The sequence below is a fragment of the Mya arenaria genome, chromosome 10, assembly GCF_026914265.1.
Source record: "Mya arenaria isolate MELC-2E11 chromosome 10, ASM2691426v1".
Classification (NCBI taxonomy): Eukaryota; Metazoa; Mollusca; class Bivalvia; order Myida; family Myidae; genus Mya; species Mya arenaria.
The window spans coordinates 69888945-70011355 of NC_069131.1; the positions used below are offsets into that span (position 1 = coordinate 69888945).

Here is a 122411-nt window from a genome sequence, read left to right on the forward strand (position 1 = left end):
CGGTGTTTGGAGTCCAAAACGCTTGATCTGGCTTCCAGGTATTTTGTGACCCAATATCTGTACAATTTAAAACTTATTGCAGTATGTACATCTTTTTTTTCTTAAGACAGCAAGCCAAAATATTTCTTATAATGACGTTTCTGTAAGTCAAGAAACTTAAATTGTCTATTGTAAATGATTCAACAAATTATTGATGTGAGGGGAATGCCATGAGGTTTAGCACATACTTCTGTCATCGGTCCTGTGCCATTTGAGATAGTTCTGCAGAGGTATTTTGTTATTGTTCGCTTAGTAGTACCCGGTACAGCTTTGTTTATTTAGGAACTAGGTAGTACTGTTAGAACCCTGTTTCATTGTAAGTCATTGTCATCATCATTGCAGAACTCTTGGTCCGGGGTTTTGTTTTCTGTTTGGTGTTGAGGTCATATAGTCATCTTTCTCTTTCTCTTCTCAAAATGTTTAAACAAGTATTAGTAGCTATGGAATGGAAAAAGCTATTCATTTAGATTTGTTTCTGTGTAAAACAAATCAAATGTATTAATACATTCGCATCGGTTTGCAGTGTTTCTGGAAGTAGAAAAATTTAAGCTGACCCCATCAGCCATCTAATTTTTATATAATGTGTAATCATAATATGATAAAATCGAAATCAGAGGAGTTGGGTACTCCCATTTGAAAATGTTAACAATTTCTAGTCCAAAAAGGTGCATTTAGAAGCAGAAGAACTTGATTACGTATATTTGATTGCCTTCTGGAATGTAATAACAAAGTATGCACACAAATGATTGTTTATTCAATAGATTGTACTCAAGAAGATTGGCATAATTTTAATATATTCAAAAGCAGTGTAATATAAAAGCATATATAAATACACATAATTAAGCAGGGGCCTAGGAATTGACTTTAGATGGGGTAGAGGGGGCTTTACATAGGGTTAAACCTATTGACATTCGCATTCTCTAACAACCGAAACTAAAATGGTTTACAAAATTTGCGGGGGGGGGGCGGCTGGTTAACACTCTTTAAAATTATAACAATTTCAAGTCTTAAATGGTGCATTTGTGCCTATTTGTTCATTTTTTCTCTGAAATGAACACACTAAGTAAACTTTTACGATTAATAGTGGGGTCGGGGGATCGCCTGTTGCCCCCCCCCCCCACAGCTTAAATTTGATATATACGTTAAATGATTTGAATGAGATCAAAAGGAGAAGTAAGCTGAAGGTTTTTGCAGTGATTCTTTTTTGTCACCTCCAGGGCTTGTGAGTTCTTACTATTCTGTGTAATTCTATATTTGCCAATTATAATATTCATCATGGACTGATTACGAAATCGACGTCAAGACTTTTTACAAAAGGCATACTGTTTTCGCGAAGTCAGTATTTTTTTTCACAGCCATCTTTCTAAACATTTTGCTTTTATTCTATATTCGATTATTGTCGAAATCATGACTGGACTTTAACGATGAGAACAACTATCTTTTTTGCAACGCTCGTTTATTGTTGTGCAGAATTAATTTCCAAAAGTTGGTACACTGTATTCTTAATACTCGTTTTTCAAAAGTCCTAGTAGAACTTATCATAGTCTTGTCAAGGTGAATAAATAAACTTCTTTATTTCAATTGGGAAGGTCAAAACTAAATATCGTCTTATTTCGTGATTCATGGGATTTTCATTAGTAAATAGACGGATCAAATTAAATGAATGATTTTTTTAAGAAAGAAAGTCATTTTGTATCAATCATATTTTCTTTATAAAACAATTGTTTCACTTGATTCAATGCTGTTTGAAAAGTCCGTATGAGTTTAAAGTTATTGTTTTTTTCTCGGAATCAAACAATATCTTTTTAGAACATTAAATAGAGCAATATCGTAGTTTTCTGATATGTGGACCAAAGCACGCGTGTAACAACTTCCGGTTTAAGTTTACTGGCAAACGATATACCTGCATAGTTAAGGGATAATAATTCACTCATAAGTAATACTTAGAAGGAGAATACATATATGTTTATGCAATATGTAAAAAATCAAAAACTATTTAAAGCTATTGATCAAAGACGCTTGTCTGCGGGGTTGGAAAATGACATCTCAAAGGCCAGATAGTGTGTATAGTTCTCTTAAGAAATCAATATGGCGATAAGTCCTAGTACGAAAAACATTGTATATATATAACTTATTTAAAACAACAATTTTCAGCTACTCAGTAATTACTCGTTTTTGTAAAAATCCCCCCAAAAGCCAGTTTAATAATTATTGTGTTAAATCCGATAGTTAATATGGTAATATATAATTGTATATATCAGTGTGCTTCAATACGAAGATAAGATGGTCATCAAAAATAAATGGAAATATGTATTTTCGAAATGATGTTAAGCTGTTTTTATTGTCTATTTACAATTGATTTGTAGATCAATGCTAACATTAATCAACCCAAAAATTTTGTTATCAAAAACAAATCTTCTAATAAGGATATATTTCAGGAAAAATTAAAGGGAGATAAGCTAGTGTGTGGCACCTTGAATGCGTGTACTTATACAATGAACTCTACAAAAACAAGCTGATAGTTTTCAAACAATTACTTTACGGGTATTACATGTACAATGTTGTTTAAGTCACGTGTTTGTATTTATCATTATAACGCCAACATGTGTTTAAAATGCTGTTAATGGTGTTAATTTCGACGGATGTGTTAATGCATGTAACTTTTGTTCATCTGGCACGACCGTGAATTACCACGGACTTTTCTACCCATGTTAAACGGACCTAGAGTCTAGTCCTGAAGTTGTTTCGACTAAAGCAAAATATTCATTCTACTGAATAAAAACAACGCAAGAGGTATATAGCGCTATAATTTAAAAAAAGAACTTTACTGTTGCTCAACTTAGCTGCAGGTAACCTCATGAGAAAGGTAGTTCTTCCTATCTTATAAAAGCTCGACTTCCGAATTGTAACTATTGTTAAAGTTAGTTGACCTTTCAAAATAATTTGACAAAACCTTTCACAGCAGCAATAAGGAACACATAGATACATATGCATTTAATATTACAAACTTCTCTAATTAATAATAGTCACGTTCAAGAAATGTCTGTGACGATGAAAACACCGCCTAACATAACAAGAACAAACGAACAATAGAACTTTGCTTTACTACAAGCTCAGTTACTCTAAAAGAAAACAGGGTATCACATTTGAATTAAGTATCTGCAAAATGTGTTTTTCAGAAAATCATGGTAGACTAAAAGAAATAAAACAATTATACGCAATGTATTTACAGCATGAGCATTGCCAACATGGTATCTTACATGTATCATACAATATCAATACCTGATTATCTGAGCAAATCATAACACACAATCAAACTTCCTGCGAAAGAAGAATAACAAATTGTTAACTGCAAACGTTGTTTATAAAGCCCCAATATAGTCTTAATAATATCTTGCAATGTTGATATAAGGTTTGTATACTCGATTATTCACTTCCAATTTTATCAAGAGTCTTTGATACCCATGTGTATACAACATTTTAGCATTTGAAAACAATCCTAATTCGTCGTATACAACAATATTGTCTGAAACAATCTACAAGTATATACAACAACATAATGTCAAAAATGAACTATGACCATTCACTGAATAACATACAAAATATGATAAACAAGAAGCAAACTACGGAAACGAAGACATGATTCAACACCTATCAACATAAAAATTGCTGCTGACGTGAATATTGACAAAAAACATGTTTATTTTCTTTCAAAGGGCAATGAATAATTGGTATTGAAGTTGTAAATTCATACGAATATATTTAAAGATTTGGCTATTGTGTTGCTCTTTTGGTTTGTATAGAAGTATTTAGGCAATCTTTGTGGCAAAAGAGGTTAAGAAATATTTTAAGACCTCTTATTATTAATAAATAACCCGTAAGGAACAACGAATCAGTATTAATATATAACCCTTAAAATGACACTCTTACATAATTATTCGAAGTCAATGCATTCACATGTTAAAACATAAACTTAAAGTGTTAAAACTTTAAGCATTTTGTTTCCCAGGTATAAAGATAAAATACATCTGCAGTGTTGTTCTTACAAAAAAGGTAATGTTTACATCTGTTACGCGAGACTAATCGTCAACGATACTTTTGATACAAATATATACAGTTTAGAGATATCATGTTGAAAATTTTCACTCTTTTAAAAGATACACATTCAATAAATATGAATGTTATCGGGTAAAGAATATTTTGTAAATAAGGTGATAAAAGTGATACTCCTTTTAAATGACATTAATTCATATAGACTTAAAGATATATAATATTATATTACAAGTAACAATAATGGCATATCATTACATATCTGTTAGTATGCTTTGCGCAAAACACGGCACCAAAATATATATACACGATTTACGACTAAACAACACATTAAATTTTTCCTGTAGCCTCGTTGAAGTTGGCGTACACATTAAACGAACGAAGGTACTCCGAAACGCATCCATGGCAGTATATAAATTGCTCCTGAAATCACGAAAACTTGGGAATAAGTAAAAGGCGACAAGTCTTAGTGCATACATGCTTTTTGAATTAATAATTGAACGCACTGGGACATTACTTGATATACTGGTGTCCGCCGCCAGAGTAACACGAAACAAATGATTTAACAGTGAACCATTCAATAAATGCTTAAAACTACGTACAGTTTGTCGAACAACTAACACAGTGGTTCGACATAATAAATGTAATATTTTGTTCCTTATTTTTTGTTTGATGAGACAACTTTTTTACCTGACTTGGGATCGCTAGCCTCCGCGTGGATTTTACCTTCCTGACAGTGTTAAGTAAACTGACTTCATGTTCCTCGGCCATCTTGTGGAGAAGCAGCGAAACCACACAGAACAAACCACTTTTACCTGCACCATTTCTATGATAATGAAAGATAACTTATAAGCAATACAATATCATTAAAGCACGTTAAAAGGTTCGGTGCAATTAAAGTCAATATAAGCGATCCACTCGTCATAGTCCACACATTTAAACTCGATGGTCTTGATTCGCATACGAATAAACCCGCAGAGATATTTAGACATTAATATTTATCAAATCTGATGCTAAGCACTCTTCTCCCTTATTGTTCTCTTTTAGACCATAACAGGAGGTGAACCATACATTTCCACATTTTTCTCCCGTACGAAAATAGTTATACTTATTCTACTGAATATATCATGTGCACTTAAAACTACGTTAACAGCCAGTTTTTCAATGTTATGAAAGCGATAAGTTAAAAATTTATCAATTAAAACTGAAATTGTTATACTCACAAGCAATGGACCAATATCGGTCCATCATCTTGTTGTTTTGTGACATTCTCTATCAAACTCAGAAATGACAGAAAGTTTGAAGTTGATGTTGGAATATTCTTCATTTCATCCCAGTCAGTAAATTGAAGGTGTGGAATGGTTAGATCAGTGCACTTCTGAAACCATATTTGCAACTGTTTCAATTTGATCAGTCATTCAAATTAGTATGTCTGTCCGGTGTAACGAGTGTTCAAATAGTGAATAGCTTTGTCGATAAATACTTAATTCTGTTTAAAAATATTTTACCGCATTGGTTAATTGGTTATCGAATTACACATTATTATACTACCATCGTAAATGAAACAATAATAAATACAAAGTACAAAATTTACATTCATGTTTGATTATTTATAGTGAAATCATAATTTCAATGAATTTCTAAAAGAACATAATTATATTGTCAATAAAACTTTCGAAAATGCTCACCCCTGCCACTTTGTGCTGTATTCTCAATGTTCGTTCTGTGTAGAATGATTTCTTTTCCTCTTTTGAACAGCTGACTTGAAACGATCCCTTTTTTAAATCATCTTGGTTTGGACCAGAGAAGTAAATGCCGATATTCTGTAAACAGATTTTTTTTTCAGTTTAGGGGCGTAAACAAACTATTAAAAATTACTGTATTGCTTCATAAACGCGTATGATTAGTCTTCACACAGTTATTGTCATTGAAAAGAGGTTACATGAATGTATATTTGATTCAGTACATCGGAATGCAGCCAATAGCATTTCTGTCCACAGCCTATTGTGTATGGTGTTGATAAATAATGTAACCATTTGTAATTATACGTTGCTGTGTTATTACTGCGCTGAGTGTCAATATATGTCTTTTTGCATATTCAAAGGTTTGTTGTATTTTCATTTATCCCGACGATAATCAATTATGTCCATAAAGCCACTGAAAATGATACGGTTACCCTTTGTTTGTCCATGTCAGCTTCAAAACTGACGATACATGAACATCTCTCTTGGACAGCTAGGGTCAAAAAGTCGATAACCGTCTCTGGTAGTGGAGTTTGTGCTACCAGATAGCGTTTCTTCATTCTGTAGCTCTGTATAACGTGAAGGAAAACAAAAATAGTACAAGCAAAAAGGTTGTTTCCTCGTACAAAGCATCTTCGCCGAAGTAGTCTATAACATTGTAATCAATAATATACTTCTCAAAAAGCCGTTCGTGCGTTTTACATAAACCGTACGTCATTATGCAGCCATTTATATTCCGTATCTGCACTCAAATTGCACAAGCGACAGGCCATGTTTCAGAATCTGCTGTTCAATTTCATATAGAGTCCATTTGTCGAAAACATCATACAGTAATACAATCAAATGCAAAGTTTCTATCATTAGTCTTAATTATTTTGATAACCAAGGACCACAACTCAAGTCATCCGTAATGAAGTATAAATGATCTATCGCGATATTGCAAAATGCACATATATCGAAAGCACGCTTTATGACTTTGCAAGATGTCTCCCTAGCGGTCATTCTGCATGAACGGATGGTACTCAATACTATGTAAGGGGTATTTCTTATTTGAATTAAGAAATTATACCCAGAAGATGGGAAACACTTACATGCATATACGTAGCATTGATGTAGTCCGTAGCTCCTGGTTTGAGATCCAGATAAAGACGTGGTCTGTTTTCATCACCTGAACAATGGCATCAGTATCATCAATTAAAGAAACAACCAGAAGGACCCATGTATAAAGCATTAACTCTCATCTTTGTTATAGTTTCATTAAATAGAAATCCCCGTGATTAGCAAAGTCTACCTGGTATATCGGTGTTAGCTCTGTTTTTGGTCAAGCGCTGCTTATTTCGCTCAACTGCATCGGTTTCGTCTTTACATCGTTTTCCAATCGTTTGCTGCAATCTCTAAAATAACGGAAATCTTTAACTAAACAAGAGCCTAGCGGGACGAACGAGTTTTTGTATCGCCATATTAGCCACATTAGCTACAAATATTGAAGCAATAACTATGGACCTTAGTACACGTCTGTGTGTTGACACTGGTAACAGCTACGCACAGTTTCATGTAACTATCAAAGTATGTAGTGGGGTATGGCACAGTTAAAGTTTATTATCAATGGCATAGCTTGACAATGATTGACACTAGAATAATTGGCCATGTTACACATGTGTATTTTGTCACTTTTATCATGTTATACAAGGGTTTTATTAGTTATTATCTAGGTTAAAAGTTTAAAACTACTGCAGTACGAAGATGATAATGCCACCACCGCCACTGATGAGGACTCCAGGACTGTGACGTTATTTCGACTTTTTCTTTGAAAAAGTAATTTACTTGCAATGGACCTAATTATTCTGACTCAGGCGCTTTATATATTATCAAACTGTAAGACAACCTCATTGTACAGACTAAATGTATCTGTTTACATATTCAAATTGTGCGGTTTTATCTATTTACCTTTTCGAAGTAATTATTTTTCTGAGGCGCACTTTATATTATAAAACTGGGTAACAACTGCATTGTACAGCCTACAAGTATGTATTTACATACTTCAAATGTGCGGTTGTATCTATTCATTGTTTCAAATGCAAATAAAGTATTTATTCGTTAAATATTTGATAACAAAACCCCTCATACGGTAATCAGAGAGTCTGTACTCTTACATCTAACATTGTGTACATACTTGATACGACAAATACACCTGCATACGGTACTCAAAGAATGTCTGTACTATTAAGCTTTTTCATTTTGTACGTAGTTGTCACGATAAATACACTTGTATTCGGTACTCTCAGAATGTTTGTACTATTTATCTGTAATCTTTAGTACATACTTGATACAAAAAATACAACTGTATACGGTATTCTGTGAATATCTGTACTATTTCGTTTTAATATTTTGTACGAACTTGTTACGATAAACTCACCTGAATACAGTATTCTCAGAATGTTTGTACTTTTTATCTGTAATTTTTAGTACATACTTCAAACGATTAATACAACTGTATACGGTACTCTGTGAATATATGTATTTATTAGTTTTAATATTTTGTACATACTTGCTACGACAAATACATCGGTACACGGTACTCTCAGAATGTCTATACTTTATATTTGTAATATTTGGTACATACTTTCGATTAACAAACCTGTATACGATACTTTAAGAATGTCTGCACTGTTTAGCTAATATCAAGTACATACTTGAAACGATTAATACACCTGTATACGGTGCTCTGAGAATATCTGTACAATTCAGTTTAAGTATGTTGTACATACTTGTTACGATAACTCACATGTAAACAGTACCCTCAGAATAGCAGTACTATATCTTTAAATATTTTGTGCATTCTTGTTACGATAAGTGCTCATGTATACGGTACTCTCAGAATGTCTCTACTATCTATCTGTAATATTAGGTAAATACTTCATACGATAAATAAACTTGTATATGGTATTCTCAGAATGTTTGTACTGTTTAGCATTATATTTCGTAAATACTTGATATGATAATACACAAGTATACAGTACTTTCAGAACGTAAACACTCTTGTGTAAACATTCATTCGTTTTACGTCAAATTTAGCATTTGAAATATTGACAACTATTGTCTACACTGAAGCTGTATTGCAGTGTAGTCCGTTTCGTTTCTATAGTATTGTTCGTCATGGGAGGCCATGAGAATATGGTGATTACTGCGCAGCCCTAATATTGGATCACCTTATGGTGCGAGGCGGATGTCGTAACAAGTGTTCAACAGAGCAATTGTGAAAGCAACCTACATTGAACTGACTATTAAGTTCTTGAGTAGAGTGGTCGTTCATATACTGATTGAAGTTCTCTCTTTTGATTTGTTGGCAGTCGAATGTCAATGAATACACCACAGCTGAGTGCAAAAAATGGTATTGCTCCTGTAACGAGTAAATTACACTGATAAAAAGGCATGGCAACGTGAATACAAAGACGGGTTACATAGAACCACGAATACTTAGCCATGAAATTATTTTTTTGTAAACAAAAAAAAAACGGATAAATTTAGGCTTCAATTAACCATAATCGGGTCAAGTAAACAATGGAACAGAAGTTGGTTCCGGGGTTTTTTATGTAGTGCATAAAAAATAACAAATGTCGGTTTTACGTATAGTATGCTCAAAGTTATGTTATACAATTGGAACGAATCCACATAATACAAAAGGAAGTAACATAGACAAACATGTGTTAATAAAGACCAATTGTAACGGAGGAAATAATACGCGTTCAGTCTAAAACAATATACTACTAGTATATATTAATAAACAATGATACAAATTGCATAATCTGATTCGAATTTAATGTCATAGCATGGTAATGCTGGGTACCCGTGCATTAATTTGACTTTTGTTAGGTAGGTGATGCAGTATGAATATAAAATTATCACCGGATGGATCTGATTAAACGTAAACTTATTCCTTATATCTCACCAATGTCTGCACCATATTTGGCCTATTCTGGCGCATTTTGTGGACACATCCCGCGACATCAATGGCTCCTTCCGCCTCACCTTCTTTTGTCAAGATGTCCAAGGCAATGTATGTGCCTGTTCTACCGACACCGGCACTGCATTGTTAGAGAAGACTACATAAATGCATACATTGCCGAAATGCATCAAATATCAATCAGCCTCTATGAATTAATATCTACCATTAACTGCTATCGATGGATTTCTTCATACTTCTGTATACTTTTCTAGTTGTTAATAACAAAGCCAACTCTTGAACCCTTTGTAGACATTTCATACATTTCAAATGCAGGTTGAACTCAATGACTAGACTAATGTTTTTGGTTCGATTTATTTTTCTATCCACTTCAATCAAATGTGCTACATGATGTAGAAATAAATTGTTCTATTCTAAGCAACAATTTATTCAAATGATATACAAAAAAAAAAAAAAAACCTTGACCATGTAAAGTATACGAGTATACGTAATAGCATAAACTTAATTTTATTACGAAGATATGAATGGTTTTATATTTCAACAAACCTGCAATGAACAATAGTTGGTCCATTCAGTGTGCTCGGCGTACTCAGAACCCGCTGTCTGAACTCTATCAGCGCAGTTACATCGTCGGGTATCGCTTTGTCAGGCCAACACGTGAAGTGTAGATGGTGCAACGTCCTTCCTTCGGTCCCCTGTAGATATATGAATGTTTGAATATCATACAGTGTTATGCATTATACGTAAGCAATATATGTTGAGTTCAAACAATGTAAGGATCTGTCTAGCGTTTAACTGACCATTCGAAGGTGGCATCTAGTACATATGTTACTGCCCGTGATACCATTTTGTAATTACAATTAATATCGGGTTTGTATGATCATTTAACAGGCTTTGCCATTGAGGGAACCAGATTTGTTGTAGAAGTGTAATTGTGTTGTCTTATCAGAGTGCACGGTCCTATTCCAATACATTCAGAGAGTGGAACGTACTGCATCTTATTGCTAAGTAATATAATTTGATCGTTTAATTGGAAATAACTATCGTATGTATTTTAACCACGTAGTATAGCTTCTTATATTTTGGAACTTTATGTGAGAAAAATGATAACTTATCTTTATAAAGACATACAAAAAACATGTTAATTGCTTTGCATACACTCTTAATATAAGTTTTAAGTTCAGAGCAAGGTATTATTGCTAATTATGTAATGGTCATGTCACGAAAGGCTCACGTTACTTTAAGCATGTTTAATTTTATCACGGACAGTGCAAACGCTGCTTTAGCATAGGTGTGCTTGAAATAAATGAGCTTACTGTGAATTTACGGGCAATATTAAAATTACTTTCTTCAGGAAATCGTTATGGCAAGTACCCTTGAAAAGGGGCTTATTCATGAATAAATCCATTCAAGGAATGAAATTATGTGTCCTCTTTAATGTTGTTTATTTCAATTAACTAAATGGAAAAAAAACTCATCTTTATTATGCATACACTTTTTTACCGCATTGAATTTTGCATAAGAAGGAAGTTCCTTTGTTCAAATTTAGATTTGACCTATCGATACGTGTTTTATATAGTCAAATCATAAGAACACAATCGTATCGAGTAATTATTGTTTATCAAAAAAAACTTTTTTTACGTCAAGTTTCTAAATCGTTTTCTGAAACGCATAATACACTAAAACTATAAATGTTACCAGCCTCGGTTTCTCTGCGACTGTTATTTTACGATTATCATAAATGCACACTGACAAAGCCCCGTTACACCTCCTGAGCAGTATACTTTGTTTTTAGATAAAATAGTGAATGTCATCCAATGATTACATTACAAGGCAACTCACCATAGTCAACGTAAAAGCCCTCCGTGTAAACTCAGCATACTCATCATCCAAACGGCTTTGAACCTTCATATCACCAAACGTCATAGTTGTTCCAAGGTCTGGCCAGTATTGCTCGCATTTTAGAGTCTGAAAATATACACACCAATAACACTAAGGTTTTAACATCTTATCAATATTATTAACATAATGCTGATTTTTTTAAGTATTATGAATAATATTATAGTTTTCTTTAACAGGAAATATCTTGACCACATATACCCTTTAAAGGAGTTACATACTTCGTAAAAACGAAAGTAGTTATACTTATTGTCTTCAAAACGTTGCCCCACACACATATGTAAAAGTAGATCTGTATTATTGCGGAGTATAACGGGTACGTGCATCAAACTCTGAAACGGACTTAGTCGAGAAACTTACTTAATACGGATCACTCAAGTTGTTAAATTGGAAATGTCGGGTTATAAACAAATAAAAAAAAAAAAAACAGAAACACACAAAACCGCACACTTCTTTGACTCGATTCAGTCATTTTCAATAAAGCAACGTTACCTGTTTTTGATTTTATCTCAGTGATAACACTGCGTCATTCTGCCATTTTGTCAAATAAGTCATATAATGGCTTATTAGTTATGTATGAAATTATCACATTGACTGAATACTAACATAACCATGTATTACACAGGAATATAAGTTGAAACTTACTCCCTGTTCAATAAGATTGGTAACCATGACAATCTTCTCAACCCTCTGTTGCCAAATCATTTTCCAGAATAAGCTGAAATCTCCTAATTGTTGCGACATGGGACCTGGAATTGAATAGTGAATATCATAACTTAAATTATCACAAAATTCCAACATGACGATAATTTATTGAGGCGTTTGTATAGTGACATTTCAGCTGAAAAGCCGCAAGCCGTTCAATATGCTAGAGAAATGATATTACCAAGCAAGTAGCGACGAGGGAGTTTTTCTCTGATTCTGTTGACAATTTGAGGCGCTTCACTTAATGAAAACATGTTTACACAGTGTTTAGGTCATATATGTATGTATTCCCTTGTTCACCTTTTGGACACTGACTTAAAGAAAGAAGGCCAAGAAAAATGTTCTCGTTCATTTGTTTACCGATGTCTGTAATAAGTGTTATCTAAATAAAAAAAAACATTTTACTGGGAACCTAAATATTTATTGGGCCAGACTCAAAACATGATGTATATGAGTATCTGACAGCTACTAAGTGTTGTCTGTTCAAATAGATAAAAACATCTTCTACGCAAAATGTTATTTTGAATATTTATTTGATATTGATCAATTAAAAATTGTTTATTTTTTATATAGGAAATCGATATGCTTTCTACTTTCTTTTCATAAATTATTGATTAGAAAAGACGCAAACAGATGCATTCATGTAAGCAATGGAAGTGATTAAGATCTGTCACCTCGAGATCATCAAACTTGGAGTGACAATGAAGATGGGGTAAGTATCTTAAGCCTTCAGCAACATTATTCATTCGTATAACTTGGGTAGAGGGAAATGATTCATACGTGTAGGTAATAAAACGATTACCATGTCATTTATAAATTATATTCAAATGAACAAATACAAGTTTCGCATTTCTAACAAACAAAGTTTTAACATCATGTATAATACTTGTTTTAAACTAACTAAAACGGAAGTACATGTGTAAACGTTTTTATTCCACGATTAATGTACCAAATACAAAAACATTTATCGCAACATGAAAATGGCCGCTGCTTGTTACTTTATATAAATAGTTGAGCTCATTTTAAATTTAAAAAATGGGGGGAAATAAAGCTACAACGCTTCTTTTTGATAGCTACAGTTGTACTTTCTGTGATTTGCTGTAGTCATTTATTCAGCACGATATCCGGCATGTAACTGCATAGTCTGTTTAGCCGTATTTTAAAACACACATTACTACCTGGCTTCATTCTAGAAATTACAACCATTGCTATATTTGACTGATGTCATAATGTTGCATTTCACTGTTGCTCAGTATGTATAAAGGAAACCGTTCGTTGTTTACTAAGCAAACTCTATGTAAGTTATTTTATGTTTAACGTTGTTTCAATTAAATGGGTGTTAGTTTAACTAAGACAAATTATTCTAAAGGTAATGGTCAGTTGACAGAACTGACAGAATGTACAAACGCTTTTCGTTTATTGAAGTTTAAACAGTCACCTAAATAATTAAATTCTGATTTCTTCACGATTTAAAAAAAAAATCATCAAATGACAAAAGAGGTGGTATTCAATATTCAACTTAAGTAAATCTTATGGTCATACATCACTGACCTCATTCAGTCTATTGGTCAGTTATTATTAACAAGAAATCCAATTAGCTCCATCATTCTTAGATCCAATAAGACCAATATTGAATACCAGCCCTGATTCCGTGATATTGGAATCACATGCACTTTTTATTCTTACCCAATGTGGCGATGTACTTTTTCGGCTTTTGATACCCCTGAAAAGGTATTATTAAAACGAGATGATTATAATCGATTTATTCTCCTTTTCTGATATCACAAAAAAATGGCACTGTGTAGTTTAAGCAATATCATGTTCATATTCAAAAGATACAAGTAGACAATAAGACAAAGGAAAAATATACTTATATAGTCATTTACAAAATTCGTTATAATGCGAACATATTTCAAAGGTCAACCAGTTTACAAACAATATTCAGTAAACATTCAGTGGCCTCGAGTAATATTTCTAAATAAAGTATTATTTCAAATAAAGCGTTTATCGTAAATAAGGCCTAAGACATCATTACATCGCACATTTATCGAATAATATATAAGTTAGCTTAACATGCACTTCATCGAAACATTGCATCATGGCGCAAACGCAATTGCACCTTTGTTGTTGTCTTGTCTCAATAGAAAAAAGGGGCTAAACAAAACAAATTTTATGGCGTGGTAACACACTTTACTGTCAAACTAGAGGTCACAGATTCGATTTCAAGCCGCATCATCAACAAGAAAAAGAATAATTTTCCGGGATGGACGTTAAATGGGAGTCCTATGTAACAGTACTATACACTGTTGCATGTAAAAGAGCCAATGAAGATCCAACCAATGTAACGTTCTTTCTTTGCACTCTGATTGAAAAACATAATTTGACTAACAATCTTACCGCAGCCATCGCCGAATGTCGAGTATAAATAGACATACAAACCACCACCCTTTAATAGCCACACTAGCAACATTTGGACCAAAAGTGGGTGAGCTATTGCTTAAGTGTTTAGCCAAACACGCCAATGCCACAAACGCTTTGAAAATACCGCGAGCCTCTAACAAACATTAGAAGAGAAATACAAGTATTTTACTACGACAATGATTCAATTTGAAACAGTAACATACGTTTATAAAGCTAGCATTGATATAGTCAGATCCATCACAGCCTGTGACTTTGACCCTTGCATCATCATCTGAGCAGTCGCAATGAAACAAAAAAAATAATCAAATATTGTTATTTAATCAATATGTTAGCATTTCCAATATAGTAAAATGATTAACTGACAAATGTAAACGATAAGTTGTAAGACAGTTTAATGAGGTACTTAATTTTGGGATACAACTAGTAGAATTAAACGCCGGGAAAGGAAACTACCATTTAAGAATAATTGCTTCATTACAAACGGTAAAAACGTCATGAACGGCTTTCATGTGTACGTTTATCAAAAAAGACACAGACACTATGCAGAAACATTGAACTTCGTCACAACTTACAGGGATAAATTCCTTTGTATCGGTTCTTACTCGTATTCTCCCTCTTCAGTGATTCCAAATACGGCTTCACAAGACCACACGGAAGATTCTGTAAACAATAGACACATGACCTCACTCATGTATAAATACATCGTGAAAAGGCCAACGTTTGGTAACGTTCCATTTGTTCTGATGAGTATAGATATTATACCTCTTAAGGTTTTCTTTTAAAAAAACTATTTTACATGATCCCTATAATGATTAAGCGTTGAACTATTTTTATGATTTTACGTTCAGCAAAGCAAATATGTCAATATTATTCTAAATATACTTCTAAACGCTATGCTTATACCTCGAATTCTGCACTAAACACCTCTTGACTCTTTCCTTCAACATAATTGACGAGTTGCTCAATGGGTATTTTTGACCATTTAGAAGATGATCCAACTCCATTATAATACACATGATCATCTTTGTTATGAAGAGCTCCATTTATCTTGGCATCTACAAAACATAATGTACCTACTCAATTAAGTGGTTAATAGAAGGCCACATCCGGTCATATATACTTACCATGTAAGCCTAACAGGAATCACTCTCAAGTCTATAACATATTTTTTTGAAAACGATTATTTCTTATAATAACTCTTAGAGACTTAATATATCTTACTCTAACTTTAACCTGTTCAAATGAACCTGATATAGCAGAAAGGTTTGTAAATCTAACCTATTTCCATGTCAATCTCTCTGTCAGATGTTGTTTCCATGTGTGCAGGTACTTGATGCTTGACGGACGCATGTTTGTTTCGTGGCGGCATTGTACTAGTTGTATTTGGTTTTGTTGATTCTCTCTTGATCTGTCCCTCATTATAGTGTGTCCGTGCCCTTGCTGATGCTTTTAAGTAAAATAAGGTATACGATGTTTGATTTCGATTTAAGCTAGGAAAAACGCATAACCAATGCAAGCAATTTTATGAGAAAAAAAGGAAACGCTGCTTGTATTTCTTTGAGATAATAAAAATATATTCACATGAAAGATTTCCTAATCAAAAATGGAAAACGTAATTTAAAGGTGGACTTACTCTTTGTTTCCTGTTCCTCGGTAACGCTAGATTGGAATGTTGTTTTACTATTTCGCTTCGTTTGGATAGTGGCAGACATGCGAGTGGATCTTCTAAAAAGAAAATGTGCGACTTAAATGGTGTAGTGATTTTGAGTTTTCAATATAGCTTAAGAACATTTCACTTTTAAGTGCATGACATTTATTTTATCATTTTCAAGTTTCTACACTTAAAGTGCAACCATTTATATTTCCCGCAACAGGTAAACTAACAAAATACAAATAAATAAGGCATGAATTTAAATAATGATCTTGCCTTTAATATAAAAAGCGAAATTATAAAAACGAATATGTAATACCTTCGTCGAAAGAGGACAACGATGCCAATAATAACAACAATGACACCAATTACACCTCCAACTATAGCTGCAACAGGTGACCCGACTTCTTTTGATGTATTTATATGGTCACAGTTCACACCAGTTCTTCCATCAGCACACATATCACATTTAGCTGTAACAAAATTTGTGCGACAGGAACAAGTACCATCTTTTGAACACGTTTCATTTACACATCCTACCGAACAGGATACATTGCAGTAGGTTCCATAATATCCTGACTGACACTCACTGCATGTGTTTCCGGTAGATCTTGTTCGACATTTGCAACTACCATCGTCGTTACAAACGCCATCTTGACATCCCGGGGAACAAGGTGTTTTACAGAACGTACTTCTGTCGTAGTATCCCATTTTACAAGACGTACAATTAGCTCCATTCGAGCAATGACAGTTTTTATTGTTGCAAAATTGTGCACAATCTGAACCATATCTTCCTTGTTTACAAGTACTACATGTTCCATCATCATTGCAGGCCTCCCCTTCACACCCGTCTGAACATCTCGTGCTACACTGACTGTCTTTACCATAAAATTTGTCCTTGCAACTGATACATTTTGTGCCATATTCTTGTTCACACGTGGAACAATTTTGTGGACAGGAATTATGACACCTATGTCCATATATCCCATCAACGCAGCCGTCTAAACAATAGTGGTCGCCAAAATTAACACGAGTTTTACAACGTTCCACTCCACCCTTACAACACACACAGTCCGGACTGCAGTCCATCTCGTCTATAACGAATATCAAAAACAAATGCGTTTAAATAGGTTAAGGTTATTTTCCTATTGAATGTAATCCATGTCTATTTAACTTCATTTGAGAAGAAAACCATTCTATATTAAAACAGTTTATTCATACCTGCTGCTACACATCGTGCCAACCAAAGCAATCCAAATGTCCAAAGTAACATTCTCTCCTAGATGTGTCTCCAATAATTATCTGTATTAGACACAATGTGGTAACTGGTTAAAGTAACATTTACTAACCTTCAGTCATTTATGGTTTAATTAAGGAAAAACCAAAGACATGAACAACAACTACCACACACTATGCTACCGTTCCAGACACGGTTTGATTTTTTATATTGAATACCATCAAATTGCTTGGTTGATGAAATTATATTTAAAAGTATAAGTGCAATGATCGAGTGATTTTATGAATTATTTACATATTTACTCAAATATCAAATATTCATAAAATTCACATATCTATATACAGCATACGCGCCTTAAAGCAATATGTGACAAATTTATAATGATGATTCGTCTACAACGACATGTCTTAAGAAACAATACAGGATACATATTTACTTAAGCATTAAAATTTAAGTTTACGAATGTCTATTAAATGTTTGTTGTTGTTTGTTTTAAAAAAAACAACGTCTTCATGTGTTTCAATGTGTTTTGTATGCATTGAAATGTTATTTAGTTTATGTACTTGCAACATCGTAATGTAATTGATGCAATATACAAAACAATAATTGTTATTATCTGGCCTTATGCTGTCGTAATTGGGCAGTAACTAATAACTCTTACTTGTCTATTAATTACAGGTAGCAGTCATCCTTTGGTTTAGATCAGATTAAAGATAAACAGAGGAAGGTGTTGATTCTCATTTATGACTGCTACAGCCTGATTATCCTGAAACCCTACAGTTCCACATCATGCCGGTGTTGCAGTGCCCGATAGATGGATGCGAATGGAAGTCACAGGACCTGGGTGCAGAATTTGCGGCTGCTCTAACTGCCGCGCTCCAGATTGACGACAGAACTGTCCACACGGCACTGGCCCGCCCAGCACCACAAAAGCTGAAGTTGGACCCACCGTCCATTACTGCCGGATGTGATCCAGACCAATGGTCAGCATTCACCAGACAGTGGGACATGTACAAGGTGGGAATGTCTATCGCTGACAACGTCCTGGCCACTGCCCTGTTCTACTGTTGCAATTCAGATCTACGCACAGACATTATGCGTGATATTCAGGGGGACGTTGCGAACATGGCAGAAGCAGATCTTCTGGGTGCAATCAAGAGACTAGCTGTCAAAGACGAGAGCACCCTGGTCCACCGCATTAAACTTAACAGGATGACCCAATCTCCTGGGACAGGTATTCGGACATTTTTGGCCAGTCTCCGAGGCCAAGCTTCACTCTGCCAGTATAAGGCCACCTGCAAGGAACCGGGCTGTGCACATGTTTTTGATTTTAGTGATAAGATCATCAAGGACAACCTGGTTAGGCATTGCTGACCCAGAGATTATGTCTGATTTGCTTGGTGATCCTAAGACAGACAGAACACTGGAGGAAACTGTGTCTTTTATTGCCCAGAAAGAACAGGGCAAAGTGACGAAAAGTGCAGTGGGCGACTCAGCTGGTGCCATGTATGCTGCTCGTTCAAGCCAAAAACCTGCCCCAGTTCCTGGAGCAAAATGCTGGGCATGTGGAGGCCCTGCTCATGGTCAGAGGAATGACCGAAAGACGAGGTCTAGAAAATGTGAGGCCTGGACATTCACCTGTGGTAAATGTGCAACAAAAGGACACTATACCAAATGTTGTAGTAAGTGCACTACTTGCGGTTTGTGGGGTCACCGTGACTCTTCATCAAGAGCCTGTCGCCAGGGTACGAGTCTTAGGAACCCTCCCAATTCACATGTCACTAGAGGTTCAACAAAGGATTCTGACTATAATAAAGCTAGTTACGTCTTCGACCAGTTGTGTGCTACATCGGAGCAGGGCAGATCAGCTATTAGGACTAGCCAGGCTATAGGATCCAGATGTCAAGAGGGTGGAACACCTCTCGAACATTATATATACGATGGTCAGTGGGTGGCTAGACCTTCCAAACCCCACCCTATGATATTAGTGAATATGACACCACTGCCAGAAGAACATGCATTGTTTGGACACCCTATGCGAGATGCCTCAGAACTCAAATCAATCACAATGTCTATGGTGGCCGACACAGGTTGTCAAAGTACAATTATACCCTTACAGTCCGCTAAAAATCTAGGAATAAAGGAACACGACCTCCTTCCTGTCAAACTTGTGATGCGTGGGGCTATTAGAGAGGATCTTGGAGTTATGGGAGCCATTGTTGTTAACATTGCCACTTGTACGGTTGATGGGTCTGCAAGGTCAACACGTTTGCTCTGTTATGTCTCAGATGCCATGGAAAAAGCTTTCCTCTGCAGGGAAGCACTCGTCTCTCTGGGGATAATTCACACTGACTTCCCACAAGCAACGGCAGAAACATCCCCTGACATCAATGCCTCCATGGATAGTTGTGAGAATATTACCTGCTCCTGCCCAAGACGTCGACAGGAACCGCCACCTATGCCCACGACTTTACCCAATGATTTGAGTGCAACAGAGGACAATGTGGAAGCCCTGAAAGAGTGGCTTCTCGACTACTACAGTGCTACGACTTTTAATGTGTGCGAACATCAACCACTGCCACTAATGAAGTGTGAGCCCCTCCAACTGCATGTTGACCCAAGTGCCCCACCAGTGGCAGTCCACAAACCAGCACTTGTCCCAATCCACTGGCAGGATAAAGTCTATGCTGATCTAGAGAGGGATGTTCGCATCGGTGTGCTTGAGAGGGTCGATTCGAATACCCCCACAACATGGTGTTCCAGGATGGTGGTAACGGGTAAGGCTGATGGTACCCCCAGACGTACAGTTGACTTGCAACCTCAAAACCGCCATTCTGTCCGCCAAACCCATCATGTACCAAGCCCCTTCCATCTGGCCGATCGAGTTCCACAGGGCATGAAAAAAACAGTGACAGATGCTTGGAATGGGTACCACTCTGTGCCAATCCGTGAAGAGGACCGACATTTCACGACGTTCATTACACCATGGGGGCGCTACAGGTACAAGGTGGCTCCACAGGGATTCATGGCCAGTGGAGATGCTTATAATCAACGCTTTGACGCCATTATTGCAGACTTCAAAAACAAGGTCAAATGTGTAGATGATACATGTATGTGGGAAAATTCCATTGAAGCAGCTTTCTTCCAGGCTTGTGAATGGTTTGACCTGTGTGCTCGAAATGGTATCACCCTGAATCCGAAGAAGTTCCAATTTGCCCAGGACACTGTTGATTTCGCAGGTCTTACCATCACACCAACGAACATACGACCAAGTACAAAGTTTCTGGATGCAATAAGACACTTTCCTACACCATCTGACATTACTGGTGCGAGAGCTTGGTTTGGACTAATCAATCAGGGGGCATATGCTTTTGCCATGACAAGACAAATGAAGCCATTCCGTGCTCTTTTGAAGCCATCTGCAATATTTCAATGGACGGATGAACTAGATGAACTGTTTCACCATTCCAAAGAGGTCATCATCCAGGAGATGAAAGAAGGTGTGCGCCTATTTGATCCCACTCGCCTGACATGCCTGGCCACAGACTGGTCTGTAGATGGAATTGGATTCTTCTTGATGCAGAAGTACTGCCACTGTGAAAGCAAGACTCCTGCCTGCTGTCCGGATGGCTGGAAACTGTGTCTTGTTGGCAGTAGGTTCACACATCCTGCTGAAATCAGGTATGCTCCCATTGAAGGTGAGGCCTTGGCTGTAGTGTATGCACTCCACCAAACACGGTATTATGTTCTTGGATGCAAAGACCTCATCGTAGCCACGGATCACAAACCCCTTCTCCAGATCCTGAATGACAGGTCGCTCACCGACATTGACAACAGGAGACTTCTAAACCTCAAAGAGAAGATCCTAGGATATAGATTCTCAATCGTTCATGTACCTGGCAAAAGGAACCTAGGTCCAGATGCAGCTTCAAGACACCCTGCTGGTCAGCCAGATCGTCTTCTGTTACCAGGCGAAGCACCGGAAACTGATACTCTCGGTAATACAACAGAGTTCTACCGTGACACCTTGACACGCTTATACCAGCATGCCGAGGATAATGATATGGCAAATGACAGTGATACAGTTGCCGCTGCAAGCAGTGCACTTAATGCGATCATCACTGTTGTTACTTGGGACATGGTACGAGAGGCCACAGCATCAGACCCGACGTTTGTTGACCTTGTCGATTTCCTGGAGGCTGGGTTTCCAGAGGACTGCAGGGAGCTACCAGTGCCCTTGCGCCCTTTTCATCGCTTTGCTGCAGGCCTATGTGTTGTGGACGGTGTGGTTCTCATGGGCCAAAGAATAGTTATTCCCCCTGCACTCAGCAAGCCGGTACTTAATGCACTCCATGCAGCCCACCAAGGAGTCAGCGCAATGCGTGCAAGGGCCATGGACTCTGTGTATTGGCCAGACATTTCAATTGATATTGCCAGGGTGAGGGAACAGTGCGTACACTGCCATAAGATGGCTAAGTCCAACCCGATGCAGCCTCCTTCAGACATAACACCTCCAGACTACCCATTTCAGATGATCTGCAGTGACTATTTCACTTATAACAGCAAGGATTATGTGGTGATAGTCGATAGATATTCAAACTGGCCTATGGTACACAGGTCAGAATCAGGTGCGGAGGGCCTTATCAAGCGACTGCGGGAGACATTTGTGACATTTGGGATACCTGAAGAGTTAACTTCTGATGGGGGACCACAGTTCACAGCTGGAAAGACACAGGAGTTCTTAAAGGCCTGGGGAGTTCGACACAGGATTACGTCCGTTGCAAACCCACATGCTAATTGCAGGGCGGAGTTAGCTGTTAAAACAGTTAAACGCATGCTCATGGACAATGTTACTGCAACAGGATCCCTTGATGTAGATAAGTTCCAGAGAGCCTTACTGATGTACAGAAATTCTGTTGACCCCGAGACAAAATCGTCCCCAGCAGTAATATTGTTTGGACGACCCATCCGTGATGCTATCCCAATCCTAATGGGTCGATACTCTCCTCATGAGACTTGGACTGAGTTGATGTCGCATCGAGAGATGGCCCTTGCCCGAAGACATTCAAGGGATCATGAGCGTTGGAATGAACACACGCACAGATTGCCTCCATTGCAGGTGGGAGATCATGTTTATCTGCAAAACTTGGTCGGCAACCATCCAAGGAGGTGGGAGCGCACTGGGACTGTTGTAGAGGTAAGGCAGTACCACCAGTATGTTATCCGTGTGGATGGTACAGGCCGAGTAACTATCCGGAACCGACAACACCTTCAAAAGTTCACCCCTTTCCACGGCACTCCCTTGCCAGGTTTGTCGGTGACACCCGCTGTGGAACGACCACAACAAGAAGTTTCCAATTGCCCTCCTCCATCCAGGGTAACACCACAGGTTTCCATGCCTCTGACTCCATCACTACCACCAGGAGGTTCTCAAACCCCGCTTAGCTCAAGCGAAACACCCACCAAGGCGTCTCCTTCGGAAAGCATACCAGGAAGGCCAACCAGGGCTTCTACTCCAAGGCAGACTACCCAATCAACTTTAGAGCCAAAGCGTCTGAGCTTTGACCAGTCGGACCACCGAAACTCTAGTCCAGATAGGCCTATGACCAGTGTACCACGTGCCCTTGCCCGTCTTCAACCTTACAATAGAGCAGGGACTAAGGAGCTGCTGACATCCCGGAGACCTTGCCGCCGTGACAATAATGAATGATATCCACATGAGTTGTGCTGTATATGACATTAATTTAGTGTTACAAAGACTGCTTAGTGTTGACAATGTCAAAGGCAAAGACTTTCTCCTAGAGGCTTTTGAATTTGACCACTGCGCTTTAGGACTAATTAGTTTCTTGTATTGATGATTCATTTGTGTTGGATGTTTTTTGTTTACTTTTAAGTTTTCGGCGTACCCTTAAAAACTTGTCCCTGGGGGAGGAGATAACTAATAACTCTTACTTGTCTATTAATTACAGGTAGCAGTCATCCTTTTCCACACTCCACTATTATGCTACATGTATAGGACATTTCAACAAGGGGGAGGGGAAAATTAGTTCAGTTGTGTATTCATTAATGTGCTGTTGAACGTAGTATACATGTTTATGTCGTGATGGAAAAGGATTTCATCCTTTGGTTTAGATCAGATTAAAGATAAACAGAGGAAGGTGTTGATTCTCATTTAGGCAGATGTTTTAATAAATATATATTAAGGTATAATATTTTTTTGAAACTATCATTTTATCCTCTTAAATTAGTATTCAATCTTCCTGTAAATACAAGTATAACCATGTAAACGTTTGTCTTTCATAGTTTGTTTTCTTGCAAATGTATTATATACCTTCAGGATTGTGACAAACTAACGATATTTTGCAAAAGCATCATATAAAACAAACCATATTCATGTAACCAAACTGATCAAAGTAATAGAAAATGTTAATATATATAGTTAATATAACCCTGTGTCGGCGGTCTGGAACGTCATATTACATTTAACAAATGGTGTCAATTACTTTCATTATAAAATTACTTACAGCAAGCAAGCACCAACCATTTATTGTGCCAATACCCAAGGGCTTTTCTCACGTGTATTCGGAAAAAGTGGCGATATTTTCATTTTTCAAATATTTAATGATCTTACATCGGCTAATTTTGACGTTAAAGCTAAGTCGATCAAGCCTAAGAACAGTTGTATAAGTATATGGGCTTGATGGATCATGCCATTTCCCTAAATAATGTACATTTCTGAGCAGAATAAGTAAAACTTTTCAACAAAACACTTCATTGTCTCACTGGTTTTCACCTTCATCGGTTGTAAGCTTCCGGTACTGCGGTTCCAGGTAGAACTCGTTATTGAAACACGGTCCGCGCCATTAACGGTGAAACTATAATCTCATTTCTTGCATCAATAGTTCCTTATAAACCCCCTTAAATTCTTTGCTTTTGGACGTCTTTGCCGACCAGGTATCCGTCGACCATATTGTGATCGTGATAATGACATCATGCTGCCAGTTTTGTCTTCATGGGGCAATTACATCATTATCACCCTCACGTACAATGATAATCTCACGGATGGCTACAATAATTATTTTTGCGGGAACGAATCTCTATGGTTAAAAGTTACTACATATACTATCATTTGTTTTATTTCAAATTAAGTTACCATTTAATCACTGTCACACTTCCTCACATCAATGCTCACGTTCTCGATAGACACTTAAGTTGAATAGGCTCCTTTAATCGATTATACGAACCACTTATGACTTAATTGTCAGTTAGAAATCATCAAGTGCATTAATTAAAAGCATTATACATATAAACACATAACATCAACAACCAGATACTGAATGAATCTTTTCAGGCAGAGGTTAACTTTGTTTTGTGTTTAAATTGCAAATGGTTCACATTTTGGATATACTTCCAAAGACAAAATCCTGTCTCATCTTTTTTTAAATTGATATGCCGTGTTTATCCCGAAATTAATGAGAATACGTCCATTGAACATACATGCAAACGTGAAGTTTATACTTATATTTCCTGCCTTGGTATCCGTTTCATTTATCTCCGATTGTAGATGTTTAACACTCAATGTGGCCTTTTATATTCATATTAAAGTAAAACGTATAAACTGTTAAAAACTTGTACAATTTATACAAGTTTTGTCTTAAGGTGCTATGCGAACTGTTATATACATTTAAAATATAAAAAATGAGGGATAACATTAATTTCATTTACGAACAGTTTACCAGCTTACCTTACGGTTCACAATGAAAACGTCAATGTATTACTTGATGTTATGTAAGAATAAAAAATATAATTGAAATGATGCTGTATAAATGCGATATGTCACACTCATAATATGTTTTAAAACGATTGTGAAGGAAGCTGGCACGATGTTGCGCGAGAGTTTGGTCTTGTGTTGAAGGGGAATCCGGAGTACCCGGAGAAAACCCACTTGTCCGGCTTGGTGACTACTAACCAAACTCACATGCGCCCAGACCGGGGATCGAACCCAGGTAGCCTTGATGAGAAGCGAGTGCGCTAACCACTGCGCTAACCAGGCAACAAACATAATATGTTTGACATTTAAAGGAGCAACATTGGAAGTTTTTTTCCGGAAAATGTCGTCTTTACGACCAATCTCACCAAACAACACTCTTATATACAAAGCTACATTTTAATGAGGTGATAAACTAACGTCTGAGTTCAGCAACTTTTAAGTTTATGGTGTTAGAGAACACCATTTGCTTATTGGAAACGCGACTAATGCATGCTTTGTTTTTGTGTCGTCTACGAAGAGGGATTTTGTTGCTAAAGAGAAAAAAATTAACGTTTATGCAAGCCCTGCTTTTAGAAAGTATACGTTTATTTGACTATGGTTGTGCTCATTCATTAAAATTAACCAGAGTGATATGAAAAGTCGATTTAAATACATACGTGAAGACGAACAATCGATTCTGCAGCACAGTATCCTTTGGTCTAGAGACAAGTAGATTCGCTTCTGAATAACCGATAATGTTGCTCATGAGCAAATTATGGTGCAGGAGAAAGTTGCGACAAAGATACTGTAGCCAGAAGAACTGTCTTGCGTTCAGTTACTAGTATGTTTGCGGTGAACGTTTGCTGTTTGGTTTCCCGCTTGCAGTGTATGCGCTACGCTGCAACAGTGGTTCAAGACATGATAGTTTGTAAATGAAAGCACTGGTGGTTCATTAAATATATGTATATGAAACGTGCCACAATGCTTAATTATTATTAACTTTGCTTACAATTGTAGCCATACGCACAATATTATTAAGCAATACACATGTTTGGATGCTGGTATTCCCATTCTTTAAAATAGTTTCTGTTTATTGCTGATTAACGTAGAAACCGTATTATATCAATAACTCGGAAAGTAGATTATCGTGTATTTATATGAACGAAAATGAAAATGCAAAAACGACTACATACTATTGTATGCCTGTGACCAACAGGAATGAAACGGTTCGCTTTACCAAAGTAATATTGTTTGACAAAAGAAAAGGTAAGGTGGAAAATAGTCGGACAGGAACATAATTATATTATGCATGAATACAACTATGATAGATATACACTTTGTAATGCATCTATCGAGGACAAAAGGCAATCTATTTTTAACTTCTATAAATGACATTGATTTATAATCCATATGCTTTTACCGTCATACCTTGTCTTCATAGTCTCCGATGCCCCCAGTTAACCACATGTGATTCCACGTGTACATAACGGGACATGTGGGACTCACAAATCCACCAGCCACCAGGTTTAAGTTTGCATATCCGATTTATTTTTGTATTATACGAATTTGTTTAGCCAGATTGAGCTATCGAATCCGTAATAATAAATTGGAATTGCAAAAAGGCTCTATATGTCTGAAGCAGATAGTGGTAAGATATGGGCATTATGCCGACAAAATGAAAGCGTTGAAGCTTACAAATACGTAAACGCACTATCGGTCCTATTTGCTTCGTCTACACATATCATCACATGTAAATGCTGAACATTTCATGCTTTGTACGTCCTAATTGTCCCCTTAACGTTTGAGCCACACGTGACGCATGACTTTTGTCTGTTCCCGCATGTGTTACAGGACATGAGGTGACCACATGGCAAAGACCTTATTGATGGGAAATCTATGGGTGAGTATTTTGGTGTTAAAGGTATCCGTTATAAACCTATGTCAATTTAAATGCCTGGTGACTCTAAATCTATTTTAAATCATGTAAAAGGGTGTACAGAAAAGGAAAAGGTAACAATAATATAACAAGCAAGCTTTTATGAGCTTGGCAAGCTAAAAAATGATTATTTTCAGTTGAGATAAATAGCAAAGGTAAACATTATGACCACTTTATCTATGACGTACTATGACGCACAGTCGATCATCCATGCCTTCCGCCAGACCATCGTCGCATGAACTCGCCTTAACCCTCGTGTTTCAAGTGTTTTGTACAACAAAATTTTAAAGGACCTGGTGTTCCTTCTTTTTTATTTGTTACACGTCGCAGGTTAGTTTATCACGTATGTATAATTAATAACTGTAGTGTTCTTAATTCATATTATTTGCATTCTTATATCAGAAACTCTCCGTTATGTAGTCACTGCAATGTTCAGGGAGAGGTAAACACTATTTCACTAATTACTCACTGCGTTCAGTCAAATGACAGAGACTTATTCAAAATACTTGAGTACTGACAAACTATTTTTAGATCTTCAAGTCTTAGGATGATATAAATGGTGTGATGTTCACTGAAGTACATATCTATTTAAAATATCGTATAGAAGCACAACACTTATCTCCTAGTATTACCCTTTGCTTTGCTTTGTCGCTTTCTCTGACCTCTTACATATATTTCTCATGGCTTTACTACTTGAAATAACAATTAATACTTATTAGAAACTTCTTATCCCATAATTCTCATTCCTGCGCTTGTGCTTAAATGAAACATGATATTTATTTATTTTATAGCGTATACGACAACGTAATAGTTTAACTTATTATGTCACGTTTTGGGAAAGGCCCGTAATACATGTAAGAAACGTTCATGGTTTAATCCTGTAATTTGTCGCCTGTGTTATATAAACTTTGTTACACGGTAAAGCGCATGTTTCTTTGTGGATTTCTTTATCATGGTATGTGTAAATATATCGTCACAAATTATAATTCAATAATATAAAATAATACAAAGCTGTTCACTATTATGTTTTTAAACCGTCAGATTCCGTAGACTCATTTTGTTGCTTGCAACATATTACCACTGATCAAGGTCGGCATACATCACGTGAAGCAAATAACTTTCGTTGTATGTACGATTTTGAGGTATGGTTTTATAAAATCAAAACTGTGTGATTCATAGATAGGACAAAAGATAAACTCCAAGTAAAATCTTGCAATTTGACTTTGCTGATTTTGTAAAGAAAAAATGTTACGTTTTCGCTTTTAACAACAGGCAATTGTCTATATCAAAATTGATTTCGACTCTGTAAATGCTTAATTGTAATGCATTCATGTTAAAATAGGTAAAAATATACATTTTGGAAAGATTATGACGGATGCATATCTGTTTTGACATATCAATATTTTAATATATCGTCGAATGACCTATATAAGCCTGCCATATATGATCAAACGATGCAAAGGAGTGCTTACATCCGCAACATCATCTTATTTGGACATGATACTTATGTTGGTAAATCTATAACAAAATTTTGCTTCCAAGCAATTTAAATTGCATCATAATAGTAATCATAAATTTTCCAGTATAAATTCAAAATATAATTTTCATTAAGAAATATAAATTGATTTAAGAGTTAAATCTTCTTTAATAGCACATTCTTTCCTTTAATTCAACTGATACAAACCTATAGCAAACCTATTTTATTTTGTTTATTTGGAAGAAGTTTAACATGTAAAATATACATTAGGTATGTTATGTTTATCTCCATTAAACTGATTGTAGGGAACAGTTCTTACCTTTAATTATTTTTAATCCATTATTTCTCTTTATTCTTTGTAAAGCTTTAGGTTTCAGGATTTAGCACTGAACTATGGGCACAACTAAATTAAACTCTGATTATTTTAAATGTTCATTAAATTATACATTGTAATGTGTTTCCGCTGATAACTTTATATCATTATAAGGATAGTCCACTTGGAGAGGTACTTACCGCAGTGTAGATGATGACAATCAGAACTCACGACTGTCATTTAAAAATGATTTTCCTCAATCAGGAAGAAAATATCGCAACTAGCGAACGTCCTACTCATCTGCACAAATAGGGATTTTGCAAATTTCAATTAAGTCAATTGGAACCAGAAATGTGACACAAAAAAAAACTGAAATGTTTTCATTGATGTATTAATGTTCGAAATCACGTTGATTCTTAGTGTGTGCTTGCATTGCGTTCACAGGTAAATTATGCTATTCTAAATACAGATCAAATTGAATAAATATATATCTAAATATTTGGTATCTTTGCACTTTACAAATAGTATCTCCTTACGCTACTGTAAATGCAGGAACTATGGTGAAAATTATAAGTTTATACCATATTAGTGGCATACTTCCTGCTTTGATATTATGATATAATTAAGAAATTGATTAAAACATCCGCTTCCTATTAATTTTCCTAGAAAAATGGCAATATAAAATCTTATCGTTCATATCTGTTTCATACTATATTTAAACTTAACTATGAATATTTATTTACAGTCTGTTCATTTTTCATGATAAAGATGTATACGTAATAACTTGATGCTGTACACTATACTTTTGAAGACGAAACTGCTTGAATTCTTTTCTCTGTATTGTATGTATTGAAACTAACATTAATTATTTTATTTATATAACAAATTAAAAGCAACTTAACATAGACATTGAAATATACTTTATTTGCTACAAAAATAACATAGTCTCGCGAGTCATAATAATATTTGAATATCAAAATGCCTTTTTCATACAACAACATTCTATTTTGTCACAAAATTTAGTCGCTTACAACACATAACCACATAACTCTTCTGTTTTCTTGCTTGTCATTGATGTTAAAAGACGATTATCTTTTCGTTATGCATTAATTCAAGAAATATCTCGAATAATATAAGCGCTTGGACTTATTAATCCTTTAAATATGTAGCATATGTATTTCTTATTTTAATTACGTATCTAGAGTAGATTCATATTACGCATCTGTGTTTTCAAAGAGCTATCGAAACGCTTCAGAACCCTACACTTTACATGAAAAATAAAAAAAGCTTCAAGTTTTCTTTTTACCGTATTAATAATTGTTGATACATTCATTTGCTGATGCTTGAGTCTTATATATTCACTTGGATTCGTATACACCTAAGGACTTTAAATTTACATGGATCCGTTAATGCTTGAGGGATATATATTCACATTGGTTCGTTAATGCCTAAGGCTATATATTCACACTGATTCTTCAGGGGTATATATCCACATATATCAACATGGATTCATTTACGCATACATATTATATTTTCAAATGGATTCATAAATGATTAAGGGCTGAAAATTCGTATGGATTCGTGAATGCATAAGGGCTATATACTTACATGGATTCATTGATGCTTAAGAACTATATATTCACATGGAGTCGTTGATGCTTAAGAACTGTATATTCACATGAAGTCGTTGATGCTTAAGAACTATATATTCACATGGAGTCGTTGATGCTTAAGGGCTGTATATTCGCATGGATTCGTTGATTCATAAGGGCTGTATATTCACATAGATTAATGCATGCTGATGTATTGCTTTATATGACGAATCAGGATTGTTTTCAAATGCTAAATTGGTATATGGTGCATTCTAGGTATGTTATCAACTTCAGGCAAAATTGATTTTATATGACATACTATGACTATGACTACGACCATTTAGATCATTTAGGTGCATCACAAGTAAGGTTAAGGCAATGCAAAGCAAATTTAATATTTTAATGTTTGAGAAAACACATAATTACACAAACACAATAAATATTCTTATTTACCTAATACTGAATATCATACAAGCAGTTACAGAACAAAATAATGATTCCTACTTTGAACATAACAAGGTAAACAAACCTTAACTTAAAAATTAATGATCACAGTTATCTGACAATCAACCTGAACTTTACTATTTTAATATGTAAAACAGCATTGTGTATATTTTAGATGTAGTTTAAGGTTCTGCAAATAACCCCCAAAAATGGTTTGACTCCCTCAGCAGTTTGAAATGAATATAAATTCCCTGTAGTTGACGTTGTTAGCACCATTTCATCATTGAATATAACATTGTATGCAGAATGTATGAACATATATAATTATTTAAAGTATGAAACTTTAAACTGAATAATAAACATTTAATAACAAAACTCTATAACATTTAAAAAACAAGCACATAGATAATTCCACAAAACATGAGTTATTGATATCAATATATAATATATATATGTGAATAAATATATGTTGTTAACTTGTAATATATTCACAATATAGCAGTTTAACAGTTCACAACATAATCAGAACAAGAATGTACTATAATTTATGCTTACATTAGCTCATTCATTAGCTCATTCAGTTTATAACTATATCCTTTGCAAATACACTTAATTGTTCAGAACGTACAAGGCTTAGTTTTAATTTTAACAACGCACGGTATTCTAGACAAAGTTAATTGTCCCCTCCCCTGGCAAGGGATTAGTGGCCTACTGACCAGATAACTGAAATAAACCATGATGTATTGATCTACTGATAAGGGAATACTCTGCAAGAAAATGGACAAATCAGCCCTGCATTTGTCAACAAATAAAGAAAAAAAACAGCCCTCCCCTAAGCATATCTTTGAGCCCAGCTGGGGGGAGGGCTTCAGCCCTAAAGCCCAGGGCTGAATCTGTGCCTGGGTTAACAAAGTCAGTTCCAGCATTATATGGAGCGCTTGCACATTACTTTATACAACTCAAAAATGAACATCCAATAACTTGTGTTTTTATGCTAATATACAAATTTAACATATATCTATGAAAATTGGAAATATAATGGAATCAGGACCTGGTTTGTAGCTAAAGAAAAAATATGTCATCATATGGTACAAACACATGAAAGGTAATTCTACAATACTGACAAATAACATTTCTGCAAGATGTTTAAAACAATTGCAATAATTAATAATATGATAAGAAAGTTTTGTAAAGGAAATAAAGATGTTCTACAAACACTTTCCAAAAAACAACACTAGTGTTTAAATGAGGTTTATTCATAAAATTTAACCACCTTCATTTGTAAATCAAAATTAAAAAGATACTTATTAGAGTTTATGACGCTATTTTAAGAAAACTTTGAGATGCATATGCAATTTCTGTCTCTTAGTTTAAATGTTTTTGATGACTGAAGTCATCAATCCCAGATCCAATATGCACTCTGGTATACTAGGGTACTGAAGTGATCGGTCCCATATCTGGTATCCTTGATAAAACGTTACTGCTGAATACAGTACTGAAGTGATCAATCCCTGATGCGACTCTGGTATCCTGGATAAAACGTTACTTGTGAATACGGTACTGAAGAGATCAATCCCTGATGCCACTCTGGTCCCTGGATAAAACGTTACTTGTGAATACGGTACTGAAGAGATCAATCCCTGATGCGACTCTGGTATCCTGGATAAAACGTTACTGCTGAATACAGTACTGAAGTGATCAATCCCTGATGCGACTCTGGTATCCTGGATAGAATGTTACTTGTGAGTACAGTACTGAAGAAATCAATCCTTGATGCCACTCTGGTATCCTGGATAAAACGTTACTTGTGAAACCGGTACTGAAGAGATCATTTCCTGATGCCACTCTGGTATCCTGGATAAAACGTTACTATTGAATACAGTTCTGAAGAGATCAATCCCAGATGCCAATCTGGTATCCTGCGTTACAGGTGAATACGGTACTGAAGTGATCAATCCCTGATGCCACTCTGGTATCCTGGATAAAACGTTACTTGTGAATACGGTACTGAAGAGATCAATCCCTGATGCCACTCTGGTATCCTGGATAAAACGTTACTGCTGAATACAGTACTGAAGTGATCAATCCTTGATGCGACTCTGGTATCCTGGATAAAATGTTACTTGTGAGTACAGTACTGAAGAGATCAATCCTTGATGCCACTCTGGTATCCTGGATAAAACGTTACTTGTGAAACCGGTACTGAAGAGATCAATTCCTGATGCGACTCTGGTATCCTGGAAAAAACGTTACTATTGAATACAGTTCTGAAGAGATCAATCCCAGATACCAATCTGGTATCCTGGATAAAATGTTACTATTGAATACAGTTCTGAAGAGATCAATCCCAGATACCAATCTGGTATCCTGGATAAAATGTTACTATTGAATACAGTTCTGAAGAGATCAATCCAAGATGCCACTCTGGTATCCTGGATAAAACGTTACTATTGAATACAGTTCTGAAGAGATCAATCCCAGATGCCACTCTGGTATCCTGGATAAAACGTTACTATTGAATACAGTTCTGAAGGGATCAATCCCAGATGCCAATCTGGTATCCTGCGTTACTGGTGAATACGGTACTGAAGTGATGGATCCTGATCTGAAACAGATTAACACCAAATTGAAGTAATACACAAGGGTCAATTTTTTCATATTGACAGAGACGAAGAGGCTATCACACTAACAAATGAAGTCACCTTTGTTAAAAGTATGTTAATATGGCCCAAGACCACAATTATTTTTAGTATATGTTTCATATAAACACTAACCTGGCTTTTCTCTTCAAAACAGTCGTTGCATATAATGTTTTTGCAATTTAAACAGACTTCAAAATCCCTATATTTCAATTTCAGACTGTATGCAACACATACTGAAAGTTTGGCAATGATATCTTAAACAGTTAAAGAATGAGTATTAGCACCTGTGGTGTTTTCTAAAAGGCAGAAATAGCCATTTCTATCGAATGGTTAGCCGCAAACTTTTTAAGAGCCATTGTTTTCTCATGCATTGGAATAATCTGACCAAGTAAAGTTCTCCTTTTAGCTTTCAATGGTGTCTATAAAACAGCACCAGAAAAAATGGCCTGCCTACTCTTATAAGATTTTTTCTAAGCAAAATAATATTTTTTCCACTTTATCGGCTTAGCGTTTTATATAAAAATGACATAGCGCCAATCTGAAATCCCTCAACTTGTCAAATTTATGCTTTTTTTTGTCCAATTATATAAAGGTAACAGAACTATTAAGTTTAAAAAAAGTGATAATGTGTTTATAAACATTCTAAACACTACTATATGCCAAATTGATTGCTTCCGGGACAAATGGCGCAACAAAAGAAATGGCAAAAAAAAACACCAAAACTGAAATATTCATGACAACTAGTGTTTTCATGTATGAGGTGGCTACATGATGTAGAAAATGCAGTGATAGCATTAATATGCCCTAGTTACAAATATTTTGCATTAAGTATCTGTTTTAAAGACTAGATTTGGCTTAAAATCAAGAGTACAGCACTTTACCATTGTCCATAAGTTACTTATTTACACCTGCTTTGCTATAAACCTCACTCTTTGGAATCATTTACCCACAAACAAGTACTATAGAGTTGACATACTTTATTCTTCTGAACTATTGGATTCAGAGCTGCATCTCCTGGATGCCAAGGGCGAAAAGCCGCAGCTACATGTAACTGGAGCTTATTGGGACAACATAATCTGCAAGCAAGAAACAAAATCAGTGTTTGACACAGAATAAAAGTATCTTTTATGTAGACATTTATGTGATAAATATGCAGAAAAGTTCATTAATTCAAAGATTTTCATGACAAAATTATTAAATATATACATATATATATATATATGTATATATATATATTGATATATATTTACTTATGTGGCTTCAGCAACCAGGCTGGCTATAGAAATAAACAATAAATAAGTGTTTTAAAGCTGCACTCTCACAGATTGAACGTTTTGACAACATTTTATTAAATAATTGTCCTGAGATTCGATACATAAAAAAGATTTTTGGTGCAAATCTGGTGTTTAGTCCCTTTAAGGCATTATGGGTGTATTTAGGTGTTTTCTTTAATGCATAAAGGGAAAAAGTTCTAATCTCAATGAAACCGGATCACCTTTTTTCTTTTGCCTTCAGAAATGTCAAGTTTTTCAATGTATAAACTTCAAATAAATGAATATATTAATGAATGTTTGATAGTATGAAATAATGAAAACAAGCAATATGTCTTTAGATAGGAATCTCATTGTGTTGCTGTGATTGTTTAAGTGGATGTTTTTCTTGTTCATTAGCTGAAAATCATATGCACACTATTCAAAATGAAACATCATTCTGCATCATATATGTATGTGTAGTAAGTTCTGATACTTGTTTGCAATTATGTATGTTTGCTTAAAAGAGCTAACAAAATGTGCGAATAGATGCACAATACAGACCAAAGACTAATACAAGTCAGCAGTTTCATTAGAAAATGATATTATCTCAAAGCCGCACCAAAAACGGTATGAAAGAAATTCAATTAGGAAAGAAACAAACAGTATATCAATGAGCGTATACGATTAAGAATAGCTGATATTTGGAACCTCAATCGGAGCACAACATTGAAATAAACACTGATCATGATGTCATAACAAGCAAATGTTAACATCAAAGAGCTTAGAGCAAGTAAGATACTGGCAATTTATTTCAGGGAAATCTTGACAAAAGTCCAGTTTATTTTCAAACTTATTGCCTCCAGTAATACATAACATGGCAATACTAACATGGCAATACCTGCATTGCCGAAAATCAGTCCACAGCTGTTATGTCAAAAACCAGGTGGCATGGATGCATTCTGAAATACAAAAAAAGTTTGTACTTTGTGCTAATCTGACATATCCCATTTACAAGTGATTTACACTGAAATCTAATTGTCCTATACTATAGTAACAAAACTTCTTTATGACCAAACATATTGCTTTGAGCATTAAGTACACTGTATGTACATGACTTTTTATTGTGTATGTCATGTTTCTTTGCCCCAATTTATGGAAATATTTTTTTACAGATTCAAGCGTTTTAGGTCTGTTACGCTTGAGATTTATGGAGAAGCTTGGGTCTTATGCACCAGTCAGTTGTAACCACGGCTCCCCTCAGGTCCGGGGTATACAGGGGCTAGACGGGGAAATGGGCCGTGTGTTTACTTTTCAGGTGGCCCGCAGTGCCGGGTGAATGCGGTGGTTTTGTCTTCGCTTTAAGTATAGCGGAAAATGGGCCTTACCTAGGGTCCCTGGGATGCAGGGGCATTTGGCGGGGATTTAACCATCTGTTCGTTGGGGATTTTAGCCGGGTTTGGCTGGACCAAATGTCAAAGTCCCCACTATTCCCAGGACCTGGGGGGGGGGGGCGTGGTTACAATTGACTGGTGCATTATCGCATGCAGATTTGAGGAAATCGCAGAGGGTGTTTACAGTATTTACTGTCAACAACACAAACTTCTTTAGGCATCTCATTTAGACTTTTTTACTAATTAACAAGCAGAAATTTTGTCACAATGGCAATTTTATAATAAACTTGACCATGAGATTGAATGTCAGCAAGCCAGTACAGTTTACTTACTTACCATTTGGGTGAAAAATTACTAAACGGCAATGTAAATTGAAAAAATGGAGTTGCACCTAATTTTTTAAGGTGCAGGTCTAAGAAAAGACACGACGGTCTAAATATAGAGGTGCAATTGTATATTAAAGATGTGCACCTACATCTTAAATAGAGATGCAGTTGTATTTATGTAAGAGGTGCACCTCCATTTTAAAGTTTTCAAATATATATAGAACAGAACGTATGAATTAAGAATTGCACAGCTTAATAACATACAGGTGCACCTGTAAAGTAAGTGTATTTTAGTAACATTGATGATTCTTTCACAAAGCCATGTTGTTTCATGGAAAGGGTACGGCAACTCTCACTCAGTCATGTGGGTTGTTTGGCAGGATGGTTCGCCTTCTCCACACCATGGACTGACTATATAGTTACACTATTTCACACGATCTGTGGCCCACAGCAAAACCATCAACCCGCATTTGCCGATTTGTCTTTCAATCACAATCTCGCACTCTTATGGTGTCAGCCTTCCTCTCAACATATTCAATCACAATCTCTCATCTGCCATAGTGTTGCTTGGCACGAGGGGTCACTCGGCACTATTTATTTACAATCTTTCACACAATCTGTGGATCAAAGCAAAACCATTCATCTTTACAGTCACAATAGCTCACAAAGCCATGGTGTTGGACCATCCATTTATCACTTTTCATTCATAATCTTGTGCTCCGCCATGTGTTTTTTTATGGCAGGAGGGGAAACCCCTCCCGCACCCTCCCCTTCCAACTTTTTAATTTAATAACATCTGTCACAAAAAGGTGGTGTTGCATTTCAGTTACCTGGTAGTTGGACTGCAGTTGTTACCAGTCGAGCTATCTGATTGGGGCGAATCGGTCCCTTGGGTGATCTCTTTGTCTGAGAATTATAAAAAATATGTGCTTGTGTACTCTATGGTACATATAAAAACAAATAATCCACTTTTGGTCGTATATTTTTAGATATTAAATATTTTAATATTACATACAATCTTAATCATTCACATGGTGTCGGACTAGCTTCAATAATGAGAGATCAGGGATACTTTTTTATTATTTTGACATTTCATGTGTGTCTTCCATAGTCTAAAATCGTCAAAAGACTCATTGAGGTGGACTAGGTGTCGGACCGCAACCGTCCACTGATCTTTTCAGTCATAATCTTGCGCTCCGCCATGGTTTCACTTGGCAGGAGGGGATACCCCTCCCGCACCCTACCCGCCCAACATCTTAATTTACACAAAAGTGGTGTTGCATGGCACAATAGTTGCCCTGTCACACAATCTCTCAACCAGCGTGTTGGTAATTGAAAGGTGTTCCCATCCTTTGATCTCAGTCAAAACATCTCACTCATCCATTCTTAAGGTTCACAGACGGTACACCCCATCCATCTTTTCCGTGACAATATCTCAATCAGCCATAGCGATTTCTGAACTGGTCAACCGCATGTCATAAGTTTATGAAATTGATATATTCATTGTATGATCTACTGAAAAGTGCTTTTACAAAATAATCATACTGTACCTGGCTGACGTGACAAGCTCTACTATGTGTACCGGTATCATCCATGGTCGTAATTAAATCGGTAATCCAACAGGAATTAATTCTTCGCAATTTCTATCCGATCAACAACCGTCAAACATCTAAATAGTATCGATATTGTAAAGCCTAAAATGACAACAAGTAACTGTCAAGTGTGACCTTCGTATAGAATGGTAAACAATGCGTATGAATATCTTTAATAAACAAGTGAAAACAAAGTATATATCTCAGACAATCTATAGAAATATGTTTTATTTGTCTTTTTGAGTTTACCAAAAGTATTCATAGTTATTGTTTATAAGCATATTTTGAATTATTTAAATAACTAGTGGGGCGCTATTTCGCCGGATCATATAGTTTAATTTTTTTCTTCCGTGTCGTCACGCTCTGATGATGTTGGTGTCCGGCATACACGCGCTCAATATAGTTTATGAACAGAAAAAAATACTGGTTCCATCACATTTACGTCTTTTTTTCAGGCTGATAGTATGTGCAACTTTTGAACGAAAGTAGTGCTATGTTTGACCGTAATAGGGCTCTGCCGAGCTCTGCTCGGTTTAGAGCCCGTATAAATCATATTGATGTACACATGGCATCATATCTCTGAAGTAAGGGAATGCAACATTACTAAAATACAGTTTTGCGAGGTATTACAAAGATGACTTATTACTGGGTAGTCAGTTACATTAAGCACTTAATTCAAACTTCCAATACATATATCATAGGTAAAAGGTGTTGTTATGAATATTATTGATATATAATACGAAATGTTTTTCCTTCTTGAATTTATCCCTTGATATCCACTAACTGCCCTTTGAGATGCCATTTTCCAACCCCGCAGACAACCGTCTTTGATCAATGGCGTAAGATAATTGTTTAAAAAAACATATTTCTACTTGTATAATATATTAGGTTTTATGTTTTTAGTTCTACACGTAAGTGTATTGTTTTCCCTGAACAATGGATGGATATCCTTTCCCATTAAACTTAAACCAGGTGTTGTTATGTGCGTATTACAGGTGTCATGTCAGAAACCTCCACTGCTCTATCATATATTCTAAAATGGTATTACTAATTACAACAATTTAAACCATTCAATTTGGTTGTGAGGGGTCGGGGGTGAATTGCAATATATATAGGTTGTGTCCTTATGATACCACCCCTTGAAGTCAATTCCAAGAACCGCCCCTGCTGAATAATGTATACATGTATGTTTATATATTACACACCTTTACAATATATTAAAAGTATGTACAACTTATTGAGTACAACAAATTGAATAAACATTCATTTGTATGCATACTTTGAAATTACATTACCGAAGGCTATCAAATAAAAGAAATCAAATTCATTTGATTCAAAATGCACCATTTCAGACTTACTATAAAGTGTTAAACTGTTCGACGGGGAGTACCCAAAACCCGACGGCCAACAATTAAATCCATTTAATATTCGAAATATATTTGTTGGAAGGGGTGAAGGTCCAAATGTTGTGCTCCTAAGCTCTTCCCCCTCAAGGTTTATTCACATAACCACCCAGGGTGAATAGTGTATATGTTTAAAAATAACATTCCTTCTTGAGTTTCGTAGACAGAATAAACAATATTTTCATTGCATACTTTGAAATAACGTTACAAAAGGCTTTCAAAAATAATGTTATGACATTCCTCTGATTTAGATTCTTTGTAATATGAATAGACATTACATACAAATTAGATGGCTGATTGGATCAGAGTAAAATTGTCAACTTGAGTAAACACTGTCATCCGAGGCAAAGCCATCTTGTATTGATATTTTTACTCAGAATAGGCAACGAAACAGTCATTGGATTTTCTTGAATAAACACAAGCCCGTGCTTGTTACAGGAGTGCGTATTTGAGCAAATTTCGATCGATTTAGTGTGCTGTTTTTAACGTAAAATTACATGCACATTATCTCTATTTCAAACCAAATAACATATACATCTCTTCTGTCAGTAGTACCGAGGTTGTTGTCTAAAATCATTATTGTTAGTCTCAGATGACTCTGAAATAACACTTTTGGCAAAACAAGGAGTCATATCCATGTGCTTTACATTTGATTTACGATACAACTTAATTATTCGTTGAGAATATTTTGAAGAATTTTTTTTTTTTAGGATTTCAACAAAATAAAGTTTTCTTCATTTTTGAATTATTCTTGAGCCAATGAAAGAGATATGATATTGTTAATAGGCACATTATTTATGCGAAAAGCTACAGAAACAAGCTCAGTAGCAAAAGGTTCAAACATAAACCCTGTTTAATGGCACTGGGTAAACGCCTAAGACATATAACATAAAATCGCAAACAAGAAACATAGAAGAACAGCACAAAACTCCACAAGCAGCACAGTGCATACATACTATATACAACAAACTAGGTATGTTTGTCACGGATTGTTAGGTACCGCCTTGGAACAGTCAGTTAAATGTAGATTTACTTGGGCTTTACAAGGCAAACGCTTGATTCATACCAGAATCTTGAAGGGACACATTTTCGATATATTGCTTAATGTCTTCTGTTTCGAGTATGACACTAAATTGACTTCAGTCAAACAATTTATAGATCCGAGCTAAAAACAGATTATGAGATCTTTAACTAAAGATCTAAGTCGATTTTATTCGTTAACTGAAATTATTTTAGTGACATACTCTCGTTATTTTGCTACAGATGGTAGTAAATTGTAAGTTAGCCGGTATTAAAACTTTTCACATACTTGTGCAAATAAAAGAAAGTAATTGTGTAGCCATTTGTGAGTTTTTTTAGTTTATTGAAGTAACTACTAAATTCATTACAGCAACAAGTTTACTTATTGAGTTTTGTTAACATTAACTTTACTGTTTAATCTTATATCTTGAAAAAATGAAGACTAAATGACACATGCAAATAGTTATTATACATCTGACTGAGGTAAAAAAATATCCATTGCTAATTGTTTATTCAATTTGATTCTAGGGTAAACATTTATTTTGTTTAAAATATAACAGTAAAGTATAAAAGCAATTTATGACATTCAAGTGTACAATGTATTTTGAATGTTCTTTTCTGACGAGTTTAAAATATTCGTTTTTCAGATATAAAACGAATTTGCGACATATGCATTTTGACGCATTTTCTCTCAAACTTTTTTATGATTATATTCTATGATGAATAATGCTTTTACAAATTTACATTGTATGAAATATGGCTGTGTATGCATGTTGTAAGGGCCTATTGCAATGACCCTGACTACATCCTCTCTATTACGGGGCAAATAAAAGGGGTCTTCAAAACCTAAAAAAAATATAATTTTAGTAGACATGATTACCGATTCTATGATACAATCAGGAGTATCACGTTTATTCTGTCCTTTGAATTGCTGAGCATATAAGAGTTAAACATACATACACCCTTCAACTTTAAAATGATGGTATAACTTCTCTCTTAAGAATTGTACAAGTAGTACATTTGTTAATTTGTGGTGTCAGTTATTAAATGGAACTATTATTGAACAGTAATTATCAGACCCATGCCCTCTAGACCAAAAAAGCGTCCCAAATAGCAATATTGTAAGAATGTCATATAAAACATTGGCTTGTGTTGTATTTGAAAATATATTAAAAACTTGAACGAACTTGTATATTCCAATTTTAAAGCGATATATCGTGAAATCATTCGAACAACATTTGAACAGAAATATGCCATAAATGAAAACACACATACTATGTTACATATACTGCCATATTTACATATTCTCCTTTATCAACAAACGTACTGAGTACAATGGAGCACAATGGTCATAGGCGTATGTTTTTATATACAGCAGTAAAATACGCAAAATCATAGATTAAAATTACATAAATAATTACCAATGACAATTGCACACTAACATTTTGTTTCTCGTTCATACAAAATAGACTTTCAGTTTGATAACTAAACGTCAGATTATATTGACACTTTTCTAAGCTTCATCTCGACTGACATCAGGGATTTCTTGTGGGTGGTGAAAGTCAACCAGTTCAGGCCCTTCCCAAATCCATTGTTTCCGTAGTCTCCGTTGAGGTTCGAAAAGTGACAGGCCTTGTACCACCATGCACCTAGATCATAATGAAAAGTGATACAGCCGTGTATATTAAAGGCACACATGTTCTTCTTACAAAATTATATACTACACATGTATAGTAACAAACGTGACGTTTTTTGTATTTGGTTAGGTATATAGAAGATTCGCGCTTTACTGCCTTTTAACGTATTAAATATATGCTTAAGCTATACTGTTAAAAAGGGTCCGGCTCTGTTTGTCATTCAACTATTGAATTGACCAAACCGATGCTTGTATACACTAAAATATTACTTAACTACCTCTGAAAAACACCATCCAACAACTGATAAGTCGGAGTCAGATTTCGATTCGCGTCATTCGCAATTCACCATACTGTTGAATTTTGAGGCCTGGGAACCCCTTGTAACAGTATAGTAATTTTATCATTTGAATGAGCATTTGTTGCCAATGAAAATATACATATTGTGGATGGCCTTTCTTTAAAATAATACAAACTTTAAATGTGATAACCAGGTCACAAATGATTGATTGAAAACCTTCTGATCAATTTAACAACACATCGTTTGTCAGTACACAACAGTTGCAATATAACATTTTCAGTTCTTACTGACTTAGAATATGACATATTTTCAGCAGAACGTTGCCGAAAAACATTGCATTTTAATAAATTAAACAGTCTGACGAACAAACATATTAGCACGGAAGATACATTCATTACCGAAACGATTTCATTATACGGGTAAAAATAGAACAGTGACAATAGTAGGAACATTTAGATACCTGATTGTTTTTTATTTATTTTGTTGCTGTATAATGGAATGTGGAAAAACCGGCCACAGCGATCCCTATTTCATTGTATACAAGCTCATTTGTAAACATAACATTCCATGACTATACGAACACAATGTGTTTTCTCGCTTACCAACGTATACTTCAGCACAGTTCGCACCACGGTTATCGTTGTCATTATCGTAGGTTGAGAATTGTTGACCATTGTGATAAGACAAGCTGTCTCCGGCTGTTCCTGAATACTCATCAACGGTTAGCTTATAACCAGATGTCAAATCTCCCAGCTCAAACACCTTATAGCAGGCATATTTAGTTGTCCCGTCGTACTTCGTCATGTCGACTCGCAGCTCGTATCGATCTTGTCGAGATATGTAATGAATCTGCTCAAGGCCAAGCCAGAAGTTTGTATCAAGGCTCCCAAAACCTTTCTGATAGGTATTCCAGTCTTTGAAGAAGTCTGAGTCCGATACTCGGCGCTGTATGACGGTCCATCCACCCCCTAATGTCTCCATATCACAACGGACAAAGAAACTTGATGTTCCGTCCGGTCTAATTCTGTAGACACCTGTTTTTGCCTCATTTTGACCCGTGTCCTTGATGTCGGCGCAATCCTTAGGCACTGTAATAAACCGGCGTTATCTACAGGGATAACCCTATAAGCCAAAAAACCTACGACAGAAATGATAAATTCTGATATTAATATGTATAGAGTGACTACCGCCGGAACGTTATGATATTTAAAAATAAAAAAGAAACGACACGTGTCTGTGTGTGTTTTTTATCGATACTTTCTAACATATAATTTAAAATGGAATAATTCAGAAATTGTTTGATTAATGATAGTATTAGCGTGTGGGCAAGATAAGGGATAATTCGAACATAAGACAGTAATAAACATTTAACCGTAAACCAATATGTTAAATTGTTTATAATAAATGTAAATTAGAATTGCACATATGACAATGGACAATCAAAAGTATCATAACTTAAAATTGCTTATTCAGTATAATTAGTTATTATTTGACACAATAATTCTTGTTCTGATACCAGTTACCTTTACTTAATAATGCGTTCAGTTACTCACATACCTATAGCATATACCAATAAAAAATACCTTCATTGAACATAAATATTTTCATCGGAGCAATAAATTAAAGTACGAGCAATTAAATTAACAAATTATAATCAATCAAAATTATAATGTTCGGGTAACACTTATAACAATCTAATACAGTACAATATACGACACTACATGCCAAAACTCGCCTCATACGGACCAAAGACGGCAAAAACGAATTTATGCCGTTTTTATTGGCTACAAAGCTCGCTAAAAACGGGATTTTAGGAATGGACCATTTTCATTGGCTGTCGAAACTTAATTGTGCAGCGTTTTTTACCGACCTTTTTTAATAAATTGTGTGCCTTGTTTTAAATAGTTTAGAACTGTTAGCCTTCTTAAACTACTTTCTACGGTTTGTAAATATGGTCGTGTGATTAACCTGTAATTATATTATGTGAAATTTCTTTTGAAACCAGATGACAAAGTGGACGTCGACGAAACTTTTGGCAAATGGTTTACTTATACTGTAAGGGTTTGACGAAAAAGAGGATTATCTTAGAAAATATAATAAACTACTTCACGATGGCATGAGCTTTTGAAAAACTAACTGATGTTGAATTCCAATTACCAGGTATGAACACGGAGTCTGTGTCTAAGCAAAAAATGACATATTTTGGAGGAATGGGCTAAAAACAAGCTCGTCCAAGACAGTAAAGCGAATAACATAAGTTTAAGACTGAAAAATACCTCAAAATATTCACCTACTGGGTGTTTTGTGTGGATGAAACAAGAGACATACTGAATATCTCACCAGAAGACCTTGAACTATTGCTTGCAACGTGTTTTGTTGATAATTCAGTTGTTTTATTATAGCATAGCGAAACAAATACATTTTTCCTTCTACGATTGTTATGTAGGCGGCTTATTTATGTATTATGCATTTGTTTTGCATTTAGAATGATATTAATTGTTACATTGTGGATACTTTAAGAAAGTTATAGAATAGTATGGAAACTTCTGGAATGTATGTTACTTCTTAAGTATATTCTAGAAGATAATTCTAGAAAGATCTATGACTATAAATATAAGGTATAGCAGATTTAGAGGGTTGTCTTTGGTTATCTTTTGTGACATTCATCAATTTTAAAATACAGATTTACATTTGGATTATTCTTTGGGGAGTTTACTGTGTGGAATATTTAAAATGTAATTGCTCAAAAACATTTAGCTTTTAAGGCTTTAAAATTGGAAAAAGGACATAAACCAGGATTGGAATTATTTAAGCTATTTGGAAGTGTGAAACAGGTATTTAAATTGTATTTCAACATTGTAACTTTAACATAATAAGTTTGTTGCTGGCTTTGTTTTTCTCGTTACGCCTGGCTCGTAACACGATGCAGTGCTATTAAAAAGGTATGAATGTAAATGACTGCAGGTAAAAAATGAAAACGAGTGCAGTAATTCGTGGGGCAACAGTAACTTGGGGCACTCTTAACATGTACTCGAAAAAACGAAAATGGTATTCTTCTTCTCAGGACAATACTCTTGCGGTGAAGTTATCTTTGTGTAACTCGTTCAGTTCCTTTACTGTTCTTTACGTCTATACACGTTTAAACACGCCATTTAAGGTGTTAAATAGGAAAACTGCAAATTATGATATTTATTTAAAATGTCTAAAAATATGTTTTTTATGATATGATTGGAGGTAAAATTCTTGAAACTTTCGGCCGGAGGTCGCGAAAGAAATAATAAACCAATATAGACGGCTCATGCAATATTTTACTGTGTCTTCCCTAACCATGAAGCACAAAGCTTTGAGTGTTGAAGATCGACCATTCGTGAAGCTGGTTGTTAATAGCCATTTCTTTGAACATATTTTGTTCGTGTCTTAACAATGTACTTGTGTCATAAAGATATATATGCAAAAAGCTACAGAAACATGCTCAGTAGCAAAATGTTTAAACATAAACCTGATTATGTATTACACACGATTTTCTTTTGCTTCCAAAGAATTGATGAGTGAGTAGGTGAAGTTTGGTAAATCATAAGTACATAACTATATATTGTTATTTGTGTTACACTTTATGTGCCAGTAGTTATTGGATATGCGGACGACAAACAGTTATCCCGTATTCACTTTGTCATTAAGTAATGCAGTTATTAACCGAGAGTTAAACGCTTGAAGGCGGGCCGGAAGACTTGAGGTAAGGAAACTTGCGCTTGACAAAGGTTGGCTAATGTCATTTCGGGTCCCCAAAGGGAGATCGCTCCACAAAATGACTGAATATCAGTCAGAAATTTATAAACGGCCTAATGTTTGGTTCAAGAAAGATCCAAATAAAACACTGTCTTACACCGGTCTCGAACAAAGAGAAATATGACTACATGACCTTTAAGCCGAACAGAAAACTAAGCCTCGGATAAAAAATTCGCCTGTAACCTACAACAACACAGGTTTCTGACAGTACTTCTTATTATCCGATAATACAAAGCGTTATCAGGCACAGCTAAGAGAACGACAACAACAGGCATCCGCACATCTCTCGTAACTGACACAGGAACGATGACAGAATGATATGCCAAATATAATGGCATTCCACTCACATCGGTAATTTGCCGGACTATTTACAATAGAAAATTTAAGCTTCTTCACTTGCAACAGAGTAACTTTAAGACACATTTTGATTGCTGTGTTTAAAAATGAACATACACTGCCATAAATTCAAGTTGTACAGAAACTGCGTTACAAAATACCTGGCATGCAAATCAAAGGTGTTGGACTCCAATCACCGTTTGATTTACACGTTAATGTGATAGCTGTCGATCCTTGTGCATAGAATCCTTCCTTACAACGCATCTTGACCTTAGCTCCGACTGCATTTACGCTACCGAGTATGACGGTGTTCGCAATTGATAAAGGGGAACATTCTGAAAGATAAAACGTTGTTTGCCGAAGCATCAAACTATTTTGTAATAAATAAAACATTATCATTCTTTCAAAATGTTAACACTAGAAGTGAAGCACATCTAGGCGATGTGGCATCAATTGCATTATTTTTGTTTACACTTTATGACAGAATGTTTGCATTTTAATTATGGTTGACATAAATCTTGACAAAATAGTTACATAGCAATTTCATGACAGGCCGATAAGAGAATATATAAGTATGGAGTGTATACAATAGCAACAATACACATTAAGTATTGACTGTTTTGCAAACGCCAGTTATTTGCACACGAAGTATGAATATTTTATTGTCTTTGTATCAATATAGTTTCATGCCGTCGTTTACAATAACCTTACCTTTAACTTCGCATTTTTTCTCCTGAATATTGCAAACATAGCCTGACATACATGATTCTGTGCCGCACTCTACAGACTCCTACAAAGATATCATTTTTTGTGTAACAAAACAGGCAGCTTGACAGACTGACAGACAGACGGATAAATATATACATTTAAATTTGTTATGAATAGTTACTCTTAATTTAACAAAATTTAAGTAAAAAAGTCTGCTTATTTTTTACAAGGATATATACTGTTGAGGTTTTTGGTTTATTTTAAGTGTACATTAAAACTGTGGCTAATAAGTAGCTTGTTTAGTTGTAACTAAAAACTGCGGTTGCCAGGAAAGAACTATTCTAGCACAACGGATAGGCATTTCCGGTGAATTTAGCCGTGCTGATAAACTCCATCTGGCATCACCTTATGCCAGATGAGTCACGTAATGTGATGTAATTATTTCTATTTCTTTTATTATACACTTCATGATTAAAAAGATGAAATCCATTTAGATTATCTTTACAAATATATACCTAAAAAAGAAAACAAGATAACCCTTAAAAGACGTGAAAAATTCGCCTTTTGGGCACGCTGTGTAGCTGGTAACTTGGCAACCTCATTACCTGGCAACGCAGGTGCCCTCGGGTCGGATTTTTCTGTCCAGAACGGAAACTCATGACAGATATTATTACTATTTTACCATTTGAACAACATCACACTTTATTTATTTTCACACAGAAAGTGTTTATGCATAAGACACATATTCCAGTACGGTACACAAACAAAAACATTGTTTATAGCATGAAATTGTAATTTTATGGGATATGACATTTATAGTCCCGTTTATTGTGCCTTAATAATACACATGTAACTATAAATATTAACATTTTACTAAAGAAAATCGTTCCGGCAATAATGATTATCGTCTCCGCCCGTGAGATTATCACTGCACGTCAGGGCGATTATGGCATCATTGCCTGACGAAGACAAAAACGTGCACACTGACGTCATTTTCACCAACATAAAATGGCCGCCGTACACTCGGTAGACAAATATTTAAACATTTAAAGCTTTAAAGGGATTAAAATGGAACTTTCGGTGCAATTAGTTTTACCAATATTGACACCTTCCGTGTTTCTATAACGAATACTCTCCGAAACCGTACCGGATGTTTACATTCGGTAAAGGTCATTAAAGGGACTGTACACCAGATTGGCACCAAAATTATTTTTTTCTGTAACGAATCTAAGGACCATTATCAAATAAACTGTGTTACGCTTTGATATCATAATTGTAAAAAAAGTACCAAAATGTAAAATAAAATTGTGTAGGAGACCGGGTTCGAACCAGTGTCGCCAAAATTGCAGTCCAACCTCGTAATCACTGAGCTACGACGGCTTACACTACTTGAGTGACATAATTAAGCTATAGACCTACCTCAGTAATATCACGTGATAACACCGACTAGCCAATCACGCATAAGGAATGAAATCTACCTGGTAGACATACCCAGTAATCTTTTTTTATGGAAAAATACGAAATAACTGCTAAACTTTAATAAATTGTAAACTATGTGGTACTTAAATTAGTAAGTTTTAATGCATTGTACATATGTCAAGTAAATGTCAGTTTTCGACAATTTCCTTTTTTCCGCTATTTCATCATACGGAGTATAGCCCCATTAGGCAGTGAGACAAGGAACTGTTTTGTTTAAAGGTTTTGTTTTACATTATTCCCTAAGAAATGTTAATTATACCAGCGAAATGGCTAGGGTCATTAAAGCCGAGATTCCTATGAAACTGCTCATAGGCTTGATCGCTGTGCTCACCACCTATTGAAATGAACATCACAATCAGCCGATGTAAAACAGGAAATATTTGAAGAATGGAAAAAATGAAGGCTTATTCTGAAAACATGTACGAAAAGGTTTGCTATTTCGATTTCTAGTCACTCGTTATTTTTCGCTGCTAATGCCATTCAAAACCCTTTTTATATCTCATTTTTAAAACGTTCAGACTACATGCTAATTATATGGCATATCCTTCATAGTTCCACAAAATCATGTTTTTAAATCCATTTGAAATCATTGACAAATGACAAAACATATGTATTATACAGGATATTACATGGCTGACAATGGCTTTTGGTTGATAATTGCCACAGTGAATATAATTGCCTCGGGCTAAAGCCCTCAGACAATAATTCCTTCCACTGGGGCAATTATCAACCAAAAGCCATGGTCAACCATGTATTATTCTATAAATAATATATCACCTTGTATTACTAAATTCAATATATATACATCTGGTTTTCAAACCAATGTCAATATGCAGTTAGCAGTTCCTTCTCTTCTCAACGTCTGATCACAATGTTCACAGGGGGATTGAATGTACATCAACTGAAAAGTGTCTAAGGTTTTGACAGTTCATTAGATACACCCAAAGTTCCCCTTGTGCTTTTCATTTCTTCATCTGTAATTTCAGTTCTTTAAAATACCTCAGTAGCGCTACTTCTTGTAATTGATTATTTTGTTTTGATTGGGGCATGTATCTTTTCAGATAGTTCCTGTTTTCTTTTCAAACTGAATGTGTGGTAATGATTCAATGAATGCCATTTTTTGTGTCCTGACATTTGGGCTACCTCAGTTGGTGGGACCCTTCGTCCAGCAAGTTAGAGATGAATGTTTTTCTTCCTGAATGGTTGGTATATTTCCTCCCAAAGTCGGCCTTTCCACTCAGTTTTCTTGCGATAGATTCAAAATAATCTTTACCAATTGGAGTATTATTAAACCAAATGCCGGTTGAAATTAAGTACCGATTTGGTTGTAGGTAAACCTGCTCTGTGGATCAACAGTAGGCCTTTATTCTTTGTATGTCTTGTACATGTTGATTAAACAGTTTGGGTCACCTGTGAATCAATCATTATATAAGTGTATTGTATATATTTATTGTATGTTGAAATGATGTATTATCAGTTTTACCTTTCATTGTATTATTAATATGAAAGGCATTATACAATTTACTTTGTTTAATACTGTATTCTTACAACGGAGAATATACTTTGAGATGTTATTTGGTTGGCTTTTAATAAATTCCCACACAATGCTTAAAGCATACCCCTTGCTTCCCATAGCTTTGGCTTGAAAGCTCTAGGATCATTATTGATACCTTTTCTCGTCTTGGTTGCCCTCTCAGTAAATTCGAGGAAGAGCTTTCCACTGACGCCGTGAGACTTCCCCAACTCCTGATCTTCCCGAAGCATAGTAACATGTTCTTGCCGACCCCTCAAGCACAGAAGCATAGTGTTATTCAACCATGTTGTGCTAATGAGAGCATTTGAACTTTATTAAAATGGATCATAAAATCGATAAGAACAAATAAAAAAACAAAGCCAAATTGAACAAATATTGTCTGGGGAGGGAAGTCCAGACTAGTAAAAATTCTTGCAATACCGGTTGCTTTATGGACGTTTTAGAAAAAAAAAACACTTTTACACTTATCTCCCTTGGCATTGTCACTTAGAAACCTAACGGTGTCAATGTAAACAAATAGCTGTCAAACCGTTTACTTATTTAAAACTGTCAAAACAAACTTTTCAACAGATAATTGTCTTTATTTTAATAAATAAATATGATGATATACTTTTCTTGTTGTTATTTTCTGCATATTTGGATGATTCTTACGCTTATTATTGATTAGTCCGTAGGGGGAACACAATGCATTTTTTGACTTACCGGGTCCAAGAACTTCCTGAGAATAGAGTGTCTGTTTTTCCTCGTCCATATATCTGTTAGCCCTGTTGGTCTTATTTTCAAGACCCCTCTCTTTCAAATCTTTGGCCTTGGCCTTCAGCGTATTCTGCGTGTGGCGAAACATTGTCAGGTCTTCAGAAATACTCTTTTCCACTAGGTGTCGTCGGATCGATGAAATCACTCTTTGTATGGTTGTAGGCTCCAGTCCTTCGCCAGGTTTTGTATTTTTTAAACCAAAAATAAAACGGGAAAAAACCCATCAAGTTCAAATGCCGGGATGGTCTTCAACTCATCTTCCCCATCCGTTCGCAGTCATTTTTTTGACCTTTTTTTCGTCGCTTTTTGTTTCCGAAACCGTCGCCGTATTTTTCTTAGAGTCAACGAACTTCAACGTATCTTTGAATGTTATGTTGTTCTCTTTAATCTTCCCATCAAGGTCTAAATGTATGTTAACTAAGGACTCGAGCAGCCGCTGCCATGTTTGATGATACTGACAGCTGATGACTTGTTATGCACGTGCGTTTATTAATTCGCCAGGTACGAAACCACAATGCCTAGCACGCGCCGGCCGATATCGCATAATGCCGCAAAAAGTCATATATTGACCTCAAAAACATGCCATTTTGTTACTATATATAGTAATATACGTATTAATATGTCAAACATGTTTGCAGTGTCAAATGCAATATAACAGAGTGGAAATATTCGTTGACAATACAAATATAACGGATAACTATCAAAATAACTTTGTTCTATAGTACATAACTCAATATCTAGATTGCCCTTCAGGCTTCGTTCAAATGACAATGAGTCTATTTTCTTGTTAAAACACAAGATTCAATTCCCCGCCTTAACACGTGATGGCAATGTTATTAGAAGCATGTTAAACAACCTAGGTTGCTCTGATCAGGCGTTTAATATGTCCATATGCCCTAAATCTTACAAAACTGATAGAAATTCCCTGGGAGTTTACCATTACTTAATGCGCGCTAGTCATTTTAGCAACTGGAACATTAACGTGTATCGGTTCAGCGACGTCGGGAATTAAACCAAGGACCGTCCGCACCGGAAGCAAACCAACTACTCCTTGGTTATCGGATTGTTAACGCTAAAACAAATTGTGCATATAGTTGTGTAGGCAACTAAGAACATTGTCGGTATACCAACTGTTTTATAAGGTTACTACTAGCGTGTATAACTAATCAAAACAAACAAAGCCTAATACCTCTTGCTTTGGTTTTATCCAGTAGTGTAGACCACTTCTTTTAGTCGGAACAACTTCAGGATAAGGCTCTATGTCCAGTTCGCATAGGTGGAAAATTCCGTGGTAATTCACAGCCGTGCATGCTGCGCGAAATTTACATTTGTCCACGCATCCGTTAAAACTAACATTTTCTTTCCAAACTTTCGGACCAGTGATGTCAATTTTTCTATAGCCAGCCTGGTTTAATTCGATGACTTGTCCTTGAGTTAGACCACAAAGTAGTGATAATTGTGTGTAAAGAATTACACTAAATATATGAATGTTCATTTTCATTGAAATACTTGATCGAATGCACATGATTTAGCTGTGAATTTACTGAAGCTCGTTCACTAATTGTTACCCTAGTCAATTTGTGTGTCCCGTGTGCTCGACTTGCTAGTTGCTAGTAGTGAGCAAGCGCGCTATTTAATAATTCATGAAAACAAAACAACGAAAAACAATGCATTTTATTCAACAGCAAAGAGTATCTCAATAATATTCGCCACGACCTTTTGAATACATTGAAAAAAAGAAAAGAATATGACATAACGCTTTCTATGCTGAACGAGCGCTTGTTTTAGACCCAGTGATGAACAACAATACGTGACTTAAAGGGCTTTGTTCAAAGCGTTCCTTTGAATAAATTGTGTGGAAAGGATTTGTAAAACTCTTCAATTGACAGATGAATTGGCAAAGCAACATGATTTATTATTTACAAGCGCATTATGCTCAAATGATATTCAATATCTTTATGAATGATAAGCTAAAGCTTAAAGGTCTACACATACATTGTCTTTAAAAATTGAGCTAGGTCGGTTACCGCTGTATATTGAACGATATATTCGGATTATTAGATATTTTATCAAACTATTCACTAGCAAAACTGACAATTGTATTTTATGGACAACTTTCGGTAAAGAATTAAGAGAGATAGATGCAAACCCTGCTGTAAGAAATTGGGCCTCAAATGTTCGATATGTTTTACAACATTCGGGATTTTATGACGTGTGGTTTTATCCAGAATCAGTTAATATGACTGCCTTTGTACCTGTGATTAGAAATAAATTACGATACATTTATATTTCAGACTGGAGAGTGGGTATGGAAAGCTGTAGCACATTATTTATATATAAAGAGCTCAAAGATGCATTCGAAGTATCAAGCTATATATATTAGAATTAGAATTAGATAACATTAAGAACAGAAAAGTACATGCAAAATTAAGGCTTTCGTCCCACAGATTAAATATTGAACTCGGGAGACATAATAACATTGTAAGAAATGAATGAAAGTGTACATTTTGTAATTTAAACGATCTGGAAGACCATTTTGTCTTAAAATATGTAGAGTATGCTGATTTTCGTAGAAATTAGATATCAATCAAGATACTATTCAGAACATTCTATTATGGCTAAGTTTATTCTTCTACTGCAAACTGATAATAAATCACTTCTTGTTAAATAAGCATTTTTTTTAAAAAGCCTTTGAAATGGGAAAGAACTATGCTTAATTGTTTTATTCATGCATGGCCACCAAAAACAAGACGAGTAGTCTTATGTCTTTGTATTTCCTTTTTACATGCTTTTTGCTTATTTTCTGTTGCTGTTTAATCACAACTGATTTATCTCTGATCTGGTTGTATAAGGGTTCTTCATAAACGGCAATATTGCGTCTCTGTGTATCTTGGTGGATATTTTCCTTTTTCTGTTGTTTTTAAATAATTTCTAAAAAATCTGTCTATGATTCAAAAATAAGTTAAAACGCATTATATTGTAACTACTTATGTTTTGATTTATTGTGTGGGTGTATTCTATATTTCTGTTTAAATTTATATATGTGTAATGTGACGATGAGCTGTTTATGCTAAAGTCCAAAAATTTTCTTTTCTGTTCTGTTCTGCTACAGCCTAAACGCATAATAAGTAGGATAATTTGTAGAGAGAAAATATTCAATAACCCTTCAATAGATTGAATGCGTTTACTAGATAGTGATCATACCGAGCATTGAGATAACATTGAGATAATATTAAGAGTCAAGAGTTTAACCAATTCGTATAAAGTGACCACAGTAGTGGTATTCATTATTGATCACGAATGCTTTATTGAACCTCATATGCTCTACTGCATCATTTATTTATAATGTCACGTCTATTGTAACTAAGTAATTTATTAAAAAAACTGTATAAAATGAATATGATGGTAACGCCATTTCTGATATAAACATTGAAAATAAGTACTCCATAACTGGAGACATATGGTTATGAATAAATCCAGCAAGACTATCCTATTTGTTCTCATTAAAATTATAGTAAGCTTTAAACCAAATTTAAATATTTTGTTTTGTTTTATACATCAATATGCTTTGCTTAGTCGGATTTATAACCCTGTGTGTATGTTGTCACTGACTGTTCCGAGGCCGTAACTCAAACATTCGTTGATCACAATACACCAATGTTTATGTTTTATGTTATCTAATTGTTTTTTCTTCCAACGTTGTATGTCTCATGTTGAGTGTCATCTATGCGTTGATCTTTTAAGAATTAGACTAGATTATGGTTTTCTTTTCGGGAGTCTGAGTGTGTTCCTGTGGTATCCATTGTGTTAGTTTTACGTATAGCAGGAAATGGTGATTTATTATAAGTATTTGGTTATTTAATAAGAGAAGCCATATTTTAAGAATTATATTATTATCATATTGTTGATACAAATGGTATATATCTACAAAACCAGTGTGTTTTTTTTGCAAACAAACACAAAATTCAAATTAATTTTAAAATATTGTTTTCTGTTGTTGTTTTTTTAAATCATTTATCGTTACGATATATTTTCAGTACAAAACAAAGCCTTAATAATTTATACTTAAGCTTCAATATATCTGAAAATAACTGTACACAGTTTCATCAAGGGATCATCATCTTTGTTCAATTTTAACTGGCGTTAATGTATTATTTACATTTTGTTCCAAGCTGTACATGTTTTAAATTGCTCTTTTGTTTGCACACAATTGGATTTAATACCATAATATAAAGACCACTGCAAAAGAACAATCAAATCAATAATACCTTTGTCAACAACTCGTCATAAAACATTATCAATAATGCACAATGTTATATCTGAACTCAGAAACAAGATTATATATAACCTCATTTAGAAGAGTAAGGTGCCGTCAACTTAATATTATGTGTTAATTAGGGTGACCCGGCTGGTTGGATATTTGTATTCCACGCGGTGCAAGCACAATGCGATTATGTCATTTGATTTTACTAATATGCTATTGGTAGTGATTGAGAAGTGATTTCAGGGTGTTCCAATTCGTGGATAAGCTGTAAGAGTCTTGATATGTTTAGATTATGAAACTTTGCCGGGAAATAAAAGGGGCAAAGGGAGTGTTGGCTGTTAAAATGTTCACAGTAGATGGCTGTTTATAATTCAAATCTACTAATCTTGATTGAAAAGACTGTTTTAGGCATAGGCAATAATTTGATTTCGTTTATTAACTCATAGAAATATCTCATGATAATCTTAATTCAGAACGTAACTTAATGATTTGTCACTGGCAATAAGGAGATGATTTGAAAGAATACAAGGGGTTTGACTGTCCAGTCTTTGTTTGGCTCTTAAGTGACTTTTCTCTCATTGAGAAATACTTACACAGCTTGATAGCTTAGTCCTTATTATGTGCAAACAATACATGTTATGTTTACAATTGAAGAGTTTCATGGTGCTTCACTAATGCGTATGGTAAGGTAAAAAATAACTGTACGATATGACATCGAAAATTAATGAAACTATATCTACTTTATTTACTAAAAGAACATCACGAACTTGATATTCCGAAATGAGCATATTGCTTAGATATTTATACAATTGTATGATATCAATCATTGTAATAGCCCGCTGCATGGCATGTTTGTATTAAGTATCTGATATCGCATGATTCCATAGTTCTAGTGCAATACATTGTGCTTTGTTTGCTGTAATAACTCTTAAGTAAAATCTTATTTAAGTTAGTTTCATTTTATCGTGTTAAAAAGCATGAAGAGCGTGGAAACGAAAACTCTATCACATAGTTCGTTTTATGTATAACATGTAGTTCATATGATCTAATTATTGTGATAAAGCATAGTAAAAATTCCTTCTTCACCGTTCCTGTTAACACCTAAAAGAAGCTTATGTACCTCTTTGAGTAATAGATATGCGTGAGGAGTAACCGCTGATTTTATATCTATATGATCTATATGGCCAAAAGCTTTCTCTAAGTCTGTGTGTTGATACTATTTACGTTTCTTGTTCAATAACAAATATTGTGTGCAAATATTTAAGTAGGATTATCTCTTTGCAGGGATACTCAATGATTATTGTTATACAGATTGGATCTACAATTTTATTATTTTCATTGGATCCAATATTGATACTGCATTTTAGTAATTTCATGGAAAGTACATGATTGTGCTATTTAATATTACTTTTTACTTGAAAAATCGGGCTGATTAGGCAAGGTCGTGGTCCCATTCTTGTTATAAAAAATAATATAAATGTAAAACATATTTTTCGCAATCGATGTCGACACTGTCACATTGTTGTTTCGAATTAATTGATAAAAAAACAAGATACTTAAAAATGATATAAAACTGATATAGACCTATCAGCTTCATGTACTATTTAATACAAAGCACTATTTGTAAGTGTTTGATATATAAACAATTATTGCAAATCAAAATGTTTTTTCTGGGATCGCCCGTTAGGCTTGGTCGTGCTTTATTAAATCAATACTTATACAATGGTAATACAGAGGCAGGCCAGCAGTCAACACTTTAAACCAAGAGATTGTTTCGATTTACACAATTAAAGCCTCAGTGAAAAGTAACAAAAAAGCTATTAAATTAACAGTATTTCTTGTTTAAGTATGTTATTATGTAATCAGTAGCATTTCTGTCTTGCCCTGGAGTAAAGTGTCACGTAGGTGATTGTAAATACCTAAAACAAACGCTTTATAAATCGTCAATACGCCATAGAGTGTATTGTTTACTTAATTGTCTTACAACTAAATGCACTTTAAAAAAAGAGTTAATTACCCCCTAAAAGCTGAACAATATTAACTAAACACGTCCAATTTACAAAACTAGGTTACAGCGGGTTTGGTTCTAAGTTTAATTTGAAAAATAAATGGTCACAAAATTATAAAAAAGTAATACTTAAATACAATCTAATAACTTATTGGATATGTGCTATAGTATTAAGGCACAAAGAGACACAATTGAAACCCGCACTTTCAATCAGTAAGGATTTTGTTGTGGTTAACATTATATTTTGATCAGGTAATGGGACAAACTGAAAGTGTTTATTTAATGACAAGTTAAACATGTATGATCCTGACCACAGTTCCATCTGCAGTTAACTTTGTTCGAAGACAATTCCTTAATTGCTGTTCAAGAAACAATGCGGATGCAAAACAATTTACAATATTAAACCTTACTAATTTGTTTTAATACTGTGTCATATTGAGTCAACCGCGAGTTGTACCTGTTAGGAACAATTACTCGTAATCATTTCAACAGCTAAACTATTTAAAAAGCCCCATCCATCGTCGAAAGTATGGTTCAGTATTAACAGTCAATACCTTATTTATAATTGTAAAAAAACAGTGGAGGCATTAACATTAAGCCACTTTTCAACTCAATTGCTTAATTTTAATCCAATACGGCATAAAATGCCAGCGGAAAACCATTAAGATAACACAAACAGATTAGTAAGTAGATGCAAAGTGTATCCCTCCACAGATGTTTAATGGTGTCAAATCTTGCAATCGTTTGACTAAACATGTTAACGTCAAAAGCAATCGACGACACACAAGTGCTTGTTTTAATTATCGACAGACGCCAGTATAAAAAGACGGGCCCGCGTATACTGCGCGGAACTGCTTTTGAGGTACCAAAGCTTAATGTAAACAAAAAGAAACCCGTTATGTCCACAGATTTATTCAATTTAATTTTGAAAGATGGCATTAAACTTGCACGGCTAATGTTAAAGGCAGGGACGCGGTGATTGAAAACCTGTCGTCCCTATCAAGTCCAAGGGTCACCATTATAGACCCTTCCAAGCGTCACCATAAAGATGCACCGTATTGTACACTTAAAACACCATCAGCAGATAGACCCTCGTAACAGCGGTACTAAACTGCCTAGGCGTATTAAATATTTTACGTATTGACTAAATGTTAATCGCCAACGCGCCTTCCCGGAACAAACGTCCTGATCCTCGGGTTCACGTTGGGTTGTATATTCATGCATCATGGAAAGCTGAACTTGGATTCGGTACGTCAGAGTCGACAACATGAAGCCGTGCAGAAGATGGGGCAAGGTATGGGTATAATGGCAATGGTTTCTAGTGGCTCGACTGAAATAAACATCACAGACGCGAGCAAACAAAACACATTTAATTAAAAAGTTACATATGTTATGTTGAAGTTAAGATGACCGGGCTATGTCTCGATTCAAGTATACCGAAATATTTTGACAACTATGGATAACATTAAGCTCTATACACACAAACGATGAACTGAAAACACACATATATATATATAGTTTATTATAATCATGTAAATGGGGTGGGCTGGGCAGGGATTTGAGGAAAAATGTACGGGCTACCTTCTCGAAAGTTGTAGAAGAAAAGGGAGGTAACAAGGTACACGCTGACGTCATCGGATAGATTCTATAGTGATAGACTGGTTACGGTAGTATAGACTTGTATTGTAAAAGGTACTGTGCTCCGCGATAACGCTGGTTACATTAAGCTGTAACCAGAATTATCGACCGACGCCAGTATAAAAAGACGGGACCCGCGTACACTTAGCAGCATGTGTGCGCGGGAACTGCTTTTGAGGTACCAAAGCTTACAGTAAACAAAAAGAAACACGTAATGTTCACAGATTTATTTAATTTAATTTTGAAAGATGGCATTAAACTTGCACGGCTAATGTTACAGGCGGGAGACGCGGTGGTTGAAAACCCGTCGTCCCTATCAAGTCCAAGGGTCACCATTATAGACCCTTCCAAGCGTCATTATAAAGACGCACCGTATTGTACACTTGAAACACCATCAGCAGATAGACCCTGGTAACAGCGGTACTAAACTGCCTAGGCGTATTAAATATTTACGTATTGACTCAATGTAAATCGCTACCGCGCCAATTGAATCTGCGCGAAGCAAAGGTTCACCGCCAAAAAAAATAAAATAATACGAAACGACAAGAATTGATACCCCAATAATCTAACTCCTTATTTATTAATATTTGTTTTGTTTTTTTTTGTTTTGTTTTTTGGAGGGCGATTTACAAAAAGTCCCGTGCACGCCATGAATTAATAAAGAACAGTTTGCCCAGCTGCGAACACCATTTGATTTATTCCAGAATGTAGCGACCTGAGTGCTACTCCAAAAATATCACCATATTAAGTATGTATACCTCCTGGGGCTACACCACACGTGCCCTGGACTGGGCTAGCAACTTGTTATTGGGGGGTAGACAGTTTAGCCACTGGTAGTAAAACACTCGAGGCCAGCCGAGATGTCATTTAAGAAAAGACTGTTACCTAATTCGGAAAGATGTACCCCATCAGAAAACAGACGAGAAGCGCCTAGCTTTATGTCACTATACTTGATGTACCTGCCCCCCATGTTCAAAACAAGACTTGCTGCAAAGTTATTTATTCTTTTTCTTGCCAGGTCCATGGCAAATAAATTTGAACTATGGCGCCATGACATTCTAGGCAATAGCTGAGACCAAATAATTATAGTGCCGGACATGTTCAGATGGATGAATTTAACTATAGCCGGGATCAAATTACATATTTGAACGGATTTTGTTTCACCGATATCATTTGCTCAACAGTGAATCAATATAAAATTTGGGGGAGACCTTATCTTTAACAAAGTCCTGAGTTTGCTCCGGCACTTTGTTACCCCAAGACCACTGTAGCCTTGCCACCATATTTCTAGGTTTTGAAACCCCAAATTTGAACCCCCGGGACTCTTGCGGCTAGCCAAGAACGCCTGTTTGATTATTGATGAACCAAACATCCAAACTGAAATAAATTGAAAACATAATTGCATTCATGAGTGACCCTGGTGTACAGCGGCCAACGAGCATGTTTATAGTATTCTAGGAACGGAAACCATATTCGGGCGTATGTAGGTGCGGACAGAGTCAGAGCGCCACCTACTGGCGAGCTTAATTTCATCCAAAGGAACCCCTTTTAGGGCTGCGGAAGTTGCAGCCCCAATTCGAATGTTATGGGAGCTGAAGCAGGCGTAATTGAGGCCTAAGTGCAAGAGAGATTTTTTAAGCACTGCCGGGAATTGGTACCTGGTGACTGGGGAGCCATTGAAATGACACAATAGGGGACCCTCGAATTTTGGACGAATACTTAGATATTTGGTAATTGCTGTCACGGGGCAAATTGGACCACTAGAAGCCTGTAGTTTGATCCACTGTGACGCCCCATACTGGTCTGTTTTTTGAAAAGCGTAGCCTTATTTGAGCAACTTCCTTACATACAGAGACGTCGGCCGCCGAAATTATTGTGACGGTAAGTTCCCCGACCCGTAAAAACCCAGAAAAGGCGACGATATAGCCAGTGGAGAAAAGTGTTTGTTAATAAGCATTTTTACAAATTACATACAACTGGAAGTACAGCTAACACGGAACATAGAATCTGAGGCGTGATAGGTAAGCGAGGGTCCTTGCGGATGCAGTGCCTTTTCATACCGTTTAGTAACTTTAAAACAATAAAACTGGACGTTGGATCGAATACGCCTAAGAGTTTGCATTGGTAACTAATGGAAGCTGTGTATAAGCGGGCCGTGTTGTGGGAACGGCTCTGTAAAGATAAAAAAGAAATGAACAGAACTATGTGGTATACGGGAGGGGGACAGTCTTCCATAAGCTGATGCGCGCTCCGGAACTGTGAGAATGCACTTATGCCTTGCATGTATGACAATCTTGTATTTATGGAACTGGAGACATTAAACAATCTATCAGCTTCGTCGAGTAAATCACTGACAAGAACGCCTGGGGGATTGGATCTGGGCATTGGTTCGCCTCTGGCGCCGCTTGCCGGAACTTGTCCCAGCGCTTACGAGAAATAGAATCACATATTACATTAAGTTTGGTGGATACGTGGCGAGCTTTGAACGTGATGTTGTTTGATAGTATACACAATATAAGAGGCCTGAGGAGGTGCATTACTGGTTTCGATTTAGCCGTTTGCTTATTAAGAATATGCACCAGTCCAAGATTGTCTGACCACATGACAAGTTTTTTATTCGCAATGTGTTCACTCCATAAATAAACAGCCAATAAGACCGGGACTAGCTCTAGGAAAGCCAAATTCTTTAACATATGTGTGTTTTTCCATGACGCGGGCCATTGAAAGAAAGACCATGGACCTCGCATGTAGCAGGCTGCGCCTAAGTCTTCTGCCCCTGCGCTATCAGTCCACCATTGTAAAGATTCACTCGAATGCCAAATTGATTCTGGGATTCTGACCTTGCGATTAAAATTTGAGAGGAATTTGAGCCATAGCAATAGATCTTCCTTTAATGCGACTATTAGACGGATATAAAAGCGTTTTCTTTTAACATTGGACAGCGTCGTAAAACCGGCGGATAAAGGCACGCGCACCACGCACTGCCTGAGAGGCAAAATTTAATTTCCCTGCCAAGGACTGTAATTCCCGCAATTGAACTTTTTTCTGTCTAAGCATCGAGTTTATTGTTATTATTAAATCATCCACCTTTTCCCGGGGAATACATATTGTCATAGTTGATGAATCTATTAATAGGCCAAGAAATACTAAACAAGTTGTTGGCCCTACAGATTTTTCTTCGCCAATAGGGACGCCGAGCGTATTACAAATCAAATGAAAATTACCCAAGAGTTCCGTGCAATGGTTAGAATTGGCAGGTTCAGCTACAATAAAGTCATCTAAATAGTGATCAATTGTGTTTACACCAGAAGCATCGGATACCGCCCAATGTAAAAATGTTGAACAATTTTCGAATGAAGAATGGGCGTAGCTGCAGCCGAAACATAAACATTTGTCGTAGTAATAGTTGTCCCCGAGTTTCATACCAAGCAAGTGGAAGTCAACTGGATGAATTTGCATTAATCTAAATGCTGATTTAAGTCACGCTTTGGCATCAATGCCCCTTCCCCCAAGACTTAATATCATGTCCGCTACGGTGTCAAACGAAGTATATTTAACCGAACAACGACTATGGTCAATCCCATCGTTCATGCTTTTACCCTCGGGGTAAGACAAGTGTGTTATTAAGCGGAATCCCCCACTAGACTTGGCAACAACGCCTATTGGGAAAGTCCGAAAGTTAGCTAAAGGCGGTTCCTTGAAAGGACCGGCCATACGGGATAATGAAATTTCATTGTTTATTATATCAAGAGTTTCCGAAAAATGTATTTTAGCCGTCAATAAGTTTTTGCATTCCATTCCTTACCTTGGGCCGGTATAATTCAGCCTAAGTCCTTTTTAAGTTCTGAAAGGACCATTGGGGAACTTCCCAGGTCCCACAGGGCTTTGTCCGCGAAGCGGGACGCGGACCATCCACCGAAGCGGCGAACTGACGCGGGTGTTGTACTACCGGAAGGACGGGTGACGGACGGACAGAGCCTATACGGATGCGAATTGAAGCATTTTAGACACACATGGGCAAATCTGCATCTAGGTCGGAAGCAAGTTGCTGTGTTAAAGTCATAACATTGCCTCACTAGTTGGTTGGGGGCACCATTATCGAAATTGGGAGATGACGAGATGAAAAGAAGCCACAATTCTTGGTCTACTTCCGCCCAAGAGCGGGCGGGATTCATGGCTTTACGATACCGAAACTGCTCGTCGTATTTCAACCAACCATATTTACTTCTTTTTGATGCTGTTCTTATTAAACTGGCGTATTTTAGAAGATCCAGAGTTTTTTCGGGATGGCCCGCCAAGTAAACACAAGAGTAAATCAAGAATTCATCAGTCCAGACTTCGATAGACTTAATTTTGCGCTTAGAGGTAGGCTTAATTGCAAATTCGCCAGAAGGGGTCAGTACAATGTGATTGGTAGGCGAATCATTCAGTTCAGGAGTAACAAGCTGACCAAGGTCAACAAACAGACTAGCGATAATTTTGGACTTCGTATTTACATTTACCGATATACCAAGTGATGCGGATAACATAAGCACAGGACTAAATTACATGTCAAAATTACCGGTTTGTGGCACTGAACTCGGTTGCTGACCATTCAACCCTAACCCTATTGGCAACTCTGCCTGGCCGGGTGCCGCGAGTAGGGCCTGCTCCGCTGCCGGTGCCGATACTACATGTACTTGACCGGGTGCCGCGAGTAGTGGCGGCTCCTCTTCCGGTACTGTGCTTGGATGGCTTGTAGTGCCGTAGACCGGAAGATTGGTGACAGGCGCCGCTGGCACGGGTTTTGCGCGGCCCCACGACTTCCTCGATGCTGCCACAGATTGGGCTGCCGCAGGGTACGGGCGAGTGCTGCTGGCCACATGGCTTCCAGAAGGGGCCCGTTTCCGCAAATTCACACGATGCATTGAAAAGTATATGAAAAGAAACGAGGAATAATTAATCTTGACCCAGTTGAGGAGAAACTGGAATGTGACAAAAATAATAAATAAAATAACAGACCCAGGCAATCATTTAAATATTGACTATGATGGCCATGGCGAGGCACAATGCGAAAATAGGGACCTATCCAAATCCGTTGTTATCGCCATATAAAAACCTAAATTTCGCCCAATCAGCTCTAATTAATGAAATATAGGGTGTTTAAACAATTGATGAGACAATTATTTTAAAACGCAGAGGCGATAAAGCTGTCATAAAATTAAAAACAAATTTGAGAAAAAAATGTACGGGCTACCTTCTCGAAAGTTGTAGAAGAAAAGGGAGGTAACAAGGTAAACGCTGACGTCATCGGATATATTCTATAGTGATAGACTGGTTACGGTAGTATAGACTTGTATTGTAAAAGGAACTGTGCGCCGCGATAACGCTGGTTACATTAAGCTGTAACCAGAATTATGGCAAGTTTCGAATTATGTTTGTGCATGTCCACTTGAAACTATTCTGTGGGCCTCTACAAACATTAACAACCTCAAGTAGGTGTATACACTCATAAAACATACACTATACTTCGTAATTATGAGAGTTTTAAAGACACACAAAATCAAATAAAATTGAAATATATTTTTAATTTATGTATTTTGGCATGAAAAAGGACAACTATGTAAAACACATATATGGTTATCAAACTGAATTAAGATTGCTTCTGAGATTGTTATGTTTTGTCTTGTTTTGACAAAACACAACAACGCTGAATGAGTTTTAGCTTAGCTGCTTCTTCTTATATGATCTTCAACACTATATCTGAATGAAAAAATAAGGTATCTTCTACACTTAACGTAATTATGTTGTACTACATGGATATCGAAATGCAATAAATAGCAAAACGGTCCTTAGCAAAACAAAAACGATCGTGAAAAAATCACAGAAAGCAGCTCACTGGTAATTCCAATAAGCATTAATTAAGGGAAATTACTACGTTTTAATTGGCATTACATTAACTCCGGAGTACATTCTTTATCTTACAAGTCAGTATGCCGTACACACATAATATATATATATCGGGTAAAGCTCTATAAGCGGTACATGTATTACTGTATAAATGTAAAATACATAATTTAAAACAGGAGTGAATAAGTTGATAAATAAATATTTTTGGTTCTGTCAGACCTCCGTGTTGGTAATCTTGTAAGAAAATTTCGTTTTATTCTATGTATTTGTTATTCCATATAAAGTGACATATCTCTTTGTTTGTATCGCCAAGAGTGTGTTTTTTGCGGGTTTGCGGGTTTGTAATACATTTATTGGGTATATAATTGTAGGCAGTCAATGAAGTTATTTTCCACATTTGTGAAATTTATATAAAGATTTTTTGCTTGATCCGATGTCCATATAAATTTCTTTTTAGCATGTGAATTAAATTCAAGTATAATTGTCCTACGTTTAATATTATTGAATTCTTAGAGTTAAGAAATAATACCCTATTTTGGAGTAACGATAAATGTCCAGATGTTAACAACCTATTAATTGAGTTGTGAAGGTGATGTTTTAAGTTGTTTCAAAATGTTTCATCAAACTTAACTGAAAATCCGTCTGATCCGAGACTTTTGTTGTTATTTATTTCGTTATGTGCTTTGAAACAGTCATGGTCTATTAATAGGCCTTTACATGCTAACATTTGTTCAATTTAGTTATTTAGTCAGTAGTCTTATAAAGATAAAAAAGTTTCAATAAGGATTATTTCTTGTATAAATTAGAAATAAATTCAGATTGTTCATGCACAATTTCTTTTTGACATGATGTAACTTTATTATTAATGTTAAGTTAATGCATTGGTGTTATATCTGCTGAGTGATTTTCGAGAGTTTGTGGGGGTTTACAGCGGTTTATGCGAACACCGGTATCAGTTCTTTAAAAACATGAATACTGTTTAACAATTTCCTGGCTATACGATTATGTTTTAATTTGAACTCCTGTTTTATTCTGTTGACAACAGAACACATATACTGTTCAACAAACAATTAAACCGACGGCTTATTTTCGAATATCGTAAGAACGGTGAAATATTGTTGTCATATGCACCGGAAACTGTGCCAGCATTAAACGTTCATCATATAAAATGATCTTATTATTGATAGACAACGAAATAAGTTTCGATAATCATTACAATATATTAACATGGTGCGAAGCTTAAATCTTCATTTTTTTCATGGACTATAAAACACCAATAGAAAATGTGCGTTTCTTCAATTCACTGTCAAGGAAGGGGTTTAAACATCGAAAAAAAATCCGTCACACATTTAGTTCTTACTTGGTCGCGTTCTTGGCTCATACTTGTAAAACCAATGTATGAGTGAAATGAGAGTATCACTTCAGTTCTAAAAATCCTTCAAGCAAACACAGACATAGCTCTATATATAACAGGTTATTATGTAACTCGCCTTTATAGTGTATATTTCATTGTTAATTTAAGTGCATGGACACGTGCAGGTTTCTTATATTGAATATGCTTCGAACCACCGACTTTTTGCGTTCATGTTAGATCTTTGCTAATATATGGGTAAATAAATCCATTCATAAATTACCAAACGAAGAAGTCCACAAGTATAAAGTGATTTGTGTTCGATTATTTGATGACATTCCACGCTTTGGACTGCTTTCTACTCATTCGAGAAAAGCCTCATTTCGAGTTACGTTGCTACGAATTGACGTCAAGATATTGTTTATACACTTGACAGCCCGTGTACCTTTAGCCCGAAGCTACTTTATTGCAATAACATAAAACCTGGCCTATATAATGAAACTATTATTCAAATAGGTCAAAATCTTAAAAATTATTTTATGTTGTACAATGAACAGCTTGATTAATATCTTGTTATTGCTTGTATTTTATCACCTGACCCCGATATAAATAAATGAATATGTAAGCAAGTGTTAATTTATGATACGTGAAATGTATTGTTGTCATGAATGTTTCAATGTTACGTTTTAAAGTGATTCGAAGTGATTGATTTGTTCCTGCGTATTGTGACGTCATATGAAAACGCTTTTTCGGTTACGGTCGGATCGTTCTTATTACAGAATGGCTGGTTAAAAAATATTTGCTGTAGGGTTTTCTTAATTAAAATTAAGTATTTTATTAACAATTCGTGAATGAAATATTGGCGAAAATATAAGACATGACTTGCGTGATTCATGTCATTGTCGGTGATATTAACGCAGTAGAGCTGGTTAAATTACGCGTGGAGTGCTTCGGAACTCAAACACTTAGACAAATAGATCAACATCGTGTAGCCTATTTTACACTGTACATTGCACAACTAGATCAATATCGTGTAGCTCATTGTGCTTAGATCAATATTGTGGAGCTCATTGTGCTTAGATCAATATTGTGAAACTCATTGTGCTTAGATCAATATTGTGAAACTCATTGTGCTTAGATCAATATTGTGCAGCTCATTGTGCTTATTTCAATATTGTGGAGCTCATTGTGCTTATATCAATATTGTGAAACTCATTGTGCTTAGATCAATATTATGTAGCTCATTGTGCTTCGATCAATATTGTGAAACTCATTGTGCTTAGATCAATATTGTGTAGCTCATTGTGCTTCGATCAATATTGTGAAACTCATTGTGCTTAGATCAATATTGTGTAGCTCATTGTGCTTCGATCAATATCGTGTAGCTCATTGTGCTTAGATCAATATCGTGTAGCTCATTGTGCTTCGATCAATATCGTGTAGATCATTGTGCTTAGATCAATACCGTGTAGCTCATTGTGCTTAGATCAATATCGTGTAGATCATTGTGCTTATATCAATACCGTGTAGCTCATTGTGCTTATATCAATATTGTGTAGCTCATTGTGCTTAGATCAATAATATGTAGCTCATTGTGCTTATATCTATATCGTGTAGCTCATTGTGCTTATATCAATATTGTGTAGCTCATTGTGCTTATATCAATATTGTGTAGCTCATTGTGCTTATATCAATATTGTGTAGCTCATTGTGCTTATATCAATATCGTGCAGCTCATTGTGCTTAGATCAATATCGTGCAGCTCATTGTGCTTAGATCAATATTGTGTAGCTCATTGTGCTTAGATCAATATTGTGTAGCTAATTGTGCTTAGATCAATATCGTGTAGCTCATTGTGCTTAGATCAATATCGTGAAACTCATTGTGCTTCGATCAATATTGTGAAACTCATTGTGCTTAGATCAATATTGTGTAGCTCATTGTGCTTAGATCAATATCGTGTAGCTCATTGTGCTTCGATCAATACCGTGTAGCTCATTCTGCTTCGATCTATATTGTGTAGCTCATTGTACAACTATATCCATATTGTGTAGATCATTTGCCTTCGACCTACATCGTTGAAGCTCAGTGTACATTGTACATCTAGATCAATATTGCGCAGCCTTTTGTACATTGTAATTGTACATCTAGATCAATATTGCGCAGCCTTTTGTACATTGTAATTGTACATCTAGATCAATATTGTGTAGCCTTTTGTACATTGTAATTGTACATCTAGATCAATATCGCGCAGCCTATTGTTCATTGTAACTGTAGATCTAGATCAATATTGTGTAGCTCATTGTACTTTGCACAATGTATAACTATATCAACATATTTTAGCTCATTGTGTTAAGATCAATATCGTGTAAGTCATTGTGCATTGTACATCCAGATCAAAATCGTGGAGCCTATTTTACATTGTACATTGAACAACTAGATCAATATCTTGAAGTTTATTTTACACTATACAGGTACATCTTTATCAACATCTTGTAGCTCATTGTGTTTAGATCAATATCGTGTACCTCATTGTACAATGTACAACTATATCAATAGCGTGGGGCTTATTTTAGATTGTACAATGTACAACTATATCAATAGCGTGGGGCTTATTTTAGATTGTACAATGTACAACTATATCAATAGCGTGGGGCTTATTTTAGATTGTACAATGTACAACTATATCAATAGCGTGGTGCTTATTTTAGATTGTACAATGTACAACTATATCAATAGCGTGGGGCTTATTTTAGATTGTACAATGTACAACTATATCAATAGCGTGGTGCTTACTTTAGATTGTACAATGTACAACTATATCAATAGCGTGGGGCTTATTTTAGATTGTACAATGTACAACTATATCAATAGCGTGGGGCTTATTTTAGATTGTACAATGTACAACTATATCAATAGCGTGGTGCTTATTTTAGATTGTACAATGTACAACTATATCAATAGCGTGGTGCTTATTTTAGATTGTACAATGTACAACTATATCAATAGCGTGGGGCTTATTTTAGATTGTACAATGTACAACTATATCAATAGCGTGGAGCTTATTTTAGATTGTACAATGTACAACTATATCAATAGCGTGGTGCTTATTTTAGATTGTACAATGTACAACTATATCAAAAGCGTGGGGCTTATTTTAGATTGTACAATGTACAACTATATCAATACATGGGGCTTATTTTAGATTGTACAATGTACAACTGTATCAATAGCGTGGGGCTTTTTTAGATTGTACAATGTACAACTGTATCTATATCGTGAAGTTTATTTTAGATTGTACAATGTACAACTATTTACATATCGTGAAGTTTATTTTAGATTTTACAATGTACAACTATGTCAATATCGTGAAGCTTATTTTAGATTGTACATTGTACAACTTGATCAATATCGTTGATCCTATTATACATTGTAAATTGTATAACTTGATCAATGTGTACATTACATGAACACTTGGATAGATTGAACTAAGTATTGGCTAGAATAAAAGAAAACAAATTGAAATTAACACCTGAGAAATGTGTTTTGTATTGAAGAGAAGTTGAGCCTTCTATGACATTAATGTAAGTAAAGAGGAAATTGCAACAGACCCTAAGAAAAATAAGAAAAATGAGAAATGACCAACTGCACAAAATGCTGACGAGTTGAAGTCAGGTATTGCCATTGCAGAAGATAACCGGCGTTTTGTTAAGGATATTTTCAAAAATTGCCAAACTACTGCAAGATTTACTCACTGCACATTGTAAGAAGAAGAAAGGAAAGAGAGAACAGAATGACTGGTTGGGGACGGAGACAAGGGGTGTTTAAAAGTCTTAAGAATATATTGAATCGACCCCAGTATTGAGCTTTACTAAGCAAGCTTGGGACATTACAACCAGAAGCCATACCTGAAATATTTTATTCAACCTCTAGTATATGCTTATAACTGTTCCAAACATGAAAGTACTAAAATGTCCCCATTTGAATGGACGTTTGCAGAACTCCAAAGTTGCTTATTTACTTAGTGTTTAAAGCTTCAAGCGATGAAACAGAAACGACAAATCATTCAAAATACATTAAAGATCTTAACAGAGAATGAAAGAGGCAAAAGACAAACGCAGAGATATACTGGAATAACGCAGAGGTATACCGGAATAGCGCAGAGATATACCGGAATAATACATATATATATATATATATATATATATATATATATATATATATATATATATATATATATATATATACCGGAATAGCGTATAGATATACCGGAATAGCGCAGAGGTATACCGGAAATGCTAGAGAAAGGCAGAAAGAAGTATATAATGAGAAAAAAAAAGTTGTGTCAATACGGGATACTGTGTTGGTGAAATACCGTCGTATGGGGAAGATAAGCATAAGTTTTCTGAGTATGAATCAGATGTTAACACTTTAATTGAACAGAAGCGACCAGAAATACCATTGTTTAATGTTAATTTAGAAACAGTGATTAAAAAAGTGGTTTCTTCTGTTATTTATTAACTAGTGGTTGGAACTTTTGGAATATTTATAAACAGAAAGAATATTATCGTGACTTATTATGTGTTGCAGCTGGTGTTTGCGACTGTTGTCTATGTGAGTGGAGTGTTTGCGACTGTTGTCTATGTGAGTGGAGTGTTTGCGACTGTTGTCTATGTGAGTGGAGTGTTTGCCACTGTTGTCTATGTGAGTGGAGTGTTTATGTTGCAGCTGGTGTTTGCGACTGTTGTCTATGTGACTGGAGTGTTTATTACGAAAGGAGTGAATGTGATCAGGGGATATCAAGCCAAATAGGTCACATTGAGATCAATTTATCAGTTTGCAGTCATCCGCGATTCACGCGTCCTACAATACAAGGTGCTGTTCCCTTTCATTGTTACAAATGTTTTTCATAATGTAAACAGAAAAGTGTTCGATTCCGTTGAATTCCAACTTGTGAATATATTTTCTGAACAGTCGGTGAAATTGTGAATATATATCTTATATCAAAACTCATCATTTATGCCCTATGTTTTTAAGATCACTTATATAGGTTTAAGTGCGGATTCGAGCTTCAAGATGCGTGATCAAAAATGAGTACCACAACTGTGGGCGCCTTGTACGAAATGTTTAAACTCTTGACCGTTGATGTAAACTCACTAATAATCGGTCTGATCAATATATAGTAAACACATTTAATAAAATGCTTATTGAATATTTTCTCTCTATATATTATCCTACTTGATATGCGTTTAGGCTTTAGCTTATTATTCATAAGCATATCATATTATCATATCAGCATAATGCGCTTGAAAATATATTATGTTGCTTTGTCAATTCATCTGTCAAATGTAGAGTTTAACACAACCTTTTTCACACTATTTATTCAAAGGTACAATTAGAACAAAGCCCATTTTAGTCACGTGCTCTTGTCCATTACTGGGTCTAAAACATGCGCATGCGCAGAATAGAGAGGCCTTAGGTCATATTATATTCTTTTTAATCTTAATGTATTCATAAGTTAATGGTGTATATCATAGAGATACTATTTCCTATTGAATAAAATGCTTTGATTTTCGTTGTTTGACTTTCATGAATTATTAAATAACAAAATAATGATCTTTCTCACTACTATCAGCGTTATGTGATTCATTAATGTGTTAGCTTTAAAATGGTTTGTAAATCGTGCACACGGGACACACACATTGACTGCTGTGGTAATTAGTGAAATAGCTTAAGGACGTTCACAGCTAACTTATGTGCATTCGATCAAGTATTTCTATGATAATGAGCATTTATATATTTAGTGTTATTCTTTGTGGTCTAACTCAAGGACAAGTCATCGAATTAAATCAGGCTGGTTATGGAAAAATCGACATCCCTGGTCCGAAAGTTTGGATAGTAAATGTTAGTATTAACGGATGCGTGGATAAATGTAAATTTCGCGCAGCATGCACGGCTGTGAATTTTCACGGAATTTTAAACCTATGTGAACTGGGCATAGGGCCTAATCCTGAAGTTGTTCCGACTAAAAGAAAAGGTCTCAACTATTGGATAAAACCAAAGCAAGAGGTATTTCGGTTTATTTGTCTTAAGCATTTTACACGCTACTGGCAACCTTATAAAACAGTTGGTAGACCGAAAATGCTCTTAGTTGCGTACAAATGCACGAGTTCTCTAGCGGAATCAATCCAATAACCCAGAAGTAGAGCGTTTGCGTCGGGCGCGGACGGTCCCGGATTTAATCCCCGACGGCGTCAAGCCAAAGCACGTTAATGTACCAGTTGCTAATATGACTTGCGTAATCAGTTATGGTTAAACCGAGCAAAATTCAATCCTGTATATCCTAGTTTTATTCAGGCACGTAAAAATGAATAATGGTTTTATTCGATATATGTATATACTTACGGCAGGAATACAACAAGCAAAGACATGTCCACCTGTGCTGTTGTTTATTACACACGTTAAGGTTTATTTTACGCCTCAAACGGACTTTGAACTTGCGTTGTATTGGCCAAAGTCTGAGTATTATGATACGTAAGGTCGTAGGCATAAAACACATATATACTAAAAGTCTGGTTAAAGTAACATGGCTTGTTCAACGTGCATCTTATAGTATTGCCATCTGGACGCCCTTAAAAAGTTGGGGAATCGATTCCTTTATTTTGTATTTTGACAATTTATAAGCCTCATTGTCATTTGAATGTAAACTTAAGGAAATTGTACAATTATCATATTTGACTATAAAAAACATTCAACCTTTCAAATAATAAGCACGACCTAATAATGTATCGACTTTTCGCATTAGCAGACATGCATTTGTCGCTGTATGGACTCTGTTTTTTACTCCTGTATACCACTTTTGTACCACCGATGCGAATACGCGACAACAGGACACAGAAATAATATGGCGTCTTTCACGATTTAGCACCGCTGATATGGGAATTGACGTGCCGTCGTCCTATAACACCCCCCTAAGCCGTCAATCAGGTACCTATCTGCAGGAGCCGTTTAGCACACATTCATACACTGTTATGCTAAGACGTTTCACGTCTTAGTGTGCATATATTCTTTATAACTGTCATAAGTAATCGCATTTTGTGTCAGTCAAAACCTTTTACGTATTAATTTGAATATAAGTTCGATATAATTGCTGTTTTCATACTGATATTGCATATAAATGTAAATGAGAGCGATCTGAAAGAAACTGCGTTTACATCATTTTAGGGTGCCCTCTTAGTGTCTGGCGCCAATTTGATGCGATTTATTATCAATTTTCTTGTTATTGTACACGAACAATCTCTGCTATTGGGCCTTTATATTTGTACCGTCTGATCGACAATAATTGAGGAGATCATTTGCAAATCAACCTGAAGTTCAAATAACCTAAAATAGATTTTCAACGTTTAAATACTTATGTGAGAACTACAGATACAAGCTCAGTAGCACAAAGCTTAAACATAATTCCGGTTTAATGGAACTAGATTAACGCCAACGACATAGAACACAAACACAAAAAATCACAAACAAGAAACATGGAAGATTCAACTCGATTCAACCTTACTATACATTGTAGTAACAAAATGAATGAGGACGAAAGGATAAATGATCTTCAATAGTCATTAATAAACATTCGTATTACTTTGGAAACTTTCCGAATAAACACGGAAATATCCGAGCTAGGACTTGATGCAATTAATTATTGTTTTTATGGAAAAACGATGAATTACTGCTTCTTGGCCTTTACCTGTTTGTGCTGACAATATTCTTCCCAACTTGGCGTTCTCAATCAGTGGTGTCGGTCTACATTTAATCCTAACAGTTTGTTATAAAACGTTTAAATTAAGCTTTAAACTATAATTTTATATCACTTAAATTTAACTTAACTGACAAATGGAATGAATAAGAAGGATGTTGTCGCCAAAATAAGGCTCATTTAAAGCACATTACAGAATTTCTCAAAATATACTACAAATGGCAATTGATCAATTTGGTATGCACTATGTATTCAAAGGAAAACCATCATTAAAGAGCTCACATCATCAGTTATCATTCATGTAAGTTGTTTAAGATTATTACAAACTTTAATATACATATTTTGAATGATTCTTACGAATTTTGTCTATATTAAACTTCAAACATGAAAAACATTCAGAACAATGTTATAAGGCTCACATAGTGTGAATAAATATGCTGCTGAAAATGAAGGTCAAAATGTTATATTATGAGACAAATTACTTTCAAGAAGTACTTTCAGAACTAGGGGTTCAAAGTGTTCCTTTTTAAAATCGTCTAATGACATGACCTTTATTTCCCGCCATGATATGGCAGTAATCAGCTATATACGTTCATGTCATACATTCTAACATAACATATTACGAATGTTGTCAGGTCAGAAAATAAATTGGAAAACAAATCATATCCTTTTTAGTGTAACACCAATAAAACAACACCAACTATTTTCCATAACTTTTAGACATTTACATAGTGCACACTATTTATCCTTAATAAATAAGTTATCTAAGCAACAAAAGTGGCATTTTCCGTTCCAGATAATGGCATTCTAGTATAAACTTACAAACATAAACTTTATATCTATATGTCTGTTTGTCTGATTTGTTACACAAAATCATGATATTTTATCTTTGTAGGACCCTGTAGAGTGCGGCACACAATCATGTACGCCAGGCTATGTTTGCAATATTCAGGAGAAAAAATGCGAAGTAAAAGGTAAGGTAACTGTAAACCACGGCATAAAACTATATTGATTGCAAAGACCCTAAAATGTCCATACTTCATGTGCAAATGACTGGCGTTTGCAAAACAGTAAATGAATAATGCGTTTCGTTGCTATGGTGCACGCGCCATTTTTCTATTTGCTTTTATTTGTCTGCAATGAAATTGCTATACAATTATTTTGTCAAAATTTAAGTCAACCATAATTAAAATTAAAACATGCTGAAATAAAGTGAAAACAAAAATAAAACATTTAAAGACCCATCGCGTAGATATTCTTAATTTCTATTATTAACATTTTGAAATAGTAAATATGTTTCATTGATTACAAATCATCTCGAATTTTGATGCTTTGTCAAACCAAACATATATCTATATAATTCTCTTTTAGAATGTTCCCCTATACCAATTGTGAATAACACCGTTATACACGGTAACGTTAATGCAGTCGGAGCCAAGGTTAAGATGCGGTGTAAGGTAGGCTTCGTTGCACAAGGATCCACATCTTTCACATTAACTTGTGGAGCAGACGGTGTTTGGAGTCCAACACGTTTGATTTGCATGCCAGGTATTTTGTAATGCAACATCTGTATAATTTGAAACTTATTGTAGCATATCCACGTTATATTATTACTAAACGCAACAATAATTTTTTTTCAAGTTTTCTGGCCCGCGTATAGCTCCCGGTAAATAACTGCCATATTTAATGACAAAGTGAAAAAGGGATAACTATGTGTCGTCCATATCTCCAATAACTACTGGCGCATATAGTGTAACCATAATAACAATCTACAGTTATGTAGTTGAGATTGATCACATTTCACCTACTCACTGCTCAATTCTTTAGAAGCAAATGAAACTCGTGTGTATTAGATGATCATGTCTATATGGCATAATTGCATTGTTAAGACTTAAAAAGAAATGGCTTTAAACCCCCAGCTTCACGAATGGTCGATGTTCAATACTCAAAGCTATGTGCTCCAGATTAGGAATAGAGACAGTGAAATATTGGCTGAGCCTTCTTGAAAAGTATTAGTTTATTTCTTCTTTCGCGACATCCGGCCGAATGTTTTAAGTATTGAACCTGCATTCATTTTATAAAAAAACATACTATTTAGACATTTGAAAATCTAACTATTAAGGCGAGAAACAGATACATTTAGTATAATGCTCATTCTGCTACTTATAATGCATAATGTACCTGTCGTTAAAAAATGTCAGAATATGCAGTGTTTTTAATTAACATCTTAAACTATGTTGTTTTTCCTCAAAACTATTTACGTAAAGAACAGTAAAAATACTAATAGAGTAACACAAAAAACATTTTTTGTTTCGGAGTAAATGTTATCAGTGCCCCAAGTGTTGTACCACGAATTACTGCACACGTTGTCATTTTATATCTGCAGTCATTAACATGCATATTGCTCTCAGTGCACTGCATCGTAGAAGGCAAAATTTATTCTTTTCCGCTTTACATAATCCAACTATAATGACAAAACCTCGGCTTGATGCTCCACTGATCGATAGCACTATATGTATTGAAAGTGGCAATATTCTTCCAGCCCGCCAATGTTGCTATAAATGTAGGTTGTCAACCTACCTGCACGAATGTGGTCGCAATTTATTTAGTTTTTTCCCTTTCTTTCCGACTTTTAGCTTCCCAATATATGCAAAATCTTTCATGAAAGTCAACATTCATGAAAGTCAACAGTTTGTCCTTTCATACTGGTTGGAAGGAGAAGCGCACGCCGGATATCTATTTACATCGTATTTTTTTTATTGCTAAAAATTGTGTTTACAGTACGTTACCAAATGATACTGGATAATGTCTATATATGTTTTTGATCAACGCATTTTCAAATAAGTCACACTCAACATATAATTATCAAAATTAAGGGTTGCATTTCTGTGGAAGGTTTTCTGGCTAATAGGGTTATCACTGTAAACCTCACTGTTAATTACAGAGCCTAAGGATTGCGACGACATCAAGGAGATTGGTCAAAATGAGACAAAAACTGATGTATTTAGGATTAGACCGGACGGAACATCAAGTTTCTTCGTCCGTTGTGACATGGAGATATTAGGGGGTGGATGGACCGTCATACAGCGCCGAGTATCGGGCTCTGACTTCTTCAAAGACTGGAAGACCTATCAGGAAGGTTTTGGTAACCTTGATACAAACTTCTGGCTTGGCCTTGAGCAGATTCATTACCTATCTCGACAAGATCGGTACGAGCTGCGAGTCGACATGACGGACTACGAAGGGACAACTAAATATGCCAGCTATAATGTGTTCGAGCTGGGAGATCTGTCGTCTGGTTATGAGCTTACCGTTGATGGGTATTCAGGAACAGCCGGAGACAACTTGTCTTCTCACAATGGTCAACCATTCTCCACCTACGACAATGACAACGATAACACTGATAATAATTGTGCTGTATTATACGTAGGTAAGCAAGAAAAGATAGTGTGTGCGGATATACCGGGATGGAAATTGATGTGTCCGATTTTTCGAAATATCAGTGATGAAAAGATATATTCGACAAAAACTTCATAAACAAATAAATTCATAAGACAATTAAAAAATGAAATTTAAACAAATCAGGTATCTAAATGTTACCACTATTGCCGCGGTCCTATTTTTCATCCGTATTATAAAATATTTTCGGTAATGAATGAATATCTTAATTGCTTAAACGTTAGTCAGATTGTTTGTATTTATTAAATGAATCGTATTTCGACAACGTTCTGCTGAAAATATGTCACATTCTTAGTCAGTTAAAAAAGAACATGTTATTTTGCATCTGCTGTACACTGATAAATACTTTAAGGTTAAATTGATCAGAGGTTTCCAGTCCATCATTTGTGACCTGGTTATCACATCTTAGTTTTGCAACATTTTAAAGCATGTCCATTTGTGATATGTTTATTGTAATTGGCAACAAATCCTTGTCCGAATGATACAAAACTTGTATTTTTACAAGTGGTACCCAGGACTAAAAATTAAACAGTATGGTGTATTGCGTTTATAGCAACTCTTACTCCGACCTGTTTGGTCAATTGAATAGTCGAGTTACAACCAGCGCCGTGATGTTTGGACCCTTGGATGCTTATGTATACATGCGATAAGTTAAAGGCAGTGGGAACACTTTTTATAAACCCAACTTAATATAAATTGAAATGTTTCTAGTTTGTCACGTCACGTTTGATACTATGCATTTGTAGTATATAATTTTGTAAATAAGCATGTTCGACTTTTATATTCACGGCTGTATCACTATCCAATATGCTCTAGGTGCATGGTGGTACAAAACCTGTCACCAATCGAACCTCAATGGAGACTACGGAAACGATGATTTTGGGAAGGGCCTGAACTGGTTGAATTTCACCACCTACTACAAATCTCTGATTTCAAGCGAGATGAAGATTAGAAAAGTATCAACATAATCTGACGTTTAGTTAATGACCTGAAAGTTTATGCTGTGTGGCCTGAACGAGAACATAATTGTTAGTGTACAATTTTCATTAAATATTATTTCTGCAATATTTTCATTTGGGACGCTTGCGTTGCTGGAGAGAACACTGGTAGTTGGCTATATGCCGCATTTTTGTCTAGTTGCCATGGATTTGATAGTTACTTTATTGGCATGAAATTGGCAATATTCTTATTTATGTGAATGGCATATAAATTGTTCAATAATAGTGCCATTTGTTTTACCATACCATAACATTTATCAAAACATTTATGAACTACTTTTACAATTCTTAAAGGAGAATATATAACATCATTCTAAAGATGTATAGGGTATATGTATTGTAACTTGTATATGCTTAGCAATTCAAAGGTCAGTATAACCTTGATCGTATCGTTACACAAGATCGTATGTTAGAATCGGTAATCATGTCTAAAAATAATATTTTTCTTCTTTTTTTAAGGTTTTAAAGACACCTTTTTTGTCCCGTTAAAGATAGAATGTGGTCAGAGTCATCCCCCAATAGGTCCTTACAACATGCATAATTTGTACATTTTTAACAGCATTATTCATCATTATATATGTACTTAAATTGAGCAGTATATCTTCAAACGTTTGAAAGAAATGATTCAGTATGTATATGTCGCAAAATTCGTATTTGATCTGAAGTACGAAAATTTAACACTCGAAAGAAAAGACTGTACAAAGTACAAAGTACGTTGTATACTCGTTTGTCGAAATTATCTGACTGCTATATCTGAAACAATATATATATATATATATATTCATCCTCGAATCAAATTGAATAAGCATTTAGCAATAGACTACTTTTGATTCTCAGTCAAATGTATATTTACTATTTGCATGAGTCATTTGACATTTTTAGACTGGTTTTAGATTGGTTGCTGGCGGCCGATACAAGATATAAGATTAAGCAGTGAAGTCTGTGTTAACAAAACACAATAAGTAAACTGGTTTTTGTGTGCCGTTGAAATGAATTATTTTTCTCGAAACTTCAATAAACCTCATACGTCACGAATGGATGCACAATGATTTTCTTTTATTTCTACAAGTTTGCGATAATTGTTAATTCTGGCTTTCAATAAACCCAAAAAGTGAGCTAAATAACATAATAATTTCACTTAACAACTAAAATCGACTATAATCTGTATTGAAATATCACATAAAATTAATTTTACTCGGATTATAAAATTGTTTGACTGAAGTCAATTTGGTGTTATATTCGAAACAGCAGCCGTCAAGCAAATATGGAAGATGTGTCCCTTTAAGATTCTGATATGAGTAAAGCTCTAAGGTCTTGGCGTTAGCCTTGTACCTTCTAACTACCATAGTGTTTCCATGGCTAACGAATAACACAAAAATGCCAAACAAAATCTTGGAATCTTGCAACAAAACAATGCTAACCATTTAATTAAAACAATATTGTGAACGATATATTAAGTTTTATCGTAAAATAAATGTAAAGCACATGAATATGACTGGTTTTCTTTGGCCAAAAGTGATATTTCAGAGTCATCTGTGACGAACAACACACTAAGGTGATCGAAATATGGTCAAATCCAAACTCACGTGACAAGCACGGGCTTGGGCTTGTTCAAGAAAATCCTGATCTCAATGACTGTTTGGTTGCCTTTTCTGTAAAAAATCAATACAAAACGGCTTCGCCTCGGATGACAGAGTTAACTCAGAGGAATTTTATGACGTTTATTTGATAGACGTTTTAAACGTCATTTCAAAAAATGCACATATACTATTGTTTATTCTGTCTACGGAACTTCAGAAATATTGTTATTTCTAAACATATACCTTTTCAGCAAGGGCGGTTCTATGTATTAAGGGGGCGTAGATAAGGTTTATCACTTATTGACTTTCGCCCTTTCCTACAACCGAAAATTTAATAGTTTAATTGTTGGCCGGCGGGTTTCTGGTACTCCCAATTGAAAAAATTAACAATTTCTTGTCTCAAATGGTGTATTTTGAATCAGACACATTAGATAACGTTAACTTGATAGTCTTTTGTAATTTAATTTCAATGTATGCATACAAATGATTGTTAAATCAATTTGTTGTCCAGATGTACATACTTTTAATATAATATAAAGGAGTGTAATGTATAAAACATATACATTATTCAGCAAGGGCGGTTCTATGAATTGACTTCAGAGGGGACGCATCATAGGGCCACAACCTATTGCAATTCACCCCTCCCTTACAATCAAATTTTAATGTTTTAAATTGTTGGAATCAATAATACCTTTTGAGAATATATAATAGAGCAGGAGAGGCTTCTGACATGACAACTGAATTACGCGTGTAACAACAACCGGTTTAAGTTTACTGGGAAAGGATATCCATCTGATGTTCAGGGAAAACAATTTTTATAAGAGTACAACTAAGAAGAAGAATACCTTGTATTTCATGCACGTTAAAATATAAGTTTTACAAACAATATCTTAAGCTATTGATCAATGAGTCTGCGGGGTATAAAATGACATCTCGAAGTTCAGATATTGGGTATCGTTCTCCGATATTCAATATTGGGAGTAATTCAAGCAGGAAAAACATGTCGTATTTTATATCAATTAAATATTTATAACAACATTTCCCATTGGCATATGTATTGGAAGTTGGAATCATTGTTTAAGGTTACTGGCTACTCATGTATCGCTTATCTTTGTGAAAAGTCCCAGAACTCTATATTCATAATGCTTCATTCTCTTTTTCAAGAGCCATGATTCTATGCATACAACACTCTAATTTCTATCAATAGATTCACATTGATTCGACAAACCGTATCAATTGTCTATAGCCAATAAAAAACGCCTTATATTCTCGATTTAAATTATAAATCCTGTCAACAACCCGCTTGGGACAGGAGTCGGGATTTCCGTACTTCTTGTATGATGATTAAATGACGCGTATACCGCATATTATTTATTACATTTTCAATCCGTTCAAAATCGAATATGGCGGCGATGACGAAAGGTACAGGTTAAGGTCCAACAAATAGGCTAATAAACAATCAAAAATAGGCTAATAAACAATCAAAAATAGGCTAGTAAACAATCAAAAATAGGCTAATAAACAATCTAAAATGGACGCAATTATTTAAACCGCCGAAGCTCGTTTATTTCAAATATATTTTTCCAGTTCCTATGATACTGATACGAAAACATGCCCTAATTCATTGGATAAATTATTAACTTTCATCGGATATTTACATGTTGGCCCTTTTTAAAAGTTTATTTGAAAACCCATGGTTCATTAAAAGAAGAAGTGATATATGTATAGAAAATACTAGAATAGTGCCGTGGATAGAGGAAGTTTATCTGGTAAGGCGGAGGAATTTATCGGTTAAGCCGAAGGCTCACTTAATAAATTCAGTAGCCGAGCCAAATAAACTTTATCCATACACGTCACTAACCTCGTATAATATTTATCCTGTGTCTTTGTTTATTAAAAAATGATAAATTACATTAAATTTAACGAGTACCTTTTAAGACGGATATTAGGTACCAATGTTTAAATGTGCCAAAATTGTTCTCAAAATGTTCAATTAAATTCAATACGTTAATAGCCAAAGTAATTGCATTTAAATATTTCAATATCAATCCAAAACATGGATCAGTCACCAAATATTATCTGATGATGTAGCAATTATTCCACAAGTCACTGACTTCAGTGCTTAGGTCATGGTTTAAGACCTATGAGAGAGTTTACAATAAATCGCGAAATGTTAAATGGATTTAGATCATGTTGATAAAGTGTTGGATGTTCAGAATTACACCGGCAAAGAGAAAATTCATATCTGTTGTAAGTGAGATTTTGTCATTCAGCACAGCAATGAAATATACTATCGTTAAATGTTGCACAGTTTTCAACATTTGCGGGCTGGATAAGTGCACATGTAGATTTTCTGGCCGTTTTTTGCAAGTGTCATTATTTTGCAGAAGGATGGGACTTGATGGGCGAGTGATTGTTGAGATCGTTTTTTTTCGGACTTTAGATACGATATTGAAACATTATTTGCGCGTTCCCACTGACATTTAAGGAAAGAAAAAAGTCCGTTTTCACGATCACATGACCAACAGACTGTAGATAAACATCGCGTTGTCTACTATCATTATATACTAAAATTTACACAGCATCATGTTAATTTACATATATGTAACCAAGTAACAGGATATATGTTAAATAGTTGTCCATAAATATTTAACATGCATGTTTTTTGTTGTTGTTTTTTTTCAAATTATTATAAAATTTATATGGACAATCAAACATCAAAATATCTTAACTTGATTTCAAATATACATATTTTCATAAATTTATGATGAGCATCCTACTTTCGAAATCTTCAAGACCGAATACCTTAGTTACAATGGGTTTTAAAAGTTACTTTTTAAATGTTTTGCAAACCTAATTCATAAACAATACCTGGTACTGATAACAATTCACATTAGAGTATATGTATTGGAACGATAATTAACAAATATGCACATTTTACCAAATAAGTTCCAAACAATTACTTTGCAGGTGTTGTTGTATATGCTCGTTTAAGTCACGAGTTATTATTCATCAGTATGTCTTCATCGTGTGTTTCGACGTATTATGCTCATCTTGCACGACCGTGAACTACCACGTGAACCGGACATAGAGTCTAGCTCTGAAGTTGTTTCTACTAAGGTTTATTTTACTGAATAAAACAACACAAGAGAAAATAAGCTGTTTTATTTAATGAATGAATTGCGGGGTTGATGCCATTATCGAAGGACGCCACGCGTACTTTGACCAGCCCAATTGCGTTCATATTCCCAATAATGACATCAACCCCGCAATTCATTCCTTATATTTTCACCAATAGTTAATTTTTTTCATTCAAGAATTGATAAAAAAATACTTCATTTCATTTAAGAAAACCTTTTACTAATCCTTTCTTAATCATTCTGTATATAGAACGACCTGACTATAACCGGATTTAAATGTAATAATGAAACAATTACGGCAACAAAACATTTAAAATATAATAAATTAACACTTTCTAAAATGTTGACTTACATTTACGGAACCTGCTGACACAATACAAACAATAACAAGATCAATAGTTTTCATGTATATTGTTATGTGATGAATTGCGATCCGAACATATTCGAAGATGTTGCGCTCATCGATTGATAAACGCAATTACCGAAAGGCAGTTCATTTAAGGAATGGAAGTTAAGGTGTAAATATTGTAAAATGAACTTCGCTGCAGATAACACTAGGAGGAAGGTTCAGTTATTGACCTTGATATAATATCCACTTGGCTCAATCATAGATTAGATTTCTTTGACATAAATGAACTGGATTGCCTATTTTCGCATGATCATTACCTTCTTAGATTACCTTTAACTATTAAATGCAAAATACCCACCAAACAACTAAACGAAAACCCAGATGACAATACATTAATAAATCCGATATGGAAGGACACAAAATAAATAGTATTCACTCACATCTTAAACGAACAAATAATGGAAGAAATGATGAAGCGATGAGTTATCTTTCCAATATTGATGTAACTAATGCAGTGAACCTCATGAACCGCGCAACCGACAGCATCACTGAAATAGTTTACGAGTCTACACACACTTCTGTTTTTAAAGAGCAAAAGAAATCATACTAATAACAAACTAATAACCGTGGTTTGGACCAATTTTCCATAAGGAAAGAAAATTATATAACTAAGTAAATATGAAATACCAAATAAATTGAATTGAAATTATTTTGAAATTAATAACCATAATTACACGGGCAATTAAACATCATAAAACGATAATGAATAAATGTATACGTAATCAAAAGCACATTAATGAAAATAGGCCAAGACAACTTAATTCAAAGAACTCCAAAGCCTATTGGGCAATATTGAAAAACCCAGAGCTCAATACAATGTACGAACGGTTTAAAACAATTTGGACAAAGGATAATAAAAACAGTGAACCAAAACCCGTTCTTTTACAAAAAATGGCACTTACAATGACGATATCATTTTGAACTCCACAATTACAAAACAGGAAATTGAGAAGGCAATCAGAAATAAAAAAAAATGAGTAGGCGTATTCAAACGATCTTATTCCAAAAGAGTAAATTACATCTACTTAAGACATTGCGCTACCAATTTATGAAGCTCTATACAACGCCGTTTTTGACAGTGAAATTATCCAACAATCTAGACAGGTATTATTAGACCCATATACAAAAATAAAGGGTCTGCAGAAGAACCCAGCTAATACTCGACCCGTCTGTATCTTAAGCTGCCTCGGCAAACTAGTCTCGTCAGTTTTAAATGAAAAACAGATATCTATAACGCCTGGAAATCCTTTGTGAAAACCAATCAGGTTTCAGATCATCATACCCCAGACTCATCACGTATTCACTCTAAATTTCCTGTTTGACTATATAAGACTCTCTAAAGATAAGCTATTTATAGCATCTATAATGCATAGTGTATAAAATAAAACAAAGCAAGTATTAAAGTTTAACACTTTCAAGAATTTATGATTTGTCATAAAGAGAAACATAGAAGAAACATATCTTTATAAAACAACACAAGGCAAATATTGAAGTTAAACTTAAGGCTATTGATGGAATAACATACACATTGTGATATAAAACAGTAAAATGTTAATGATATGAAGACATGAACACAAGCGTTTTTTCATTGTGTAGATAGATATGTTGAAATAATAACATATTGTTATGACATACTTGTATAGGCTGAATACACATAGAATAGGTCTTTAGATACGTTTACTGTGCTTGTCCTTCTATTTTTCATTAAACTATTGATGCAATGCTTTTTTATGCAACAATTTATCTCATAAATGTTTATATGAAAAAAACTACAAAAGAAAACACAAATAAGAAACATAGAACAAAAGCACAAAACTCCACAAACAACTCATATAAATCAATAAACATAAGTAAGCGACTACTTTCAGAGCCCTTCCCCGTATTAAATATTTACAAAAATTAAGCGTGGATGTGTTTAAGCAATATATATCACTTATGCATGAAAAGGTGTAATTGATAATAACGCACAAACTCTAGGAGCTCTTGTCCCAAATCTGATTATTAAGCACTTGATAGAACGGTGCATGTGTTAACTATAAAATCTCAAACTGACACCTAAATACATATTCTCATCACTGCAACATAATTTATTAAAATGCATTTTGGATTATTTCTGTTTGGACCTAAGTGCTGCATGTACTCACTGAACTATGTTAACTATGAAAACCGAAACTGACACCTAAAAATACATATATCACTGTAACATAACTTATTGAAATGAGTTTTGGATGATTTCTGTTTCGGCTTAAGTGCAATATGTACTCACTGTACTATGTTTGTAGAACAACAGCAGTTTAACGTTTGTTATAAAAAGTGACAAAAATACAATAGTAGGTTAGTTGTAAATTTGTAAAGGTTTTGCAACAGTTGCGTTTAACTAAATACACGTATAAAGAACACTTTAAGCACTCTTCATTTCCAATTTAAAAGGAATTAACTTCAGTAGCGCCTTGAGGGCTCGTTATCACAGGTAACTATTATTAAAGATTATTTAACATGTAACCATGACACCACATACACTATAAAATACGAAATCCCGAAGATAAAATACATCAGACATATTCAACTAACCAAATGTTGCATGCAATAAATAGTGTTTGCCTTTGATGTTACATGAAACTCTTTTGCAAGTATATTTTACATACACCAATAAACGGTTAAGAGATGACAATAGGGAAATATCGTTGTATTATTAATGTCACCTTTTAAATAATGCACATACAATAGCACTGTTGTTATAGGATAACGAATATTTCGGTAAATAAGTTGATAAAAAGAATATTCATATTACAATGCAATTTAAACATAACTCAATAATGGAATTAATGTTTTCATTTAACATCCGGCATCTTGGAAATAATTACAAATAGTTTATGTCTGTCACACGTTTTATACAATGCACCACGCCAGACATACATATGTACATTGTCGACATTTTCGACATACGACTGGACAACAAATTACAGTTTCGTTGTTTACTCGTTAAAGTTGGCGTACACGTCGAACGAGCTGAGATACTCAGAAACGCAATCATGACAGTACACAAATTGTTCCTGAAAACACAAATGAAATGATAATGCTTAATATAAGGCGATCACTTCTAGTGCATTAGTGGTTTTAGTATTAAAAATGAATGACCAGACCATTACCCAATAAAAGCGTTAAAAGCTATTTGCTAATTTGGATCACAGACAATTCACATCGATTGATATGTTTTAATATAATTAGCTAGTTTCATAACAATATATGATAACATTAATGACATTGATATATGAACAGTGCTTTTATCTTGAAGTTTATTGATAGTAGTAAGTAAATTAAATAAAAAAACAAAACATATTATATACTGGTGTCCACCGCCATTATTAAAGGAAACGAATAATTAAAACTGAGTCATATCCATTCATGCTGTCGAACTCATTACAAAGCGATACGATTTACTTCACTAAGAGTATCTTGTTCGTTATTGTTCGTTTAATAAGACGAATTATTTACCTGACTGGGGATCGCTAGTCTCCGTGTGGTTTTCACCTTCCTAACAGTGTTAAGTACACTGACTTCATGTTCCACGGCCATCTTGTGGAGAAGTAGCGAAACCACACAGAACAGACCACTCTTGCCTGCACCATCACTTTGTTATTTAAAGATAATATATCAGCAATATTATCTAGTCATGTCAATATCATATGATGTTAATCGATTACAATGGTAATAATAATTATTTTAAATGAATAGTCTAACGCAAACCCATACCATATTTATTTTCAATATTATTAGGAAGCAGTTATCAAAACAAGTTACGGAAAACGGTTATTTAATAATGAAATAAATGTAAATTTTCCCCTCATAAACGCGATGAAATAAAGAGTTTGTCAACAAAAATCGAAAAAAATGTTGTTGTTTTTTTTTTATTTTTCCATCCCGTGCGAACTTCGAGTAACAAATAATGATAAAACCTGGCCATAAAACGTTTGGAGTTATAAAAATGATAAAAACTAGAAAAATCCACCTGTGATAATCCCAACTTGTTAACTCGATATCATGGTCTTGGTTTACATACAAAATAAAAACATTTATTACTTATACAGACAAATGCTGATTATGTTCATGTGTATTCAAAACTTCATTTCTAGTCGGTATTCGATTTTTAAACAGGCGATAGGTTCAGAAGGAAATCTATCATATGAACTGAACTTTGTTTACTCACAAGCAATGAACCAATATCGGTCCGTCATCTTGTTGTTTCGTGACATTCTCTATCACGTTCAGAAATGACAGAAAGTTTTTAGTTGATCTCGGAGTATTCTTAATTTCATCCCAGTCAGTAAACTGAAGATGAGGAATGGTTCGTTCAGTGCTCGTCTGAAACAATAGTTGAAACTAATATTTACGTATATCTACTTGAAAATGCATTCTTACTCGTATGTTTGTTCGATGTAACGACTGTTCAAACATTGAATTATTTGTCGTAGGCTAGCATGCGATTTGAATCTGTTTAACTTCCTTGACATAATGTATAAGAAAGTATGGAAATTGGTATACTTCAAATTATATTCAAATCACCTAAGTGTACTATTAACAGTGACAACAACACCATGCTCGTCAAAGAATATATCGTGAATGCTTACCCCTGACCCTTTGTGCTGTATTGTCAATGTTCGTTCTGCGTAGAAAGATTTTTCCTCTCCTCTTGAACAGCTGACTTCAAACGTTCCCTTCTTTAAAACATCTTGATTTGCAGCAGGGTAATACTTGCCGGTATTCTGTAACCAGTTTTAGGTAATAAGATGGGTCGGGGAATGAGCGCAAACAAATTCAAACTATTAAAACTCAGTTGCTTAATAAACATGTTCGTTGTCGATGAACACTCTTAAAACAAAACGATCACTATGTTCAATGTGTTACATGTTTATCTGTTTAAGATTCCGTAGCTCAATTTTTTATAATCTTGATTAAAAAAGATTCTAATAGAAGTTTAAAGTTCTTGCATCAAAAGAGAAAAAAACAACACCTTTTGTTCATCCAAACTTGCTTCGAAACTGACGATACATGAACATCTCTCTTGGACAACAAGCGTCAAAAAGTCGACAACCGTCTGTGGCAGTGGAGTTTGAGCAACCAGGTAACGTTTCTTGATTCTAAAGCTCTGTATAATGACACATTGTTGTATTTCCTTGTTCTGAGCAACATTGGCAAATTAGTCTTAAATTGGCGTTTTAAGAAACTAATATAATACAATTACATTTATACTCTCCAAGTTTGCTTTATATAACGCTTGAACATACTAGATTCACCGAACGTCATTATGACGTCATGCATATTTTGTTCTAGTACTAGGATTTGACAAAAGTCGCGCTTTTTGTCATTAACGAAATGATACATGGCGTAACGAAACCAGTAGTTCAGTTGCACATATTTTTACACCGAAAGTTGTTTCATTTCTGTGATTATATTATATATTACTCATTTTTTTGCTAATGATCAGTAGAGTATAAAGAGACAAATGCTCGGTCGCGAATTTCATGAAACGTGGTAAGTTTTTTTGTGGAATTTGAAAGATCGCGAGTGTTCATAATGTATAAATGCATGTACAATATAACTCAATACTGAAACATTTTATATGTATTTCTTATTTAAACTAAGGAATGACGTCAGACAATTGAACACTTACGTGTATGTAAACAGCATTGATGTAGTCTGTCGCTCCTTGTTTCAGATTCATATGAAGTCGTGGTCGGTTTTCATCACCTAAAATGCATCAACATCAGAAATTAATACTATATTCAATCAGAAAGGCACATGTGCAAGACAATGACTATCAATTTAGTTATAGGTTATCAAAACAAACCATACATATGCTATTAAAAAATACAAATAGTTAAACGAGAGAGATTGAGAGAGGGAGAGAGAGTGAAATTTCAATCGGCATCGTTTATCAGATTCATTCTGTTTTTACATAAGAAATACAAAACAATTCATGTCATACTATCAATGCCTACCTGGAATATCGGCGTTTGCTCTGTTTTTGGTCAAGTGCCGCTTATTTCGCTCAACTGCCTCAGTTTCGTCTTTAAATCGTTGTTTTACCGTGTGCTGTAATCTCTGAAATAACGGGTGTCAATTATTGAAAAGCAAACACCTGCGAAGTGGAGTAAACGTGTGTTCGTATAATAAGGGGGCATGAGGGGCATAACTTAACAACTATTTATTTAAAAAATTCTGATTGTTGCTGGTAATGTTTATGCACATTTCTAAAATATGCCATGCAGTATGGCATCTTTAGAGTTTCTAACCTACTATTGCGTACCTCAACAGCATTGAATCCAGAGTAAGGGGCCTTGTATTTTGTTAAAACGAACATATTAAGGATATTTAACATTTTAAAGCAATGGTTCAGGTAGAAATCTTTGCAGAAAGTTGCCATTGACGATGCGATATTGTTTTTGTTTGAAAAACAATGGAGATAAGAAAAACCTTGTTTGAAGTGAACCATACTGTAAGATGCTTTTTTTCTAAAACAAGCTACAGCTGTGTGACAACGCAATTTTAGAGCATATTAGTATTTATTTGCAAGAAAACAATGTCCTGTTGTATCCGTCCAATATTTAAATGCAAATTGAAAATGTATCTTTACATAATTCATACGATACACCATGCGATAAAATACAGAACTTCATAATACTCGTGTGCACTAGTAAAGTCGTTTATATTTGAAATGTAGAGCTTGTACATGGTTTATTTCAGCGTCGGTTTTCATAGTAGTTTCCGTAATGGAATGCCATCAATCAGTGCTTGTTTCTACGCATCCTGGGGCACCCTTTCGGTTTGAGTTGGATGACTATACTAGTAATCAACATAGTTCTTTATAGAGCAACCTACATTAAACTGACTGTTCAGTTCTTGTGTAGAGTGGTTGATCATGTATTTATTGAAGTTCTCTCCCTTGATTTGTTTGCAGTCGAATGTCAATGAGTACACCGTAGCTGTGTGCAAAAACTGGTATTGTTCCTGTAAGAAGATAGTGGCACTGACAACAAGTCATGGTTATGTGAATACAACGCCTAGATACATAGTAGCAAGGATTCTTGATACTTAACCTTGATAATAATTGTTTGTAAATGGACACGCTTTGGTACATTTAAAGCATTCAATTGCATAAAATTGTGTCAGATAACGAGTGAATAATTTGTCGAAAGTAGATATAAATAAAACCTGTTGATTAAATATAATATATACCCATAATTATATAATGAAATTAGGAACAATTCCACATCAATCAATCGGAACTGATGTGAAAAAAGACGTATGTTAACTTCGCCTATATACATTATCTAGTGATGATTATTCCCCTTACTTTTAATTATAATATCTTACCAATGTCTGAACCATATTTGGTCTATTCTGGCGCATTTTGTTTACACATCCCGGGATATCAATGGCTCCTTCCGCCTCACCCTCCTTTGTTAGAATGTCCAGAGCAATGTACGTGCCTGTTCTTCCGACACCGGCACTATAATTTAAGTGATGAATACAAACAAACAAACATTACGGAAATGCAATAAATAAAAAAGGATCTATTGATAAAAACTATTTCAACTCGGTCTCTTAAGATTTAATACATACAATTGATTGGTATGAATGCATTTCTGCACAAGTTTGCATTTTTAACATTTAAAAAGGAAGCCCTCTCCGTAATTCTTTGTTAATCAAAACACTGTTTACACACCATACCCTTCTAGTTCAGGAGATATCTATTGACAAAGGATACTGCCATTTTGCCCGATTGCAATTCCTTTCACTACAAACAACTTTATAAATGCACTAAAAGGGACTAATCACCAGATGATTCATTAGAAAGAAAAAAAGAAAATTGTCAAAAACGTGCATGAAATTGATTTCGCTGCGTACAACGCATTATATCTTCCTATCCGGTGTATGACATCGCTTACGACACATGTATCTTTTGCAGTTTTTTGCGAATTTTCTAAGTTGAAATATACTGGGTTTGTATACATATCTGTACTAATCAAGTGTCTTCTATGAGCTTAGTATTCACACTACATGTATTAACTGGGAATCCATTATGCGCTATATTTAAACGGATAAATTCAGCTGAGCCAATAACGAATTACTTTTCATCATGTAAATTGATGTATTATCGGCTTCCTAGTAGCTCTTATTTACAATTGTAGCCTTGTTATGAGGAAGTTCTTTATTTGCCTATTTCAGCACCATCTGATTTCTAGTCCCTTTAAAACTGGTCGCTACATGCTCTTAACTTATAAAGCAATAATATATTGACCATTGCAAGAATACGCGCATACAGAACCATGAGTTTGTCATCCTATTACATATAAAGATTATGTGAGGTTTTTCTACAAACCTGCAATGCACAACCGTTGGTCCATTCAGTGTACTCGGCGTGCTCAAAACCCTCTGTCTGAACTCTATCATTGCAGTAACATCGTCGGGTACCGCTTTGTCAGGCCAACAAGTAAAGTGTAAATGGTGCAACGACCTTTCTTTGCCTCCCTATAGATACAGTGTTGTTGCATGAACTAGACGTTTGCATTTTTTCTTTCGATTTCAATGAATGATCGGATACATGTGTGTTGCACTGACTGCAAAGGTGTTATCTAGCACGTATATAAGTTTTTTTATATTATCCCGAATGCCGTAGTGCGTCTTTTGATTTTGTTTCACCATCAAACTAAATTTGCTCCTAATGTTATAAATACTAAGTTGGGTTATTGAGGTGTTTCCAAGTACTGACTTATTTCAAATGCCTTATCTTTACTGTTGGATGAATGGTCCAATCCATAAATGTTTGTATTCACTATTTTACACGAAATCTTAAAGTTCATTAAGTGACAGGTAATGCATCCAGTTGTGTAGTAGCATACTGTGAAAGTCATATTTAAAATTCTGAACATACGTATTTTTGACCTTTTGGTGTAACTGCTATAAGGAAATTTATTAAATTTAGAATAAAAAAGACGCTATGAAATTCCGAAATAACAAACTCTGAATATTAGCTGCATCCTATTTTTCTCTAAGTTTTGTGATTGTTTATATTCCACATATTTAGCTATATTATATTATCTATTTAGATGTATTATATGACACAGTACAATCTTTGTCTTTCATATTTATATACACATAATGTTATTGTGTATTACATTACTGTTTATAGTGTGTATATACGATTGAATCTTTGCAATTGAACTGCATTAATACCATTTTTGTAAATGGAAAAAAAACAAGATGCCAATTTGACAATACAACTTGAAACTTGAATATTTCAAATATATATATACCAGTCTAGAGTTATGTATGCATTAATAGAAAATTCCAATGCTCATAACTAGATTCGATTTAAAAAGAAAAATTAATGTTGAATAATCACATGATCACCATTTGTTTTAAGTAAAACAATACTTTCTTAAAAGTAATCTTCTTTTATTACCTTTAATAGTTTCAAAATCGAGTTTTGTCCTGAATCTCACGACACGCCAACAATAAATAGTAACAGCCTCAGTTTGATTGAGACTGTTTTTATTGTTTTTATAACCGGAACAATGTCAGCGCTAATTAGTCCTAAGGAAGCGGTTCTTTACGTTAAAGAATAAAAGATTAATTGACATCCAAAGTTAACATCGCCTGTTAACTCACCATGGTCACCGTGAATGTCCTCCTTGTAAACTCAGCATATTCATCTTCCGAGCGGCTTTCCACCTTTATTTTACCAAACGTCTTTGTTGTTCCAGGGTTTGGCCAGTATTGCTCGCATTTATGAGACTGAAATAGCACATTAATACTCAATACAAACATAATTACATTATGATGAATTTTCAAAACAATGAGTATCTAAAATATGATAATGCGCCTTCACACGTGGTTAACATATTTTATTTCATAATACATTATACAGTATGTCCATGAGTATACACATTATAAAAGGTACATTGTTATACAATTAAGACATAAGTCGTAGGACAGGACGTTTTAACAAACATGCTCTTTGAAATAGTTTACTTCTTCATGGAAAAAGAAAGTATTCAAATGTTCAAAACAAACTCATGTGCTTAGTAGGACGGCACTATGTTTTAGTGAAAAATCTCAAACATTCAAAGGAGACTCCGTCGAGATTCATATTGTACAGATTGTTCAAATTGCTAATAATGTAACACGTCTTCATTTCGACATCTTGTCAAATATCTATCCCAAGCATTAATTGTTATTTGCAGTCCTGCGGAAAAAGCTTATTTCATTTGTATGAAATTATCACAGTGACTGAATGCTATTACTCCCATACATTATAAAGGCATGTTTTTTCATACTTACTCCAATCTCAATGAGGTTGGTAACCATGACAATCCTCTCAACCATTTGTTGCCAAATCATATTCCAGAATAAACTGAAATCTCCTAATTGTTCAGACATTGGACCTAAAATTGAATAATGTATTTTTCATTTGTTTCCATTACAAAAACAATATGTCATGTGAGCGACGACAATAGCGTAGTAACACCAATAATGCTAGCTTAAATAAATTAATTGTCAAATAAGGTTGATGTGCCGAATACTTTCCTTTACGTCAGAGAAATGATAGCCCGAGGCACGTAATCTCTGACATTATGCACAGCATAAGGCGTTTCTCTTACTTAAACTATGAAAACTATTCATTTTACCTTACATGCCCTTAAAAACATAATAAACACAGGAAATCTCAAGTTGTTCTGGATCAAACTTAATATTAAAATACGTATGGACTATATATGTGGTAATAAAATAATACCTACAATTATGGTGGTCTTTAACGTTCATTTGTATTAACTGCTTTAATGAACCGATGACGAAAAATCACAAAATAACACTGAACCTTACCGGTTATTATATAAGAACAATACAACTTAAAGTAGATATGTTTTAGTCATATATATATATGGCTACATATGCGAAATGAAGATGCTATAACCTTATTTAAGATATACATTTAGCTGGCTACAACTTCAAACATACAACTGATATATTTCTTTCTTTCACTGTTGCTCAATATGTATTCATTTATGTTGTACAGCACCAGTATACTGCTTCATATATAAACACCACTGATCACATAGTTGCTAGGGAAGTTTTGAATTGAAAACGTTGTATTTTAATCCTGTCAATTGCATTATAAGAAATATACTGGTAAGCGACCTATTATTCGCCCGTACCGCTTTTTCGCCCACCCAGTTAAAACCAGTCAGAACGAAATATTTTACACAAATCAGTCTGGCGTTTCATTGCGGCATCATTTTTAACAGATATCAGCTGTTTTTTTGCGTTTAAATGTAAGTAGTATGTGGAAATACAAATACAAAAACATTGTTTACACTTCTGACCGTGTAAGTTGAATGCGGGGATTACGTCATCACGCTCGCGCTAATTTGCATGAGGCCCTGTAAGGAGTTTTTATTTTTCATTATACCTTGCCCTATCAGACGACATTATTGATTTGTCATTATAAAGTATAAAACCGGTGTTAAATTATACAAAAACCATAAATTGCTGTATTTTACGTTCAATTTTCGAAAAAGCAAATGGTAAAACCTAAAAACGGTGAAGTAATCGCCAAAGTTTTCGTCTAAGGGAAGCAACCCAAATTTGAATTAATGATTACATTTTTGTACGGACATGCGTTGTCCCTCTTCGGAAGTCTATAAATAACCATACATAAATGTTTTAAGAAGGAATCCCGGTAGCTTTTTCAATTTCTGCAAAGAGGTGGCTTACCGAGTAGACCTGTGCTGTATCATTTTAAACATACATAAACAGTATGTACTGTAATAGTTATCATATTATATTTATTGATCAATTGTCGTTTTAAACGGTCGCTAGACTTGTCAAACAAAATAAAAAATGTTTAAAGATATAGTTTAGAGAGAACTATATGAAAACATTGTATGAACAGCGAATTTATGGGGTGGGCGAATAATTGGTACAGTAGGGTGCTTATTTTAGCGAAATTATAGGTGTACTTTGCACGTGGGAATATTCGGAATCCCTAGCTATTTTTAAAAACAAATTACACAGTTTTTGTTGGAGGGCCAACCTATCTGAGTGTAAAGTTTTATTGTAATAGCTATCTTGTGTCAAAAGCAACATAGGAAAAACCTCCATTTCCGGCCGAAAAGGGGTCGCTAACCAGTATATGTGTTAACACAATGCATTGAAAGTATTTATTTAAAAATAAATTACTAATTTCTGTCATACTTTACAGCAAGTGCTCAAAATGAAAACTGATTCCGTGATGTTGTCATCTTCTGTCATGTTCCTTCTTACCTAATGTGGCGATGTAGTGATTCGGCTTTTCATACCCCTGAAAAGGTATAAGTAAACGAGTTTAATGTTACGTATTTTATACCACAAAGTCTACAGTGATGACGCTGGTTAAATAGGATCTCGGTCTAGAATTTACACGTTACTAGGAAGTGTTTTATCGAATTCCTTAGGCCGAGTATAATGTCAAGTAAAACATGGAGAAATCAGCCATGAAGCCATTCCCAAAACAATAAATATAATACACTTTACACGGACGAGCTCATCCAACTATCTATAATGCGGTAGTCTTACAATTTGTTAGATATACGTACGTCAATAAAACTAGCGTTAATGTAGTCAGATCCACCACTGCCTGTGACTTTGACCATTGAATCATCATCTAATCGGTCGGAAAGGAAGCAACGAACTGACTCAATATTTGATATTCCATTTAACTATTTTCATGTTCTATTTACAAATGCATTTAAATGATAAGTTATTGGAAAAAACATATATGAATTTAATATATTGAAAATGGACTCCCCCTAGGGTAAGTCCCTCTCAGTTTCGTTCTCCAATAATAAAAGATCGAAACGTACTGAATCAGTACTATTACAATTATCAACTAAACATATTCATTTTAAAAGCAAAATGATCATCACTTACATGGATAAATTCCTTTGTAACGATTCCTACTTATGTTTTCTCTCTTCTGCGATTCCACATATGGCTTAACAAGGCCACAAGACAATTTCTGTGAACAAGGGAAACCTGAACCTATACGTGTATACATAATACATGGCGGAATATATATTTATCAGTTTTAGTTTTACTTGTATGACACTTTATTTATATTACTCGTTGTTAACAATGAATAAACATTTTTAGAAATGTTCCATTAGTATTAAAAGTTCGTCAATATTATATTACAACAGACTACTTATTACGATGTTTGTACGGTCGTTCATGGCATTCACCTCAAAATTTGCTCTAAACGCCTCATGAGTCTTTCCATCGACATACTTGACGAGTTCACCAATGGGTACTTTTGTCCCGGTAGTGGATGATCCAAATTCATTGTAATACGTCTTGTCATCTTTGGAATAATGATTAAGAGCTCCATTGATATCGTCATCCACAAAATACTATGCTCTATGTAAACTTGTAAATGTGAAGGCCACATCACGTCATGTAAACCTTGCATATTACATCTAACATTACTCGCAATCGTGTCTAACAAGTGTTCGTTTGTGAAACGATTCTTTCAAATTCTTTATATAAATATCACAATAACAGATTAAATATAACTTACTCTAACTTTAATCAGTTAGAATTTATTTCAATTTGAAATCTAACGAGAAGGTTTTTAAGGCTTACCTATCGCTTTATCAGATGTTGTTTCCACATGTGCAGAGACTTGCTCCATGATGGACGTATGTGTTTTTACTGCCGGCCGGGTACCAGTTGTATTTGGTTTTGTTGATTCTCTTTGGATTTGTCCCTCATTATAGTATGTCCGTTCCATAACTGATGCTTTAATGTAAATTCAGATGTTTGGTTTTGAATATACGTTATGTCATGCAAGCAAATACACTTTACCATTGTAAAATACTAATGGACAGGTAATAAAATATTATTGTATTTTTTGATAGATTACAAATATATTTATATTGATGATATATTCATCAAAATGAAAAAGGTAATGGTGAGGTGCACTTACTCCCTGGTTCTTTTTTCATGTTAGCTTGAAACGTTGTATTACCATGTCGCTTGGTTTGGACATTGGCAGGCAAGCGAATAGACCTTACAAATAGAAAGGGTGCAACAAAACGATGGATAATTCGACAATTTAAGAATTTGCAACTTTTAACTGCATAAAATTTATTTCATTATTTTCAAGTTTGAACTTAGATTTTTACCGGAACAGATTAAAACTAACATATTCCTTATAGGCCATAATTATTATAATGGTCTAGTCTTAACAAATGTATCAAAGATATGTTATACCTTCGTCGAATGAAGACAAATGCTACAACGATGACAATGATGACTACAATGCCACCACTTACGCCTCCAGCAATAGCTCCTACAGGTGGCCCAACTTTATTTTGCATATTTATATGGTCACAGGTTAAACCGGATCTTCCAACCGCACATGTATCACATTTTGCTGTAACGAAATTTGCGCGACAGGAACAAGTGCCATCTTTTGAACACGTTTTATTTACACATCCTACCGAACAGGATACATTGCAGTAGGTCCCATAATATCCTGACTGACACTCACTGCATGTGTTTCCGGTAAAGCTAGTTTGACAATGGCAACTACCGTCGTCTTTACAAACGCCATCCTCACATCCTGGGGAACACGGTGTTTCACAGAGGGTACTTCTGTCGTAGAACCCCGTTATACAAGAAGTACAATCGGTTCCATTAGAGCAATAGCAGTTCTTTTCAACGCAGTGTAGTGTACAATTTGCACCATGCCTTCCATGTATACATGTGCATGTCCCGTCAACATTACATATTCCCTCTTCACACCCGTCTGAACATCTCTCGTTGCACTTATTGTTCTTATCATAAAATGTGTCCTTGCAGCTGTAACATTGTGTGCCAAGTTCTTGTTCACACGTAGAACAGTTTTTGGGACAAGGATTATGACACTTAAGTCCATATATCCCATCTTTACAGCCGTCGAAACAATAATTGAGTCCTTTTGAAGTATCATTCCTACATCCTGCTTTTCCTTCTTTACAGCATACACAGGTTAAACTGCAGTTCAATCCGTCTATAGCGAATGTCACAAAACATATGTGTTTAATATATAACTTTTTATATTAAATGTTCTACATATTTATTTCACTTCAATTAAGATGAACACATCTGAAATACTAAAATATACACATACCTGCCATACATGTTCGTGCCAAGCAGATCAAACAAAATGTCCAAAAATACATCCTGTCTTAGAGGTGTCAAAAATCATTGTCTACAACAGACACAATGCGGATACTGGTTAACGTTCATTAATTAAGTTAAATTATGGAAATATGTAAAAATGAAAGTGTATTTTTTTTTTATTTGTTAAAATGTATTTAAATCATTTATTTAATGTGTATGATTGTTAATGCGATAATTGCATTAAGTCATCAAACTTGGGAAAAATTTCAGTTTTTTAAGCGAGTGTGTGAAAACGAATTGAAAATTTAACTTTTTACTTCAAATAGACTTAGTCTAACAATTTGTATTATTTGTTTGAGCGTATAGTTCGATACAACGAATACTAAAAAAATCGAGAAAGCAAGGATATGACACTTTCATTGATAAATATACTCCTAGTTGTTATAAGTATACGCATCTCTTCGGAAAAGTAACATTTTTTCAAATGAAACAATCAAAAGATATGTTTGTAGAAATAACGATATGTTTTACCTTTATCAAGAAGGAATCATCTTAAATTAGAATCGAGATATACTTACTTAATTTAATTATACATGGTATTCATTTTAGTCCAAACGGAATAATTTAACTTAAGCCAAGGTTAGGAAAACAATCCAAAATTAACAGGAAGTAACCTAAATTTCATTAATTTTTCAATTTACATTCACGTTTGTCATATTTATAATGTTTTTCAACCAGGAAGAACATATCGAAAATTATGTTAATCCTTCACAATATTTGGACACGCTTACAATGAATTAAATAGTGTGCTGAAACATGATAGTCGTCTATATGAATTGCAAAGTGCTTTGTATGCATTGTAGAGTAATCTATGTTATTTACCTGCTATATCGTAATGTCATCGTTGCACTGTACAAAGAATTGATTGGTTTTATTTGGCTTTCTGCATTCTTTGTTGCTCTGGTTGTAGAAAATAGTATTCGTTTGAATAACATATATTAACATTAGAACTGCTTGATAGAGCTAAAATAATTAGAAACTATAAAACAATCTTCTTCGGTTATTTTTAATTTTTTATGCACATATCACCATACAAATTAATGATAGTTTGATTGCTGACAATACTTAAACAACACGATGTAAATATAACTATAAACATGATATTTAAATATGCGGCATATGTAATTACATTCTCAAACAAAGGCTCCGGCATGAATTTATACTATAGGCAGTATCGAAACACACTGACGATCTTGCTGACAAATATTTAATGAGAAAGAAACATATTTATAGAATATGACTACTAATAAAGTAACGGCAACTTAAGATAGTATAAGGTTTACGGTTTTAGGCCTTCTCATGCATTAAACAAAAAGTTCCTATCGTCGGCTATTTGCCAAAAGGGCCCAACAACAGTTTTCATCAAATTTGAGTTAAACATGTATTTTACTTAGTAATAATGTTATCTTCATCTTAAATAAAAAATGGTGCATGTTAGGGTTTAATTGGTATGAGAATAATGTGTTTCATTTTTCGGCCTATTCTCAGTATTGACAAATTGCCACTGCCAAAAGGGCTCATAAGCAGACTGTTATGTGCCAAAAGGACTCATCAACAAGATTTAGTGCTGATAAGCCCTTCTTGTATTTCAATCTGTCCCTGTGTTTGTACCTAGTTGTCTTATCAGAAATGGTGTTAATTAGGTCTATCTAGTGTAGGGTGTTTGTGGTGAACCAGTAATTGAACTTGATACCATTGTTTTCCCCAGCATTTCAGAGATAATTATACAGAAAGTAACACACATTTTTTGTGATAAAAGGTGACTTTGTTTATAATTTTTGGAAACATACAGAGTTCTTTGAAAGGTAAGAAATTTATTTATTAGTTAAAACTACTTCATAATTTCATATTTTATATTTTAACGAATATAATTACACTATTTTTAAAGAAAAAATTGTATTTGAAAAATCCATCGCATTGACTGTGTTGATGAGCCCTTATGGCTGGCGCAAATTTAAACTATATATATATCATCTTTTAAATAAGTTATATAATGCCTGAAATATCTCAATATTAAAATAGAACAAACATTTAGCAAAAAATGGTTTCGAAAACGAATAAGGCCGATGAAAAGGGAAGAAGGAAGAAAAAATGACAGATGTGTTGATAACCAACTGGATACTGCTTTGGCACAGAGCAAGGCACATCATACTGTGCATACTATTTTAAAGAAACATGGAGAAAGAAGATTGTCGAACTTGATGATTAATATTTTATTGCAGAAAGTAGAAGTGTCACCAGATGGAAACTGCTACTATAACGCCGTTCTCCTTCAAATTGATACAATTAACTCAGTAAAAGATTTAAGGTTAAATATTTGTGAACATTTGTTAAGCAATGAAAAACATTACAAATGTTACATGACCAGTTCAGACAGCAATAACGACAAAAAATGTCTTCACAGTATATTGAAAAAATCAACTGTCTTAAAAAGGACGGAATATGGAACAAACAACTCTCAGATCTGCTACCATTGACAACCGCTAACTATTTGAACAGGAACATCACGATATATTCTAGCAGACTAAACAATCCAGTTATACATATTACTTCAGATATGGCTGTGTCCAATGCTGTAGAATCAGGTGAAGATATAAGATTGGCATATCTTGCAGTCCCTCCGATTTGAGCACTATGATGGCTGTGTGAGGTCGGATTCATCTGCAAAGGTTAGCTCCAACAACTCCCCTTTAACAACAGATGACTCAGTCATAATCAACTTGCCTAAATCAAATCAAGTGACGAATTCTAAGAAGAAAAAAAACAGGTTTGAACGATATACCTATTACACCCAGAAAAAAGCACACTATGTCTCTCCTACGAAACGAAAATCAACTCGCAAAAAGACATTAAATGTTGATCAATGGAATAAGAATGTGCGTAAAATACGCAAGAACATGGGTAAAAGTTATATTTCAGCTAAAACAAAAAATGTCGTCCAGGAAAAATGTGTGAGAGTATCAAACTGTACTAACTGTAGATATAAGTGTTCAGAAAAAATCCCAGAAGAAGCAAGACAAGCTATATTTGATTCCTTTTATGATTGCAGAACGTATAAACATAATTCAAGATCATACTAACTTCCATCAGCTAACTCTAAAACTAGAGTATGTAAACAATTTTTCATGCGAACATTGTGCATTGGAGACAAACTAATACGTTACACAATGGAAAGAAAGCATCATGGAACATTTTCTTAACCAATATTTAGCTGGTGGACTTTTACATACAGTTTTAAGGCATCACCATGTTCAAACCATTGAACAAAAGTTCCTTGAATCTGGGCACACTCAGATGGAGTGTGATTCTATGCACTCGGCCATAGAACACGCTAAAAATGCACATCATTGTATGTCCCAGATCAGTGGGATACCATAATACACATGGCGCGTAGACAGAAACCGTACACCGTTATTCCCTTAAGATTCAACTCGTTTTTTGACTTGAAAACTCTTACAAACACTAACTTTAAAAACTTTAAGACGGATGTTGATGGTAATAAAATCAACTGGTTAAAGGTGAAAGTCCTGAAGGTGTCAAAGGAGTATCCGCAGGATATTCAGATCAAATACAACTACAACGATCAATTTAGACAAATCAAAATAGCACGGCCGGCAAGAGGTAGACCAGCTATTGAAACAGACTTGCCAAAAAAAGTCAGTGAAAAAATACCAATTTCATATGCCAAAAAGCAAGATTTGTTAGACCTTTGCAAGCCACTTGTTATTCCTGAAATGTATTGGGGATATTACGAGGCCCTGCCTACCGATAGATCTACAAAGGACACGCTGCCATCGCCAGATATGCTGGACGATGAATCGGACATGGAATGATAATATAATTATATATGTATTATCAAATGTAATCAATCATTAAATGTGCTTCAAGACACACGTTCATTGCTAAATATGCTGGACAATGAACCGGACATAGAATGATATAAAATTATATAAATTATCAAATGCAATACATCTTTAAATAATTTTTCTGTCATCATTTCATATCTGATCTTATGGTTCTATAAAAATGTTCATGAAAATATAACACCATAATCCAGCCAAAAGGGCTCATCAACAAATCATACCATATAAAGGCCTAAATGAGGGTTAATTGAATTGTCAATTTTCTAATGTAAAGTTGATAAAAACAACTATGTGAATTATTTCATATCTGAGTCTAAAAATGGATTTTTAAGCAATGTTGTAATCTTTAAAGTGTTTTTTCTCAAAACTATAAAATATGTTGATGAGCCCTTTTGGCAAATACCCGACGTTTTTTTCTTTCATTAATTTAGCACTTGTCAACAAAACAAACTCATTACAGGACTTTGTCTAGTGTTCGGCATATCCCTGAGGTTTCCATTTTGTAATATTATGTGCCATAATAAACTTTTTACATATTTACAAATCATTTTGAGTATGATTTATGTATGTGAACTTTTTCTAAATAACCAGTACTGATTAGTAATAACTAGTCCAATTCAATACTGTTTAATTGTGTTCATTTACAGGCCGTAAACACGTGCAACATACATGAGTTTTTCATGTTAGTTTACATTTACATAAGTATAAGAAACAGTTGCTTACTTAAGGTCTCTCAGGTTAACCAGTATGTATCCAAATCACAGGTATAACCTTTAATATGTGCATGTGTACGTAGACTGTGAAATCTTCAAGTAAAAACTATTTATGCTCCGATATATGAGTAAAACAGAACATATAATTATTTAATGTGTTCATAAACCTACCAGTATTAAATGTATCCTGTAATAACTTGATATTATACTGATATTATACTGATGATAAGTCCAAATCGAGTGGCAATTACCGCAGTCTTATCCATGACGATCTGCAGTCACGACTTATTATCAAATATATATATTTAAACAGGATGAAAATATCGCAGGCCATTGTAAGTCCAGCTCACTTATGACGATCAAGCGGGAGTATGTAGCTAATTGCATTGATCTCAATAATACAATAAAACTGTTTTTATCCTTTGTATTTGAATTATAGTGGGGGTTTTGCGATACATAGAAAATTATGATGTGTACTACATACTTAATTTGATACTGATTGAGGTGAACAACTTATATATCAAACTTTGTCTATAATCTGTTAAAATGTTGAAATGTTGTTGTTGTCCTTCAAAAAAAGTCATTTGCAACTGATTTCAGATATCAATATTGCAAATATCACCACAGACTGAATATACGTTTACACAATGCACAATTTGCATTTCACCTTTAATTCTGTACGTTTTATTGTAAATAATTTGATGTTCACATTTATGGAAATTGCATTTAACACTGTTAAAACATTTAACACATCGATTGGTTTAAAAGGTTTGTTTATAATACTTTTTCTGCATATATGAAGCATATGATTGAAGACGTTTGAATTCGTCTACTCGTCTGTGCATTTGTGATTTATACGGATTTAAATTCTACATAAACAATATTTATACGAAAAGCTACAGAAACAAGCTTATTAGTAAAATGTTTAAACTTAAACCCGGTGTAATGGCCCTGGGTAAACGCCAAAGACATAGAACATAAAATCACTAACAAGAAACATCGAAGAACAGCACAAAACTCCACAAACAGCACAGTGCATACATACTATATATATAAAACTAGGTATGTTTATCAATGATTGTTAGGTACCGCCTTGGAACAGTCAGTAAAATGTAAATTAACTGGGGGTTTAAACCAGTTTCAGTGCACAAACCTCACTCTTATTCCAACAATCCTAAATAAAGAATACACGTCACTATAAAGGGCATATATATTCACTATTAAAGTCTTGAGGTTGGGTTTGAGAATAAAGGCTTTGAAATGCACGATTTTAAGGGAATGAAATTCAAACTTATATCATATGTTTTGTTTAATAATGTGTGTACATCTGTATAACCTGCCTCTGGTTATATGTAACGCAAATAGTACCATAACTGTAATAGAAGTATATCGTTTACAATGAAATAAAGGATCGCATTCTTTAGTCTAGAGCCTGTTATTACATACTCAGGACGGTATGTGCCATGACATCACAGAGCCTGTTATTACATACTCAGGACGGTATGGGTCATGACGTCACAGAGCCTGTTATTACATACTCAGGACGGTATGGGTCATGACATCACAGAGCCTGTTATTACATACCCAGGACGGTATGGGTCATGACATCACAGAGCCTGTTATTACATACTCAGGACGGTATGGGTCATGACATCACAGAGCCTGTTATTACATACTCAGGACGGTATGGGTCATGACGTCACAGAGCCTGTTATTACATACTCAGGACGGTATGGGTCATGACATCACAGAGCCTGTTATTACATACTCAGGACGGTATGGGTCATGACATCACAGAGCCTGTTATTACATACTCAGGACGGTATGGGTCATGACATCACATAGCCTGTTATTACATACTCAGGACGGTATGGGTCATGACGTCACAGAGCCTGTTATTACATACTCAGGACGGTATGGGTCATGACGTCACTGCTCTTTGTCACAATTGTCTCTGTAATTGATTCACATTGAAAATCTTAACCGAAGCAATTACTTTTCTTACCTTATAATTTCAGATATTCCAATAGTTATCCATATTCCTGGTAAAGCATATATGTTTATGTTTGTGAATGCTGAAAGTCGTTCAAGATATAGATATAAGATACGAAATAGCCGAAACCTTAATAAAAGTTAGTTTTTTGCTATATCAAATATACATTCGCTGTACGCACTGTATTACTAGGCAATGCATACACATATTCGCTCTTATTCCCTAATCTTAATACAAAATATTTCACGTCATGATTTTAAATAAGATGTACTAACTTGATCGAAAAGGTACTTAAGTCCCAGTACATGTGTGTTGCTTAAGTCAATTATGAAGATGTAATAAAATAAGGAAAATAATCCGGAGTTTTGAATGTCAAATTTATAATAAATCTCAAACAGGAAGAAAATAGCTTCTTTGTATGCACTGCACTAAGAGGATAATGTTATGCATTGGAGTGGTATGGGCTGGGTACATAATTGTAACATAATACAACAATTAAACATTTTCAAAAGCGTATTGATCGTTTATGAATGTCAGTCTTCATTTGAACTGAAGTGTGTTTTTCATGCATTACATAATAAATGTGTATCTTCTATATGTGATAATGTAAAAGCCTTAATATATCATATTAAAAACATTTTAATATATAAAACAAAAAAAATGTTATTATTTGATTTTTTTCCCATTTTATAGGCCTCAAATAAAACTTAAATCAACAAATTACAATTAAAAAGCTCAATATCGTTATCTATTGAAGACACATGGATTGGTGACATTTGAGAAGTTAAAAAGGTGCATGTCTCAGTATCCATATGTATGAGTTTGCGGCTCTGTCGAAATTTTAGGGTAACTTTTGTTTTGATGTTGCGCTCGCTTTTAATGTTTACAAACTAGATACAAGTTACGAAAGTTGAATACATGAGTATAGTATACATGTCACACGGATTCACATTTAATTGTCAAGGTAACGTTCGTTACGTCAAAAATAGAAAGCAATTTGGCAATTCACATGTCAAACGTATAGAAATAGGCAATCTTAGTATATAGGACAAAGTAACGTCATCTCGTATGACATACAAAATGCTGTGATTACAAACAAGGCAGTACGAAATACAGTTAAACCATTCATTTATTGATAAGTGGCAACAAACATGTGTCCGTGGGTGCATCTCTGACGTAATTTCGTCACCGTTTTCATTCGCGTAAAAGTTCTCCTATACACTAAAATGCCGCCAAAATAACTTAAAATGGGGTAGTTAATGTCGAAGATATCTCAGCATTTCTTCAAGCGCGAAGGTTGGGACCAGCTTTGTCTTTTAGGGAACCATATTCCCTACAAGATGCAATCACCGGGGCGCCTGTGACCTAATTTGATCACTAGTTTCTAACGCTGCAAAGTGTCCCCAAAACGCTACTTTTCATACTTTTTAACGGCCTCAGACAAAGCTTCTAATGGGAAGTTAATGTTGATATTATCACCGGAACCACTAATGCTAGAAGGTCAAAACCGGTCTTGTTATTTAGGTTTTCCGATACCCTCCGCTCCGCGACAATTTTGTGAATTTTGTTTACCAAAAGCGGAATATTAGTTTAAAATTATTTTGAGATCTTTAATGTCAATGTATGTAAATAGTTAGACTTAAAATTGTTTTGTGTAATGTTAACATTGTTCAAACACTATAGTTAGAGTTCAGAACTGTTGAAATTCATTAGTATTTACTAAATATTTTTCGATTAGAACATTCAGTGATTACTTATTGCTGAAATAATTAAGTAACAAATTCATTTTTCATCATTCTTAAAGGAACTTGTTCATGTTCATATTGACCAGACAACCGTTAAGTTCGCTGGTTAATGTACATGTATTTTCAAACTCATTTTTGAACAAAAAGGGAAATAAAACATTCTCAATAATAGTGTGTTAGTGCTATACAACAATATTAACAAATAACAAATGTATAGTACATGGAATAAAGCATATAAGCAACTGTACGGAGCACTTTGTACGACGTAATGGGGTCAAGTGTCAATATTTTTCAAAGTATTCACCGTAATGTGCTATACAATTCCGATGTCGCTTTATCCAAGTGTCATAAATATATCTGTACCAGTCACTCAAACACTTTAACAAATGAGCGAACCTGTGTCCGAATGGCATTGATGTCTTCAAATCGTTTCCCATTTCGCTCGCTCTTCAAGCGGGGAACGACAGCAAAGTTAATTTGGGCAAGATTTAGACTATATTGACTGTGAAGTATCGATTCCAGTCCGAGGAAATCTATAGTCATAAGAGTTATCTGTGAACGATGGGTAGGGGCATTGTCCTGGTGAAGAAAAGTGAACTCCGTTCCTGGCCTCTTTTTTTGGAACGCATGAACCATATCCCGGTGGATAATCTGAAATCGCGATTCGAACGAATCATTAGTGAAACAGTGAAAATTGTATGTAGTTTTATTATTTAATGTTAACAAAGCTTGAAATATAATATATGTACCTTCTGGTAGTACCTGACATTGATGGTTTGTCCATGTTGGACAGCTTGGAAAAGCAGCATCCCGATCCGGTCCATAAACAAAGATGAACATCGTTTTCTGTGCGGACTTGCTGACCCGTGCCTTCTTTGGAGAGATTGTGCCTGGTGTCTACCATGCCATGGATTGTTGTATTGTCTCGGGATCGTAGTTATGAATCCATGTTCATCACATGTAATAATGCGATCCAAAAACTCTTCGCAACCACGTTTCCATCGTCGTATAAACGACATGTGTGCTGCAACGCGTTGAATGCGTTCTTCTTCGTTCAATAAACGAGGGACCCTCCTTGCCGAAACCTTCTTCATGTTTAGCATGTCAAATAATATGTGTTGGGTACAGCTATGTCTAATGTCGGCTTCCTACGCAATTTCAAATACTGTCGTCCGTCTGTCTTCCACCACGATTTGTCACACTATATCTACCTTAGCCACATCTACCGCTGGTCTTCCAGGTCGTTTGTCATCAGCTTCTGATTCCCGACCGTCATACAAAACGCCTGTGCCATTTTAAAACGATTGATCTGGACACCATGGCTGATATTGCTGTCTTTTTAAAAAAAAATGCAAGCGTCTGTGTTGGCGTGTAGCTAGCATTTACGCACTACTTAATAGCCACGCGTTGCTCCGTACGAATAGACGTCGCCATCCGTGACGATAAGCGTTGAAATTACAGTGCTACGTGTTTGCTACAAAACAATATCAATATTCTGGATATAACGTTGATATTTGGCGGTTAACGCCATGAAAGTTTTAATTGACCTCGTGTGAAGTTTGAAAACAATGTCGTATTATTAAAAGAGATGTTTCGGGTTTACGGCGATGAATGAAAACAAAAATTAAAAAATTAGTCAAAGTACTCCGTAACGACTGACATCCGTTGCCTAGGTAGCATGAATTTAAGTATGTGTCATTATTATGAATACTTTATTATTGAAATATATTAATTACATTATATTCTGCTCATGTGTAAACATTTACTTAAATATCATCTTTTTGTCAATAGTATTTATGGCACTACACACTCTTTAGGGATGACCCTCGTATATTTGATTTTTTTTTCATGTGAAATGTAAGCAAAATGCTTGTCATATAATACGATGAAAGCCAGCCATTTACAAATTCATTCACTTCCACGTTTTACAAATAATGTCACCGTGTTGGTCATACGCACATAGTTAGCAGTACATGTATGTTTGAAGAAGACATGATTATGAAAGAAAAAATGAATAAAGGAAATTATTAATTATTAAACTACATATGTAGATAAAGAGTACTCTACCTCTACATTGACACCTTTATTTGTATATGTTATGCATCAGCACACATGAAGAGGAATATTTTTTCTATCAATTGTGTTATAATAACTTTTTTTTATAATTTAGAATCATTATATTTCTTGTTTCGTATTATGTGATTATTACAAAAGTTATCAGGGGATGTTTATGGGTTTTTTTAAGTATCCACATATAAAATGAAGTCACAATGTTCATATCAAAGTGTTGCAGAAGAAATACAGTATAATAATTGTTGGTTTCAATTAAAGATATGCAAAAAAGTTGCAGCAATATTAAAATGAAACGGGTAAAGTTTTAGAATAAAAGGGAAAAAGGAAGTTCATTACAGAAGAGGTTGGAAGTTATCAAGGTTACAACGTAAACATCCACGATGTGCTTCTACGATGCCTTTATTTTCAAATCAGTTCGAAAAGAAAATTGTGTGAAAGATTGTAAAACAACAATGATTCTAGCGTTGACACATCGTAGGTGAAGGTCAATTCTGACCAAGGGAGACTATCGTGACAACACGTTATTTATGCTATTGAAACGAGCTATAGAAACGATGACCGCCAATGTTTTTTCCCTTTTCAACGCTGGAATGACATGACTTCGCAATTTTTTAGTTTAATGTCGTCCTCAATGAGGTCGTGCCAATCAATGATTTGTTGCCTTTTTATTATTCAACAAATCTACTCTATCGCTAAAACTACGCGGTTGACGACGGTGGCGATTTCTTCCGTCGGCCATATTTACTATATTTTGAACAATTCATACTATTTAGGTAAACGCAGTTACGGTAAAACAAACTTGCGTATGCAAAAACTTAGTAAACCTGGCTCAACTCAACTGCTTATTTTTAAAAAATAAAATATCTGTCAAAGAAAAATTATTTAAATTGCTAGTATGGACATGTATTGCATTGACTCGCACAAGCGTCATAGTACGATATTTATCCGGGCCGGTTAACGCGTCTAACTCACAAGATGTGTCCCCGGGTTTCAGCCCTGAGCGGCCTGCCTCCTTTTCGGAGCCTGTGGTATATTTTTTAAATTTCAAAGCTATAAATATGCCATGATTGACGTAGACCATTGTAACAAATCAGCCAGTCAGTGTATATGTTTATGAACACTTTAATACATGAGATGAACGCTATTAACAAAGTATTGGTGCAAATCATAAAAATAAAATTACACAAGAGCTCACCCCCACGAATGTACACATCATTGATGTAATCAGAAGCACCAGATGTTTATCCGAGGTAGAGTCTTGGTCGGCGCTCATGACCTAGAATAAAATGGCTTTGTGCGCTTAGTTATAAGTGCAATAATAATGTTTATTAAGATTTGCGCTTTTAGGTAATGTTTGAGTTACGAATGCAGAGCTAATTTCGTCTTTTTCTTAATCGTAGTTTTATCATGTACATTAACTATATTTCTTGTTCTCTTCATGTATTACTGAAAGTGTTCTTTCTTGACCGATGTACAGTTGAAAGTCAGGGAATACACAACAGCCTTGTGGATATATTGATACTAACCCTACTCAACAATGGTTATACAGAAACTAAAAACAAGATTATACAATTGTGATAGTATAACCACTGACTGCATGATTACACATATAGTGATTTATTTCTAAGTTGTAGATGCAGAAAACGTTACCTTAGAACATTACTTATAGTTGATTTCTCTTAGGTTCCGGGAAAGATATTTAAAAAAAACGGATATATCAACTATTCTTTTAGCTTCACTCTCATTTGTCAAGATGTCCTGAGCAATGTATGGGCCCGTTTGTCCGACACTAGCACTGCAAAGACCGATATAATATTATTTACTGTTTCTGACAGATGTGCACTCAACACATACACATGCATGGCTTCTTAGTGACAAACTTACGCTCATTAGACACATGGTATTGCATCCTCAGTGCCATTCGTGAGCTTATATATATACATAAGCATACATTCTCAGTGAAGACGTGTACATTATACATTATAGATACATGTTATTGCGTCCCTGGTCACAGACGTGCGCTCATAAGATACATGGTGATTATTCCTCAGTGACAGACGTGCACTCATTTGGTACTTGTCAATGATTCCTTATTGACATACGTGAACTTTTTAAATACTTGTTTATTTATTCATAGTAAAATACGTTAGCTTATGAGATACTTCGTCACGCATCCCTTGTAACAGACATGCACTCTTTAGAACCTTTAAAAAGCATCCCCTGTGACATAAATGGGCTCGTGATATACTTATAAATGCATCTCTAGTGACATACATGCGCTCAGTAGATATTTGTTAATGTATCCACAGAAATATTTAAGCATTCATTAATTGCATATATTGACAGACGTGCACTTGTTAATGCATCTCTGGTGAAATACTTTCGTCAGCAAATTCATGTTTATGATTCCTCAGTGATAGAGGACATTACATTCAAATCATTCCAAGTGACGTATATGTTCATTAGGTACTTGTTAATGAATCTCCAGTGACATATATTCCCTCATTATATACATATAATTGGTTACTCAATGAAAGGTATGGGCTCTTACGACACTTGTAAGTGAATCCCAATGACGTATATTCCCTCATTATATACATGTTATTGGTTATTCAGCGAAAGATGTGCACTCATAAGGGATTTGTTAATGATTCCTCGGTAACAGACTAGCATTGATGTAATTCGAATCTCAATCTCGAATCTCAACTCTACTGTCATCATTTGTGGCAAGGCAAAATGTTACTTTGAGAGAGATTGTTTTTTCAAACAGATTATAATAATACATTGAACGAAAATACAGCCATAAACTTGCATACCCTCAAATAATATAAGTGTTTTCCTTATAAACGAAGATGAATTATGTAAAGGAAAATTTGACAATTTAGGTTAATATGCCGCATTAGCAAATAATCCTATTTATTGTGTAACTGCCCCAAATGACAATGCCATATTCATGAATCACAAATCATAGCGTTTGGTGTATACTTTCATTTGGACAAACACAGATAAATTCCTTTGTATCTTTTTCGTGGAGGAAATCTTTCCTCATTCAAACGCAGCGTCTTTTAAACTACATTTAGCCCAATACAAATTGAATATTTTGATCCACGGAATTACCGCCTCTATTTTTCAATACAAATTGTTTTTATTATAATCTTAAAAATGCTTTTTTACCATTCAGCTTGAAAAACAATAACATTTACATGGGGGAAACAATAATGCATCAAATTACGCACACATGTTTTGGACAATGTCTTCATAAAGACATAACATCCCTTAGTAACATTGTCTTAAATAAAAACTGCATACAGAGGGGGAAATTATTCAACATTTTCATTTGGTGTATAAATGGTATGGAAACAAGTATGCTTTTTTTTTGAAAACAAAATTATTAAATAATTGTTTTTCCTTAACTTCACGCTCCCTCCATTTTTTTTAAATTCCATATATCAAACAATTGAGTTTAAGTGGCTTTAGTGACCTACTTGTCATCATTGTTATATTCACATATATTATGTCTTTTATCACCTGTTTTGATACATTTTGAGGTGCTCATTTCTCAATTGTAATCTTTCTAATTATTTATCCACACGTCAATATCCTTTCAACTGGTCCCGTGCCGCAATATAACTCTTTCTCTTAGAAGGAATGATTTTAGGTTCAGTCAAAAGCAAGCTTAGTACGGTTTCAGCTTAACAAAATACGTTCCAATTCAAACCATTACATTACGTTTATCTTTTCTTTAAAAAACAAAGATCAATTAAAAACTTCTTAAGACCGGGAAAGCCGGGTGACGACTTTAATTTGATATTAATGCATATTTATTTATAAACCCGCATTGTGTTCGAAATCATGTTCTTTGTCCTGGTTTTGTTCAATTCAACAAATCTGCGTTATTAACATCTAAAAGAGGAATTATGTTTCCTTTGATTGTCAAACGTTATAAATGGCATACGAAAATAGAAGAACCACACCCGTTTTGAAATTTTGAATTGCATTTTGCCAAATAATTCCACAATAGCTACTACAAAACAAGCGATGTTTAATATCATGCAGTGATGGTTTGTATAGAGGATTCAATTAATCGAACAGAATCGAATATATTTTAACAATATATCTGGTTCTATTTGCGTAAAATAATATCGATCTTTAATAACCGTTTCTTTTGGAATATTATGTGTATAATAAATTCCTTATTTTAATACGTAAGAATCAGTATACAATTATTGCAATATGGATATTGATCACCCCGATGAAGCTATATTTTAGCAATTAAATTTGATGTGTAGGTAAAACAAACATGTTGATTCATTTTTAAAGCTGTTTAATGGCTGTTCCCATCCAGATTGTTTTCTAAGAAAATAACAAAAATAGGTTAAGTTATGAAGAAACTTTAAGGCTTTTCGAACAAAGGCACTCCCATGTTATCTCCGAATTTCATAATCATGTAACTATATTGAAAACTGCGCATGACTGTGAAAGCACCAATATTACCAACTATCCATGCAATTGTTTTTGCAAATTATTGGGATTATATTTGTAATGTTTTTATTCAGTTACAATAACATGTGTAGCGTTATTTACCACAACGGTCGGTTCGCATCTACGTTTAGTGTTCTTTTATTTGCTCAATGTTTCATAAACCAAGACTTTAAATTCAAACCAATATTCCTTCCTACTTGTTTGGACATTCATCTGTCCGCAGGCTATTACCAGAAGCTGTACAAAAAAGCAAAATGTCCAAAACTGCCGATAAAACTGAAAGGGCACTTATTTTGAAAGAACCAATGTAAATTAATTCGTCTTTCGGAAATAACTATCAGAACTAGTGTTCACATGTGCTGCTCCGTTCATATATATATATATATATATATAGAGAGAGAGAGAGAGAGAGAGAGATATTATATTTAAAACCGTCAATATTTATATGAAAAACCACAGAAAGAAGCTCAGTAGCCAAAAGTTAAACGTTAAATGGCACAGGGTAAACGCCAAAGATATGGAACACTAAAACAAAACTCACAAACAAGAAACTTGGAACAACAGCACAAAATTCCAGAAACAATACAGTGCATATATACTATATAAAACACTAGGTATGTTTATATTGTTAGGAAACGCCTTTGAACGGTCAGTGAAATGTAAATTAACTTGGGGTTAAAACAGTTTGTGTGCACAACCTCACTCTTATCCCAACAGTCCTGAATAAAATAAAAACGTAAAGGGTAAATCTGATCAAAGTATGCACTAATAAACTAATAGGTAAACCCAACTTCAATGATTTGGGATTCCAACTCTATCTGCAGACGAAGGAATACAATTCAGAGTACCTTATGTAAAAACTTTTCAAAGATACGATGCAGATATTGTTTGAAACCATGAGCTTCACACACAGTCGACCTTAACAAATAAAGGGTTTAAAACTGTGTGATAACAAAATGCATCATTGTACTAAAACTGGGATCAAACAAAGAAAACATTATACAAAAACAAAATCGACATGTATTAGCTAAATGTTTCTTCCAAATATTAACCTAAGTAATATATTTAAAGAAAGAGACGTCACTCGCTGGAACATCTCTAACGATCGGAATAAAAACGGATTTAAAGATAACATGAATCTGAATCAAAGCACTGAAAGTTTTGTTATTTTAGGACGCAATATTTAACCTTATATTGTGTTTGAGGAATTCATTATCAAAATCAAGAAAGCAAGTACTCTTCAAAGTATTACCATTGTATCCACGGTTAAAAAAATCCAAGCACTTCATTGAGTCTATCTGCCTAACTAGCTGTTGAAAGATTTTAATTTAAATGCCAAATTGTCCAAAACTTACACTGACGGTATCTGATGTTTGGCACCGTTAAGAGGTAATGAAATTGAAACGATGACACTTATTTTTTATATTTATAACGCTGATGGCAAACGTTTAATCCTTAACGAGAGTTTTGAACAATTTGAACGATTTGCATTAACAGAATATTACAAAAAGTGCGTATATTGTAAAAAGTGCAGCGATCAGCTTTCGATATCCACCGATATCCACCGATGTATAAGTTGTGCCATTCTTTATTCGTTAATTGTGGTTATCCTCATTGGACTCATTATGCGCATCTTCGCTCGGGCCATGTTGGACAGAAGTAGTTTCACACATGTCGTACGCCGTCAGTTCAAGACTGTTTCTTCTTTGGTCCTGAACTAACCGCTCATAGTCTTGTTCAGTTGAAACGGTAAGATCTGTAAATGTTAAATTATCAGTTGCATTAAAACAAACCCATTTATTAAATATATATTTATAATCGATTAACTATGATTTAGTTTTAATAATTAAAAAAACACTATGAAATAACACTTCGATTAATTTTGTTTGATATGATCGGTTACATTCACAAAAATAAATAAATTTGAAAATGAAATTTTGTACTTTTATTTTTTATTATTTATATATCAAGAAAATCAGAAAATTATAAGTGAATGTATTGTTATGACTCTATTTGAACGTGTTTCGTGGATTTGGCCTTATATGCTTCGGGTAATTGTAACAAATCTTGTACACAAAATTGCAAATGTACCACCATTGATGTTGTCTCCTGTCGAGGTGGCCATGTCTATTTTTTTTATTTCCATGCTTAAAAAATCTAAAAACATAAAAGACCATTCTATTTATTCAATATTATACAACGCGCAAGTATATCGGGGTGTATCAGCATTCCTGCATATGTTGTTGTTTTGGTTAAAATAAATTGATACAAATATTAAACTATTTATCCGGGATCATGTACCAAGAAAACACAAAGGTTATTATAAGCGATTCAAAAATGTCAAACATTTTGACATATATTGTTTACTAAATAATGTCGATTATCTCAATCCTTTAATAGTCTTCCTGCTGAACCTTACAACAAGAAGTGTGATTCCTCATTTTCAACAAATACAATTCAATTTAGTAATACTTACTGTTGTTTCCAGATGTATTCTCCAACCAAAGAAATGATAAGTCCAGCCACAAGTCCAATAAATGTTGCTCCTACGACAAGGCCAGCGCTCCTTCCATCTGTTTCAGTTTCATGAGTTCCAAAACCTGTAATGTTTGAATAGATGGAACATGTGCAACCAACGGAAATGTTCTTATATTCAAGTCGAATTAGGTTACATTTGGTTACATTTTCTTACACAACCAGAAAAAAGGAGTGGACTTCTACATCTAATTTTGCTAAACATCTTTCTAAAGAGTGTTAATGTTGAGTTTTCCATTGGTGTTTTCATATATGTTTTGCTTTTGCGCTAGTCTATATAGTTCCAAAGGGATACATACAATATTCATATTAAGACGTATTCTAAACGTTACCCGCAATGTTATCTATGCAGTTGTATGTGTTATTCCTGAAAAAAGCTCCTTGTTTACACGATATGTTGCAGTTTTCTCCGTAAAAGTCTGAAATGCATTTCGTGCACAAACCATCTCTTATGCAATTTCCATCAGCGCACCCTTGAGAACATTTAGCATTGCATCGATCTCCGTAATAGCCATCAATACATTCGAGACATGTTCCATTCCTTATACAAACTTCATGAACGCATCCATTCAAGCATTTAACATTGCAATGATCTCCATAATAGCCAGCAATACATTCCTGATATGTTCCATTCCTCATACAAACTTCATCAACACATCCAGTAGAACATAGTTCATGACACCCATCTCCGTAATATCCAGGATAACACAAAGAACATGTTCCATTTCTCAAACAAGATGCGCTAAAACATCCCTTGGAACACAGTCTGTTACAGTGTACCCCATATATTCCAAAAATACAGTCCGTGCATCTGCTTCCTGTAAAAGATTCGCGACATGCACAATTACCATCATTGTTACAAGAAACGTTTATACACCCAATTGAGCAAGGTGTTACGCAAAACGATGTGGTATTGAAAAATCCAGGTTTACAACGATCGCATTCCGTCTCATCTGTATACCGACATTTTTGATGGAGACAGTTGAAGGCGCAACTAGATCCATATTTGCCTTCAATACAATAGTCACAATGCGTCCCCTCAAAATTAGAACTACAATTGCAAGTGCCGCTATCTAAACAAAGTCCATCCTTGCATCCTACCGAGCACGACTTATTGCATAAATTATCTTTGTCATAAAATGTATCTAGGCAGCCGGAACACGGTTTTAGCAGACTTGGATCACAAGAGGAGCAATTTCCGGGGCATCGATTATGACATCTTTGACCCCATATTCCGTCGACACAACCATTTAAACAAAAAATGTCTCCGATCTCTGACTGAAAACCACATCTTTCCACTCCACCCCTATAGCGGACACAGTCTGCACTACAGTCTTCCCCAATCCCGTCTATAATGGCTGTAGCTGAAAAGCAATTCTAAACATACGTTTATTGTCCAATTAAATACTTGGTAAATAGTGACATAACGAGTTGACAGCATACATGCATGATTTTTCTTTATTAATAAGGATAATAATTCTTTATTTATTATAATGAAATAGCCATAAAATTACCTGCGTCATATGCGCGCAAACAACAGATTAAAATAACTATCAGCATAATCATTTTGCCTCAAAACAAATGGTGCTTGGGACGTTTCCTTAACAAAATGTTTATATTAATAGCATTGTAAAATAAATTTCAAGAAAGTAGAAACATGTCTTTCATGATGCTTTTTAACAATTGTCCTTGGTATAAAATTTAACGTAGTAAATAAAACAATGTTAAAGATATTCATATTTTAAATCAACGAAGCAACGAGAAACATCAACAATTCATACATTTAAAAAGATAATAGTCAATAGTTGCAAAACATGAAGTGAACTGACCTGCAGGAAAAGTATACTCACATATATAAGATTTATTCAATATATAATGACATTCAACTCTTGAAGCTTATATATACGTTTAGGCTTCTATTTCGCAAATAATCTAAAATCTAAAATGCGAGCCAAAGTTTGCAAAATATAAAATATGATTATAACTTCCTTATTAAGTATTGAATGCTACATGTATTGTATCAGGAAGTGCTAACTATCATATGACCTATTGTTTTGTTAATGTAGAAAATGTTATTCATCAATAATTTCCTGTTGAATTATGAAGTTATAATGAGGTTTCATTTACTTGTGAATAATAGCCCTTCTTCTCTTGCCTATATAAGCTGTTACAAAAATGTAAACAACAGCACCCATGCAAACGTAATTGGAAATCATAAAACTACATGTTCAGAATCGTTTATCGTTCACGATGTTCCTAGAATGTCTCATGGTTCCGTTTTTCCTGCATATATGTTTGTCTATACACGCGTTGGAGAAATCCGTAATTTTGTTGCATTATCAAAATATTTTACAAGAACATTTAACAATCTATATAAATATATTTCAAAATTAGTGGATGCCGTAGCATTGACTGCATTGGGAAATGCAGATGCTTATGCATGCAGCCGTGAATAAATCAAGCACGGCTTGAACGTGGAATATCAGAGATGGGGGATATCCTCGCGGAGGACCGCACAGGGGACAGTCCAGTGCGACTCACAAACAACATGCCAAACATCAACATGCGATGTAGCGGAGGTGAGTTACTCAAACATTAACTGCATTAAATTAGCAGGCAGACTTCAGCAATTCAGTACCCGCCAAATCAGACTCATGGATGTGAATTAATTCCGAATGAGACACTATTGCTGGATGGAGAAATAGAGAGCCTTTAACTTATAGGCGAAATTGAGACTGCAGAGCATTAAGATGGATGATTTATCTCGACAGTGTTGTAAGGCCAAAACACTTTAAAAATAAAAAGTTTACATGCGGCTATACGGCTTATTACACATGGTTGTTACATGGCGTCAATAGACTTAAAAGATGCATATTATACGGTAAACGTATCTGAGGAATTTAGGAAATAAATTAGAATTATATGAAGAGGTCAGCTTTATCAATATACATGTCTTGCAAACGGTTTAGCCTGTGTACCAAGGATATTTACCAAACATCTCAATCCTGTATTTTCTTAATTTATATACTATGACTATTTCACTTCCAAAACAAAAAAATGCAAATATTCACGCTAACTATACAATTTACAGATCTTTGTTAGTTATACAATTAGGTAGGTAGCAGAAGTAATAGGAAAAATGATCTCGTATAGTATAGCATCACCTTATAGGATACTTTACACAAACGGTTTAGAACACGATAATACAATTGCTTAGAAATGTAATAAAGGCAAATTAATTCCCAGATGAATTTAATCGCTAAATCTCAGCTTATCTAGCCTGGTGGTTAAGAGTTATCAAGCGGGGCGCCTCTTTACAGGGACAGTTAGAGAAGAGGGGGGAGGGTAGTATGTAAAGATAGCAGTATAGTAGGCCAGTAACAGGCAACGATAATAACCTTGCAGATAGATTAAGTAGAGTTTTTTTCACGACAATACAGAATGGATGCTATCTACGCGGTCATAGCCAGAAGTTGATAAAATGAAAACAGTATGCAGCATATCTTTAAAACTTTCATACAATAATAATCAGGTAATTTGAAATAAGGAATGCGAGTTTCATCGAAGACAATAGTGATCATTATGGAAATAGGTGGTCGCGCATTCCTCCGCAGTTGCTAAAACAACCCATGACAATATCTTGTTTTGTTGACCACTCAAATTGAAACCAATAAGACGGCGCGAAAGTTTGCACATTAGGCGTGACGTCATAAACGTGTGATGACGTGAAGTTTTAAGTCAGTGCGTTTGTTTGTTTATTTCAAAGGAAGCATTTTAGACTGAACGGTATAGTTAAATTTTGTTTAAAATGACGCCAGAAGACAGATTGAAAAAGTGGGCAGTGATACAGCGCTGTGTGAACCTAAGAAAAACACTTAAACTGGTCCATGAAGCATTGGGTGAAACTCCATTGAAGCTAATCCTCGTGTACAAGTGGCACAAGTGGTTCAGTGAGGGGCGGGACAGCATTTGTGACGACATGAGGTCTGCGCGACCGGTTTCACAAACTACGGAGAGTGACATCGAGACCGTGAAAAACATCGTTGACGCTGATCGTCGAGTCACTCTTCATGAAATATGCAAGATGATGGACATCAGTTATGGGTCGGTACGGAGGATTATAAAAGACAGTTTAAAAATGAGTCGAGTGAGTGCGCGTTGGGTTCAACGGCTGCTGACAGAAGATGAGATGAGCAAAAGAGTACGGGAATCACGCCGATTCTTAGCTCTGTACGAAAATGAAGGAAACCGTTTTCTTGAGAAGAAAGTCACTTGCGATGAAACTTGGCTGTTTTATTACGACCCTGAGATAAAACAGCAAAGCAGTCAATTGAAGACTACCGGTTCCCCGCCTCCGAAGAAGGCACGATCATCCAACTCGATTGGAAAGCATATGCTCATTGTCTTCTTTGATGTACGCGGTGTTATTCTGCTCCATGCAGTTCCGCAGGGCCAATCTGTGACGGGTGCTTACTATTCTAAGGTAAAGTGATATATAGCAAAATTCATTTCTATCAATATTTAGTTCTTGATTAAATCTGTATAAAACAATGTTTAAAAAAGATTATGATTAAAAATATGGGATTGAATAAGAGTTAGTTTTGATTATGATATTTGATGAAGTACGCAAAACGAGACAAATGCATTATGTTATAAACCTCAGTTATGTTGTCCATTTAAGGTTTTGAGGCGTGACTTGTACAGGACGATGGCATTGAAGAGACCACAGGCGTTGCATGATGGGTGGATTCTTCACCAGGATAATGCACCAGCGCATAGATCGGAGGAGGCCCAGGCTACCGCGACAATCCAGCTTGAATTGGAGATCCTTCCCCACCCTCCTTATTCGCCGGACCTAGCACCATGAGATTTTGCCCTATTTCCGAAACTTAAATGTGAACTGAAAGGTAAACGCTTCAATGACTTTCAGGAACTACAGAGTGAAGCTCAGACACGCCTGTATTCTTACAAGTCAGAGTGGTTCAGTAATATTAACCGGCAGTGGGTAGCGAGACATCGACGTTATATTGCGGCGAGCGGCACTTACTTTGAGAAGTTATGACGTTGACGTCAGATTCTGACGTTTGAACTGCGGGGGTTATACTGACCTCATGTTAATGAAACAGCTGTAGTTTCCTTTATATTGAATGTATCAGTTTGGATTTTATATGTCATTAACAACTGAAATGGATTTTATAGCGAGCTGACGTTCGTTGAAAAATATTAAAATGTGTTGATTTTATTAAGCAATACCACGAACTTCTGGCTATACCCTCGTATTTCTGTGTTTAACAGGATTTGACAACAGTTTTTTCCGCCTGTTTCCCTCTAGGCTGAATCATCAGGTAGACAATAACATTTCCGGAAGACCACACCCAGGGTCTACATGTAAAGATGCATTTAATTTTGACTGGTCGAAATATAGGCTTATGCTTTTCAACCTTTCAGTCTGATAGACAAGGTACTGCAAAAGTTGCACAAGACAATGCGGAGGGTTTGGTGGTTGTTCCGGATTGCACTACGCAGCTGTGATATCTGGTACAAATGAAAATGTGTGTCGAGTTACCCTTCGATTATTATTGTTGTAATACTGTAAGTAAGTTAATTTTCTTGTTGTCCCAATTTTGTAACTTTCGTCTGTTTCTCTGTTGAACTGGTTGACTTACAGTATTACAACAATAATTTAAAACAAAAAATGAAATTGTATAAAAACCTGGTTAAAATAATGTCAATAAGTTCACAACAATTTAAACACTGGTCCTTGAATTTTATAGACAAAGGTATGAATACAAATTGAATTCAATAGCACTCTTCGAATGCTTCCCACAAAAGAGTCATATAAAATCCTCGCAACATAAGCGTAAGGTTTG

At 34.8% G+C, this 122411-nt stretch overlaps 4 protein-coding genes and 1 long non-coding RNA gene across 12 annotated transcripts; 1 reads left to right on the top strand and 4 right to left on the bottom strand.

Moving 5' to 3' along the window:
* Positions 1–1252: 1252 nt before the first annotated feature.
* LOC128206102 (receptor-type tyrosine-protein phosphatase alpha-like) lies at positions 1253–29504 on the bottom strand. 7 transcript variants are annotated; one of them, XM_052908279.1, is made up of 23 exons: positions 29191–29248; positions 26887–27091; positions 26136–26356; positions 17693–17773; positions 16791–17565; positions 16454–16545; positions 16099–16266; positions 15724–15875; positions 15393–15480; positions 15024–15091; positions 14086–14122; positions 12340–12443; positions 11638–11763; positions 10342–10490; positions 9781–9916; positions 9103–9231; positions 7123–7225; positions 6923–6999; positions 6266–6400; positions 5778–5912; positions 5313–5467; positions 4780–4915; positions 1255–4512 (listed from the first exon to the last, which is right to left on the bottom strand). In XM_052908279.1, the coding sequence occupies exons 4-23, from the start codon at positions 17742–17744 to the stop codon at positions 4420–4422; spliced, it is 2910 nt and encodes a 969-aa protein (XP_052764239.1). In that variant the 5' UTR covers positions 17745–17773; positions 26136–26356; positions 26887–27091; positions 29191–29248; the 3' UTR covers positions 1255–4419. The 7 variants fall into 7 exon arrangements, with proteins under 7 accessions (XP_052764245.1, XP_052764244.1, XP_052764239.1 ...); XM_052908284.1 differs by lacking the exon at positions 26887–27091 and having other exon boundaries at positions 1254–4512; positions 16454–16542; positions 29191–29317; XM_052908281.1 differs by lacking the exons at positions 26887–27091; positions 29191–29248 and adding an exon at positions 29385–29504.
* Positions 29505–42344: 12840 nt separating this feature from the next.
* On the bottom strand, positions 42345–47671 carry LOC128204976 (fibrinogen-like protein A). The gene is made up of 4 exons (XM_052906372.1): positions 47616–47671; positions 47066–47239; positions 43385–43870; positions 42345–42496 (listed from the first exon to the last, which is right to left on the bottom strand). Exons 1-4 carry the CDS (start codon positions 47662–47664, stop codon positions 42345–42347), a joined length of 861 nt encoding a protein of 286 aa, XP_052762332.1. The 5' UTR covers positions 47665–47671.
* Positions 47672–70488: 22817 nt separating this feature from the next.
* LOC128204977 (fibrinogen C domain-containing protein 1-A-like) lies at positions 70489–78711 on the top strand. The gene is made up of 5 exons (XM_052906373.1): positions 70489–70494; positions 71122–71235; positions 75180–75258; positions 77229–77714; positions 78560–78711. Exons 1-5 carry the CDS (start codon positions 70489–70491, stop codon positions 78709–78711), a joined length of 837 nt encoding a protein of 278 aa, XP_052762333.1.
* A 6557-nt stretch (positions 78712–85268) lies between these two features.
* LOC128206103 (receptor-type tyrosine-protein phosphatase alpha-like) lies at positions 85269–106106 on the bottom strand. The gene is made up of 22 exons (XM_052908286.1): positions 105719–106106; positions 99960–100037; positions 99085–99165; positions 98184–98964; positions 97897–97979; positions 97554–97709; positions 97154–97272; positions 96843–96930; positions 96509–96576; positions 96198–96234; positions 94215–94318; positions 93543–93668; positions 92254–92402; positions 91245–91380; positions 90750–90878; positions 89870–89972; positions 89542–89618; positions 88882–89016; positions 88499–88633; positions 88078–88232; positions 87366–87501; positions 85269–86923 (listed from the first exon to the last, which is right to left on the bottom strand). The coding sequence occupies exons 3-22, from the start codon at positions 99134–99136 to the stop codon at positions 86846–86848; spliced, it is 2847 nt and encodes a 948-aa protein (XP_052764246.1). The 5' UTR covers positions 99137–99165; positions 99960–100037; positions 105719–106106; the 3' UTR covers positions 85269–86845.
* Positions 106107–115002: 8896 nt separating this feature from the next.
* On the bottom strand, positions 115003–118478 carry LOC128206104 (uncharacterized). 2 transcript variants are annotated; one of them, XR_008256387.1, is made up of 4 exons: positions 118392–118478; positions 116874–117905; positions 116483–116606; positions 115003–115762 (listed from the first exon to the last, which is right to left on the bottom strand). It is a non-coding gene; the product is annotated as an uncharacterized LOC128206104 (long non-coding RNA). The 2 variants fall into 2 exon arrangements; XR_008256388.1 differs by lacking the exon at positions 115003–115762 and adding an exon at positions 116113–116163.
* Between the last annotated feature and the right edge of the window lie 3933 nt (positions 118479–122411).

What these genes read in the sequence shown, in the direction of transcription:
- LOC128204977 (XM_052906373.1), top strand. An exon ending in TGTTTGCCACTGTTGTCTAT is followed by an intron (nt 71,236 to 75,179) that starts GTGAGTGGAGTG and finishes TTATCTTTGTAG; the next exon opens with GACCCTGTAGAGTGCGGCAC. An exon ending in TTGTGCTGTATTATACGTAG is followed by an intron (nt 77,715 to 78,559) that starts GTAAGCAAGAAA and finishes AATATGCTCTAG; the next exon opens with GTGCATGGTGGTACAAAACC.
- LOC128204976 (XM_052906372.1), bottom strand. Translation starts at nt 47,664, where the DNA reads ATGTCAGGCTATGTTTGCAATATTCAGGAGAAAAAATGCGAAGTTAAA. An exon ending in GAAAAAATGCGAAGTTAAAG is followed by an intron (nt 47,240 to 47,615) that starts GTAAGGTTATTG and finishes TTTATCTTTCAG; the next exon opens with AATGTTCCCCTTTATCAATT. An exon ending in ACCTTTGATTTGCATGCCAG is followed by an intron (nt 43,871 to 47,065) that starts GTATTTTGTAAC and finishes GGTTTATTACAG; the next exon opens with TGCCTAAGGATTGCGCCGAC.
- LOC128206103 (XM_052908286.1), bottom strand. Translation starts at nt 99,136, where the DNA reads ATGTATTTTTGGACATTTTGTTTGATCTGCTTGGCACGAACATGTATG. An exon ending in CGTTTAGAGCAAATTTTGAG is followed by an intron (nt 96,931 to 97,153) that starts GTGAATGCCATG and finishes CCTTGTTCACAG; the next exon opens with AAATTGTCTTGTGGCCTTGT. An exon ending in GGACATTCACGGTGACCATG is followed by an intron (nt 92,403 to 93,542) that starts GTGAGTTAACAG and finishes CTGTATCTATAG; the next exon opens with GGAGGCAAAGAAAGGTCGTT.
- LOC128206102 (XM_052908281.1), bottom strand. Translation starts at nt 17,744, where the DNA reads ATGTTACTTTGGACATTTGGATTGCTTTGGTTGGCACGATGTGTAGCA. An exon ending in AGAGATTGACATGGAAATAG is followed by an intron (nt 15,876 to 16,098) that starts GTTAGATTTACA and finishes TATGTTTTGTAG; the next exon opens with ATGCCAAGATAAATGGAGCT. An exon ending in GGCTAGCGATCCCAAGTCAG is followed by an intron (nt 4,513 to 4,779) that starts GTAAAAAAGTTG and finishes TCGTGATTTCAG; the next exon opens with GAGCAATTTATATACTGCCA.